This window comes from Heterocephalus glaber, unplaced genomic scaffold (assembly GCF_053883595.1).
Source record: "Heterocephalus glaber isolate CG9 unplaced genomic scaffold, H.glaber_assembly_v1.0 deba00000347, whole genome shotgun sequence".
Lineage (NCBI taxonomy): Eukaryota > Metazoa > Chordata > Mammalia > Rodentia > Bathyergidae > Heterocephalus > Heterocephalus glaber.
The window spans coordinates 19,721,654-19,865,832 of NW_028258143.1; the positions used below are offsets into that span (position 1 = coordinate 19,721,654).

At 38.0% G+C, this 144,179-nt stretch overlaps 1 pseudogene; it reads right to left on the reverse strand.

The window, feature by feature from the left end:
• Positions 1–7,793: 7,793 nt before the first annotated feature.
• On the reverse strand, positions 7,794–113,695 carry LOC101702237 (dnaJ homolog subfamily C member 21-like; annotated as a pseudogene).
• Between the last annotated feature and the right edge of the window lie 30,484 nt (positions 113,696–144,179).

Genomic DNA, 144,179 nt, shown 5'->3' on the forward strand with positions numbered 1-144,179 from the left:
GACCCACCTCCTGCAACTGGGCCCCACCTCCTAACAACACATTTGGCTATGAATTTATCAATGGATTATTACACTGCTAAGTATAGTACCCCATGATCTAATAATCTTCCATAGTTCCACATCTGAAAACATGAGACTTTGGAGAACATTTTAGATCTAAACAATAACACTACCCATGTGAATTCCACAATTTTGTTTTTGGGAGTTCTAAGCCACCATATAGATGTCTATCTTGGGACTACCACATGTCAGGGCTACATAAAGATGTATTGGTCAACAGCAAAGTCAAATTGTCCAGCCATCTCCTCCAGATGTCTGCATGTAAGTTATCTTGGATGCAGTAGACCCAGCTTATATACCAGCTGAATTCCACCTAGAGACTTCCATTGATACCATGTAGAATAAAAAGAATACTCAGGTGAACCCTGCTTGAATTCCTTACCCACAATATAGTAAGAAACAATCAGATAGTTGTTTAAACCTCTAAGTTTAGGGTTAGTTTGTAACATAGCAAGAGATTACTCCAACAGGGATAGTTAAATTCTTGGGTGTGGAAGAAAAAAATCTTTTTTTCTTTTGATACTGGGGATCAAACTCAGGACCTTGGGATTGCCAGGCAGGTGGCTGAACCACTGAGCTAAATCCCCAGCCTCCAAAATTTCAAGTATCTTTTCTGAGACATTCCAAAGCAGTAAGGCCAGGAGCCCCACTAGAAAAGCTTAGTAAGGGAGTTTTCCCAAGTATTAGTATGTTAATTAGGCTTGGTAGACAGAGTTATAGGTTAGCAAAAGTAAAATCGTAGGGACAGAAACCACTAAGTAGGGCTGGAACAGGGAAGTGGACCTCAAGAAGGATATGAAACCTACTTAGAGTAGTGGCAAGGTTGGGAACAACAGAACCAAGCCCAAGATGGCGCTGGTGCAAGACTTTGAGTTAATCTGATTGAAATATTGGTCCATGCTTGTGAACACCACACTAGCCGAATGCAGTGGCCTTCTATGGTTGTGGACTCGAGTAGGAGGCCCAGTCCGACACCAAATCTGTCTGCGTGAACAGACTACGTAACCCAGGGGTGAGGACTGCCCAAACCATCATAAAATGAGCACTGCTCAACAGGAGCAGCTTACTCCCAGCTCTGGGGCCCCTCCTCTCTGGAGAAGTCTGTTCTGCATCTTGTAATAAAATTTGCTTTATGCTTTGGAACTTTTCTGGACTCTGTTCTTTTATTTCTATACTTCATTGAGAGTCCAGATCCAGGAATGAGTCAAGGTTGGTGATCACACCTTGGATGTGACAAAATCATAGGAAGAACAAAATAGAAATAAGGACATCTTTGAGGTGTCATACCTTACCTTTCTTGCTTGGTGTTTGGGTGTACTAAGGTGAGACAGAACAACTACCTTTGCTGCATAATCTAAATCCTCTGATGTAAACATCAAAGAGTCAACCTCAGTCTCGCTCTTCAAAAGGGTCTTCTATTAAAGACATAGTCATAGGTTGAATGAAACATTAAGATTTTAATGTCCCCATAAACATGGGGGGAAAAAAGAAATGACAGTAAGAAATGCAAGTCTAGGAAGGTTAAAGTAGTTGTGATTGATTGCTGTTTATTGTAATATCTAAATTACTTGGTTCATTTCCTTTAAGATCCAGCCTATTCAGGACCACTGACTGGTAGTCTGATGACCCATCACATCCCTCAATTTTATCTCTCATTAATCTTCCAGTTTTTCTGTCTATATTATAATCTCTGTTCATGTTGCATCCAAGAATATATTATCAGGAGTGAACTCCTTTGGAAGGTTCTGAGACCTACCTATTTATTATGCTTCCAGCCTCAACCAAGTGAGCCTAGACTTCGGTATGGATCAAGACTAGGGATGAGCCGTTCATTCCCTTACAAACCCCACTTGCTCATATTAAAATGGTGACTGCTTATATGCAAATTGTATTATCCAACTGGGCATTAGAACTTGGTAATACTATCTTCTAAATAGAGTGAAGTCTTGGATTGCAAGTAACTTGTTCTGTGAATGTTCCCTATGATGAGCAAACATTTCTAATAAATTTTAATTTGATAAACAAGTGGTGTCTTGCAATATGAGTAGTATTTGATGCCAAACGTCGCATGATCACAGTTGAGCCAATGGTCCCCCCTTTCTGTCTCTCTCATTGTGGGATTGTGGATGATCATCTTTCAACAGCAAAAGGTTATGGAAGTGATCTCATCTGTAGAGGAGGAGGAAAAAGAAGGTGGAGGAGGAGATAAAGGGAGAGGAATCCCTCAATTCAAATAAGATTGGGGAGATGTGTAAAATATGAGAAACAATACAAAATTTGTAGAAAAGCATAATCCACATAAGGTATAACAGCGTGAGTATAAATCTGTTTAACCACAATGTAATGTTACATTGCCTCGAAATCCTCAAAAGGAGGCAAAAGCAAGTATTATTATAGAGGTTTCTTGTTAGAGTTGCATGAAAAGATAAAGATTCCATTCAGCCAACAGATAGCAGTGATTCTGCTAGTAACAGTGAAAGTCATCCTACACAATAACCCTCCTCTCTCTTGTCTCCCCCACACCAGCCACAAAGACTTTCAAAGGTAAGTGCAAGTTAATTTATTTTTCTTTATATTTTGTATTATATTACAGTATTGTAATCATTTTTGTACAAATATTTTTTGGTTGTGGAACATATCATCTGAGTTTCGATTATTTCTTATGGGAAAATTTGCCTTGCTATAAAAGTACTTTGGATTACAAGCATGTTTCCAGAATGAGTTATGCTTGCAAACCAAGGTTTTACTGTACATCATTAATCCAACAGATTTGCTCAGTCATCACTCTGAGCAGTTACTCATCATCTCCCTTTACATAATATTTATCTTCAGACTCATGTTCCTTACAGTTTCTCCCCAACTCATCTTTCTTACAGTTTCTTCCCAACTATTGCCTGGGGACTTTTCTAAAGCACAAATCTGGCCTACCACTGTCCTGCATAGGATTTTTCTCCATCCCCACATAATAATGTCTAAATTTTATAGTATTATTAGATCAGTCATAGTCTAGTGAAAATAGAAACTATTCTAGGTACTTCAAATAAATGAAACTTCAGAGAGAATTGATGCTAATGGAAGAGCTAAGAAATCAGAGGATGCTGGCAATGCAGGTATTCACAAGGAGAATAGAGCTGAAATCAGGTAGGAAGGGTCTCTATCAGTATCTTCAGCCACAATGGAGATGGAAAGGGAAGAGAAGAATAAGAGAAACACTGACTTCTGTACAGAGTCCACCCTTCAGTGTTCTGATTGTACCTTTCATTGTTCAAACCAGAAAGCCATTTGGCAAAGGCTCTTACTATGTAGATCAAAGGAAGGCTAGCAATGCTACTGAAAGCAGAGGAAAATGACCAGCACAATGACATTTTAAGAACTTCATAGGCTAATGCTAGTGACATTTCACCCCCACATTTTACCACTCACCCACTCTCCTTCCCCCTCAACTATACTGAACTATGCAGTTTTATAGGTGAATTTTCACATGTTCTTCCTTCCACCTAGAATATCCTTAATATCTTCTCCCTAATATGATTAGGAAATTTAGAATAATCTTTCAAAATTCACCTCCTTGTCTTCCATGTTAATGTTTTCCTTGAATCTCTCCAAAAGAGAGCTGATCACTTTATATGTACTTTTTTTCCCTTCAACTCTTTTATTGGTACATTTTAGGTATACAACATGATTCCATTTCTCATTGGGAACTTGTACATTTACATGATGCACCTTGGTTCTTATTTTTTCCCCATTCCTAGCCCTCCCTTCACCCCCTCCACCCTTCCCTATTTACAAAGACTTTATTTCCATTTTGTCCATTTCTCAGCATTTTTCCTTTCCCTTCTTTCCTTTCCCCTGCCCCTCCCACTACCCCTACCCCTTTGGACCTTTTCTTCCTATTTTGCATTATTGATTATTCATTCTAATCATTGGTACATTTTAGGTATACAATATAATGACATTCATCATTGGAAATTTGCACCATGACATAACCTCTCTTGGTCCTTATTTTTCACCCTTGTCCAGCCTTCCCTTCAACCCCTACATTCCTCCCTATTTACAAAGATTTTGTTCCTATTTTTCCATTTTCTCATATTAATTCCATTCCCTTCTTTCCTTTCCCCTAGCCCTCCCACTTCCTTCCCCTTTGCCCCTTTTCTTCCTATTTCACATTACCTATTATACATTTTAGTCCTTTTTTACACTTTCAGTTTCTCACACTAGAGAAACTATTCGGTACTTATACATGTGTGTCCTATTTATTTCACTTAAGAATATTGCCTCAATGTGCATCCACTTAGCTATAAATGTCTCTAATTTCTCATTTTTTATGGCTGAGTAGTACTCCATTTTATAAAAAATCCCACATTTTCTTTATCCAGTCTCCAGTTGATGGGCATTTGGGCTGTTTCCAAGTTTTAGCTATCACAAACTGCTATGAACATAGGTGCACATATATCACTGTGATATGATTCTTTTAATTCTTTGGGGAAGATCCCCAGCAGTGGAATAGCGGGGTCAAATGGGACTTCCAGTCCTAGTTCTTTGAGGTATCTCCATACTGATTTCCGTAGTGCTTGCACCAGTCTACACTCCCACCAGCAGTGGAGCAGAGTTTCTCTTTCCCCACAGCCCCACCAGCATTTGTTATTGGTTGATTTCATGATAGCAGCCATTCTTTCTGGAGTGAGGTGGAATCTCAGCATAGTTTTCATTTGCATCTCTTGAATGACCAGTGATGTTGAACATTTCTTCATGTATTTATTTGCTATTTCTACTTCTTTGTCTGACAAATGCCTGTTCATTTCAGATGCCCATTTTTGGATTAGGTCTTCAAATTTGGGAAGTCTGATTTATGTCAGTTCTTTATAAATTCAAGATAGTAGACCTTTGTCTGAGGGACAGCTGGTGAAAAGTTTTTCTCACATTATGGGTTGTCTCTTCCCACTGTTGGTGGTTTCTCTTGCTGTGCAGAAGCTTTTTAATAAGAAGAGATCCCACTTCTCTGATTGTGCTAGTTCACGGGCAACTGAGGTTTTGTTTATAAAATCTTTTCCTACACCAATGTCTTCAAGGGTTCCACCTAACCTCTCTTCCAGCCGGTTCAGTGTTTCTGTTTTAATATTTAGATCTTTAATCCATTTTGATTTTACTTGAGTGCATGGTGAGAGATATAGGTCTAGTTTTCATCTTCCGCAATTTTTCCAGCACCATTTATTAAAGAGGTTATCTTTCCTCCAGTGAGGGTGTTTGATTCCTTTGTCAAAGATGAGATGGCTGAGTGTGTCTGGCGTTGTTTCTGCATCTTCTAATCTGTTCCACTGGTCCTGAGGTCTGTTTGTTTGCCAGTACCATGCTGTTTTGATCACAGTAGCTTTGTAGTATAGTTTCAAGTTGGGGATTGTGATATCCTCTACCTTGCTTTTATTGCCTAGAATTGCTTTTGCTATTCTGGGTCTCTTCTTGTTCCATATGAATTTGTGGACTGTTTTCTCCAAGTTTGTGAAGTGTGCTGCTGGGATCTCAATTGGAATTGCATTACATCTATATAGCAGTTTTGGAAGTATGGCCATTTTCGCTATATTAATCCTTCCTACCCAGGAGCAGGGGATGTCTGTCCATTTTCTGATATCATCTTCAATTCCTCTTTTCAGAGTGCTATAGTTTTCAGAGAAGAGGTCTTTGATTTCTTTTGTTAGGTTGATTCCTAGGTATTTCAGATTTTTGGATGCTATTGTGAAAGGAATTATTTGCCCTATTTCTCTCTCAGTGAGTCAGTCATTCGTGTAGAGGAAAGCTATTGATTTTTTGTGTGTTGACCTTATAACCAGCTACTTGACTGAATTTGGTTATTAAGTCTAGAAGACTTTTTGTGGAGTTCTTGGTGTCTTCTATATAGAGTATCATGTCATCTGCAAATAATGACAATTTGACTTCTTCATTTCCTATCTTTATTCCTTCTAGTTCTTTCTCTTGTCTAATTGCTGTGGCTAATTTTTCTGGACTACATTGAACAAGAATGGTGATAGTGGACATCCTTGTCTTGTTCCTGAATTTAGTGTGAAGGATTTCAGTTTTTGACCATTTAGTATGATACTGGTTGTTGGTTTTTCATAGATGGCTTCTATCAGTTTGAGGTAGAGACCATCTATTCCAATTTTTTATAGGGTTTTTAGCATAAATGCATGTTGGATTGTGTCAAATGCTTTTTCTGCGTCTATGGAGATAATCGTATGGTTTTTGTCCTTGGCTCTATTGATACAGTGTATTACATTGATTGATTTGCATATGTTGAACCATCCCTGCATCCCTGGGATGAATCCCACTTGATCAGGGTGTATGATCTTTTTTTTTTTTTTTTACATTGTTTATTGGTACATTTTAGGTATACAACACAGTTATATTACTCATTGGGATCTTGTAACCTGTACATGATGCATCTTGGTTCTTATTTTTCCCCATTTCTTGCCCTCCTGTCCCGCCCTCCATCCTTCCCTATTTACAAAGACATTGTTTCCATGTTTTTCCTTTTCTCAAAATTTTTCTTTTCCCTTCTCTCCTTTCCCCTTCCCATCCCATTTCCCCATTCCTTTAGAGATTTTCTTCCTATTTCACAATATCAATTATACATTCTGATTCTTATTTACACTTTTAGTTTTTCACATCAGAGAAACCATTCAGTATTTACACAAGTGTGTCCTGTTTATTTCACTTGAGTATTGCCTCAATGTGCATACACTTAGCTATAAATGTCTCTAGTTTCTCATTCTTTATGGCTGAGTAGTACTCCATTTTATAAAAAAATCACATCTTCTTTAACTAATCTCCAGTTGATGGGCACTTGAGCTGTTTCCAAGTTTTAGGTATTGCAAACTGTGCCGCTATAAACATGGGTGAGCTTATATCACTGTGGTATGATTCTTTTAATTCTTTTGGGAAGATACCCAGTAGAGGAATAGCTGGGTCAAATGGGACTTCCAATCCTAGTTGTTTGAGATGTCTGCATATTGATTTCCACAATGGTTGCACCAGCCTACAATCCCACCAAAAATGAAGAAGAGTTCTTTTAAACCTTTTCTTCTTTTTTTTTTTCTTCTTTTTTTGGTGCTGGGATAGAACTCAGGCCCTTGCACTTGTGAAGCCGGCGGCGGGACCACTGAGCTAAATCTCTGCCCCAAAACCTTTTCTTCTTTAAATTGTGTGTGTCAAGTACATTGTCCCAGCAACAAAAAAGTGACTAATACAGAAACTACCCCACTCTTGGTACCAATTTTCTGTATCAGCTTTTCTGTTGTAGGGACAAAATACTTAACATCTGAACCACTATTTGTAGTCCAGGCTGGCCTTGAACTTATGGTGATCCTCCTGCCTCAGCCTCTTGAGTGTTGAAATTTTTTTTTCACCAAAAATGTTATTTTACTCTTGATACAATACATATGTTCATTTTCTTCTTCAGAAGTAGACTTAGGAAGCATTTTCTTGTTTTGAGACATTCAAGTCAATTCAGATGGCAAAAGTAGAATTCAATCACTAGTGAAATGTTTAAAAAATATATATTAAACAAAAAAAGTATCTTTACAAGTTACAAAATAATCTTCCACAATGCAATAAATTGCAAATCACTGAAATTGTAACTCTTTTTTTTGTTTGTTTGAAATTGTAACTCTTTAGATGATTTCAGTTCAGTTTTTGGTTTCAAAATTTGGACACTTATAAGCAAAAAAGTGTTGTCAGAATTTCTATCTATTTTTTCGTTTTTCTTTCTTGCTTTGACTACTGGTTACACTGTTTAAATACGATGATGGAGGTGCTCTTGCATGACCTGTAGCCTTGAGATGGTCAAAAAGTTTATTCGGGGATGGAAACTCACTATGGCAGGTTGTATAGCTCCTAAGAACATCACTCTGTACTTGTGGTTCAGCAGGTACTTTGACAGATTTTTTCATATCTTTGGTTTTCTTTCCTTTGGATTTAGCAATACTTTTAGCTGCATTTTTTGGGTCATCACATGGTTCAGTGGTCTTTGACTCTGACATTTTCTAGAGGACTATGTTCTAATTCTTTGGAATTGTCTTGATTTAAGTTAGTATCCTCTGGATCAACCTTTTCTCCTTCTCCTGTTCCGCTTTCATTGAAACTGTCATCATAATTCTGTGATGGCTTCTGTTTCTTTTTCTTCTGTTTTTTTAGGAAGCTTTTGTTTTGGTCTATCTTCCATTTCTTCCTCAGAATTGGCATTCAATAGATTTTCATCTACTTGAGATTCTGAAAAATTCTCTTCCTTCTCCTCTAACTGTTGTTTCAACGAGGCAACCATTTCCCAGTGTTTCTTTGACTTTTCATGATTCTTCATGGCCTTTTCTGGCTTGAAAGCTTTATCACATGCTGGACAGTAAAGGTTATCATAAAACCCAACTTTCTCAGCCTCATCACTGTCTTTACCATCCTGTCCATCTTTGAACTCATGTTCCTCCGTTTCATTTTCATCTGATCCATCTCCAAACTCCTTGTCATGCCACGCCTCCACCTCCTGGAGCTCCTTCTCCACACTGGCCATGGTCATCCAGCTCTGTTCACTATTGCTCCGCCAGTTAGGCCTGCTTGATCTCCTGCAGCTGCCTCCTCTCCTCGGCTTTCCTGGGCTTCTCAGCATTCTGTTCCTCTACAAGCTTCCAATGAGCCTGCACTCTCTTATCTCTTTTACGAATAAAAGCTACCAGCTGACACACAAGCTCATTCTTCTCTTTTCTGGCTTTGTCTCAAATTTTTTTGTTTTCTTTTTCCATGGCTCGCTTTTTCCAGCGGTTTGATGCTTGCCGTGTATCATATTCTTCCATCCAGGAGAAGTTCTTTTGAGTACAAAAACTCTGCCAGTGAGCGAAGAAAGGGTGGACCACTATATCATAGTCACTCTGGAAGTCTCCGAAAAGGACTGGAAAATCCTAAACATCCTCCTCTAATACAGATTCTAGTTCTTCCTTTGCAATCATTTCAAAAACATTACGATACACTGTGTAAAAGCCCTTTTCATCATCTCCATAACCAGAATAACAGGTTAACAGTAAAATACTGAAGCTAATCTAAGCTGTCATCTTGATATTCTCCATCAAGGCCTCCTTTAAATAAGGCTTCTCTATGATTATCATTCCATGCTTTTTCTTGAGGGTCACTCAACACATCATATGAGGCTTGGATTAATTTAAATCGTTCAGCTGCTTCTGCAGCATTATCCAAATTTTTATCTCGAAGGAAACATGCAAACTTCACCAGGGAAGACACCTAATTAGAACTGTTAATGTGAAGAATCGTGACCAAATTGAAGCACAGGGCTTGCGTGACCATCCCGGGTGCCATTTCAGGGCCAGTTTCCTATAGGCCTTCTTGAACTTCTCGCAGGCTTCGCACCGCAATCCCAGCGCCTCACTTCATGGCTGGGCTGGACTGGGGTCTGCAGCCGGGCCCGGGGCTGGCAGGGACCGAGACCCAGGCCCGGCTGAAAGGCGGCGGCGCCGGCTGTGCCCTCCTCTAGGGGGAGCCGGGCGCCCGCACCCGGACAGCCAGCGAGCGAACGCGGCCTCTTGAGTGCTGAAATTACAGGCATGCACTACAATCCCTGGTTTACTTAGTTGTTTTAAACACTTGCCAAATCTCTCTCTCTCTTTTTCTGGAAAAATTCAAATCACATGTAAATTAGGAAGAAATACAAGAAACCTTCACGTACCCATTACCCAGCTTCAAGAATCAGCAACTCATGGTGCCTCTTGCTCTATGATTCTTTTTAACCCTCAGTGAGATGAAATTTTTGCACAGCCCTTGGGAGCGACCAGTTACCATGACAGAGTTGTACTCCATTTGTGCTGCTATAACAAAGAGCCATAAACAGGGTGGTTTATAAACAATAGAAATTTATTTCTGGGTGTATGATCTTCTTTATGATCTTCTGCATTCTATTTGCCAGTATCTTAGTAAGGATTTTTGCATCTATGTTCATTAGTGAGATTGGCCTATAGTTCTCCTTTTCGATTGGGTCTTTCTCTGTTTTGTGGATCAAGGTGATGCTTGCTTTCAGGAATGAATTTGGGAGTGTTGCTTCCCTTTCAATTTCATTGAAGAGTTTAAACAGTAGTGGCAGCAGTTCCTCTCTAAATGTCTTGTAGAATTCAGCAGTGAAGCCATTAGGGCCCAGGGTTTTCTTAGTTGATAAGTTTTTAATTATGTTTTCAAATTCTTTGGTTGATATTGGGTTGTTTATAATTTATACATCTTCTTTGGTCAACTTTGGTAATTCATGTGTATCTAGGAATCTGTCCATTTCTTCTGTGTTTTCCATCTTATTGGCATATAGGTTCGGTAAGGAGGTATTGATGATCCTCTGGATTTCTGTTGAGTCTGTTGGAATTTCACCCTTTTCATTCCTATTGCATGGATTTGGGCCTTTTCTTTCCTTTTTCTGATAAGGTTGGCTAAGGGTTTGTCAATTTTGTTGATTCTTTCAAAGAATCAACTCTTGGCTTCATTGATTTTTTGTATCATTCTCTTAGTCTCCATTGCATTGATTTCGCCTCTGATCTTTATAATTTCCTCCCTTGTATGACCTTTGGGGTTATCCTGCTCTTCTTTTTCCAGAAGCTTGAGGTTCAGCATCAGGGTGTTTAATTGGGCTCATTCTGTTTTCCTAATATGTGTATTCACTGCTATGAATTTCCTTCATAAGACTGCTTTCATTGTGTCCCATAGATTCCAATATGTTGTATTGTCATTGTCATTTAATTGAAGGAACTGTCTGATTACTTCTTTAATTTCCTCTGTGACCAATTGGTTATTCAGAAGGATGTTGTTCAATTTCCATGTGTTTATGAAATTTTTTGAGTTTCTTTTGCTATGGATCTCCAATTTCATTGCACTATGGTCTGATAATATACAGGGGATAACTTCAATTCCTTTGCACTTACTTAAACATATTCTATGTGTGAGTATGTGGTCTATTTTGGAGAATGACCCGTGCGCAGCTGAGAAGAATGTGTATTCTGATTTTGTGAGGTGGAAGACTCTGTAAACATCTGTTAAGTTCCTTTGTTCAAGAGTTCGATGGAGTTCTAGTATTTCATTACTTATTTTTTGTCTAGTTGATCTATTTGTGACAGTGGGGTGTTGAGGTCCCCCACTACAATTGTATTAGTGCATATATGACTTTTCATGTCCACTAGTATTTGTTTTATATAGTTGGGCACACTAGTGTTTGGTGCATAGATATTTATGATTGTCATCTCTTCCTCTTGGATTCTTCCCTTTACAAGGATGCAGTGTCCTTCTTCATCTCTCTTAATCAGTGATGGTTTGAAATCTACTTGATCTGCAAAGAGTATAGCTACTCCTGCTTTTTTTCTGGTTCCCATTGCATGGAGTATTATTTTCCACCCTTTAACTTTCAGTCTATGAGTTTCCTTTTGAATTAAGTGTGTTTCTTGTGTGCAGCATATTGTTGGATTTTCCTTCTTGACCCATTCTGCCAGTCTATTTCTTTTGATTGGTGAATTGAGACCATCAACGTTGATGGTTATAACTGAAACCTATTGACTTGTCATTGCCATGACTTTTTCTTTTTGTTGGGTTCTCCCCCTTTACATTTAATTTCTTGTCATGCCAGATGGGTTCACTCTGCTTCACTTCCTGGGGCTGTGATCTGCAATGTCTATTCCTAGGATATTGTGTAAAGTTTTTTGGAGTGCTGGTTTGGTATTCACGAAGTTCCTAAGGTGCTCTTTGTCCTGAAAGTATCTTATTTCTCCATCCATTTTGAAAGATAGTTTTGCAGGGTACATCAATCTGGGTTGGAGGCTGTTTTCTTTTAGGGCTTGGAATATGTCCCTCCAAGCTCTTCTTGCCTTGATGGTTTGTGTTGAAAAGTCTGTTGTGATTCTGATGGGCTTTCCTTTTTATGTGATTTGTTTCTTTTCTCTAACTGCTTGTAGAACTTTGTTATTCTGTTGAGTTTCTGGAATCTTAACAATTATATGCCTATGTGTAGATTTTTTTTGATCAAGGCTATTTGGAGTCCTATATGCCTCACTTATCTGTATGTCAAGTTCTTTTCCCCTGCTTGAGAAGTTTCCTGCCATTACTTCTGTGAAGAGATTTTTTATGTCATTTGCACTCTCTCCTGTTTCTTCTTTGACTCCAATCAGTCTTATATTACTCTTCTTTGCATCATCTCTCAGCTGCTGTATTGATTTCTCATGTTCCCTCATAATTTTGAAGTAATTTTTCTTTTCCTGGTCATTAATTGCAATCTTATCTTCTATATCTGTAATTCTATCCTCTCATTGGCTCATTCTGCTGTGTCGACTTTCAGTGGAGTTTTTCATCTCCTGGAAATCTATTTGCATCTGTTTTATGGATTCCATTTGTTTCCTATGTTGGGATTCCATCATGTTCCTCAGCTCCTCTCTAGATTTATTAATCATGTCTTACACTAGGAGCACAATTTCTCCTGTTATCTGAGAAATTATTTCTGATTTCATTTTTTCCAGATCCCCTTTTGTTACCAGTTCAGTGGGTCCAGGTGGTTGAGTATCAGAGTATTCCATCTCATTTCCCTTTGGGGTTGCTGTAGGTGATTTGAAAGTCTGGTTTTGAGACTTATTTATGTGTGTTCTCATTTCGTCTGGGTGGGCAGGGGGGTGCTATTGGTGTTGGCGCAGCTCACCTCCTCTGATCTGGGAGAGGTGGGACAGGGGCCGGGACCTCCAGTAGGGATGGTGGCCCAGAAACCACTTCTTCTGGGCTGGGAGCAGTGGGACAGAAGGTGGCCCAAAAGCCCTTTCCTCTGGGCTGGGAGCAGAGGGACAGATGGCAGCCCAGAAGCTCCCTCCTCTGGGGGAGGAGCAGTGGGACAGCAGCTCAGAAGCCCCTTCCTCTGGGCTGGGAGTGGTGGGACAGATGGTGGCCCAAAAGCCCTTTCCCACTTTATATGTTCTATCAATGCATATGATATCCTTACAATTTGCCCCACTGAATTATGTTTTTTTGTCTTTTTCACTCATTTTCCAGTTTTTGTTTTTTACTATAACATGTTTGCAGTACATAATGATGGCATTCCTTATGTGAACTTTGTACAAGTACATAACACATCTCACTGCTTTTTTAATTCCTTTCCACTTCCCATCCTCTCCACTCTCTGCAACTCTTGTTCCCCTTTCCATTTGGAGAAGATCTAACTCCCTACTTGTTATCTATCTTTTATTTTGCTTTTTATTTATATTTTGGGTCTCTCATATAACAAAGAACATGCAAAATTTAAGCATGTGTGATCATTTCACTCAACATTATGGTCTCAAAATTGATCATTTTTCCTTAAAATGATTCAAATTTATCCTTCATTATGGTATACTACTACTTCATTGCAAATAAATACCACATTTTCTTTATCCATTCTTCTGTTGCTAGACATATAGGCTGCTTCCAAGATTTAGTTATTATGAATTGTGCTGCTCTTAACATGGATGTGCATATATCAGTGTAATATGATATCTTCTTTGGGGAAGATATGAAGGAGAATATCTGGATCAAATGCAATTTCTTATTTTACTGTTCTGAGGAATCTCCATACTGATTTTCATAGTGTTTGTACTAATTTACATTATCACCAGCAATGTACAAGGGTACCTTTTTCCCTGCATCTTCACCATGATTTTTTGTTATTTGATTTCTTGATGATACCCTTTCTTTTTGGAGACAGATGAAACCTCATATTGTTTTAATTTGTATTTTTCTAAAGGCCAGTGATTTTGAGCATTTCTTAATGTATTTATTGGCCTTTTGTACTTCATGTGAGAAGTGTCTATTCATTTCACTTGTGTATTTATTATTAGTCTTTTGTTTTTCTTTAATTTTATCACTAGATGTTAGTCTTCTATCAAAAGAATAGTTGGCAAATATTTTTTCCAATTCTATAGATTATCTTTTACTCTGTTGGTTGTTTCCTTTGCTATGCAAAAGCTTTTAAATTTGATATGTTCCCATTTGTTGTTACTTGGTACTATTTATTGTGTCAGTGGGGTTTTGTTCAGAAAGTTCTTGCATATGTCTATGACTTAAAGAATTTTATCTATTTTACCTTCTAGCAGGTTAAATGTTGCTGTTTTAACATTTTGTCCATTTTATTTTATTTTAGTACATGATGAGATAGATGTATGGAGATTCAGTCTTCTGCATGTGAATAACCAATTTTCACAGCACAATTTATTAAAGAGGCTATCTTTCCTCCAGTGTACATTTTTGATTCTGTTCCACTGAATCACATGTCTGTTTTTTGTGCCATGCTGTTTTTATCTCCATGCTTTTTTATAACTATAGCTTTGTAATATAACTTCAAGCCTAGGATTGTGATGTCTCCTGCTTTGTTGTTGTTGCCCAGGATTGCTTTATTATTCTGGGTCTCTTCTTGTTCCATAAGAATGTTAGGATTCTTTTCTATAGTTGTGTGAGGATTTTTATTGGGATTATATTAAAGCGCTATATTAGTTTTGGAAGTATGGCCACTATGACTGTATTGGTTCTGCCTGTCCATGAACAGGGGATATTTTTCTATTTTTTGATGTCCTCTTCAATCTCCTTTTTTCAGAATACTGTAGTTTTCATTGTCTTACACATCCTTGGTTAAGTTAATGGCCAAGTATTTAATTTTTATTGGTGCTATTATAAATGGTATTATTTTTCTAATTTCTTTCTAAGTGAGTTCAAGAATGCTATTGGTTTTTGTGTATTGATTTTGTATCCTGCTATATTGCTGAATTTGGTTATTAATTCTAGCAGTCTTTTGGTGGATTTTTTTGGGTCTTTTGTGTAGAGGGTCATATCATCTGCTAATAATGATAATTTGAATTCTTCTTTTCCTGTACATATCTCTTTTATTTCTTTTTCTAGTCTGATTGCTCTGGCTAATGTTTCTAGTACTATACTGAACAGGAGTGGTACTAGTAGGATATCTTTGTCTTGTTTCTGAGTTTAGGAGAAAGTGTTTGGTTTTTCTGCATTTAAAATGTGTGGGCAATAGGCTTTTCATAAATGGCTTTTATCAGATTGAGATAAGGACCTTCCATATCTATTTTCTTCAAGGTTTGCATCATGAATAGGCTTTTGATTTTGTCGAAGGCTTTTTCTGCTTCAGTTGAGATGATGATGTAATTTTATCTTTGCTTCTGTTTATGTGATATATTACATTTATTGAATTGCATACATTAATCCATCCTTGCATCCCTGGAATGAATTCTACTTGGTCATGATATATTACCATTTTGATGATTTCATGCATTCTGTTCTCTAGTATGTTGTTGAAGACTTTTTATGCCAAGGTTCATTAAAGAGATTCGCCTGTAGTTTTGTTCTTTGCTTGGATCCTTGTCTAGCTTTAGAATCAGGGTAATACTAGTTTCCAGAAATGACTTCCCTTTACTCCTTCCCTTTTGGTTTTATTAAAGAGTTTGAGGATTATTGGTGTTAAATATTCCTTGAAGTTATTAGTTGGTAGGTATTTTATTACTGCTTCAATTTCATTGCCTGTTATTGTATTATTCATGGTTTTTATTTCTTCTTAGTTCAGTTTTGGTAGTTCATATGTCTCTAGGAATCTGTTTCTTCCAAATTCTCCAGGGTATTTGTATACAGTTTTGCAGAGTGGCTGATAATAATCTCTGGATTTTAGCAGTATCTATTGTGATTTCTCCTTCTTCATTTCTAATTTCAATGATTGGGGTCTTTCCTTTTTTGGTGAGAATTGCACAGGGTTTGCCATTTTAAAAAATTCTTTCAAAAAACCCAAATCTTCAATTCATTTACTCATTGTATTTTTTTTAGTCTCAATTTAATTGATTTCTGCTCTGAACTTCATAATTTTCTTCCTTGAACTAACTTTTGATTTGAATTGTTCTCATTTTTCCAGGAACTTGAGATGGAACATTAGGTTATTTATTTGGGCTATTCTGTTTCTTTTCTTATTTTTATTTTTATTTTTTTTGGTACTGGGGATTGAACTCGGGTCCTGGCTCTTGTGGAGCAGGTGGCAGAACCACTGAGCTAAATCCCCAGCCCCTCATTCTGTTTTTCTGATGAGGGCATTCACAACTATATATTTACCTCTTAGAATTACTTTCATTGCATCCCATAAGTTCTGGTATTCTCAATCAATTCCAGGAACTGTCTTATTTTTTTCCTGATATTTTTCTGTGACCTAATTGATTATCAAGAATATATTGTTTAATTTCCATGCATTTGCATAATTTATGGTTTTTTGCCATTGATTTCTAGTTTCATTGTGCTAGTTTCATTGTATATCTGATAATATTCATGAGATAATTATTATTCTTTTACATTTACTTAAGCATGCTTTATGGGCTAGTATGTGGTCTATTTTGGAGAAAGTTCTACGTGCTAATGAGAAGAATGTGCATTCTATTATTGTTGGGTGGAACACTCTGTAGATATCTATTAAGTCCATTTGTTTGAAAGTTTGGCTCAATTCTGATATTTTCTGTTGGGTTTTTGTCTAGTTGATTTGTCTACTAGTGACAGTGTGTTTTGAGGTTCCCACTACAATTGTGTTGATTTTTATCTGATCTTTTATATTCAGTAGTGTTTATTTTGTGAAGATGAATGCATCATTTTTTCAGTGCATATATGTTTATAATCATTATCTCTTCCTGTTAAATTCTTTCCTTAGCCAATATTTAGTGACCTTCTTTGCCTCTTCTGATCAATTTTGGCTTAATGTACACTTTGAATGAAGTTAGGATAGTTACTTCTACTGTTTTCTGAGTTACCATTTCATGGACTATTGTTTCCATCCTTTGATTTTTATACTATGAATTTCTTTGTGGGTTAAATGTGTTTCTTGCATACAGGATCGCACTGGATTTAATTTCTTGATCCATTCTTTGAATCTGTGTCATTTGACTGAGGAATTGAGACCATTCACATTAAACATTATTACTGAAAGGTACTGACTTATTCCTGTTCTTGCATTATTTTTCTGTCACTGATTTCTTCCCTTGAAGTTGACTGTCTACCCTACCTGATGTGTTCATTCTATTAGACCTCTTGGCATAATTCACTTTGTTATTTTTTGGGGGGGGTTCTTTAAGAATTTTTTGGAGTGCTAATGTGGTGGTTATGAATTTTTTAGAGGCTTTTTATCATGGAAATATCTTATTTCTCCAACAAATTACAGGATATATCAGTCTGGGTCAGGAGTTGTTTTCTTTTAGGGCATAAAACACCCTAAAGATTTGTGTTGAGAAGTCTGCTGTAATTTTATTTATTTATTTTTTTTTTTTTTGCAACAGGGTCTTGCTATGTAGTTCAGGCTGGCATAGAACTCACTATGTAGCCAAGACAAGTCTTGAGCTTGTGGCAATCCTCCTGCCTCAGCCCTCATGTGTTGGGATGATAGGCATGTGCCACCACACCTGCTTCTGCTGTTTTTCATTAAAAGTGATTTGTTGCTTTTCTCTAATAACTTTTAAGATTTTGTTCTTGTATTCGAAGTATAGGATTTTGACTGTGATGTGTCTTGGAAAGGTTCTTTTCTGATTTTGGCCCTATGGGGTTCTACATACCTCATTTATCTGTTAGTTTTATTCTTTATACTTGGAAATTTTTCTTCTATTATTTTTATAAATGAGTTTTTAAATGCCATTTGTACTGTCTTCTGATTTTGCAAATCCCAAATAATCTTTCATTAGTCCTCTTTGAATTATCTAGCAGATGCTGGATCTACTTTTTATATTCTTTTGTTGTTTTGAAGGTTTCTCTCAACAACTGGTCACTGACAACAACCCTGACTTCTATTTCTGGCTCTTTGTCCTCACATTGGTCACTTCTGGTTCCCATATTTTCAATAGAATATTTAATCTCCTGGATTTCTGTTTAGTACATTTTCATGGACTCTAATTCTTTTTATACTGGATATTCCTGTTTTGTATCACTTTATTAACTCAGTTAGCTTTTTGTTAGTGTATTCTGTAGACTCGCTGATTATTTTATTTATTCTGTTTAGTTGTATCTTGCTTAAACTCACCAAGCACCTTATTGATATGTTTCTTATCTCCTTTGTTTTCCTTTTCAATAATTTGACTGTGTCGTTTTTAATTTCCTACCTCTTGATTCTCTTTGTATCAGCTTTGGGGGAGATAGGGATATTTGGAGGCATTTTATTGCCATGTCTTCTCATGGTTCTATTTTTTGTTTGTTTTTTTGTCCTGAGACTTGTGGAAGACTTTTTTGGTAGTATGGAGATGTCTTTAGTTAGTGTCTACTTTTCAGTGATGCACTCTGGGCGTGGCTAACTATAGGCCTTTGCGTCTGTCCCAGAATTCCACTGTCTCCATTTATTTGATAGGGAAGTTTTCAGGATACTTGGTGCAGTACCCAGTTTTCCAGGAGTGGGCTACAGTATTGTTAATGACGCCAAATCAATACCAATATTGACATACAGAGAAAATAAACTGATAGCAACAACTGTATCACCTTGGCTAGAGTAATAAAATCAGCAACAAGAATAGTGTCAAAGATGAACTATAATATTGACTTATGCTAAGAACCAACAATGTATCACCTTTAACCATAGAAAAGAGATCTATACTCATAGTATAAACACAAGATAATCCAAATATTGACCTACACTAAATCTACTAAATGGAACAACTTTATCTCCTCTAATAATAGAATGGTATTCAATAGAAATAGCATAGAGCTAACTAAACAATCTAAAGATTCATAAAGCTCAATGGATATGCTAGTAAAGATGGAGAGGGTAAGAAACCAGAGATTGAAAAAAGTAAAATTTTAAATTTTTTTTTTTAGTTCTTTTATTGGTACATTTTAGGTATACAATTCATTTACATTTATCATTGGGTGTTTGTACTTGTACATGACATATCTTGGTTCTTATTTTTTTCCCCCATTACCTGTGCACCCTTCACCCCCTCTGCCCTTCCCTATTTACATAGATTTCATTTCCATTTTTTTTCTTTTCTCATAGTTTTTCCTTTCCCTCTTGACACACATGTGTAAATACCGAATCATGTCACTACTATGAGAAACTGATAGTGTAAACAAGGGTTAAAATAATTAAAATGAATAATGAATAATTTGAAATAGGAAAAAAGGTCCAAAGATGAAGGAGTGAAGGGAGGGGAAGAGGAAAGTAAAATTTCAAATATTAACCAATGGAAGATGAGGAGGAGGAAAGAAAATTAAAATAGAATATCCTATTGAGGAGTAAAAGGAAATTAATAGTATCAAAAACAGTGACAGAAAAATTTTTTAAAAAGATCCAGAAAGAAAAAAAAGGGGGAAAAATAGCAAGGAAAAAAGAATTTAAAGGAGAAAAGAAACAGAAAAAGAATTTAAAGGAGAAAATACTCCAAATCCTAAAAAAAAATCAAATGAAGAAAAAGAAACAAAATATTGATTCAAAACAAACAATAATATATCTATGTTTTTGAATGGGTGTTTTCTTTCCAGGATCTATAGTCTTGAAATCCAGCAAGTTATGATTTTCTCTGTATAGCTTTATGTCCTATGGGCTTGTGAGGAGCCCTCCCTGCACCTCTGTCTATATACCCTAATTGTGGCAATCATTCAAGTTGAGGTGTGCCCTTGTTAATATTGATAGATGCAAAAACAATTAGCCTTGTGGGATCTCTTCTGGATGTAGACTGCAGGTTAGGGGTTCAAGCAGACTGTTGGACTTAATGTCAACCTTTTCAGATCCTGCCTCCTCTGAAAGCCACATTTGCCTGGCCTAGTTTCTCACTATGCAGGGTAGGGCCCCTGTCCTTCTCTGCCTGAGGCTAAACTCTTAAGAGAGCTATGTCTAGCCTGAACCTTCTCTGTGACTGTCTTCCATGGCTAAGTCTCACCAAGTCACTGTGGGAGGGTAACCCTGGAAACCCTAAAGTGGAGTTGTTCAGTGGTTCAATCTTAAACAATCCCTTTCCAATATGGACCCTGATAAAACTCTCTCAGGCAAAATGATGGATACAGCATTGTTTTTCTTCTCCAACTTTATCATGGCATGTAGTTACTTTCAAAGTAAATCTCACACTGTTTTTGTAATGTGGCATGGCTCTCCATAGTTGGCTCTTCATCACATAGTGCTGCTCTGCCACAATGAATTATAAATGAAGCAGACAATTCTTATTTTCTCTCTCTGTCTTATAATAAGACAGCTCTTGTTTTTCCTTTTCCTAATATGCACAATGCTAGAAAAGCTTCATTAGTTTGGATTTACCTTCTTATTTTTGAAATTGGCATCAAACCAAGATTGAACAGTTAGAGTACATCACTTACAGTGATGGGGTTGTGATGAGTACATGAATAAATGACCTACTAGAGTTCTTTTTAGTGGTTGATATGGACATAAAAGGGCAGCATCTTCTCTATCAATGGAATGCAAACTACAATTTCTCATGGTCTTGGCTATCTTTTGGAAAAGAAAGCCTGCCTGAAAATGAAGCTAAAACAGAGCAGAGCTGGGCCAAATGAAAAAATAAGTTCTTGACATTGTTTGGACATCTCAATTTAAGTGTGCCTAAGGGATACTAACTCTAAATTTCTCAGGTACTTTAGTCATCAGATAGCTACCACCCCATTTAAATTAAAACATTTTCAATATACATGTCAATTTTATTCTTTTTTGTTATAATTCAGAATTTGATATGTACCATAAAACCTACATTTCTTATTATGTCATTTAGATCTTCCATCCTTTTAAACTTTTTTCTCATTTATCCTGGACTATGAAAAACATGTTAACACTGTCTATTTGCGCATTTCTATTTCTCCTATAGGTTTTGTTTTATGCAAGTTTAATTGGACACATAGACATTAATTATGATTGCATTATGAACTACATCATATAAAATATCTTATAAAATGTAAATTTTTGAAAAATGCATTTTGGCTTGCATTCTACCATACAAAATACCAAGCTATCAACTTTCTTTTTACTTTCATTTTTCCAGTATGTCTTTTATTTTCAATCTTTAAAATTCTCTGCTTTAGGTGACTCTCCACATATAGCATTGAGTCGGATTTTTCTGTTTACTATTGTTCACTAATTTCTTTTAGTAGATAAGCTAAGCTTATTTGATTTTATCAGTAAGAATGATAAATCTTTTCTGAGTGTTGCCTTATTGTTTTGTTTGATATACACAAGTGTGTGCACACATATACTTGGCACCATGAAACATTGATTTGTTTTCTCTCTCTCTTTTTGACATTTCTCTTGCTATTTTAGAAGGCTCATTTTTGTCTTACTCATTAGTCTTCAACAAATAGCTTTATGTAATGCCCTTAATTTCCTTTTTATTAGATATTATCTACTGCTTCTTGCTATGAGCAGTATTGAAACAAGCAAGTAATGTCTTATATCTTTTTCTCTCTCCTTTCTCACCTTAGCAAATATTCTCTTCCAAGTTGATTCTGATAAGATAATTAGCAGATATATTTTACTTTCTGTATACTTCTTCCATCCTGAACCATAGTTGATGTTTGTGTTATGTCTACACTGTTAGAGCAGCTAACAATTATATAAAATGTCACTTTCATCCTCATTATTTGGTCTTATTTATATGGCTGAATATTATCTGTGCAATACTTATCATTAGTTTTTATACCTATAATTTTTCCAATTGTATTTTGGTTACCTGAAAATGGTTTTTCTTGAGTTATGGCAGATAATAACTATTCATATGATTTATTCTTAAAGATTAGTTTGGCAGCATATAAAATCTTTGACTCATATTTTATTTCCTGGAGTAAATTAGCTGTTGCTTTTCTTTCTTTTGTTCTAAAATGTTGCTGTTGCAGAAACTAGGGCCAATATGATTTTCTTTCCCTTACAAATAGAGTTTCTACATGTCCCACTTTGTTTCAGGATTGTCTAGTTTTCTTTGCCCATTATATAATTACTAATAGCTCCCTATTCATTTTTACAAGTTTCTCAGTTTAGCTAAAAAGATGACCCTGTTAATAATTCATTTGTTTTTTTGCCTTCATGCCTGGAGAATTTTTCATTGTAATTCTAATAGTTTTAGTAGAATATATTTTTGTAAGGGCAATTTTGGATTAATTTTCCCATGTACAAATGTGACCTTTTAATGTGTAAGTTCAAGATGATTTTATAGTTATTCCTCATTTAATGACCTCCCTATTTAACAACTGTTCAGACTTACAAGATACACTCCATCTTTTCTGTACATCTTGTTTATAGAGCCACAGTGTCTTTTTTTGTATAGTACACCGTGTTTATATAGTACTGTAATTTTTCTCATTTTACTGAACAGTATAATAGAGTTTTATGTTGTTATACATTACAGTACTGCATGTAAGATTTATGCAAATAAAAATAAAGTCATCCAGTTGGAGTTTCCTTTGACCATTTCTTTGTTCTGAATATTATAATATACATGCTATATGCAATTCCTCTTTTAGTGACCAATTCATTAAACAACCTAGTGGCAAGAAAGGAACTTAGTCATTGAACAAAGTGTCTGTATCAGAAAAATTTCCTTGGATTACAATTTTAAGTTTTCATTCTGTTTCACTGTTTTGAGTTTCTTATACATATGTTGAAGCTTCTTTGCTTTTAATTTGCCTTGAATCCTTTTTTCTAAAATAATTTTCTTCATGTTTATTTAACATTTTTCTCCTCTTATTTCTAGTTTTGTGTGGTACTTTCTCCACTATTTTATTTTATGTTCATTCTGATCTAATGTTTTGTAAAAGTATTTTTTATTTACAATTTTTTCTTTCTTGAGCTCTTTCAGGTCTTATGTTTGCTTAGTATTCTGATCTCTAACATTTTCCAATACCAATTTATATAACTCTTCCATAGTTTCTGTCATTCTCTTAATCTCCTCTAGCTCAATTTACTCTTTTATTTACATCTTTTCTTTCTTGTTGCCGTATTTTTCTGATCTGCTTTCATTTTTATCTAGGAAAGTTATTCAACTTATCATTATTATGCTTTTCAAATTTTACAAAATCTTTATATGGTATCTGAAATCAATCTTTTTCTGTTGTTCATGTTTAAATGAGGTGGGGTTTTCTTTAAAAAGTATCAACTCCCCACAAAGAATGTAAACATTATATACTACAAACATATACCAATAATAAAAAAAGAAATTTCCTCCATGGTTGGTTAAAGACAGATCAGGATAGCTTTCCTACCTTTATGACTGTAAGCCACATTTATCAAAATGATGGCCTCAGCTGAGGGTGTAGTTCAGTGTCAAGAGTACATGCCTCATACGCACAAGGCCCAGGATCCATCCCCAGTAACAAAACCAAAAAACACAAACCAAAAAACAATATAACCTCTTAATAAGACTTCTTTCCAGTATTTCCCAAGGTATGCATCTGTCCCCAATCCTCACAGGGCCAGGAGAAATATGATGCAAGCAAGGAATCCAGAGGACCAGATTTAAGGAAGTACTGACCTTTACAGTCATGAAAATGCTGACTGTATAGTAGCTCCCTTTATCCTCAGTTTCCATTTCCATGGTTTCAACTGCCCAAGGTCAACTATAGTCCAAAAACATTGAGTAGAAAATTCTAGAAACAATTCATAAGTTTTAAATTGCTGGGCCTTCTTAGTAACATGATGAAATCTCACGCAGTCTCATTCCATTCTACCTGAGACATGATCATCCTTTTGTCCAGAGTATCCACACTGTATATGCCACCCACTCATCTGTTATTCATTTAGTAGTCATCTCAGTTATCAGATCAACTGTCATAGTATCACAGTGTTTGTATTCAACTAACTCTAATTTTGCTAAAACCTCCCAAAATGCAAGTGCAGTGATGATGGAAATTTGGATATGCCAAAGAGAAATTGTAATGCGTTTCCTTTAAGTGAAAAGGTGAAATTTCTCAACTTAAAAAATCATATGCTGAGGTTGCTAGTAGCTATTGAAAAACAGTTTTTGTATTTGTAAAATTGTGAAGGAAAAGAAATTCCTTCTGGGTTTGTTCTCACATCTCAAACCACTAAAGTGAGGGCCACAGTTTGTGATAGGTGCTTAGTTAAGATGAAAAAACATTAAATTTGTGTATATAAGTATAGAAAAAAACCAGTATGTATAGGCTTCGGTAATATCCATGGTTTCAGGTATTCCCTGAGGGTCTCAAAATCTACCTGCAGCAAATGAGGGGACTCCTATAACTGACTGATGCTGAGTATGAAGGCCTCCTTAATCTGTGTTCTAGCACTTTGCTTCTAACCCCTTTTCTAAATCTGCGCCTCCACAACTGAAACCTCAAATCCTCACCTACTTACCCTAGTTATTTTGTATGCCGTTCCTAGCATCCTTTTCCCAGTGCAGGCTTTTCTCTGAGCATTTCTGAGAGTCTCATGGACAGGCTGGCTCAGTGCCCTCATACCTTCCTGCAATTCCTTTAGTTTACCTGCAGGTTGCTACTACAGGCCACAAATCTCTACCACCACCATTCCACTCGCTGTCCTCAGAGATATCAGTTGTGTCTCCTTCCTGAGTGGAACACTGTCCCTATGAGGGTGTGGACATAAGTGATTCCTAGGTTCCTTGGACCTAAGGACTATCAGAAATCTGTCCTCCTTATCTTTGTCTCTGCTCAGCTACTTTTCCCATAGGACTTCTGCTGCCAACTCTACTCAGTTTTATACTCTGCACTATTATTTTGTCGTGTAGTTCTGTTGCCTGTAGTTTTCAGGTATTTTGCTTTTGCTTTTCTAATTGTTCTCATTTTTTTTTAAAAAAAGATTGTGGAGATTTAACCATAATGCTGCTGGTACCATCCTGCTTCTCCTAACCCCTCAAAAAATTTAAACTGAAACCAAACAGGCTCAACCAGTCCTAACATAATTCATCTACTTCTATGTCCTTTTAAAAACCAAATAATGAGTTTCTTGATGATGATGTTCTTATTGTCCTTCATGTAGTAAGAGATTAATAAATATTTGTTGAATAAAAGAATGAATAGATACATGAATAGATAACAGATGTGGATAAAGGAACATGGCTCAGTGATTTGTCAAGTACAAAGAAGAAAATGACTGAAGATGACACTACTAAATACTGCTTTGAAATCTCCCACAAAAAGTGTGTGGATCCTCTATGATTACCCTGAAAGTTCAGGCCTGGTCATATAATTCACTTGTGCTTTTGAGATTCCAGTGCTTATAGGAACTGGGCACTCAGTCTCAAAGTGGATATCATGCCACTGAAGGAAAAGCACTGGTTTTCATTATGAAGATCATTGGTTAAGTCCTGAATCTGCAACTCCTGGCTGTGTGATTTTGAACAAATGACAGTCTCTCTAACTCTATGGATCCATCAGGTGAAAATTATATTGTGGCATAGGCATGTTGTAAGGATTTAATGAACTAAAAGACAAAAGAAAGGGGTGCCCCATTCCTTCATCCTCTTGTCACTTGTGTTAGGATTTGGGTAAGTGTCGCCCAGCAGCCTGTGTATTGTGCTACTGGGCAGTGGTAGGATGTTTAAAAGGTGGGGCCTAGTGAGAGATGCTCCAGTCATTTAGGCATAGCCTTGAAGGGGATAGTAGGACCCAATTCCCTCCTGTTCTTCTCTTTTGCTTCCCAGCTGCCATGAGATGAGCAGCTGTTCTTCACTACACACTCCCTGTCATGATGAGCTGCTTAGCCACAGGCCTAAAAGCAATGGGGACAATCAATCATGCTGAAACCTACAAAACTGTGAGCCAAAATAAGCCATCTTTTTTTATTCAGCTGATTATATGAAGCATTTGTAATAGTAATGGAAAGCTGCCTAACATGTTATGTTAATCCCAAAGGCTTCTGAACTACATGATCAGGTAGTGTCACAGCAAGAACCTCACTACTCAGGTATCAAAATCTGTCTTAGCCACTTCCCTTGTCACTGAGACATAATATCTGACTGACTCACAATGTTTAGGAGAAGAGGTTTAGTTCCGCTCATGCTTGAGTATTCTCAGTTGTTGCATGGCTTTAAGGCAGGATGGCCTGGTGCAGGGGCATGTCAGAGAAGAGCTGCTCAAGGCTTCCAGGAAGGAAAGAGAGAGAGAGAGAGAGAGAGAGAGAGAGAGAGAGAGAGAGAGAGAGAGAGAGAGACAGAGAGAGAGAGACAGAGAGACAGAGAGACAGAGAGAGACAGAGAGAGACAGAGAGAGACAGAGATATCTTGGGAGGGAGATAAACCCTTTCCAGCCATACCCCCAGAAACCTGCCTCTTCCAACCTCTTAACAGCAAGTCATCCATAAGCCTCCATAATCCAATCATTTTCCAAAGACATCCCCTATAAGTCCATGAGGCTTTTGGGGGTCATCCAGCTATAACAATAGCACGTACCCCGATTTCTTAGGCATGGGTTTTTATTGAAGTCTCTGAATAAGAAGACTGCTTGGTCCAAGGAAAGGGTGGGTGGAGTTTGGAGATGAAGGGAATTTTAGAATCAATGCTGGTCACAACTGCCTTCTCTGTGTTTCAAAACAGGTGCCTGGCCTGCACTTGTGGGTAGCTCTTTGGTCTTCAGGATACATGTATAACAGTCACACATTCCTAGGAACAACCTTCCAGAAGAAGAGTGTTCTTATTCCTTACCCTTTGCGGGTGGGTGAGGCAAGCTTCTCCTTCAAAACAGTTTTATTTCCTGAGTTTATTTTGAATGATTTAGACAATTCTTGGCTTCACAGGGAAATCCAGAGTGCTGGTTTCACTTTGTTTTCTGCTGTTCTTTTCCAGCAAGCCATTAAGATGTCCTTCCTTTTTGTCTCTCCTCATCACTGTTGCCTTCCGGTGTGGACAGAAGGAGGTGGGCAAATCTTATGGTCAACTCCTCCTTGTTGCTGAGCAGCTCAGGCTTAATTAATTCCTCAGTAAATTAAGGTCAGGAGCCTTTTACCTGGTTCTCAGCATCATCTGGCCTCTGCTCTGAGACTACGCAAATTCTCCATTACTGTGGAGAGCACAAACATTCAGTTTTTCACCCTTAAGGTTCCTTCTCTCCTCCGCTCTTGCTTTGTCCTTCTTTTGTCTCCTCAGCCGCCTCAGTTTTCCTACCTTCCTCCTGCCTTGCTGATTTCTGTCTCCTCTTTCCACCGAATCAGTGACCTAGGCAGAAAGAAACACATTAGCCACTCTCTCATTTGCAATTCACATGCTTTATGTCAAATGTTGCAAGTTACTGTGAGCTAAGCTATGCAGAGCATTAGAAAAGATGCAAAGCCTGCATTCCGGTCCTGGAAGGGTCACAGAGCAGCTGAGATATAAGTGTTTATGAGATGTTGTTAACTAAATCTGCTTTCGGAGTTGTGCTAAAAGCATGCCTCAAAAGTGGATATGTAAATGACAGGATCCTGAACAATTAGAGCTAAATATAGATCAGATAGATTCACTTTTGGAGAAAGAGATCACTTGTAAAGGACAAAGGACAGACAAAACAGTCAATCCTATTAGCTAGTTTTATAAAGTCCCCCCAAAGGCATTCAGCACAAATGTCCTCCCAACCTGAGGCTCCTTGCCCTGGTGGATGGCCCTGGTGAACAACCTCTTACTCCTCATCCTACACTGGGAATATTTGGGAAGGCACTTTTCCTCTTGGAGTCATTTTAAATTACATTCTGGCAGGAGTTAGATAAATTCTATCTGTCTTCTGAGCCCCAGGCCCCCCTGAGATTGCTACTTTTAATTGAAGAAAGAACAGAAACCAAAACTTGACTCAGGCAGTTTGGGTTTACTTGCTTTGTCAATTTACTTGTATGATTCCCCAGACATCCACGAGGATAAAGTTACCCTGGAGTGAAAATAAGGAGAGGTCTTTACATTGAGGTTCTGCTTTACACTAAATAAAAATGAACAGTCAACCTTTGACACAAGCACTTTTAAACACAACAGGTCAAGTTAAATATCTTTAAACCTATGTCTAGCCTTCGTGTAAACAACCACCCCAGAGTCAGTGGTGCAGAATTGCTTTGTACAGTGCTTGTCTATACCAGGAAGAAGTACAGCTAGTGAAAGACTGGTGTTAATGACTTTAGGGCTCTGCATGTGATTTCTACACTGGCTGAGTTCTGTTTTGGCTACAAACTTTATGCAAGTATTAGTGTTCCCTAAAGCTCCAGGGTTGGCCCTTAATGTTTTCATTTTATACTCTCTTTGTCTGAGAGCTCATCTGGTCTAATGAATTTAATTATTGCCTCAATATGGATAGCCTCCCAGAACTATATTTTCCTACTTTTTTTTTTTTTAATCTTTGGAGCATTGGTTCTGAGTCCCAGGCTAGGTGCATTCTCTATACAGCCACTATCTTCTCTACTTAAGCACATGACTACTACCACCATCAAAAGCCACATGTCCCTCTGAAATCTCTTATGTTTTCAAATGCTTTATATAAAAGAGACCTTCCTCATATTAAGAAGACTCATGCAGGACTAGGGGTGCAGCTCACTGGTAGAGGGTTTGCATGCACAATCCCAGGGTTCAACATCAATCACCAAACAAACAGAAAGACCTAGATACCTAAGCAATAAGGGGTGTCTCTGAATATTTTAGTGCTGTTCATAGCCAAAGAATTGAACTTTCTTATTTCAGTAATTGCACAAAAATGTAAGTACCTTTTATTTCTCTACTCTTGTGTCTTGGAAATGGCTCCTGTGCTAGACTTTTATTTTACCTATTTCACCCCCATTCTCAAATTGTATGAGCTCCTAAAGTGGAGAGACTGTGTTCTTTATTTTGTGTTTCTCAAGGAAACAGTGATTTCCTAATAGATGCTCAATAAACACTTGGTAAAAGTATAAATAAGAGATACAGTCAAATGAGACATTCTGTCAAAGAAACTTAAATTTTGACTTCTCTACCCTTTAATGATTACAGTTGGTCTTTTATGATTACAAACACATGCCTTCTTTGAAAATCTATTCCTCACATTTTTAAAAAGTTTGGTGTATAGGGGGTAAGTCTCCTAATGAAAAGGTGATATATTGACATTTGAATCGTAGAAGGGGAGAAAACCAAATCTATAAATACTAATGACCTTTTTCCTCATTCAAAAGACAGGACAGTGGGAAAATTCCCTGGAAAATCCACATTCCAGTGGAAGTCTTTAGATTGAGGTTGAGTAAAAATGCATTACCATTTTAAAATTTGACCTTTCATGGGCCAGGGATTTAGCTCAGTGGCACCGTGCCTGCCTCGCAAGCACAAGGTCTTGAGTTTGATCCCTGGTACCAAAAAAAAAAAAAAATTGAACTTTGAATATTAAGCTTGTGGGAACCACATTGTGAATTTAATCAGGAAAATGTGGCAATTCCACTTGAGGCATTTCTTCTTGGGATATAAGATACATCTAGATCTCTAAAAATTGTGCATTTAAGGTTACAAAGTGAGTTCTGTCTTTTTTCTTTTTTCAAAAGAAATGCTTAGCACTTCATGTATGGAATAAAGAAACCAGTGTTCCTCACAGAGAGGGGGAAGGACAGGATGCTCTGGTGCTTGTAAGACTAGGGTAGACTTGTAAAATGAGGGTAGAGCAAGGACACTGAGAAAAAGATTTGCATATTTCTAGATTCCCTTCTAAGCATAAGTCAACAGCAGCCCACTATGGAAGAAACTGTACTTTTGTGGTTAGTTTGCAAGAACAAAACACAAACCTGGGTCAGTTACTATCTACATGAACTTATTCTCTCCTCTCTGAACATGTGGTCCGACATGATAATTGTAGTTATTTTTATGCAAAAATATAATTTGATTTTATCTCTGCTATATTGTTATACATGTTATTTGGAATATAATAAAAATTGTAAGACATGTATAAGCAAAAAAGATAAAGTAAAAGAAAGAAGAAAAATCAATGGCCCATTGTCAAGAGATCAGGATGTACTTAGAGACAACACAGAAGTTTGACAAATCATAAAAAGACTTTAAAATAACTATGAAAATGCATGTCAAGTGACCTAGGGAAAACATGAGCAACACACATGAACAAATGGGGCAGTTGAGGAGAGGAGTCAAACACAAGATCTTAGAGATTAAGAATTCCCATGAAACCTTAGAAGAAGACAGGGCATACATGAAAAAGAATGAGTGATCATGAAGATAAGTCAATAGAAATTCTCCAAATTGTAACAGAAAAAGACAAGAAAAAATTCATTAGTGAATTTTTCTCTTGTACTTGGCCTCCTTATTGCAGGGAGCACCATGAGTTCGAGGCCAGCCTGGGCTCCATAGTGAGTTCAAGACCAGCCTGGACTATGTATTGAGGCCTTGTCTCAAAAAACTAAAACCAAACCAAACAACAACGAAAAGGATAATAACATATATTGGGGAGGATGTGAACTACAAGTATCCTTATATACAGCAAATGAAAATGTAAAATGGTACAGCCACACTGTAATAAAAGTCTATCAATTCCTCAATTAAACATAGAGTTGTCATAAGGTAGAGCAGCACTATTTCTAAGTATATATCCAAGAGAAATATGTCCACAGACATACTTGTATATGGATGTGGATATCAGCATTATTTATAACAGCTAAAAGTTTTAGCTATAGTGTTTATTATAGTGTTTTTAATGTATGGAGAAGTGAAGTGTATAACCGAGCATAAAGGTTGGAGAGAGTGGATGTTTATTATTATAGTCAAATGTGAACACTACAATTTAAAATACAATATATGGAATTATTAACTCAAAAACAATAAATTGGGGACAGCAGATTTATAAATGGGAAGAGATGAAAGTAGCAAATCCTCAGACAAAAGCAGGAAGAGGAAAAGGGTGGAAAAATAGAAAAGTGTTTAATTGGAATTACAGAAAGGGAAAAGAGAGAAATTGGGTAGAAGCACTATTTGAGGAAATAATAACTAAAGCACATTTTCAAGGATTCTAGAAGCCCGAGCAAAATAAATAGAAAAAAAAACCCTACCTGAGTACGTGGTAATAAATCTTCTGAAAATCAAAGGAGAGAAAAGTATTCTTAAAGACCAGTGAAAAAAGACTTACTACTTACAAAGGAGTAATGAAATAACTTACAGTTGACTTCCACAGAGAATATATGAATGTAAGAGGACATTGGAATGGACTTGTAAAGTGTAGAAAGAAAATACCAGCCTACATGAAATTCAGCACCTGGTGAACCTACTATTCAAATTTGCAAGTGAAACTAACATTTTTCTGCCTTACACAGAGACAATTTGTTTCTCTTCATGCAGAGGATAAATAGGTCATGACAGGCAGAAGGTAGGAAGGCAAGCAAGCAAGGGACCTTAGCAGCCTTTTTTCTGCCCATTTTATATTCTATCTAGGCTACCAGGATTAGGGTGGTCCCAAACCAATAAGATTTAGTAATCACCCACCCATTCTCCTAGTACCCTTAATCCTAGCATTGCACCATAAATCAGTCACACACTCTAGATTCAGCCACCTCTGAAAAAGCCCCACCTATGACTACATGAGGCTTTGGGGGGACATCTAGACACAAGCCACAACATATTTATTAGCATTATCCAAGATGTTATAGCCAAACAAGAAAACAAGAAAAAGATATATAAAATATATTTTACTGCTGTAGCAAACTACCACAAACCTGATAGCTTGAACAGATATTTATCCACTACTGGAGGCAAGAAGTCCAAAAATTGGGCAGAACCACACTCTTTGGAGACACTAAAGGGCTATCTGTTCCTTATCTCTTCCAGTTTTTGATGGTTGGCCTGGCATTCCTGAGCTTGTGGCTGTGTCACTCCAAGTTTTGCCCCATTTTCATATCATTTCTCCTTTGGGTGACTATTACCTCTCTTTGCTACCTTCTTATGAGAATACTCATGATAACAGGCAAGGCCCAAGTAGACCATCCAGTACAATTTTTTCAGGTCAAGATCTTAACTTTAATTGTATTTAAAAGGAGTCTTTTCCCCCAAATACAAGTTTCAGAGATTAGGGGTTGACATGTTTGGTCATCATCCAATTTGCCACAGATAAAAAACAGATAAAGTCATCATTATTACACGTCATGATTTTATAAATAGTAGTCCAAAATTATAGATAAAGTGCATGATACATAAATTTACTAAGGTTACTAGATATAAAGCATTATTTAAAAATTAATTACATTTTGACATACAACTCACAAATAACTAGAAAATAAGATGACACCATATACAGCAGCACAGAAGCCTACCAAATATGCTGAAATTGAATCAGATTAATGATGCATACCATTTCTTAAGACTATCACAAATGAAGAAAATTAGGGAAGACTCAGATAACTAGAGGATATATCATGTTTCATAAGTTGAAATATTCAATATTATAAAATTGTCAGTTCTCCCTAAGTTAATCAATGTGTTCAAAGTGATTCGAATCAAATTGTTTATTGATTGCTTTTTAAAATAGAAACTGACAAGCTGATACTAAAATGTGTATAGAAATCAAAATGCCAATAATAAGCAAGGTAAAATTGAAGGATAACCAAAAAATATTTACTAATTGTATTACCAGACATCAAGACTTACTGTAAAACTATAGTGATTAAGGCAATAGCATATGTGATTAAGCCATACTGGCATATTGGTAACAAAGTATAGAGAGATTAGAATGATACCAACTCTGACATTACTTTTAAGTACTTCTTTCTCACAGAATACACCTCTAACTGCCCATCTTCAACACTTTCCTGGCTAACCTTCCTTTAGCAGAGGCTTCTTTATTAGAGTGCTGCCTATGCATTGATCCAGCCCTCTACTATGTTAATCTTCTGAAGATAATGAAACAAGTGCATTCACTGCTATATAGAGAATAGTAACTTCCTCTACAATTCAACCTATAGTAAAAAGGCCCTGCAAATAACCTTCTACATGACCTGATCCGACTCCTATTTTATCTTTTTGAAAAGAAAACTTCAAGCTGAGAGGTGAAAAGACTTGCTAAAATATGGATAGAATAATGTGTCTGTTGAACATTTGGTTCTAGAGGAACCAAACTTATAGTCTAGGTAAGAAAAATTCCAAGTTGGCACTAATTAAATTCTAAGGTTTCCAACTCGTAGTGGAAAATACAAGAATATACTCCATAAAAATATAAGCCTTACTTTTTGCATATTTCGTATAATATTGTGGCCTATTTTATCGTACAACCTAGCAGGTGTCTTCAGAACACATTTTCACATATGGAGCCAATCGTCCAGGGAAGGGGTGGAGGCTGGGCCAGGCATGGACAGAGTAACAGGCAGGAGAAGGCAATGTCAGCATCTCTTGGCAGGGCAAACAGCTGCTCCTGGAACTATTAGTGAAGGAGAATGAGGAGTAATCAGGCAGCCCCCACTATAAAGGTAGGCTGGAGGAGATCCCATAGTTGGCTGCAAAATGAATGTAGGGGAGGAAGTTCCATCTTGTGAGCCATAATCTAAATTTCTGAAGTAATTTTTGCTTTGAAGTAGAACTACTGCTTAGGAAGCTCATTTCATCTCTGCACAGGGTGTTCATAAAGGAAGAACAGAGCATTAACACACAGTGATCTCTCTCATGGTCAGTGCTGTGGGACAGGGACAATCAGAGAGCTTTCCCAGGAGAAGGAGAATCTTGTATAAATGCAAAAACTTTAAGGGCTTCCGGTCCCTTCTCAGCCAGAAGTGCTGTCTCCATTGCACACTTGGATGATTTAGGATTTATGTGATGGAGGAAGTTACTTACATTTTTATATTCTTGGTTCCCCACTTCCTCTGGTATGTGAATAATTGCACTCTGGGGACTCTGACCTCACTTCTTCACATCTCCGATCATAGCTTTTTCTCATCAGAGAATCAATCTCTTTAGTACATATGAGATTAGTCTCCAAATAAGCATCTAACTTCTCACATGCCAATGTCACAATTAAATCAAGAAGTCTTCTTCCCATTCTATGTCCCCTTAGCCTCCTATGATGACTGGGACCTCTCTGGAAAGTTCATTGCACCTGCTGGCTATGAATTAGTTGCCAAAAATTAGGCGGGAGGTGAGAAGATATTGTAATAGGAGCAAAAAGAGAATTGTATAGGTGAAAACAAGACTCTTCCAAACTAAAACATGGGTTAGTTTAGGCTTATGCTCTACTTCACCAGTTAGCTACCTCAAAGAGCCCAATACCATCAGTAAGAAACCACTTGCTGGACAGGAGAGAATATCTCTATGCTAAAAATCTCATCTGGTTTCAACCTCGGTAGACAGGGCCATGTCAATACAAGGTAGCCATAAGAAGAGTTTTATTTGCTTCTTTTATCCCAACCATAATGCCTGCTGTGTCTGAGAAGGAGTAGGGATAGAAAATATGGTGAGAAAATTTCACCACATCAAACTGTTTCAATCTCCCTTTTTATAGCTGTCATACGAAATAGAGGAAGTGTTTAAGCCCTTAATCTATGTGTTCTAAGAAATAATGAAAAAATAAGTAAAACATGCATTTCATGCATGAAACATTTTAAGACCCAGGAGTATGAATTTCACAAAAGCCCATGCTTAGGTCAGAACACTGGTCGGCATTCATCACTTTGTGTAAACCCTGCCTGGAGTGTCTGGATTCCTGCGGAGCTCATGTTTGCTTCAGCGGCTCCTGCCAGCTTTCACAGTTCATAGCCCTCCAGGATCACAATTTCACATTCTGGGAGAATGTGTCATTTCAGCATGCACCTCCATAGTCCTAGGTACAACCCATGGTACAAGTTGCTGAGCGATGTTTGAAGCTGAACTGGTTCTATTTCTGGATTTCTTTCTCTTTTTTTCCTTTTGAAGAAATTTCAGGTACAATTTAGAAAACTTTTTAGGAACTATGTTTTTTTTTTTTTTTTGGAGGGGGGTAAGTATGCTCCATTGACTTATTTAAAAAGTATACAGTAGAATAGAATGGCTGAGGGGAAATTTCCAGGGCTAACATGATTGTCTTTACTGTCATCTCCATTACTTTACCAATAGTGCTGCTTTAGGCAAGAATTGTAACTTCTCTATGCCTCAAAAACTTTTATGAAGGAGAAGATGGGAATCATACCTGAAGTTAGCTTTGTGCAGTTCTTTGTAAAAGAATGCATTGCTGGGGAGTACATGTTGGCTGGCTGCATCTAAAACTTAGAGCTTCTGAGCATCCATGTGGCCACATTCCATTTCTTCTTTTCATAAATGGATGCACCTTGAAACCATGCTCTTAAGTGAAATAAATTGAACACACATGTGTAAATATCTCATTGCCTCTCTGGTGTGAGAAACTGAAAGTATAAATAAGGACCAAAATGTATAATAGGTATTATGAAATAGGAAGAAATTGTTCAAAATTATACAAAGTGTGAGATACTTAGTTAATAATTAAAATGTTTTATTTTTTTAAAAAAGGTTTAGGGCTGGGATTTAGCTCAGTTGTGCCATGCCTGCCTCACAAGCACAAGGTCCTGAGTTTGATCCCTGGTACCAAAAAGAAAAAAATAAAAATAAAAAAGGTATAATATTGTTAGGAAATGAGTTGAGAGATAGATTAGCAAATGAAAATGTATTCTTTTTAGATCATGATACACAATGTATTTATCATTATTATTCTCTATTTTTGTTATGAAAAATTATTTTTTCATAGAACAGCTTTTATATTTTCTTTATTAATATCTACTTGTATTACATTAAAATAAAAATAAAATTTACTATTTATGTTAAAATGATTTGTAAAATACACAATAATACAAAAGAGAAGAAAAAGCATTCTTATTGTCCCACTCAAGAGAAACATTAGTTAAATTTTTTTTTTTTTTTTGGTGCCGGGGATCGAACTCAGGACCTTGTGTTTGGGAGGCAGGCAGTGGAACCACTGAGCCAAATCCCTGGCCTTACATTAGTTAAATTTTGATACATTTCTCTCTCATCTTTTCCTGACATAGATAAAAGAAAAAATCACTCATATAGAGTAGTTTTGAATTTGCTATCATTAGGACTCCACAAGAAGGTGTCTTGTAGCTACCAGCATACTGAGCAGCTAAACTTGGACCTGATGTCCTCTTGATGACTTTTGTCCAGAGTAGTCTCTATAGTTAAATAAAAATTTAAAATATTTCTGCTCCTACAGCCAAAAGCAGAACCCCTAAATTTCTTCTAACTCTCTCATTTTCCCAAACACAATGATAGGAACTAAGGGATTCTCAATGAATAGTTGTAGGATAAAAATGAGAAGCCGTGAGGTTATTTATTATTGCCATAGTAGTCATACTAAAAACCTGAGAAACCTACTGAAGACAGAAACCAAACCTTGTATGAGGAAATAGCAGATATTTCTAGGAAATGAAAGCCACTATTAGAAAATTCAAGGAAGAACCCAAGTGTTCCACTTTCTTATGAAGGTGATCTTTGGTCCTGTTAAGGATGGCCTTAAATATTAATACTAGACTTGGAGAAATGAACAGTTTGAACTGAGTCTTTTTAAGCGTCCAGATTGTGGGGGGGGGGTCAAAGACGGTGGGACAATGGAGGAAGGCACCATTATGGGTGGTGATTGGCATCATCTGATTGATCTCACCATGTATCATCGCACAGGCATGGCTGTCAGCAGAGAACTCAGATATATTTGTCTTTGAGATCCATCTCCTTGTACTTTTTGGGTGGCAGTGTCTACTCCTTAGTAGCAAAGTGCTTTGAAGAACTTCTGCTTATCTGGAATTAATTGAAAGAAGCCCATGTCTCTCTACTATTTACCTCTCAATAGGAATGAGAGACAGCTACCCCCCCCCCCCGCCCCGATAGATTCATCAATGACTGTAGAAAAAGAGATTTCTTATTTCTGTGTTAACCAAATGGGAAGGGATGAATTTGGAGAATACAAGGTCCTAGAGTTATAGTGGGGAAAAGGTAACCTCCTTATGCTTGGCTTTGTTCTTGCTTTCTCCAAAGATTTTCCTAACATTTCCTTCAATATTCTTTCTTATCTTTTCTTGAACCATAGACCCACAAACATTGGCTTTCCCATTGGATTTTTGCAAATAACTGTATGGCTGTTAGGGAAAACAGTAATACTATTTCCATTTCACCAATGAAGGAATTAAGATTTAGAAAGAAAGACTGTCAAAGAAAAGTTACATAGAGTTTAGTGGCAAAGCCATCAGTCGAATCCAGATGCCCTGACCAGTACTCCACATGTGGAGGTGATACCTGAGGTCAGGACCCATAGTCCTGCCTTGGGTTTTGGTCTTCCTTGTCATTCACTTGGGTAGGGACCAGACTTTAATAAGAAAGATTACCTGGAAAGCGTGAGATGGTCTTCATCTCTACAGGTCTGCTTACATGGGAGTAGTGAAGCTTCAGGTGGGTGAGGTCTGCAGTACCTCCACTATCATCAGGCCCTGAAGCAAGTGGCACTTCTTTCTGGTGCTGCTAGATATCTTTTCCCCAAACACTTTAGAGAAATAAGGCTTTGCATGAGTAATAAAACTCTTTCCCTATGAAGTCCAGGTCCAAATCGACATTTGTATACAAACACTCCCTGATTTACAATGAGTTTAAATAGCAATAAACCCACCATAAGTCAAAAATATCTAAGATAGAGATATTCGATACTCTCACCTCCAAATATCCAAGCTTAGTAAGACAGCACTCTATAGAGTATTGACGGTTTCTTCTTGTGTATTAGTCAGCTTCTTGTTGCTGAGCCACAATACTTGACATCCACAACTTAAAGAAGGAAAAGCTTAATTTAACTCAGTTTCAGAGGTTTTTAGTCAGCTGGGTCCAAGGCAAACATGTCATAGTAAAAGGGCATGGTACAGCAAAGCCACTTAGCTCATGGTAGATGGCAAGCAGAGCAGAAGAACAGTGCTGGAGAGTTCAGGGTGAGAGACCAGACATGGACCCCAAGGTCACACCTCCATAACTCATCCAGACACACCTGGACATTTGCTCCATCAATCCCTGGGGCCCATCCCAAAGCCAATCCAATTTGACACTCCTTCTTAACCAGCACATTTTGGGATTGTGTGACTGAATAGGACCTGCAGCTTGCTGCTGCTGCCCAGCATCATGAGAACAAATGGAATGAATATTGCTAGCTTGGAAAATGTCCAAAATTCAAAATTATAACTATGGTTTCTATTATACACGTGTTGCTATTGGATCATCACAAAATCATCAGTCAAGCTGTTTAAGTCAGGGACATCTATAGTCTCTTGTTTACTGCTTATTTTCTTTTACTTATGTGAAGTCTCCAGAATATTGTTGTTGCTGATATTTGCTGTGAGACAGGCTGGGGGGGGGGTACAGCATGGTCTGTGTTGATGTAGTGGAATAGGATAGTTGTCTTAACCTGTCAGCAATGGAGCAGATGTGATAAGAAGAGCTACTATACATTCTCGCCACTCAAACATAGAAAGTGTGACCCTTCTGGGAGAACTTCAGACCCTAGGGCTACCTCTAATAGATAACAGAATTATCTCAAAATATCTGCAAAATGACTCTGTGAATTGAAACCCAAGTAGATTTTTTATGAAGGGCTGCTCACATGAAACAGTTATGTACATAATAAAAAATAATTGATACAGATAAGGTTTACTGAGCATTCACTGTGTGCTTGAATGCTTTATATATATGAGTTAGTATAGGCAGGGCATAATAATAATAATAATAATAATAATATTGCTTTTTTATATCAGTTTCCTACTGTGTTACAATAAATTACCACAAACTTTTGTGGTTTAAAATAACACAATTTATTTTATAGATTAATAGATCGGAAGTCTGGCATGGGTGTTATCAGAATAAAATTAATTCAATGATAGGGTTACATTTGTGTCAAAGAAATCTAAGGAAGCTCTACTTCCTTACTCATTCAGGTTGTTGGTGTAATTTGGTTCCTTATGCTGTAGCATCCAGTTTTCTCTTTACTTAAACTGAGGACCCAGTACCCTGTTCCTAGGGGCAACTGCATTCCCTGGCTTATCACCCTCACCATTCCTCTTCAAAACCCCATGGCATATGGAATCCTCCTCACGTACCAAAACTCTAACCTAGTCAGTAAAGTTCCCCCAAATACCCAGGGTAACTTCACGTCTCAAAGCCCATACCTGTCATCTCTGCAACATCCCTTTGTCCCTTTTGTCACGTGAAGAAACATATTCAGGGGATTAAGGTGTGGACATCATTCCTTCTACTCATTCCTAAAATCCCAGTGACTTCACACAATAAAAATTTGTGTCTTGATTTTGTAACATGTAGTGAATGTAATCCAACTTTCCTTTTGTATTTCTCCCAGTTAGGACATGTGATTTTTTTTAGGTAAAATGCTGCTGCTAAATCAAGTAAGATGGAGACTTCTAGATTACAAACATGGCCTCAAATAAGGTAGTGAAGGTGGAGGGAGGCAAAGCCTGACTGGGATGGGCTCAGAGTTAATGGGACGAGAGTAAGGGACAAGAGCAAGTAGAGTCAACTGTTGTTATTTTAGTTTCACAGATCAGAAATTTAAGGAACAGCATTGTCTATACAGAGCTGAGAGTGGCCCTTGGAAAACCTGAGAAGTTATTGAAGTTGATGAAGTTTGGGAGCCAGTTTATTAGAAGAACTCTGGATTGGCACTCAAAGGGTCTAGGATCAGACCAAGTATTTATTTCTCCAGATACTTACATGACTACAAAATAAATCCTTGGTGTCGAGCATAGATGATGTGTTTAATATATAATAAGTATATGCATACAATTTTAAAATATTTGTATATTTAACATATATCAAATATACATTTAGACATATCTGTGGAATTATTGAGTTAAACAAAAAATACAATGTACAAACAAAAACGAAAAATGCAAGGTTATTGGAGAGACTTGATCAAGGACTATTTATACTTGAGAATAAATTAGTCTATGTTATGTTAGTCCTCCATTATGTTATATTTCAATTAGAGTATAATTACTCTAATTGAGTAATAGAGTATAGGGTAATATGTACAGTAAGAAGACAATGATGACAGTAGCCTATAGTCATTACAAGTTTTAGGTTTGGAATCGGGCCTTCTTAGGCTTAAAGATAAATTTTTAGGAGGCACATTCAGAAGGACTTAGTACAGGGGAAGGCAAAGTTGAGTTTAACTCCCAGGGTTCAAGCCTGAGAGACTAAGTGGTGTCATCAACTAAGAGATGTTTGTAAGAGACAGTGAGCTCACATGTGGCTCTGTTCCCTTCTCAGTACTGGTAGGATCCCAGGATAGGATGACTGTGGCCCACTGGATGTTTGTCTCTAGGCTTCTGTTCTCTGCTTTGGGTAATATTTGCACAGGAGTGTTAACAGAAGCCATGGATGTGAGTGATGTTACTCAGTCAGTACAGAAAAGGATCTCTCATTCCTTATGTCATTGTCATTTTGAATGAGGTGGTTTTTGTTGTAGGAGACTGTCTTGTGTATTACAGGATGATTATCACCATCCCTGGCCTCTACCCACCAGGTACAAGTGGTATCTCCCTTTATCAGTTGTGACAACCAAAAATCTCTCCAAGTGTGACAAAATGTCTCTTGAGACACAATGGCTCCTGCTTGAGGACCACTGGATAAAATAAAGGCAAGAGGCCAAAGGACCGGATTCTTAAATCTACCCACACTTAAAAGGAAGGTAAATGTAGCAGAATTGGGAATAAAGAAGAGGGACAAGTTCAAAGAAAGAAATATTCAGAAATATCCAGCTCTTTCAAGAAGTTACACAAGATACAAATGGAAAAAAAACAAACCTTGGATTTGATGAGTTGGTCTTCAGCAACTCTGTAAGACTGTTGGGGGCTAGAAACTGGAGGTATAGAGCTAAGTTGAAAACACTGGAATAGAGTTAGTAAAAATAAATGCAACTCTCAAGAAGCGTAAGGAAGATGGGCAGAGAGAAGAGTGGTAAGAGAGGGATGAGGTATTAAGGGAGAGCCTTCTAAAGAATGAAACTTCTGTGTGTGTGGCGAGCTCCTTGAAGGCAATGATGACATCTTGCTTCTTTTTGAAATGTCACACTTGATTCATAGAAAAGGCTCGATAATGAACAGTGTCTGAATTATGAGCTGATTTTTTGTTACCCCTTCTTGGACTTCAGATATTTTAAAACAACTCTAGAAAGAAAACAATGCTCCACACAAAGGGATGAATCATAAATGGCAGGATTTTAGCCATGAGTCAGAGATATTTTGGGTGTAGGCCTGCCTGTGTCCTTTAACCATACCACCTACTCATTTTCACATTTCTTTTCCTCGTGAACCAATGGTCCTCTTTTTTTGCTGCCAACCAGACTTTGTTCCCTAACCCAAATCCTGGGTAATTATTTCACCCTTGACTAATTGACAGTGACAAATAGCTACTAATTGAGTAGATAAGGGGAACAAATTTGGTGTCCTTGTCTTTCTTGGACTCTTCAGGCTGGGAGAGATTGGAATGTTCCCCTGGATTAAATTGCACAAAATTGTACCCGTCAATCTTAAGAATGGCTGCCGTGAATTAATGAGATGCAAACAGTGACACATCAAAAACAGAGCCCACAGAAAACCTCCTAACTTATAATGTTGTCCTAAGGGCGGCAGCAGAGTACATAAAAGAGGAGGGGAAAAATCCCCAGCTCACAGCAAGACTTTTGAGTGATGAGTTGTTGGTTTATCTACAGCTTATGAACATAATCTCAGCCTAAAAAGATGAATGAGAGGAAGTCCCAAGAAAGAAAATCTCTTATTTGAGGCATGTTGAAGTGGAATTTTAGAAAGCCACAAGCTAAGGCAAGGTTTATTTTCATTTGGTTTGGACCATAACTCATATCTCCCCGAAATGAGCTCATAATCAGAAGCCTTTAAAAAATTGATGATCGACATCCTTTACATCAGGAAGTACCCCCAGATGATAACCTGTGAGAATCCAGGACTTACTCAGGCCTGCTTTTTACTCCACTTAGCTTGGTTCTTTCTACCTAACAGTGTCTTAGTTAATGTTTATTGAACTAAAACAGAGTGATTGTTTTGAATTGATGTAGTTTAAAGTGAGATTTTTGAATGTCTCACTTGCTTTCAAATAAAAACTCAGAAAATTCATCCAGGCATCAGGTGATATCAGTGGCCTGGAAGAAAACAGCTCTTTGGTAAGCTCCTACTTTTGATGTATTGCTCAACAACCAGCTTAATCAGAACGTCTTTCTTGAAGCTCACATGATGAGCACTGACATGCTAATTGAAATGTACTTTCCCCAGTGAACCACTTAACAATTTATATAAATACCAAAGCCCTGGGCTTTACTGTCTGTCTTTGTTTTGGAAGGAGAAATTTATAAAAAACATATGTTTCCAACTGTCATTGACAGAGTGTTCTGAAAACATGGTCACTGAATCACATCCGACTTTTCTTTCTGCAGACACCAAACCAGTCAGGGTACATTTCTCTGTTAATAACATCTCCTTTCAGAAGGAATCTACTCCACACCAGAGTTTTATTACAGAAATCTTGGGGGCTGTTGAGAATGGAGGCAGTATTGAGGGAAAGAACCACCAAGAAGCAAAAGCTAATATATTTGAAATTTTAATTTTGGCAGGTGAGCAATGGAAAGCAATTAGGAGAGAAATCACTGTTCTTGTTGCCAACTTGGTAATCCTAACGCATAATATTATCTTCTGTGGAAGCTGTTAGATGCACACCTGTGTCCTTTTCACAGGCAAAAGTTCTGGGATCACGGGTAAAATCACTCCCAAATCCAGAGATCTTTCTATTTAAGTCAGATGTAGGACATTCAGGCAGAGATCTGTAAATCAGGCTTGCAGAAACACTTGGGAGTTGAGCTGAAAGTGTGAAATCCTACAACACTAACTGCATCAACCAGACCAGACAGAACATCTTTTGTCTTCCTAAGCTACCTGACTTTCCCAGAGGGTTGCTTTTCCCCAACATGCCTCAAATGAGGCTGTTTAATGAAAAGTGTCACTGGGGACAAGGTAGTTTTGGCCAACTGCCATACTTGGTGGAGATTCTAGTAATTCTAATCATAAGAGAAAGAGGAACCACCTCAGGTGGCTTGAGCAAAGGATACCAGGAGAGCTGCTGAGCTGGTAGGGCCGAGAGAACTGGTCACATCAGTCTGTGTCCTTCACAAGCCCTTTCAATCCGTCCTGAAATTACCAGAGATCCTGAAATGCATGCAATTGTTTTGCTTCTAGGCTACATATAAATCTTTTAATTGAGTGCCTTAAGCCCTGAGATATTTATGGTGAATTGTTTCAAGGGGGTGAGAGAAAGGAAGTAAGGAAGAAACTTCTGCTAGCAGCCGAATGATCTCCATTTCATCTCAATTTAGATAGTTTTTAAAAACGTTTTTCCCAGGGTTTCCTGAATTTCAATAATATATCTTTCATCACCAGATCACCAAAAAGTGATTGTGTTGAGCTGTCCCTGGGGCTTTGGAGTGGATATCAGGGATTACTTTACAACTGGGAACTTATGAATTGTATTGGGTTTACAAATGACTTGCTTTTCTCAGTTTAATGGTCAGACAGTGAAACGGCTAATTTATTCTTGGAAAGGTAGGTATGCACATGATATATTAATGGATCTTTGAGAACAAGATGAAAAAGAGCGAAAACACACACGTGAGAAAAAGAGAGAGGGAGAGAAACAGATACTCAATTAGTTTAAATAAGACATTTGTTGAGAAGATGAGCTCTGAGTGCCACAAATTGCAGGCATTAAAGTTTCCACTTTAGTGTATTCCTGTATCCCTCTCCCCTTGACCCACCTATCCCATTGACTCTAAGAGTTCTGAGGCTGAGATTTTTTGAATGTCTTGGCTGCTGTCATTTGATCTTGATATAGATGAAGTAAACCATTGTGCCATCCCATGGACTTCCAACAGAACCAACAGTGGACAAACCCTGAGCTCCAGTGTTTGCTGATCTGCATGATAAGAGTCACTGGGCTGGCAGTGAGTGCTGCAGGTGGCTAGATGGAGAAGAGGAAGGGAGCATGGTACATTTCTGAGCACAGCTGTTTTATTTCATATCAGCCTGATAGCTGTAGCTGGGTAGGGGGTAACAGTAGGGGGGTGGGTCGGTGGGCAGTTTCTGCAAAAACATGTTTGGATTTCCATTTTACAGGGATGAAAGAACCTATGTTTGCCAAATTGCAAACCCAAAGAAATATCCTGGGCTGGGAACAGGGAATTCCACTGCAGCCTTTGAGGTGGAGGTGATTTATGGCTGGCCAAAGGAAGAGCCCAGGTCCACAAAGGGAGGGAATGGGAATTGAGGAAGCAGAACCAGAAAACAAAAGAAGGATTGGAATTTTCCTGACACCCCACAAGCTATCTCAGTATAATCTGTTGATGAGTTAGGTGTAAATGAATCAGAAACATATGGATTAAACTTCACTTCAAGTGGGTGAAGTAGTGAGAAATGATAGATGTCAAACTGGAAACTTGGGATAATTCTAATGTGGACTTCATTAAAAAAATACCTCTGCTGACTGTCCAGTGAAAGGTCTCCCCCATGGCCTCTCTCCAACTCTGTATGATGGTTACATTGAAAACTGATAGTCAAAATGACCTTTGTTATTCCCAAGGTGAGAGATGATCTAGGATTCATATCCCACCCCTTCCTGCACACCCTCCCCCAACTCCAAACTGCAAGATGTTTTTCATTGTTCTCTTAGGACCACCCTTTTGCTTTTAGTGGATCTTCAACAAAGCAAATTTAAAGCCAGTGTTTGGTTTTTTTCCAAGATAGAGAAGACAGCAATATGTGATGTTTAGAGTTGTAGCATGTCCTCTTGAACCTTTGTTGACTGTGCAGTATGTATAATTTGGATGATAATTTTGGTTTATGTTTAAAAAATCAAGAAATTTCACCTACAATGTTGTTAGTCCTGTTGACAGGTTTCTCGGTCACTAGGAATATTCTTGGAGTCAAATTCCCCTTGTGGGAAGTTGAAAATGGAAGAGAGATTTCAAAAGGTCAAAAAATCAGAATGTAAGGTTGAATGTGGGCTGCATTGGTTGCAGTTCTGCCTGATGATAGCACTCGTGGTATTTTTGGAGTACAGACAATGCTCTTCAGATGTGCTTCCTCACTTAACTCTGAGAACAATTGTTGCAGGGTCATGAGACCCATTTTACATATGAGGAAAGTGAAGGCAGAGATGTTAATCACTGGTTGGTGCTAACAAAGCTAGCCATGCCCAGGTAGACCAGGTGAGGCAAATAGGACACCTACCTCAAATATAAAATTTAAGTTGTTCAAATACCCTATGATCAAAACTGGTGATATTTTAATGTAATTTTTTTTAAAAATCACTAAAGCAAAATGATTTATGATGGATACAATATTATAGTTTTAAATAAAGCAATTTTCCCTGTGCTTGCACAATTGTCTCTTCTCGGTGGACCTTAGTCCAGGTCCCGATGGCCACAGCCATACAAAAGTCAGAGACTGTGATTTCCCCAAAATGCTCCCTGCCCACTGGCCCTGTGGCCACCAGGGACACAGAGAGAAAAAGTCAGAGGAGAGATGGTTGAGCAGCCCAAGGGTGAAGCAGAGCCCATCTCAGAGGAGAGGGACTGGCCGAGCTGCAGTGATGGGACACTAATTAGGGAACAAGGAGGAGCTGAATCAAAAGCTCCGGGACTATAGGAAGAAAGGGAGGTAGAGAATGTAACTTGGAAGCTCAAAGAGTTTCTGTATGATTGTTGTGATTGCTCCAAAGTTTCCATCTCACTGAAGGGAAGGGAAGACAGGCATGGGGAGTTGGGGAAAGCAGACAGTGGTGTGTGAGCCCTCAGCTGCTATGGGCATTCGGCCAAACACCATCAGCTACTGGGTGGGAGTGATGTGGGGCTCATTGTCCAGAGAGGTAGAAAATATTGAGACAGGTGAAGAAGGGGCACACAGGGCTAGGAAGGCGTTTCAGAGAAATGTGTGCTGGCGCCAAGGGGGAGTGAAATCCCTGGAGTCCAATCTTAAGAGACAGGTGTGGCTCCAAACGCTGTTGCTTCTAAGAATCACCCTTCCTCACAATACCTGTGACTTATGAGCTTTCCTTGCTGATGTGTTATTCTCCTAACTTCAGAGATGAGGAAATGGAGAGCATGGGGCATTCAGCAAGTTGTCCAAACTCACAGTTAGGAAAGCATACAGGCAGGATTTGAAATTGGCAGTCAGCCCCATTGCTCCTGATAACTGATGAGCTTGCCAGAAATCAGAAAAAAAGATGGGCAGTGTGAAAGTCTAAATCCTAGCTGAGGGTGCTGGTGCACACCTGTTATCCTAGCACTCAGGAAAGTGAAGCAGTAATATCACATGCCCAAGGGAAGCCTGAACTACATAATGGATTTGAGGTCAAACTAGACTACACAATGAGACCCTATTTCAAAATACACACGCGCACACACACACACACACACACACACACACAACCAATCAATGAATTTATTGACTAATCAATAAAACTCAAATGCTGCTTGAGCTATCCTGGGTGATATCTAGACAGTGTAGAGAAGTTTTTCTCCCCAAAGAGACAGGCTGGGTGTGCGTACTTAATCATGCTCTAATTTCCCATCAAATGATAATTAACAGACTAGGCTAGGGAGAGAGATGAGAAACGTAGACTTATGTCCACTTGAACTTTTTGAATTTCACTTTTCTCATCTGTAGAATGGGGCTAGTAGTGCGTATCCATCCACACAGACCTGTTTTTCAGATTGAATAAGAAAATGCAACTGAAGACAGAACACGTTTAGTCACAGGAGCTATAAGACAGTAATTCCTTCAATATATGTTCATTTTATTAGGACTTGGATAATCATCCATCTTAAATTAGTACCATCTTCCATGTATATAACACGGAGAATAACAGTACCTACTAGAAGCTAACGTTATTGAGTGTTCACCAGTTATAAGGCTTTATATTTATTCTGTTCACCATGTACAGTGGCTTCAGAGGTGAATACTCTGTGATTCCCATCTCACCATGAAATTAGTATAAACACTGATGTTTTAGGCTTTGGTAGACCATTGTGAGTTTGATTAACACATGATACATTTTGAGATTTTGAAAATATTTGTGAATGAAGTTGGCTTACTAGAGTAATGTTTGTCTACTCCCAGAACTCAGAGCAGCCCTGTTTCTCTTTGAAGTCCCTTGTGATTGGTGGAGCTGCAGAAATTGTGTCCACCTACACTCTTGCCCCATTTGATGTGATTACTGTAACTCAGGTGGCCAGGACACCATATGATCTTGTCATTGCTCTTGTATTAGTTCCATTCTGTCAGTGGAAGACTTGTTGCCCCAGTTGCAACTAGGGACACTCTCTTCTTATTACATTGTCTTACCTCAATAAATGAATAAAAGGATATCAGGGAATATTCCACAACTTACTAGATTTATTCATATTTAGCTACACTTAAGTTTGTAATAGCCATTCTTAACTGGCTTCCTCTACAGAGAGGAGCTGGTGGGTCTGCTTTATTTTGTCAGTTGTTTCATACCCCTTTCCCTCCAAAAAAATTCCATTACCTCCCAGAATCCTTGAGAGATTGCCTGGATAGCAGTGGCATTAGAGTGTTTCTCTTTCTCATCTCTGCTCCATGAAAGACCTTAAAGCTTCTCCAGGGAGTGGGGTGGGAGGAAAAATGCCAGAGAATCATCTCATATCTCCTTGGCTGAGTGATATGATGTGAAAATAGCTCCTTGAGTCAGAGATGTCAGCATGCTAAGCGTGTGACAAGTAACAAAAGATTTTTTCCCACATGTTATTTTTATGGGCTCATTGGTTCAGGTTGTAGAATAATAGAAATAAATCTTGTTTGAAAATATAGCATCACACTGCCAGGTAGGCTGAACACCAGCAGAACAGTCAGTTCAAAGCTGTAGCCTGGACAGAGGTGAACACAAAGAAAGAGCTATTGGTTTTTATGACTTCTTAGGTAGCAGGACTCTATGAAAGATAGAAGATAAGTTGCATGTAGTCCTACATTTCTCACTCTCTCCTCTGTGACAGGTGTCACTGCTCAATTATTGCAATTCCCCCACTTTTCCTGGTTCAGTCTCAAAATTCATCTCAACACAGCTCTTGAGGCAGAATCATGTGGAGCTGTGATAAGAAATGAAACTTATTTTCCAACTATTCTTTTTCTGTAGGCAAGATCATATTGAGCTTAGTATTGTCTAATAGACAGGATGGGTTTGACTTTGCCATTCTGCAGTGTAGTATCCACATACTCTCCGTCTGACTTTTGGAACTTTGTACCCTGGTTTACTCATCTATGAAGTAAGAGAAATAATGACAAATTCTTCATGGTTACTGAAGTGATTAACGAGATTATAAATTTAAAATTAGAGTACTTGGAATATGTAATTAATAATTGATTCTATTAAAACTCACTTTGGATCTGGAGGGACCTGAGAATACATTTGGTCTATGACTCTGCATGAAGAAAGAATCGAGATCAAACCATTTCCTCTCTGGGCAACTCTCAAATGGTGAGGAACTCCATATACTTCCCTGTGAGTTTCATAGAGGCTTGTATGATCATAAGAATTAAAGGAATGTCTCACCCTGTATTCCTTCCAGAGGTCCTTATGGATGGGATTGATGAAGAGTTTAATGTGGTGACACCAATCATTTGGATATAAGTTGAAAAGTGTACTCTAGTAGCTAGAATACCACTGTCTATAACTGAGACTATGTTAGTTTCTTGACATCTATCTTTACCTATTCCTGCCTGACTTTGTTGTATTCTACACACAATCTTGAAACAGTTTTAAAGTGCACATCTAACAGTGCCATTTACCTTCTTACAACTTCTCAATAGCTTCGGTTGAAGTTGGAATTCTGGTGGAAAAGAGATGCCACCCTCAAATGGTAAGCAAGAAAGTTCAGCAATAGGATTAAAAGTGTTAACAGGAGAAAAAGAAACCAATAAAGCTGGTGTGTTCCCTTAGGATAACAGCACTGACAGTGTCACCATCCCTAGACTGCAGGGGCAGAGAAAGAGGGCAGTTGTACCTGTGTTATAGCTGAGTTATGACTGAGGCTTTACAACAGGAGCTGTGTCACCTTTCAAGCGGGAGAAGCTGGTGGGGAGGAGTTTGTGAAAAATGTTTTCTTTTTTGTGTGTGTATAGAGCACAGATAGACATAGAGTACATAAACCAAATTTCATTAGTGAACAATTAGGGGAACAGAATGTCTTACAAGTTTCCTTGAAGAGGAGCAATAATGAAACAAAACAAAAGTTGAGGAACAATGCAACTTCAGCAGGACCACTGTGGAGGAGCTTCAATAGTAGCCAAGGGCTTGTGGTACCTCATGACACTGATGGCCCTGTAGGAAGGAATACAGCCACCACCACCCAGGAGGCAGCTGAAGAGTAACTCTTCTAACCTTGGTGCTGGCCTATCTTACTCTGACTGCCTGCATGTGCCGCCCTTGCCTGAGTCCATCTAGAAGCTGCAGGGCAAGTGAGCATGTTGATATGGAACTTTAGTCAGGTCCCTAGGGCTCAGAGTAGGTTGGGAAAGGGTACAGAGTGGCTTTATGGGGGACAATGGAGATTAACCAACAGCAGGCTCAATGGCTCGGAGGATAAGGAACCAAAGATGGGTTTTACTCCCAAAGATCTTGCCCTGCTCTTCTCTTCTCTTCCTTTCACTTGACTCTGACATCGGAACTGTTTGATTTTCTAAATACTGAGGTACTTCCTTATTCCTTTCATCCTTTTTTTCATCCTTCAACTGTGAGCTAAATGTCAGGGAGTGGTCCTAATCCTGGGAGGAATATCCATTCTCTCCATTGGAGTTCGAGTCTCTGAGAAGTACTCACCTGCTTCTTCATACCACTCATTATAATAATAATTCAAATACCTATCTGTGGAATCATTTGTTTAATTTCTGTTTCTCTCACCAGACAAAATACTTTATAAGGGCAATAACTTACTAGCTTAGGTGAATTCATAGAGATCATAGATAGAGCTCAATAAATATTTGATGAATAAGTACATGCCAGCAAGGAATAAATATATCCAAGGCGCAGAATCATCCTGGAGCCCTCCATCTCTTTTAGGAACCTAACTTGGCTTAGTAGCTGTGGGATCTTAAGTTACTTAACTTCTCTGTGCCCCAAATTTTACTCATCTACAAAATGAAGGTAAGGGTAATAACATTAATAGCTATTTTTAGGGCTGGTAAGTAGATAAATAGGTCAGTACACATAAGTACATAGTAACTTCTTATTAGCAACATTGTTATTAAACCTTCAATGTGCAATTATTCTATTGCTGAATGACTGTTTGGTGGCGATATTTTCACTAATCAGAGAAAAAAAGGTATATTAATCTTATATAGAACTAATTCTAGCCATTTTGACTTTAGGACTAAAAACCCAATTTTCATGATACTAAATCTTGAAAGCAATTTAGTTTTTCTCTTGACATATAGTTATAATCTAGGAAAAAATCACTTGGCAACTATTTGAGTGTGCCTTAAAAATAGTGAAGATGAATCTTTTTGCTATTAAGATGGGGCACAAAGGCTCTGATGTCTTTTTGAGTCCTTGGATCAACTGGCTCCTTCTCAAAGTCCAGCTCCTAACTCAACACCAGACAAAGCAGGGACAAAGGGGAGATACAGCAGAAAGTGACATGTGGATCATTCTGTGTTCCAAGAGGTAGCATCATGGGACACACTCAGAATTGTTCTTAGGGAGGTCACCGGGAGTTGAAGATAGACCCATGAAGGAGCAGCTAATCATCAGTGAGTGGAAGCCAGGAGGAAGATCAGAAAAACAAGCAAAGTAACAGGAACCATTCCACAAGACAAGATCATCAAGAACACCTGCTAGAGATGTCCAGTGAATTTTCCTGGATGGTACATCTCTCTGGGCAGAGACTAACCAGGTTGGGAATATACACACAGGCCTTCACTCTGCAGCATTGTACAGGTTTTCTTTTTCTGCTCCTAGGCACAGGCTGGATCATAGTGTTTCATGGTGGTCAGAAACTTCTTATTCTCACCTTTAACTACACAGGAAAATGAACTCTGAAGATGTTAAGGGGCTGACCTCAAGCCACCCAGCTTGGAGAATAGGTACATGATCTCACTCATGTCTTCTTGATTCCCAGGCCAGTGCAACTCCCTTGCTTGATTTTCCTTTAAATGTAATCCTTACCTTATCGAATTACTTTCTATTCTGACCTTGGCTATAAGTTAAAATTAATGCCATAAAGGCATACAAATAAACATGCATGCTTTCTTGAGTCATACCACCTGAGCCAGCATCCTGATACACACACACACACACACACACACACACACACACACACACACTCTGCTTGTTATCTCAGTTTCATCTTTGGAAACCTCAGCAATGTCAGTACCATGTGTACTTGATTTTTCTGAGTGAACCATGCACTTGACATGGGTGGGGGCATGAATGGTCGAGCAATCACTGTGGCAGAGAGAATTTATGTTTGCATCTGCATCTCACCTCTTTTCACATCTGGTCCTGCTAGGTCTTTGGGGATTTGTTGGAGAGAGGAAAGGAGAGAAGTCAAAGGGCCTCTGCATAATAGAGTTAAAGTCTCTATCCTCCTACTTCTAGAACAGCAGCAAGGTTTGACTATTTTGTGGTTTGATGTGTTGGGTTACATAGCTCTCTTTTCAGACACTGAGGGTCTTTGATGTAGCTCATAAACTCAGTTACATGATTCATCCAGGCAGGATGTTGATTTTGGTTTTTTTTTTGTTTTATTTTATTTTATTTTATTTTTTGTTTCCAATAAGGGTCACCAAAGAAAAATGGGCACCTCTTCTGAAGTCAGTTTAGGGACATGCTTTAAATAACTCCTATTTCCTTTATTAACCAGGGGTAGATTCATCACTGGTGACTTTATTTAGTACACTTTCTCTATCATTTTCTTGGAGAGGTTCCAATCATTTAGCCCATGTTGATAAAGTGATTCTTTTTATCTCTGTAATGGTAATAGAAAGTACCATGATTCCAGGATTTAGAGAGTGAGTGGCTAAGCCTTCTGGATTTTATAAATGCCCAATTAATTCTTCTTTAGCCTCTAACAATGAAAAGACCTTGGCCCTTTACTTAGACTTTATATACCAATATCCCAATCACATTGCTTATCACAGTCACCTTTTACTTTTATCCTATCTCTTTTCACTATCAAAGGTAGAAATATATACCAAATTTCTAGCTCTAGATATACCACTGCCTAGGATTAAAGAAAAAGAAATGTCTTTCATTGGTTTATTTGGATCTTCATGGAAATGCTACCAAACTGGAAAATGTTGTTGTTGCTGTTGTTGTTGTTGTTGTTGTTATTTTTTTTGGTACTGGGGATCGAACTCGGACCTTGCACTTGCAAGGCAGGCAGCAGAACCACTGAGCTAAATCCCTGGCCCTGGAAAATGTTATTATTGTTGTTTATGTCAGGATTTGTTGCCTCTCTTTGCTGTAAGAGTACAGAGGACATCAAGAAATAAATTATCCACACTGATTGTTTTATAATGCAAACAACCTCAAAGTTTATCATCTCCCAGATAATATTTCTGCCATGCTGGCATTAGCTGGACATTGCCTGCTCACTCTCTCAGCTCTGGGGAACATCCTCTGTTGATCATTCTTCATCCTCTGGTCAAATTCCTTGTTCAATACTGTTTACCTACTTCGGTGTCCAAGAGCACAGTGCAGATGGTAAAAACTGCTGGCTGAGATTTCTCCATATGTGGGCATCATTTTGTAAGGCAAGACAAATGCTGGGAGGCACCATTCTTCTAAAAGTAAATGGCTCATAGTGGCATTTTATGCAATGTATCCCAAACTTCTTTGTCTGAAACTCACAAAAATAAATTTATTTTGCCTTGCAAATCAGCATCAATGCATATACGCACTATGGCACCAGACTCCAACGTTTCACAAAATATTTATCTTGCTACATATGATAAAAGGTTAAAAACAACAAAATACAGTAGAAAATCCAGTCCCCAACAAATGATATTCTAAAAAGATGTCAGTTGTAACATGCTCTATTACTTTTCAATACTACAGAGTTGAGACCACCAGTTTGAAAAACAATAGAATATAGTACTTACATGGGAAGGACATAACCTTTTCTTTTTATTTTTTTAATGGTTTTGTTCTTTTCTGTCTGTCTTTTTTTCTATCTCTCTTTATCCCTTTAAAGAAAGGTTTTTGGAAAGAGATTAAGGTCTGAAGTTAGCAGAGACTGGATAAAGAAAATGTGTTTTTTTTTTATAAAATGGAGTACTACTCAGCCATAAAAAATGAGAAGTTAGAGACATTTATAGCTAAGTGGATGCACATTGAGGCAATACTCTTAAGTGAAATAAATAGGACACACATGTATAAATGCATTTTTATTATCTCTGCACCAATATTCTTATACTCACCAAGTTAATTATTTATTACATTATGTGATTACTGTCATTTTATACTTGATCTTAAAATCAGGAATTTGTTCTGCAAATTAACTACTGTTAAGGCTGTGTTCTTTTACATGAATTTTAGCATATTTTTTAACAAAAATTCTTTTTTGGTACTTGACTGGGTTATGTTGAATTTATTGACTAATTTAGGTAAAATTTGAACTTTTTTGGGGGTACCAGGGATCGAACTCAGGTCCTTGCATTTGTGAGGGAGGCAGAGGAACCAGTGAACCACTGAGCTCAATCCCTGGCCATGGAATTTGAACTTTAGAAAAAATTTTAACATAGTCTCTATTTCTCCAGGCTATTATTTGTTCTCTTAATAATATTTTTTAATGTTTCTCCTTTAAAGTTCCTGAAAATAACTTCTGTTGGATTATTACTAAATAACATAATTTTGTTAACATTTAGAATGTTATCTTTTTCTACAAAATTTTCTTTTTAGGGTATATAGAAATACTATTGATTCTTGCCTGTCAGTTAAAGATCTCTATGAGCTTTTCTGTTACTTAAAAATTGTGCTTGGGGCTAGGGATTTAGCTCAGTGGTTCTGCTGCCTGCCTTGCAAGGACAAGGACCTGAGTTCAATCCCCCATACCAAAAAAACAAAAAATTGTGCTTGGATTTTCTAATTAGATAGTTATAGTACAAATGTAAGGGCTATTTTATTCCTCTCAAATTTGTATAGTGTTTTTTATTGTAAATAAAGCTATTATTATAATGATTTGTATACAGATATTTGGGTGGATTTCATTTCTCAAAGGTGAAGGGTGAAATGGCTGGGTCATATAGTAGGTGTACATCAAACTTAAGAAATTCACAATCTGATTTCCAAAGTGATTGTGTGATTTCCCATTCTCATTAGTAGAGTATGAAGTTTTCAGTTTTTCCCATTCCTGCCAACACTTGATATGGCCGCCCTTTTAAATTAGATATTCTAGTGGTGGAATTTAATTTTGCTTTTAATGTGCTTTTCCTTAATACCTTATGAAGTTGTGTGCTTCCATTAGCCAGCTTTCCATAACTATGACAAGTACTTGAGATAATCTATTTATAAAAAGTTTATTTTGGTTTACAGTTTTGTGAGTTCCAGTTCATGACTGATTGGCCCTGTTGCTTCAAAGCCTGTGGCAAGACAGCATGTCATGGCAAGAGCCCATGACTGAGCAAAATTATACACCTTATTGCCAGGAAGCAAAGAGAAAACAAGGTAGAGGCTGATGTCCCACATTTTGATTCAAGGCCATGCCTTCCATGACCCAAAGACCTCCCACTGACCTTTACCCCTCAAATCTTTCACTGCCTCCAGCCCCTTCCTGGGGTCTTATACATTTTACCACACGAACTTTTGGGGGATACTCAACATCCAAACAACAGCAATCCAGTTTCATACTCTTGTCACTTGAATATTTTTTTAATGAAATACCTGATTAGCTCTTTTCCACAATTTAAAAAATTACCTATCTTCTTATAATTAACTTGTAAACATTCTTTATATATTTAAGATAATCAGATACATGAGTTTAAATATTATGGTTTCTTTTATATGAGAAATCTAAAATATAAATAAAGAGCAAAATAAAAGAAGACCTTTTTCAAGTGAGAAATGAGGAGGGAAGGAAAGAAAAAGGATTTTAAAAATAGAGAATGTGAGAAAAAAATGGAAATACAGCTTTTTCAAATGGGAAGGGGGATCAGGAGTTCAGGGAGGGATGGCAGGGTACTGGACAAAAGAGAATTAACGTGTGATATGTACATTAGAAATTCCCCATGATAAATGTAGTAATTACATGACACAAACGTGCTAAAAATACAAAATAAAACTAAATAAATAATCTTTTGTTAAATAGATGGTTAACAAATATTTCCCCCACTATGTGGTTTACCTTTGCAGTTTTAAAATATCTTCCAAAGCAAAGAAAATTTTAACTCCTATTTATTGATTTTTTAAACTTTTATGATTAATATTTTGTGTGTTGTATTTAAGAAAGTTTGGCCAAAATCATCATATTTTTCTCCCATATTTTCTTCTCAAAGTTTTATAATTTTAGCTCTTACATTTGGCTATAATCCATTTTGAGGTAAATCTTGACATGAGATAAGTATTGAGATTTTTCTTTTCCAAGTATCTATCCAAATTGTTCCAGCACCATTTTCTGAAAAGATTATCTTCTCTCCCTTTATTGCTTTGGCACTTTTGTCAAGAATCAAATGACAATAAATCTGAAGCCTATTTCTGACATTCTGCTCCATGATCTACATGCCTATCTTTTTGTCAAAACCAGTCTGATTACAGTACCTCTATAATAATCTTGAAGCTACTTAGTTAAGTCCTCTGATTTTTATCTTCTTTTTTAAAAGTTATTCTGATAATTTTTATCCTTTGTACTTTCATATCATTTTTAAAATTATCTTGTTCAATTTTGAAAAAAATAAGCATGCTGGCATGTTAATTGGCATTATGTTATTAGCTTCCCATCGTTACTGGATTTTTGGCTCTGCTTGGGCTGATAATCTACATTGTGTCTGCATTGTGTGTCTCTTAGTTCTGGGATACTCCCCGAAAAGATTTTCCAGAAGGTCTATGGGAAAAAATACGGAGTCAAAAATATGCAAGTGACTTTTTAAGTTTATTTGAAAAAAATACTCATGTCAATTATATGTAAAAATAATATATATGTATAAATGTATATAAATGAATAAATATTAAAGTATGTGCAGGGGAATATATATATTCACATATATGCATAAGTGCCAAAAATTTCTGTTATGTCTACAGTTTTGTCTTATTTGTAATTCCTAATTTTTAACTATTTGCTTGATTGAACTTGATAATGTTGTCTCTAAGAGTCATAGCTTTTAATTTTATTGAGTTGTTTGATTGATAATTACTGTTTTTTTTTTTCTTTTTTGGTTCACTGGTCTTTTAACACCATTAATTCCTTCATTCTACTTCATGTTGTTACTTCTTTTCTATTTTTTTATCGTTCTTAGAATATATACATTTATTGCTATAAATTTTACTTGCAATTTAAAGTATTAAATGTCTTTTTCTTCTTGTGTTGAATCTGAGTTAAGTTCTCAGCACTATCTTGCCTTCTTTCATAATTTGCTCTTTGTGTCCAATCTATAGCATCTCAACTGCTTGTCTTCTAAATATTATATTTGAATGGCTACATTTCATTTCCAAGGTTGCTGCTCACTTTTTTCACTTATATTTGTAAGAGATATTTTTGCTGGATTAAAATTCTGGGTTGGTTGTAATATTTTTTTCATCATTGCAAAGATGTCACTTTGTTTTCTAGCTTCCATGGTTTCTGTTTAAAAGCTAGCCTTTAGTCTTATTGCTAGTCATTTGAAAGTAACATTCTCTTTTCTTGCACCTTCGGCATACCTTGACATTTTTCTGTCCTTGTTTTTCAGCTGTTTGACTATGATAAGTCTAAGGGTGATTTCCTGGGTGTCTACCTTGCTTAGGGCTTCTGACTCTGTGAACCTGTGCCTTGGTATCCTGCATTAGCTTTGTAAAATTTCCTTTACAAATATTGCCAGTCCTTATCCTCACTCTCTTCTCTTTGGGGGACTCCGGGTATAGGGATCTTAGCCCTCTGCATTGTTTTCTGCATGCTTCTTAGGCTTTATTTTGATTCTCTACTCATTTCTTTTCTGAGCTATAGTTTAGATATTTTCTACTCATTTAGCCTCAAATTCAATTTATTAACTTTAGATATTATATTTTGTAGTTCAAGAATGTCTATTTGATTCATTTCTATAATGAATCAAATGAATAATGAATAATACATTTCTAGTAATTTTTATTATAGATTAGATATTTAATTGAAAAGAATTTTGTAGACTTCAAATAACACCTTCCACTAGGAAGAGCTTCCCATTTCTCAGGTTAGTTTGATCAGTATGGGGTTGGCCACCTTGATCTAATTAGAGCTGAGTCGGAATGAGGCTGGGTTTCAGTTTTAGAAAAATTCATTTCTTTCACCTCTGTTTCCTCTCCATATCTTTCTGAACTTTTGATTGACGGGCTAGCAGTTCACTATCTTCTGTATCTTAAAATGCTGGGGAAAATTCAGTCTCAGGCTTCAGAAGTTTAGAGTTCTGCCCCTTCCAAATTTGGTATTTGTTTTGAGGAAGAGAACAGGGATGTGTTTGAGGTGAGCCACACTCTTCAAGAAGGAAAATTTCTTCTAAATATTGTGGGATCAACAGAGATTGTACCCCATTTTATCAAAGTTCCGTAGCCTTTCATATAGCCTTACAATTTTGAAAATGACCCATAGGCAAAGCCAGCTTGTGCATTAAAGGCTCCTGAAGTTTCCAAATTTTTATGCCAGCTCTGCACAACTTCCAAAAGCTTTGCTTATTTCTCTCTCTTCTAACAAATCCCCTGTGTTCACTAGTTCTGATCCTCAACCAAATCAAAACCAGCACATGAACCCAGAGGGAGAAAAATAGCCAATAGCTGACTAGTCTTATTAGAAGTATTTTCTCTTCTCCAGAATTTTAGCTCATTTAGTTTTATTTGCTTCTTCAGCACTCTATTATTTTTAAGAAACACAATTTTTGCAATTTATCTGGATCATTTAATTGTTAACAATAAAATTGCTAAGATGCCTACTAAAATCTTGTAGAACCATATATTTAAAGCTATTCTCATATTTCTCTCTTATTTTCATTTTATTTATGGCGAAAGAATTGTTTTGTCATTGTTATCCATCATTTTCTTCATGTCTTCTGAAGTTTTGGTTTGCAGATTAATCTTGATAAGAATCTTCCTCCATCACCAACCCCCATCATCTCATATCTAGTGATTTTGCAGCTACCTCTTTCTCTGCTTCTGGGGACCCACAGACAAGAACTATGTTTTGTATCACTGGTGTAGGGGTTCTTATTTCCCTAATAATAATGACCCAGCAAGAGGCATTTCTTAAGTCTTGATTGTAAACTTCTCCTTGGTCTCCAAGACAATGTGGACAACTCCAGTTTTCTATGATGAGCGGGAAGGTTTATCTCAGTGTCTGCTTCCAGACAGAGACATTAGCTCTGTCCTGGTTTCGTGTGTGTGTGTGTGTGTGTGTGTGTGTGTGTGTGTGTGTTTGAAGGGGATGTATTAAGTATTTCCTACTTTTGTCTTCTTCTAGACCTGAGATTCTATCTTGTCCCTGTCTTGCTCCCTCTTATTTGTATTTCTATTCTTTTATTGTTCTACGGAAATGTCAATCATGCTTTCAAAGATAGCTTTACCTTTTAAATTTTTATATTTTGCCCGTCATAGCTGCATGTTTAATTTGAGAGGCAAGAGCCTGGTTCAAAGCAAAACATTGCAATGTAATTCCTTTCACTGACTATTTTTGTAGTCAATTTTTTAATTTAATGGCTAAGGGACACAATCTTCCTTTGCACCCAGCAGAACAACACCTCTCACTGTCCCTGTTGTGTACTGGACCCACCACCTTTTCAGAAAGTAGTTTTGAATTTTAAAAATGCATAGTTAATAAAAAATGGATAATTAACAAAACTTTTCATAGAATTCCTGAGTAAGAGAAATGAGATTTAAATAAAATCTCTATGTGCTCTAAACCTACGATGTAGCACATCTAACACATGTTACTTATCAAGCATTGAACCAGCTCTTTCTCATTGCTATGAACTGTTCTCATTGCTATGAACAGTAAAAAGCCGAAGTCCCTAAGCAAGTCTAGCTTTCTTTTTGTTTATGATCAGGTAGTAAAAATACTCAGAGTGAAGAGGTAGCTTAGTGGTAGAGTTTTTGCTTGGCATATACAAGGGCCTGGGCTCAACTGCCAGCACTGAAAAACAAACAAACAAATTCAAATATTCTTAGTTTTTCTGTCTGGCCTTGGATCTCTTGTCTTCCATTCATCAAACACTTATGGAACACAGCTCCATGATTCAAATGTGTCTCCTTGGTACGCTGGAAGACAGACCCTAGGCAGCGTCCATACGGGTACTTTTCAAATTTCCCTTAAAATGTCCCTCCTATTTTCTTGGATATTTAAAATGCCCACAGTTATTCTCTTTTTGGAAAAATGTATTTTGTTATAATCAAGATCTTACTGGATTTTCTTTTTGAAAAGTTCAATAGCTTTAATACCTCAGATAAAACAAATGTGGCCCTGATTTCAGTGGCACAGAAGTGAGCATGGGAAGGTCCTGTCTAGGATGTTTTAAAGAACTATGAAGATGCCCTGGCTGGCTGGAAGATGGTGAGAAGGCACAATGAAATGTGACAGTCAATAGAAAAAAGAGCTAGGTTGAAAAGGGGGAAGATTCTAAAATGAAAAGCTGAGGAAACATTACATGTCTGCAAAGGAAGGATTCCGACCTGAAATGTCTGAAGACAACCTCTGGTATGTTCCACTATGTGTACGGAGATTCTGCGCAATTAGGGAAGTCAGAGAGAACCTACCAAAGTGGGCCCAGGAGTGGGTGGAATCTGTGTGTGCTCACCTGCAAGGAAGTGGGTAAGCAAGCATGAGGCATACAAGGCCTGTGGAAACTTGAACTTGGCTATCAGTAACATAGCTCATAACATGCAGTGCTTTGGAGTGGCCCTCCAGGAACTCAGATCAAGCTGTTCTCACCAAGTTACAGGACCCAGAAAGAGTGAAAATTAAAACCAATCTTCCACCATGATAAAGAAAATGGCATATGACCACACATTGTGTCCCCACAACTAAAAAACAAACTACCAAAAAAAAATAGAACATACAATAAAGTATTCTTATTTATGTAATAACATCAAATACCTGCATGTTTGCAAATAGCCAGAGTTGGGGATCCTGTAGAATAATGATATCAGCTGCCATTTCTTGAACTATTATATTACTAGGTGCCAGGGATAAAAAAAAATCTCATTTGACCATCATCTTTTATTTAAAACCATTATTATGGCTAATAACAATATTGTTATTATTTTTATTATCTTTTATTATTATGTTTTATATATATGAGGAACCAGAAATGGAATTGGATTTTCTTAGTTGGTCCATAATCACACAATTTAGGAGTGGTTCATCCAGTACTCAAACCTGAACTTGGTTTTCTTTTGAATACACTGTTATTCCTTTAAAATAGCTAGCTATTTCACTGATTTTTTAATGAACCGATAACTGGATGAGCGCATTATCTTCTACAGTTTTAAAAACGGGTTACTGAGTGGTGATCTTAATTGTTTTCTGTGTCTGTAGATACTTCACTGAATTCTAGATTATAATGATCTGGGAGTCAAGCAGGGTCTCTTCTGTCTGTGTCGCATGACAGCCAGCACAAAGCTGTGCTGCACTGAACTCACTCAAGTTGCTCAAATTTGGTCAAGGGATGTGGACAAAATGCCCACCATTGCAGACTAACTCACTCAGTTTAGGGTTATGACTCATTTGCTTGTAACTTTTCTTTTCTTTTCTTTCTGGGCCATTATTCGTTGAACTTTTATAATTTGTTACTTATTGAAGCTCCTCTATGCCAGGTATGGCTCAGGGATACAAAGCAAACTAAGACATGGTTTTCACCTTTAGTAAGTCATAGAGTAACTGGAGAAACAGTCATATAAAGGAGTTCCAATGCAAAGTATGTGCTACAAGAGGCACAGCCAGTCTTCTGTCAAGCACAGAGGCACATCTATATCACTGCATCTGGGTGGGACCGAGAGATCTCCCTAAAAGATGGCCATTGTGGAGCCAATGCGTCTAAGAAGGCCCTTGTAGCAGAGCCGGCAGCACACTCCAGACTTTGGAAGTGCAAACATGGTGCCTCTTAGGAAGAGAAAGAAATTCACGGTGATGATGAGGCTGAGAAACAAGGAGGGGACACATTATGAAGGGCTATGAAATGTGGATATTTATGGCTATAAAATAAAGCTAATGAGATTGGGGAATTCTCATCTCCAAGTGGTCCTAGCTGACAGGAAGCTCTAGCATTACTTCTTTCCCATCCTGGAGGATCCCAAATTTTCTTGCTTGGGAAATCCCCTCCCATGACATATCTCCACCCATCCACAGCTAAAGGCACCCCTCCTCTCTGGAGACTTGTCTGTCAACATGTGGGAATGAGGCAGTTGGGGCTGCAGCCTGCATCTCCCCAGGCTGGGGCTAGGCCAGGTGAGGGCAGCCACCAGTGATGGTCTCCACTGGGCTCATCCAGCAAATGGTTTTCTCCAGGCCTAATTAAGGATGACTTGATGTCTATAAGCCTACACTTAAGTCTTTGTTGGCTTGCTATTGTTTCCAGCGAGCATGACAAGGCCTAGGAGGTTTATTCTGCTTGTGTTAGCCCAGAGCCAAAGGCAAAAGGAAAAAAAAAAATCACTACTTTCATTCACTAAACATGCCCATTTACTTGTTTTTCTATTTTATTGCATTAGTCATTGCTATAAACCCAGCGTGGTCTCCTCTCTTTTTTCTTTTATGATTATAATATTCCAAAGCCAGGTAGGCACTCAAACCACAAGACAGACCTGTAACACGTATTTCAGAGAGGGCAGTTAAAACTCCAGACAGCTTCAGAGACTCCCAAACTCTGGAAACCCTTTTCTCTTCACTCTACAGAATCCCTGTGAGGAATAGGCACAATAGGTGGCATCAGTTATTGTTTCATTGTCTGATATCGACCACATCGTTTCTTTCTTTATTCCAAAAATTAGAGTTGTCAGATTTACCAAATAAAAAAATGTAAGACACTCAGATAAAATCTTAATTTCAGATACATAATAAATACTTTTTGCATAAACGTGCCTCATACAATTTTAGGAACAGATATATACTAAAATATTGTTGTATCCGCCGCCTGCCTTGCAAGCACAAGGACCTGAGTTCGATCCCTGGTACTAAAAAAAAAAAGAAAAAAAAATTGTAGCATCTGACAACCCTATAAATAAATACGTAGTGGTACGTCAGTGCTGAGCACTGTGCGGGGTGCTGAGGAGTCGACAAGAACCAGGACCGCCTTTCCCCTCAAGTGTACACCAGCTGGAGAAGGTGGAGATTGGTAAAGAATGAATTTAAACCCAATACTGACAAGAGATCACCCAAATCTACTCATCCAGACACTCACACAGACACAATTATAGACAAATCTCTTTTATGAATAAGAATATAAATTATGGAGTGAGCCAATTAAAATGTTAGCACATGAAAAATATTTAGGAGTGGGGGAGGGAGAGAGGGCGGGGGAGAAGGAGAAGAGAGAGAAAATAATTTGTTTCAGTCAGTTAAGATTCCACCCTAGAAGGCAATAGAAATTTTAAGATTATAGGGGCCGGGGATTTAGCTCAGTCGTTTCGCCACCTGCTGCGCAAGCGCAAGGACCGGAGTTCAATCCCCGGTACCAAAAAAAAAAAAAAAAAGAAGTTTTAACATTATAAATATCTACTAAATATCTATATCATGTTATTATGTCAATAAAAAGCTGATAATGTCATCATGCATTGAAAGATATTTAACCAAGTGAATATTCATTCCCATTTAAAAGAAATCACTGAGTAAAAGCAGGAATACTGTATATACACAAGCCCTTAAGACGAAAAAACACAGAAATAATGTTTATATTTAAATATAAGAACGATAATAAAAAGGCCTTAGAAAAGTAGTAATAGACAAATACCTCCTGTATGTATTTGTGTCCTAAACCAAAAGTCTGAATCATGCTTACTAATAAATAAATAGTAGAAAATTTTCTTTAAATCCAGGAAGGAAACATTGACAGTTATTATCACAATTATTTAATATAGTACATCTTAACCATTACAATTAGACAAAAGAAAGAAATAAAAAATATTTATGAGGAAATGGCAATTTGTTATTTAGATGCCCAGAAAATCTAAGACAATTTAAAACTACAGTGGTACGTCAGTTCATGGACTTAATTCTTTCCACAATTCTGGTCTCAAATCAAATTGGACAAGAACTGAATCAAATTTTCCCATAAAGTCAACAGTGAACTTAACCATTGAATTTGATTTAATTGAGAAAAAATGCAATCAGTATAGAAGGAAAAATCCAATAGAATATTTATTAACAAATGAATGTGCAAAAATCAACACTCATTTCTGTAGAGAAGCAAGAATCAGAAAATAGAATTAAAATCCCATTAATAGTGGCAACCAAATATATTCTAACTATGCATAAAACTAGTTAGCATACATGTAGATCTTAAGTGAAGAAAACTCTAAACCTGAGAGTCACAAAAATAATTACAAATCAATTTTCTCAAAATGATATATAAATACAAACTTAATTAAAGTAACCAGAACAGGTGTTGCTGTTGTTGGGAGTATTTTTGAAACCTGACAGTATTATGTGAAATTCACATAAAAAACATCTGAAACTTCCGAAAGTGAAAACAATGACAACAGACTACTTTTGCAAGGTATTAAAATGTATTCTGCAGTAACAATAAATAAAATACTTTGAACTTGGAGAAAATAAATGCAAAAGAGAAAAATCAATGAAATGGGATGGAGAGAATAGAATTAGGCAAATACATATGAGTACTAAATATAAGATAAAATAGCATTTAAAATCAATGGGAGAGAGATTATTTTTAAAAATGGATTTGGGAGAAGCTGGGAAAATAAGCTGGATGATTCTTTTAAACAAAAGTTATTACAGTTCGATTGAAGATTTAAACATGTGAAAAAGCCACATAAATTTTAGAAAAGAACAAGTATAAGAAGCTTTTGTAAAGTAGATTCAGAAACTATGAAATAATAAAATAATTTGGTGATTTAAAAATTTAAAAATATCTGTAAGCAAAATTCTATACAGAAAGTGAAAAGACAAAAAAACTGAGAAAAAATATTTGTTACATATATCACAAAGGGATAGGTTTTTAATTAACAAAAAGCTCCTAAAAAACCATAAGTAAAAAGAATAACAATCTAATAAAAAATGTAAAGCTTGTGAACAGAGGACTAATAGAAAAAGAATGAACAATTTCTGTCATTAGGTAAAACAATTCTCTCATTTAATAATTTTTATAAAATGTGAATCTATAATTTGTAATGTTTTAGATTTATCAAGTGGGCAGCATTTAAAGGTTTTGATGTTCTAGTGCTGGCAGTTGAGTGGGAAATCAACTTTATTCACTATTGGTGGGCATGTAAGTTCGTGTAACCTTTCAAAAGGCCAATTTGAGGATATCCACAAGAACTAGAAATGCATGCTTGTTCCCTCTACTAAGAGCAGGAGAAAGAATTTATTTTTTGAGATATGTATGTACTTTAATAAAAAATATCATAATAGATTTACCAGTTTATTTACTGAAGTATTGTTTGTAACCTTAGGGGATAAAAGCACAAATAAGATGTCTATCCATAAAAGGACTCGCTAAAATTTTTATGATATTTCCAGATGATGAGCAAACATGAACCCAGTGCAAGGAATAAGTGATAGGCTGCGTGCTGATGTGGAAAGAGTTCTAGAGAAGTGGATGAGAATGAAAATGTCATGTAACCATGAGTATATATTATAGTCTCCTGTGGAAAAATATGTATGTTTTACACCTGTGTAATATATAAAAAAAACCATAATGCAAGAATATGTAAGCTCTGTGTATATGCTACATAGAAAATAAATCATAAATACTGAAACATGAATACATTTTTGTAGGAACAAAAGAGAGATATAGAGATACAGAGATATAGAGCTAGAGCAGGGGCTGATGCTCCATTTCCTGCCTCTCTCCACACGTTGAATTTCCTAGTTCTGCATGTGTATTGCTTTCTATTTTTCCCCTATGCTAACTGAAGTTATGTGGGATGAGAAGTTACTTTTTGTTTCCTTTTTCAAAAATGTTACCTCTAGTTTTACAATCTGATAAATTGTTCTTAAGATGCAATGTGATGACAGCAGTCAGTGTGGTGTTCAAAGGGGTGATTTTCCTGCTTCTTTACCACCTTGGTGCTACTGGGCTCCTGACCTGTTCTTTGGTTCCTCTTGTCTTTCTCTTCCCAGTTGCCTGCCCTCCACACCACTCATGTCCTCTGAGGCAGGTAACATGGTGACTCTGAAGTTGAGGAGGGCTCTGTATCAATTCCATGCTATTACCTGCTGGCTGACGACCCCACTTCACTTCTCCAGGCCTGGGTAGCTTCAACTGCAAAGTGGGTCTATTAATGCCATCTCCTAGGATTTGCTGGAGTTACTGAATGAAATAACATGTCCTCAGTAAGTGATCAAGACACACTAATTTTTCTTTGCTTTTTATTTTCCTTTTCCTTATGGTGGTAGAAAAGGGGCAGTAAGGCTATTACTGTGTCACCTTCCATGGTAACACTTAGAGCTATGACATAGCTTAGCAATGATAGTTTTCAGCTTCATCACGTCCCGATGTGTAGGAGTTAATTCCTTAACCAGTTCCCCCATGATGAGTCATTCAACCTCAGGGAGTGTCCCAGCCCAGGGGCTGATGGATTTCCCTAGAGGCTCTCCTGGAGTGAGCCTGGTCTTTGGCAATCCTTATTTCTTCATCCCTTGATCTACAAGACACACGCCTATGACCAGGAGGTCTCTGGGCGAAGGCATCCAAACAGAAAAGAGCCATGAAAGTTCAATCAGACCTAGCGGATATAGTTGTAACTCTTCAGAAAGCATAGAGCCTGGAAACCTAAGTTCTCTATTAAGGAGCTCCACCAGCCCCGGCCTCATGCAGCAGGAGACAGTCCATGGTCCTTGTTTTGATTCTCCTACCAGAACTGCATGGCCAGATCTTCTGTCCTCCTTCACATTTGAGAGAATTTAACCTGCTTTTTTTTTGCTTTGGAATTTTACAATCTTCCTTTAAGATGAGCAAAATAAATTCATATTTTTAAAGGCTGTGCTTCTAAACAATGAAAGAAAATGAAGATGAACTGTCAGATGGTGACAGGCACAGCCTCTTCACTCCTGAATCAGACCCCCAGTCTGTCTCCAAGATGAACAGTCAGAATTTGAATCCCTGGCTCTGGCTTCCTCACAAGTGATGGTGCCTATTAACATAATAGGTTGGCATCACAGGTAATGAATTAAAAGTGAATTCTAAGTGAATGCAATTCAAATCCAGACTCAGCCACTCACTAGTTGCATGATTCTGTCCAATTATTCATTATGGCCTGGTTTATTCATCTAGAAAATGAGATCAATAGTGGCTCCTACCTCATATAGTTCTTGTGAGAATTGAATTAGAGTAGCCCTCTGTATTCACAAGTTTTGCATCCTGGCATTCAACCAAACTTGGATTGTTTACTACATAGTTTGGCCTCTGATGATTATATCTGTACTGAACATGTACAGTCATTTTTTCTTGTTATTCTTCTCTAGACAATATAGTACAGCACCTATTTACAAGCATTTACATTGTATTAGGCATTATAAGTCATCTAGAAATAACTTAAAGTGTATAGGAGGTTGAGTATAGAAGGCATGCAAACACTATGCCATTTTATATAAGGGACTTCAGCACCTGTAAATTTTGGTATCGTCTGGAGGTCCTGGAATCAATACTCCATGGATACTAAGGGAAATTATAATTAAAATGTATACATTGCTGTTTAAATCTTGGCACATAGTAGGTACTATACAAATATTTTCTTAAAATATTGTTAGTGGCAAAAGTCCAATTGAAGGATTTCAAAACAACAACAAATATACCTGCATGAAATATACCTGCCCACCATCAACCCTAAGCAAAGTAGATAGAAGGCAATATGAGATAAAGTCAGAAAAAAATTAAAAACAGAAAAGTAAAATTGATAAATATATGGAAATGAAGCACACACATGCAAGCATACAATCCTCTGGTAAGTGATGAATGGGTACATACATTAAACTACAACTATCAACTCAAGTTTCCCAAAACTAAGTCTGGAAATCACAATGGTTAGAGGTGGGCCCAGTGCAGCCAGGAGCTGATGGAGTCTTGGCTGGCAGAGGCTCATGTCGGCAGCATGCAGTTTTCTCTTCATGGAGTGGTTTCCATCTCTCCCAGCCTGGGTCTCAGCCATCTGGTTCCAGCTGTGCTGCCCCAGGCAGAAGCTTGTTTTGTCATCACCTATTCCTCTGTGGGCCTCTAAGAGGAGCCTTGGCAGCCTCCCTGCTGAGAGATCTGATCAGACCTTCTCCTTCCTTCTTCAACAAGGCCCAGACACCCAGCCTCTAAGCCAGCTTCTGGCCTACCAGCCCCAGGCAACCCACTGTTCAGCCCAAGTCTTGAGATTTGACTTGAGAAATGAGGGAAGAGGTCCTCCATTCCTTCTGCACTATATTTTCTGAGTGCCCTCTGCACTAAAGACCTAGGGAAACTGCAGCTAATCTATAAGCATGAATTTATGTGGCACCTATGAAATGTTGGACTGCTATGGTAGTATGACTTGGGGCAGAAGAGAAATAATTGACTTTCTACTACTTTCCAAGAGCTCAAAAGAATTAAAAGAAAAAAGATCCAGATAATAGGGCACAACCTAGAATAAGTTAGCAGCACAAACATTAGAGTATTTGCAAAATCAAAGTGCTTGACTCTGCAATGAGTCTCATGAGCAGATAGAGAAGGAAGAGATGGTCCCTACTATGGTTAAGGGTGGACACACTGAGTGGCAAGGCAGGTGAGAGAGATTCCTAGTCCGTAAGATGAATCATCAATTACTAGTACACAGCAGATATTTTTTCTACCCTATGCACTTAGTTACCACATTCATTTAGTTTTTACACTGTCCTGAATGGAAGTGTCACTCTCATGGCCATTTCACAGATGGAGAGAGTGATGCACAAGGAAATAAAAGTTGGTCTAAGATCTCACACTTACCAAGTGGAAGCATGGGACTCAAATCTGTGCTCATTACCACTCTGCTGTGTCGCCAGGTGGGACTGTATTTGAATTTGGAGTCGACCATTTACTACCATAGCAATGTCAGTTTGTTTATCCTTAAAGTGGAGGTAATGATCCTATATTTGTGTGTTTCTGATATCATCTGAGGCTGGATGCTATATAAAGAAAAGAGATTCTTTTTAGATCACAGTTTTGGAGGCTGATAGTTTAAATAAGGCAGTGTCATCAATTCAGCCTTTGATGAGAGCCCCAGGGTTCTATCACAACAGGGAAGATGGCATCATGGTGGGAGCCCAAGCGAGAGGGGAGAACAGGAAGCCAGAGTGACTCAGGGAAGTTTTTAAATAACTCACTAGTGAGAGAACTGACTGGGGTCCCACTGGGCAGCATCTCCCATGAACAAATCACCTTGCCCAAGATTTCACCTCTGAAAGGCTTTACTGGCTCTGCACTGCTACACTCAGGACCAAGCTTCCACCGCACAACGCTTCAGGGGTGGGAGCTCACACACACCATATCCAAACCATAGGAAATACTCACCACATGCGGGTGTGGGGGGCTAAATGAGCAAACAGAGGTGGGCTCTGGTCCAAACATCCTTGGCCATCTTCTCCTCCTCAGTCCTGCTATACCTACCTTTCAGCTTCATCAACAGACACATTAGTTCATATTACAGATGTGGCCAAATAGTTCTAAATGACTAAATTTCTGACTCTAAGGATATTCTCATAAGGCTTCTTCTACCTGGGAAGTCTTTACCTTCTCACTCAGTTTCTAGCAATTGGGAAGCCTCTGATTGCCTGCGTATGCAGCATTTACCTGTGAGACCATATCCAGTTCCTTTCAGTATTAATAGTATTTCTTGCCTCTGTGCTCCTTTGGTCACTTATGTGTGCTGCTCCTGAAAGCCTGGGTCTCAGCTTTGCCATCTGGAAAAAGGGATGAAAACATCCACTCTGAAGGAGCTGTGTAAAGTATGACACCATACAAAGTTCTGGAGGGTTCACAGAACACAGGAAGTAACTAATAAATGATGCCTTTTCCATTTTATTATCATTATTGCTTGATGATGTCTATCTCAAATGATAGTTATAATGGAACATGGCCTATCTCCCCTTCTAGATGAGGGACTAGGACAGAGATACTGTGAATTAATGCTTTGTCCTCCCCAGAATACCCAGCACAGAACCTGAAATTTAATGAATGCTCAGTAAATGTGGAGTGAAGGGGAAAATACTAAGCTAGATGACACACAACCCAGAGGATGGTCCTGATATATCCATGAGTTCATATATTTGCCATGTGCTGGACATCACAGTTTTCATGGCCTCATGCTAGTGCTATATAAAGATCAGAAGAAAAATATCAGAATTCTCTTAGACCCCAGGTTTTCTGGCTGGGCCTAAATGAGATTGTGGAGCCCAGGGTTTATCTGTGGAGCCCAGCAATTCCAGATGCATCAAGACCACCTCAGGAATGGCAAAAATGAAGTACTGCTCTTTGTCTCTTGCCCAGCCAAGGGTCATGCTAGCTGCTCAAAATACAGCATGTGCTAATTTAATACAACATGGAAACGTGATCTAAGGAGGATGTGAAAATGTGGATTATTGAGAAAAAAGAAATGTTGTAGGTAGACACACAGATACAAAAACAAGAAACAATAAGGAAACAAAAAACTGAGTAGAGGACAAGTACTAAAAGTATAGCTGACAAAATATTAGGAAGAAATTACAAATCTAGCATGAAGAAAATGATTATGTGGAGTATGATATTCCATTGAATATAATTATTAATAATCATTTAAAATCAGATTTACAAAGATCTTATAACAAGAAAAATGGTTTTTCTTGTTTTCTGTGAAAAACATGACAGAATATTTCTTATACTCTCTGATTATTTATTAAAACCAAATATAAAGACTGAGATCAAATATATTATATGTTAACAGTTTCTTTCTCTAAATTTTAATTTATGAATGATTTTTTTCTCTTCTCTTTGTTCCTTTTTTTCCAAATTTCTATGAGCAAATGACTTTTGTAGTGGAAAAACAATGCAGTTGTAAATTGTATGACATATGTACCTTAACATAACTGTATGACTTGTTCTAGAAATAAGCAATGATTGCTGGATTTTATTTATATACTTTACTTTTTTATCTCTAATTGATTACCTTTCTTTTTTTCCTAATTTTGATAATTCAGAAAATATCGAACATGCATACATAGCATATTAAGGGATGTGTGTGTGAGTTTCTACCAACCTTCTTTAACATGAGTATTTGATTAGTACATGTGTGAGATATTCATGTGAACTATGTAGGTAGACAATGGATAAGAACATGATTAGGGTGGGCGAGATGGACAGATGGCTGGACTGGTGGTGAATAGGATGAGGCAGACCCCTAGTGTGTACTGGCGAGTTTAGTGTTACATTCCAGACTGAGAGAACAGTATAGTCTGAAGAACACAGCCTCTCTGGAAATGAACTGAGTCTGTGAGGGGGGCAGGACAACAGAGACTATTTGTGAGTTCCTTTTTCGCTCACTCTCCCACAACACACACACACACACACACACACAAGCACACACATGCACATGTTACCACACCTTTCTTCCCTCTCCTTCCTGCCTCTTCTCTGACTGGCATACAAGCTGTCCAGCCTCAGGAGCTGCTGCAGTGAAACAGCACCATCCCTGGGTGTGTTGCTGGCTGGAAAAAGCAGTCAGGACTTCGGTGAAATGTTTCTGATAATGACAAAAGACCAAAGTGGTCGAAATAGGGCGTCTTTTTGAGAGGAAAGATCTATTTTTAGACCTGGCTGGGCAGGGCTGTGTCTTGAAAATAGGCATTTATGATTGCATGTAATTCCCTTAATGTGCAAGGAAGTCACTAATTTCATAGAGAAATAAAGATCCTCAGAACCCATATTCCTCTGAACTACACCTCAGCCTTAGCCTGGGGTGATTACTAACTCCTTTGGTGAGAAAATAATCTTATTTTAATTCTCATGAAATAGTTGAATAACTTCCATACAAATGCCAGCTATCAATCTTTATGAGTAAATTATTGCCCTCACTATTAGGGTGTGGTACAGAAAAGGAGACATACTTTAGGAGCTATAAAGCTTCTTGGTTATAATTTTCCTCCTAGGTCATTATGAACATATAAACCCTATTTTTTAAATCCCATTTTTAATAGCTCAGGTGAACAATATGTTGAAAGAATAGAAGACTTCAACATTATGTAAATATGATATTGATAATAGCTGGTCAGCTACTTTTTGGTCCCATTTTAGGAAGAACATGGTGTGTTAATCAGCTTTCCTGAAGATAATCAACTTATAAGAGGAGCGGTTTATTTTGACTCACAGTTTGGGAGGTTCCAGCCTCCTCCATTGGCTCCATTAGCTCCATTAGCCTCCATTAACTTTGGGCCTGTGGCAAGGCAGTATACCATGACCAGAGCTCTTGGTTCAGGAAATCCATATACCTCATGATCTAATGTGAAAGAAGAAACTGGGATCCCAATCCCCTTGGAGAGTGTGGCCTCTAATAACAACAAGACTTCTCAGTAGTTCTCACCTCTTAGAGGTCCCTCCATCTCTGAACAGCACCAAATTGAGCATTAAGCCTTTAACTCGACTTTAACTAAGTCTTTGGGAGACTTTCCAGACTCAAGCCATGTCATGTGGCTTTCTGACCTTCCTCCTCCTCCTCTTCTTCTTTCTTTTTTTTCCACTTCTTCTTCTTCTTCTTCTTCTTCTTCTTCTTCTTCTTCTTCTTCTTCTTCTTCTTCTTCTTCTTCTTCTTCTTCTTCTTCTTCTTCTCCTCCTCCTCCTCCTCCTCCTCCTCCTCCTCCTCCTCCTCCTCCTCCTCCTCCTCCTTCTCCTCCTCCCCCCCCATCATCATCCCCATCATCATCATCATCATAATCATAGTGATACTAAGAATTGAACTCAGGGCCTTTGTACTGAGCTACATCCCAGTCCTTCTTATTTTTTATTTTGAGACAATGTAAGTTGCCCAGATGGAGTTTGAATTTGAGATCCTCCTGCCTTAGCTTTCTAGAGTGCTAGGCTTTTAGGCTTATACCACCATCCTTGGCTGGCTTTCTGATTTTCTGTACCTTGGTCCTCAAAATTCTCACTATCTTACAACTATGTTACTTAGACAAAGAACAGTTGCTCCATTGTGTATTCTTATTCTTTAACTTTTTTGAAATATTATGCTTTTGTTAAGAAAGAGAAGGCAAAACAAATACCTAAAAGGTTTCTTACTCGTTTCAAACACCATAAATGCCTTCATGCTTTTTCAATGTTCACAGAAATACACCTATGTAAATACTGACTCTTTGGTACAGAAGTAGGGAACAGTTTGCCCAAGAAGAGACAACTAGTTGTGAGAAAGCAGGTTTTGTCTGACTCCAAAGGTTATGGTTTTCCCTGCCAGCTGTTGTACTACTCTAGTGGTCTAGAGAACCAGCCAATTTCTAGTTCCATAACATGTTTATTTCACCAGTTTTACACCTACATTGGGAAAAATGAGAATTCTGAAAGCAAAATCTCATCATGTCAAAGGATATGTGCTCAGAAGTCAGGATTCAAGACTGTCTATGGAGGGTTATTAACTTAGTAGTTCTTTGAAGAGTTGAGGTCTATCTCCATAAATTTATTAGATGCAAGGACAGATGGCAGTTTAAAGGCAGAAATATTTATATTCTTAACACTATCTCTATTTATTCAAGGGCCCTCTCTCTTGCAGAACTCTGCTTCCGACAGTTTTGTGAAGATCCCCAACCCCACTTTCAAATGTGAATGAATTAATCTGACTTTGAAATTCTCTTGACACTTCTTGAGGTAACTGGAGCCACATGTGATAAAATCAGATTTGGCAAGCAGATTTTTTTCTGAGCCTTTTTTTTTCAGTTTTGATTTCTCTCTCAGCAGACTAGTTTTCATGGAGCCCCACTGACTCCCCAAACAAAATGGAGCAGTACTTTCCCAACATATAGGATATCCAAGCCTGAGATCCAACTCATGACTTAACAGGAGAAATAAACACTTCATTTTTTAAGGATTTTGGCTTCAAGGTTCTGTGAAACTAATAACTATCCAGAATTCAAATAGGCAGAAGTCAGATGCTTCTTACCTTTTATTTATCTGATGAGGAAATTTAAGTCAAGGAGTTCAAATATCCCTCTCAAATCACCTGTTATTAGTGCCCGAGCTGGGACTAGAACCAGGCTGAGGGTGTGAGCAGAGGTTGGTGCTGTGAGAAGATTGCTACCCCAGTATTCAAAAAAACCCAGAGGTGGCTTGGGAACCAATTCTGAAATGATACCTACCCTCAAGGGTTTTCTGAGACGAAGGAATTCATCCATGCAAAGTGCTCAGAACAGCCCCTGGAGAACAGAAAGTATTTGTTCTCCTTCTTCTCTGATTAATTTGGATGAGTTCTACTCAGACCAGGAGAATGAGGCAGTGAACAGCTTCTCTCAGGAACCACTGATGCCAGAATGTGGATTACAGAACAATCGCTGGTTCTGTGTTGGAATCTGTAAAGGAAAACAAATCACTCATTCTTTCTCTAGCTTTCTAACAGTCATTACTACCAGCAATTTGGAAGCAAAATTTTGGAATCAGAATTGTTTATTTGGAAAACATTTTGTTTTATCCCGAATCTCTCCATAAAGAAAACGAAACTAGGCCAACATAGAGAGAAATAGTACCATGGTCACAACTATTACAAGAAAGTGGTTACTTCCTGTGTTAAAGCCATGTTTAATTTTAAAAATCTTTGGGGATTTTTTTTTCTTTTCCTGGAGAAACTATATACTGGTTATACACAAGAAATATTTTGTTTAGCATTCTGTGTAAAGCTGACTGGTATCCAGCTTACCTCCTTATAAAAAGGATGCAGGGATATGTCTTTATTTCCCATACATTTTACATAGTTCTATACAATTTGTTGTTTTTAAAGAAGACTGTGTTATGAAAATGAGAGTTCTATTTGTGTTTGTCCTGCTAAAGCATGCATGCTATGTTGTACCTGGACTGCTTGCTTAACCCCTGGAAAGTTATCAGCTCTACCCCTCTCCATTCTCTGTCCCCCAGCCTGCACCCTATTGCACCGTGAGGCAAGGACTCTGGGCAGGACTGAAAGGTCTTGGAAGCTGCAGGAACTAATCTAAGTGGAGATAGAGTCATGCTCCAATTACTGGGGATGTTTGTGGGTAGACAAAAAGGACAACTTAGGTCTGTAGTATGTAGTTGGTGACTTCCTCTAAAAGGAGGAGTCCATTGTTTAGAGACTTCTGTTGGGTTAGTAAAGCCAAATCTTGCAAAGCCCAACTTGGTGCCTGGCCTGCCAGGCTTATGGATAATAAAAGGGGTCATAATGGGAGATTTGATTTGTGCTAGACATTAAGTGCTTTGCACACATTATCCTTTTAAATCTCTTGTAACAATCCTTTGGAGAGTCCATAATCTTGCTCCCATTTCTCAGCCAAAGAGTCATGAGGTGAAAGCTGTCTCCCCAGAGCAGTTAAGGCCAGAGCAGGTACTTAGATCTGTGAGCTCTCCCAGCCCAGCCCCTCAGCAAGTCAGGACCACAAAACCATATCCTACCTTCTCTAGTCTTTCTCCTTTTTGAGAGATAGGAGTTACTTGCGAGTTTTAGTTCCAGACAATGGACTATTTTAGGGCCTTGGCCCCAGCAGCATCTACCTGTATAACTCTGAAAAAGATGCATGATTCACATGTTACACAAGGGAGTTGACTTCATCTTGTTTTCTTGGATTCTGTTATCAGTTCTGTCTGGCATGTTCCTTGTATTTGTGACAGCCTCAAAATGTGAATATAGATTTCTTTGGTGTGAGACGTTGTTTTCTGGTTGGGTTTTCATGACATTTGCCTCAAATGGAGGATTTAATAGGATGAAGCCATATCCTCTTCAAAGCCATTCAGTTGGATTTAGGCAAAATGAAAATATGCAAATTGTCTCCCTTCAGGCTTGCCCTCATTTCCAAATTTGGAGATGAGGAAAACGGTTTGAAAGGTTTTGAATTAGGAAGACATAATCTCCCTTCACATCCCCTGTGTGCGTGTAAGTCTCAGCTGGTCCTTTTCATTCTAGCTTCTGGATTGGCTGTACCAGCCATTATCCTGAAATTGTCCACAACTCTTGTCTCATAAATGCACCGGACTCAACTTCCTTTGTGGGTGCTTCATTCTCTCTAAGAGTTAGTTTGGGGGTTATAACTTAGAAATTATTTCTTCTTAAATAAATCATTCTGCTTTGGCTGTTGACCCCATACCTCATTGATCATATCCAGTTCCTTTTCTCAGCTTCTTCAATGGGCTCCCTCTCAAATAAGTTCCCTTCTGAGTGGAATTTCCAGTTTAAACATTGTTTTGATTTCAATTTTGTTTTTAAAGACACCTGTCCTTCCTACTTTTCTCCACTAAGATAACACCATAGTAGACATGAGGGATGTTGCCTATTATTTAAGGAAACCCTTTAGCGACAAACTCAACTGTCCCAAATGATTGAATCAAGGACAAAATCGACTTTTTGTAGAACAAGTCAATGTAATAGTGAGGCATTGTTTTTTCTAAGGTTCTGCTACACTGGTTGTTTGAATAATTCTATTTCTAGTCCCCCTGCAAAAGTATTCAGCAGTCTTAGGCCATCTCCATAGTGTGAACCTGAATCCTATTTACGATTTATTTTTTTAAACCCATATCCCAAGGGAAGCCTATACTCAATCTTCTTCTTCATTTTCCAAATACAGTTAGGTTATTAGTTTTGACTTAAAGAAGAAAATAGTTGGTGGGAATGAGCCAGGCTCTAAAATACCAAGGAAAAAGTTGAGGACTCCGAAGGGGGGCAAAGTGGCAAAGAATAAAAAATATGCAAGTAAGCACTTTTCATATTTCACATTAAACAGTTTGAAACCATTTTTTAAAAGAAGGAAAGAAACATTTTAGATATTCTAAGCATTATGCTTAAACCACAAATTCTGTAAAAAATGAACAGCATAAGCTATTAGCAGCTGTATGCGTCATAAACACCTTAGGCGAGACAATCACATACTAATGCCAAAAGCACCTTGGAGCCATCAGTTTGCTCGGGGCTCGACTTCTGCAATTTCATAAGATAAATGCCTCTGCTGTTTTAAGATGATGAAACTACAGCTGAGACGAATCTTCATGTTTTTCACCAGTGATTTAATAAAGGCCAGCTCAGAATAAATATGGAACGGCTATTCTGAAAGCTTTTTTAGCTTCGTGCTGAAATGCATTGGAACTTTCTTGGGTAAATTGATTGTATCCAAAGTTCTGATCTGTCCATGCATGGAAGAAAGATGTTTACTAAGTCGTGGACCTGGACTGTAAACCTTCTAGGTAAAGCAGTGTGGCTTTATGGAGAAATTAGGGAAAAATGCTTCCTTGGACAAAGCCAGGGTCTGAAAGTTGATTCTGTGGTTTGAGCCTCAGAGCAGCTGCTGAGAGAGAGAGAGAGAGAGACAGAGGAGAGAAGGGATCTGTAGTGTGGAGTTTGCTGTTCTCGATCTTAGTCGTCTCATAAAAAATGCTAATGTGCCACTTGACTTCATGTTTATTGTTGGGTCAAAAGTTGCTTTAAACACATATCTAATCCATAGGCATATAGACAGTGAGATGGATATATCTATAGCAGTCAGAGAGTCAGAGAGCTAAACACACTTATATTATAGAGAATCAATTCCAAAAGTATTTAAAATCATAAGGGGCAAGACTGAATGTAATTTTAAAGGATCTATTTAAATCTTAAATTCATGTGTAAGAAAAATTTACTCCCACCCCTTTATTTTTGATGAGCAAGAGAGAGCAAGCAAGCTAGGGAGCAAGGGTAGAAGACTTGATTTATTAATGTTTATTTGGGGCCTGTGCTCTTGGCAACTGACACTTTCGGTAGGTAAATAACCCCTTCCTGAGTTACTGAATAGGTTACATGATGTATGTATATCTGTGGCTGCATGATTGTCATGGGTTTGCCAGACCACCTTTCAGAATGGCAAGAGCCAGTGGTACATTTGTAGGTTTTGCCTAGGGGCCACCACTGTTGACAGCTCAGAGGTTATGGAAACCCCTGTCTTCAGACACTGCAGCTGGGGGCTGTGTTGGTTCGCCTGCCTACTCCCCTTCAGTGGGCCCTTCTGACTTTAATTATGTCCTCCTTGGCTGAATTCACAGGTGGCTTTCCTTGTAGGAGGCGTTTACCTCTCCCCAAGCCTCTGGCTGCTCATTTCCTCAGTGGATTAGCAGGACCATGATGAAACAGAAGCTTGTGCCTTCCCTATTCTTTACACAACCTGGTGTTAGAGGTTGACCTTTCACCCCTGGAGATTCAGAGGATTAAGGCTTCTTTTAAATCCCGCTCTAGTTACTAATCCACCACTTTCACTGGATGTTATGTAAGCACTTCCTGACTTACCCTTTAAATCCTGTAAACATAATAAAACAGAGTTTAACCTTTACCTTTGGATTTCCCCACTATCTTTTGCGCTGTGGAATCAACTGTAGAAGGATCCAGGAACAGAAAGCTAATAAGTGATAGCCTGATTTTTTTCTTTTTTTGCCCTGGGACATGTAACAAAACATTACAATATTTAATATATTCAGGTCAAATAGTTGTGGGGGAGCAACAAAAGGTTCAGGCTGGGCAAATAATGTTTCCTTCCTTTAACTGCTTGTATTTTCCCACAAAACAATAAAGCAGATGGTATTGGGTGTTTCTACTCCTCCCCCTTTTAAACAAATTAGAACTAATAAGATCCAAATGATAGCTGAAAAAAATAGGCTTTAGAGTAATTCAGACTTTCTGCCTTGCTGTGTCATTCCTGCATGCTTCTGATATTAACACAAGGGTCTTTTCTTCAAAGCTTTACTCTTTAAATAGGAATATCCTTAGCTTGCCCTGATTTCTAGACCCAAAGAGTGAATCCAGAATTATTTCAACAGCATAAAATTAATCTTTCTTCTTTTCTGTCCACCCGTCAGCTGGTCAGATGTCTCTCCTGAATGCTCTTTCTTAAGAACTGAGTTATAGGATTGTCATGAACAATATCTAAGAGGCTCCTTTTAATAGCAAACTGTCACCAGTTTCATGCTTAGCAAGCATGGACCTTTGGTACACTTGTTGCTGTCATTATGAGGTTAGTTCCACCCCTGGAGTTCTCAAACTGGTCATCTTTTGAAAACTTCTTATAAGAGAGGACTTTTTATTAGATTAGTTTTTTTCTCTCTCTCTTTTATTCAACAAAATCTGTAAGACAAAACCAAATAGTAGGTAGTCAACTGGACTTCAAGCTAGGAGAAGGCACAGCTCTGTGACTAGCCAGGCTGTGTTCTAGTGGATTTCACCAGTCATCTTTGGTCCTCACTTCCTTTACTGTCAAATGATAATAATCTCATGGACCCCTCCCTCTGTATTATGGAAGAGAAAATCTAGTGTAGTATTCTTAGTTTAAGGTAGCTCATGTTTAAATGCTCCTGGAAAAATTTGTTTGGTTGGATGAAAGACTATAAAGAAGTAAATATCCCTTATCATCAAAAACTGTAATAATCTAATTAAATGACAAATATCTCATGTGCTACACAAATTCATCTGCAGTCCATATGCTCTGTGGATAAAACCAAAGATTTGCAATGTGTCCAACTTCAAAGTCAGCTTTTATTTCGTTAGTGCTTACCATGTGATAGAATCTGTTCTAGGTAGCCCATGAATTGTATTAATTTAATCTGTGTAATAGCCATGTAGTAGGAACTAGCAAATGTCCTCCCTCATTTCTCAGGCGAGAAAACTTAAATTCAAAGTAGTTAGTGTAGAACTTCAGGGTAAACCGAGCTCTGTCGGGGCCCTGAATCAACAAACAGGAATGTTCTGGAAATAAATCCTTTGGTGTAGAGACATAACACATAGTGACTTTTTTGTAAATCTTCCTCACTATGACTTTTGCAATTGTCATGGCCTCCTGGGGAGGTAGCAGTGTTGTTTCCATAGAAACAAATCATGAGGAGCCACAAAAGTAAAATACTTATTTGCACATATGAATGTTTCGGGGTGTTTTCAAGAGGAAATGTGAAATGCCCTGGGTGGAGGAGGAAGCAGGGGTAGAAAGACTGTTAGTCTGAGCAGCTGAGGAGTTGCAGTTTCTGTGGGAGCTTCCCTTGGGTTTCCTTAGTTTCTTCCCTGGTCTCTGTCCTTAGGGACATTCCACCACAAATAGCTCTGCCCTTTTGATCTGTCAGGGATAGTCTCTCCCAGTGCCCAGACAGTAGGGGAGATATGGAAGCTGAACACCCACCGAGAGGTGGAGGCCAGGGACACCTGCAGCTCCTCCATGCTCCTCACAGTGTACCTTCTCCCTACTGGGAAATTAACATGTATCTGAACACTGAGGAAATGCTTCCCGACAAGGAACACATGTGATTCATATCTTGCAGTAAATGCTTTTTCAATGAGTCTCTGCGGAGGTGTAATGTCCTGTTTGTGACAAGCATGTCCTTTCTTGCAAGTGGATGTGTCACTGCTCTGCTCTTGTGCGAAGCCCATGCACGCACCATGCAGGTGCTCCCAGGTCCACCCTGCATGCTGGCTTGGAGGGAGAAGTCACCTCCAGGCCCAGCACAAACCTCCTTGGTGTACAGCACAGATTCCTACAGAAGTGAGAAGTCAGAGAGCTGATGACATGGGAGAGAGATAGGAGATGCTTCAAAGTAGGTGAATCCACATCCAGCTCAGATCAGGGTTCTCAGGCTTCAAACAATTGAATGCACACCTGGAAAACACTCAGACAGACAATTTAGTGCACACCAGAAACACAATTGGGCACACACCTGGGGGCAGTCCCTCATGCACTCAGCACTTTTGTCTCTCCTGACAAAGTTCACTAAGTTCAGTAACCTGCCCACCTATTCCTAATGTTTTTCTGAAGATCACATGTGATGATGAACAGAATTTTGCAAGAATTTCAAAATTACAATCCAAAGAGAAAACTCTGAGAGAATATAAATGTCATGAAGGCAGTGACTTTGTTTTGTCCACTGCAATATCTGCAGGCCCTAGAATAGTACTTGGCACCAACTAGGTATTTAATTAGAATTAGATAAATTAGCCAATCTATAAGTTTGATATAAGCATAATACTATAAGCATGATACTAAGTTAACATAACTAATTGCAAAACCATAGAGTTCTGTGACCATATTGGATATACTTGCAATGGGATACTCTATAAATGAGCTTCCCAGATAACACAGTCTCTTATTTGTTTGAAATACAAAATTCCTTTAAAGCACCTCAATGTTTAACAAGATATAAGAAGGACTCTTGTAGTTGAAATGGCAAATGTCATTATAATTACAATGAAATATCCTTAACCCAATGTCAGTAGTCCTGGAACCAGTGATGGGAATGCAACTGGGAACTGAAGAGGAAACAAGATGTCTTGAGTGGCTGACATTAGGGTCTTAGTGCTCATTCCCCACTTGAATGTGCTAGCTGCTACTTTGTACCTGATTCTAACATGCCTGGCAATGTGTTTTACCAACTGGAAGTAAGAGAGAATGTAGAAAAGCTATAAAAGGTAAAAGACAAACACACTAAAAATATCTAACTTAGGAGTGATATAGAGGTAGAGTTCCTTACAAATTCTCATAGTCATTAAGTATTCACCTTTTAATCTTTAAACCTGAAATTCTTAATGGTACCTAGCCCAGAGTCACCAAGGAAATCTTAAATGGTATTCTAAACATACTTTTAGGAGAAAAAGATATAGATTTCTAGCCAAAGAAGAAAAAGAGCACAAAAAAAGGGATAGTTGGTGTTGTAGAGTGACAAAGAAGATGGATTTAAGAGCCAAAGCCAGGTCCAAATCTGGGTCCTCTCTTCCCACTGTCAGCCACTGGACATGTGACTGAACGTGGTGGAACCTCAAGTCTCTTATTTTAAATTATGGTTGATTGTATGGGTTAAATCAAAAGATATTATGCAAAGAAGGTGCTTGGTATATAAAGAGAGTTTAGCAGCAGTAGCTCTTATTATTTTTACCTAGAAAATTCAATTTTATTGAGTGTCTTAATCTCAGCATTGTGACAATACATTAACAATTAGAATTTAGCAATAATTAATAATTGTATCCATTAACATCTTGAGCATAACCCTAACAAAAGAATCTTTTAAAAAAATCAAACCTCAGTGTTAAGAAGACGCTTTTTTCTGGAAATTTTCTAACTCAAATGTTTCTAGCATCAGATGCATTTGCTAAATTTCATGCCATAAATAACCATAACCACTTAGAATTGTAGTTACATGGCTTCCTTGTAGCTCACACTTGCCAATCAGAAGGGGTTGCTAAGGCCAAACAGTTCCCAAATAAAATGGCAATGAAGAAAAGAATCAGGGTAGATATATTTTATGGCACAAGACTCTTTTCAAATTGAAGTGTGAAAAGAACCAATTCCGCCAGGTGCCTCACTGTCCCAAGAGTCCAGGTAGAGCAATTACTGAAATAACAAAAATGGATGCGAAGCAGAAAAAAATGAAAAAAAGCCTTCCTATCAAGGTAATTCTGGAAAGGCAGTTTAGCACCTTGTAAACCTTGTTTCCATAGCTCCCCAACAAACAATGGCTTTTGAGTCATGGAAAAACAGCGTGTACAGTCAAAACACTCAGCATGAAGGTGACTTTTCTAGAATGAAAAATGGCTGAATTGGAAATCTTGGTTTCTTGATAATTCACTTTGTGTAAAAGCCATTTAATATTACAGTGAGTGAAAAATGTCTTTCAACATCCATCTTTCCTTCTATCAATCAAAGAAGATAGTTTAGTTTATGTTAAATTCCTTTTGAAGGAGGACCCACTATTTCAGATCTACTGAAGTTGCACTAGTGACAGGAAGGGTGCTGGGGACCCATCACTTACTGACATTCTCTCCCTCCAGCCCCAAACTCAATGGAGACCTTCAGAAAATTACTTCCTCTTCTCACCAGGTCTAATAGCCTCAGTTATGTTTCAAGTACATCCTCCTCAGTCAGAAACTTCTGTTCCAAGACACACGTAGGAGATTGGGACTGCTAAAGAATATCTGAAGTTTATAGTGACAGAATACTAGCTGCAAAAACCCTTGAAGGTAACAGGAGAATAGAGCACATCATAGCCAATCAGCTCTTAGGAAATCCAGAGCATGAGGGCTGGTCTTCAGTCTGGGGGCCAGTCAGTGTCCATCTCTAAGGCTCATCCTGCAGGTTCACATAAAATGGAGGGTGAAGAGATGCCAAACTCTATCCTCTTTCAGAGTCCAAACCCCAATACAGTACTAGAATGCTTACCAATAGCTAAGTCAGAGTGGGAGGAATCATGAGAAGTCTGCAGACCCATCCTATGCATCCAGGCAGTTCTGAAAAATTGTCTGACAGTTTCCAGGGAAGAGTTTCTGTAACATCCCAAAGTCACTATGATGAGGACTTGCAACTTCAGGACTGAGAAGCTTTTCTTAACAACTAACATAAGTGTCGGAATGAGTGCCCATTCTTTGTCTCTACAGAAGCAACGAAGAATTGCTGATGATTACTCTCAACGCCTTTGAGCTTTCTGGAGTTTTGTATCTTCAGTTTATTTTTTCCTTGGTGTGGAAATTACAAGTGACTGCAGCTACAGACGTTGTGAATTAATTTCCTATGCCTGCCCCTGGGGTCCTGGGAGGAAATGGGTGCACCTGCCCCAAATCAAATGAATAATTCATATTGCATCTGGGTCTAAAGGTGATAGGCAGCATAGAAATGCAGAAGCAGCTGGAAACAAGATTAAGGATGTCCCTCAAAAAACACTGAGGTAGGAAGACAAACTCATTTGGCTTTTTACCTCGTGCTCATTCTTTTGAGTTTGATCAGTTCAGGTGCTGTCGTACATAGTTCTCTGAAAGCCCTGGCCAGAGCTCAGAGGGAAAGGAAGTCAAAGGAAGACAAGGAATGGTCAACTTCTCCAAATGAGGGGAATTTCATCCAGTTCTGGAACTAATGAGTGTACTTTTAGATACTTGGACATGTGTGCTTTCCTTCCAAAACAGGAACTGGTACTGGTTTGAAAAGGCAGGTATTTTGACACAGCCATACCAAGGATAAAGCCCCAATTCTGTCATTTGACAGTTGTGCCACTGTGGGGGACTTTTTTCCAAAGATGTCCAATATAGACTCCATCCACATGTTCTTCTTTACTGCAACATTGGCATTGAGCTTTGAGGAGTGGGAGTCTAGGCTTCCTTCCCTTGAATCTGAACGAAGTGCTTCAATGAATTGAATATGGTGAATGTAAGTCTGCATGAGCTCTAAGGTAAGATCACAACAAGCCGTTTACTTCACTCTATTCTTTTTCTCTCTGACACTTGCTCTTGGAATTCTGCTGCCCTATTGTAAGGAAGCACAGACCACACAGAGAGACCACACACAGGTATTCTAACCATCAGCTCCAACTAAGGGCTAAGAAGACAGCTGGCAGCTACGTCCCAACATGTGAGTGAGTCTTCTCCCCACCTTTGAATCTGCCAGCTGAAGCCCTGGATGTTATGGGACAGAGACAAACCATTTCTGCTGTGCCCAGGATGAATTCCTGGCCCACAGAGATCATGAGTGTTCATAAGCAATTTTTATTCATAAATAATAAGTTTAAGGGGTGATTGGTTGTACTGCAGTAGATTCCTGATCCAGGCAGTTTGGGCAAATTATTTATCCTTTTTTTGCTTCAATTCCCTAATCCTTTAGAGAGTCTGTTCTTGAGGGCTGACCCATAAAATAAATGAGATCATAGATTTAAAGGGACGTCTGCCTAGCAGGTGGAGTAAAAGGGCTCTGATGTTCTATTATGAGTGTTTGAGACAACTTGGGTATATACCATGTAGGCAGATCCTTTCAGAGCATCTCCATGTATCATCTGACTGGGCCCAGTTACACCTGCAGGCTGCACTGTGAACACAGCACCTGCCCTCATCCCTAGTGCATTTGCTTTCCCATCTTTTGCACTGTTTATGTCTCAGTCCATGGACTGAAGGCTGAGCCCTTTGTCCACCACGCCTCAAAACTGGCACAGAGGAGTCACTCAGCAAACACTGGTAATACTGAAAGTTCCAGTCTGTTTCATTTTTTTTAACTCAAGATTTTTGCCAATCCACTAGAGACTGTGTATATTTTGAGGAGAGGTGTGGTGGTAGGGAATGCTGATGAGGTTAAAGAGCAAAAAGGTAGCTTTCTTCTTGTCCTTTTTGTATATTAGTCACCTTTCTGTTGCAGGGACAAAATTCCTGACCTACACAACTTAAAGGAAAAAAAGGTGCATTTTGGCTACTTCAGAGATTTTAGTCCATGATCTGTTGGCTCCATGCAGAAACATCATGGCAGAAGGATGTGGGCGAGGAGAGTGGCTCAATGTGTGGCAACCAGAAAACAGACAGGGAATATGGGAGCCAGAAAGGAAGGGGCTGGGGACAACAGGTAACCTTCAAAGCCGTGCTCCCAGTGACCTGCTTCATACTATTGGGCCTCACCTCCTAATAAATCCATTCAGCTAATAAATTCATCAGTGGATTAATCCTCTTAATGAAGTCAAAGTTCTCATGATCCAATCACTTTTCCAAAAATGCCATCTCTGAATACATGGGCCTTTTGGGGGATATTTTAGATCAAGCCAGAACATTGCATTTGATGATTCTCTTCTTTCCAGATGAACCTCAGACTTTCCTCTCTCTGAAACTTCCATTTACTTCTTTCCCAGTCCTTCTATGGCTTCTGTCATCCCTTCTGTTTGCATTAACATATTAGCTACATTCTGTATTACCTTCCACTTCCCACTAGACCATGAGCCTGGGGAATTGGATGGAATGTCTCATACCCACATCATCAGTAATGTGTCCAATGCATGACACAGAGCAGGCACTCAAAACTTGTAAGCAAATGCATAGCACCTGGATGAATGAACATAAAATTTATGAAGCTAGATCTGGTTTATTTATAATTTGCTGTCCTGGTCACCTATAGTAAGTCTAGTTATTACTCTTGGGGTTATTTTATGCATCTTCACTTGTGAAAAGTGTTATCACCTCTACTTACGGCCAAAGGACCTCAAGTAGATAGAAGCAGTGCAAACTGAAAGGTGGTACTCAAATAGGAGTATTATTTGTTTATTCTGAATAGAGAAAGAGTGAGAGGAAAGAGAATATTACTATCAACAACAACAACAAAAAAAACCCAGAAACAATCATCCTAATAGCAGCTCACACTTAGCACTAATTATATACAAGCCACAGTGGCAGACAAATTAAACTTTAATCTCCTAAATAGCTGAAGGGGCTAGGTATTGCTGTTTGTACAAGTACTTTATAGATGTGTAAATGGAGATACATGGTTGAGAAATTTTCCAAGGTACTAGAACTTGATTCGAGCCCAGGCTACTTGGCCTTAGAGAGTATGCTTTTACTCACGAGCATAACTTTTCTCCTAAAATTCACTTTGCCAGGAAGACTTCTGAGACCTTCCCATCTCCCAAGAAGTTCAAGTGACTTAGGACCCATTAGACTTGACTAAAACATCCCAGCCCAGAGACATTATTAGGGAGCTTCTGAACAACTAAAAGAGATTGATCCAAAACACTTACTGGGATTGCCAGCAGAGAGCTTTGGCTTCATTGGACTGCCCTTCAGAAGTCCCCTTAAAATACAAATGTTCCCAGTTATGACAGAACATCTCACTAGGATTTTAGCAAGAATTAGCTCTCAGACTTCCCAGCTTCATCTGTTTGTGTCACTCGCCTTTCAAGTAACCCATCTTCAAGTAACCCATCATCTTCTTCATGTCTAACACAGGCCTTTTCTTGCCCCTCTGATTTGCTCAACTTTTTTACTTTGTCAGCTATGCATTTCCCTGAAATTTGCTTTAAAGTCTTACTCTTTTAAAATGTAGCTCAAGAACCACTATCTCTATTAAGTTGTCTCTTAGTTTATAATAGGACTGTCTATTCCTTTATTAAGGTTGTTTGAAAAACTACTAGCACATCACAAATTATACTTTAAAATGAGAAAATGGAAATAAAGTCTTTGTAAATAGGGAAGGGTGGAGGGCGTGAAGGAAGGGCTAGGAATGGGGAAAAAATAAGAACCAAGATGCATTATATAAAAGTACAATTCCCAATGAGTAATGTAATTGTGTTTTATACCTACAATGTACCAATAAAAGAATTTAATACAAAAAAAAATGAGAAACGTAAAAATCCTCCTTTAGAATTACATTATTTAAGAAAAAAAGAACAATAGAATTAGCATAGTATAAAAAGTAGAAAAGTCTTACATTTTAGTATTGATGTGACCTCGTAGGCAGAGTGGTTCTAGCTGAGATCCATTCCCAACTGAAAATGAAATGTTTTAACTAAAGGACTTGAAAAAATATTCCCGAACTTTGAGTCTAGGACATCAGGTAAAAGGAAAATGGTGGTGTGGAATTTGGAGGCTGACGCACTGGTTAGTCTGGGGTCTATGCTAAAACAAGTGATCTGTTAAATTTCATCTTAATCTTTAATTTTAAACTTTTAAAATTTTAATCTTTAAACTTGCCTTAGGCCAGGGCAGTTAGGTTGAGCAGATTGGTGGTAGTTTGACTTCCATCCCATCATTCTTTAAAAATATGAATACATCTTGCTTTAATTTTTAATGGGCAAATTAAATTATATATATTTATGGTGAATAACATGATATTTTAACATATGTATAAAATCAATATATATAACACATAGAAGCATATAATATATAACACATAGAAGCAAGACAGAATGATGGTTACCAGAGGTTGGGGTGATATTGGTCAAGGAACACAAAATTTCATTTGGACAAGAGGAATAAGTTTGAGAGATCTCCTGTACCTCATGATGACCTACAATGAGTAAAAGCAGAATATATACTTGAAAATTGCTGAGTAGATTTTACTATTCTAAGCACAAACATGCATACACACACACACACACACACATAAATAATAAGTCAGAATAGTCCTTGACTTATATAAGTTGATGGTCCAACTTATGATATTTTGATGTTATGTTGGTGTGAAACTGATTTGCATTCAGTAGAAAACATACTTCAAATTTTGAATTGGAATCTTTTCCTGGGCTAAAAATCTGTAGTATGGCACAATACTCTTAGGCAATACTGAGCAGGACTAGCAAGCAATAGCTCCCATTCAGCCATAAGATCATGAGGAGAAACAACCAATACTCTACAATGTACTGTATTCAGTAAAATATATGAGATATACTTTATCATTTAAAAAAGACTTTGTGGGCACAAGGTTCAGCCAGAGGCCTGCCATACCATAGGTAAGTGCAAGCAGATCCCAGGGAGCAGCTGTGTGGACCAGAGCAGCTCAGCTGCAGGCAGATCTCAGCCAGGGCTCTACTCTGACCCCAGAGGCTCAGGCACACCTGCCCAAAGGCCTACCCAGAAAAGAACTCCACATGCATACAAGCTTCAGTCAGAGGCCCACCATACCATCAGCCACAGCCAAGGGCCCACATGGAAAAGAGCTACACAGGTGCACAAGCAAGAGCCAGAGGCTCACCCTGATACCATTGATAAGTGCGAGGAGACCCTAGCCAGAAGCCTACAAAGACAACAGGAACTGGGGTGAATGGCCCCAAGCCAAAGGCCCTCCCAGACCACAGCTACATAGGGGCTCCAGCAAGAGTTACACCTAGATACCATCCCAAATGTGCACAGGCCCCAGCCAGAAGCCTGCCCAGACAGGAGGTCAGCTCAGGGATCCAGAAGGTCACCATTTTGAACTCAGGAATTGGTGTGCGGGTGAATAGTGGAGTAAAGGCTGCTCAGTGGCTTGCTGAGAATCCAAGACCACTGGGTGAGCAAAAAGTCGCCTCAACAAAGGCACAGCAAGCTGCATCTGTTGAAATGAAAAGACACATAAACAAGTCTCAAAACCAGACTTCTAGATCACCTAAGGCAACCCCAAAGGGCAATGAGATGGAGCAATCTGATACTCAACCACCTAGACTCCCTGAAATGGCAACAAAAGAGGATCTGGTAAAAATGAAATCAGAAATAATTTCTCAGATAACAGCACAGATTGTGCCCATCGTACAAGACAGTATTAATAAATCTACAGTGGACACAGATTAAAAAAATAGAGGAGCTGAGGAACATGATGGAATCCCAACATAGGAAACAAATGGAATCCATAAAACAGATGCAAACAGATTTTCAGGAGATTAAAATCTCCACTGCAAGTTTATGTAGCAGAATGAGCCAATGTGAGGACAGAATATCAGATATAGAAGATAGGAATCCAATTAGTGAAAAGGGAAAGAAAAATATCAGATAACTAGTAAGGGATCATGAGAAATTACTCCACCAGCTGCTAGGTGGTGCAAAGAAGAATAATTTAAGACTGATTGGAGTCAATGAAGAAACAAGAGAGAGTGCAAATGACATAAAAAAAACTGTTTGCAGAAGTAATGGCAGAAAACTTTCCAAATAAAGGAAAAACACTTGACATACAGATAAGGGAGGCATATAGGACTCCAACTGCCATGATTTAAAAAAATCTACACATAGACATTTAATAGCTAAGATTCCAGAAGCCCAACAAGAAGAACAAAATTCTACAAGCAGTTAGAGAAAAGAAACAAATCACATACAAAGGAGAGCCCAGCAGAATCACAGCAGACTTCTCAACACAAACCCTCAAGGCAAGAAGAGCTTGCAGTGACATATTTCAAGCCCTAAAGGAAAACAGCCTCCAACCCAGAGTGATGTACTATCTTTCAAAATTGATGTAGAAATAAGAGACTTTCATGACAAAGACCACCTGAGGAACTTCATGAACAGCGAACCACCACTCCAAAAAATTTTAAACAATATCCTAGGAAAAGACAATGCTGATCACAACCCCAGGAAGCCCTGGAGAATGAATAGATCAGGCACAACAAGAAATTAAAGGCAAAGGGGGAGAATCCAACAAAAAGAAAAATTCATGAGAAGGATAAATCAATACATATCAGTTATAACCATCAATGTTAATGGTCTCAATTCGCCAATCAAAAGAAATAAGCTGGCAGAATGGGGCAAGAAACAAGATCAAACAATATGCTGCATATAAGAAACACACTTTATTCAAAAGAAACTCATAGACTGAAAGTTAAAAGGTGGAAAACAATATTCCATGTGACAGGACCCCCCCCCAAAACCAGGAGTAGCTATCCGCTTTGCAGATGAAGTGGATTTCAAACCAACACTGAATAAAAGAGACAAAGAAGGACACTACGTCCCTGTAAAGGGAACAATTCAAGAGGAAGAGATGACAATCAAAAATATATATGCACCAAACACTAGTGTGCCCAACTATATAAAACAAATACTAACAGACATCAAAAATAATATAAGCACTAATACAATAGTAGTAGAGACCTCAATACTCCACTGTCACAAATAGATAAACTAGACAGAAAATTAAAAACAAAATACTAGAACTCAAACTCTTGAACAAATGAACTTAACATGTTTACAGAGTGTTCCACACCATGAAATCAGAATACACATTGTTTTTAGCTGCACATGGGTCATTCTCCAAAAGAGACCACATACTCACTCATAGAACATGATTAACTCAGTGCAAAGGAACTGAATTTATCCCCTGTATATTATCAGACCATAGTTCAATGAAATTGGAGATCAATAGCAAAAGAAACCGCAAGAATTTCATAAACATATGGAAATTGTACAACACACTTCTGAATAACCAATATGCAACAGAGGAAATTAAAGAAGAAATCAGACAGTTCCTTCAATTAAGTGACAATGCCAATACAACATATCAGTATCTATGGGAATCTATGGGACACAATGAAAACAGCCTTACCAGGGAAATTCATAGCAGTGAATACTCATATTGCAAAAAAAATGGTGAGCTCAACTACATAACCTGATGCTGAACCTCAAGCTACTAAAAAGAGAAGAGCAGGACAAACCATAAACTCAGACAAGTGAGGAAATTACAAACATCAGGGCAGAAATCAATGCAAGGCAGACTAAGAGAATGATACAAAAAAATCAATGAATCCAAGAGTTGGTTCTTCGAAAGAATAAACAAAATTGACAAACCCTTAGACAACCTCATCAGAAAAGGGAAGAAAAGGCCCAAATCCATGTAATTAGGCATGAAAAGGATGGAATTACAATGGACTCAGCAGAAATCCACAGGATCATCAATACGTACTTCGAGAACCTATATGCCAATAAGATGGAAAACACAGAAGAAATGGACAGATTCCTAGACAAGTATGAATTTCCAAAGTTGAACAAAGAAGACCTAAAAATCCTAAACAATATCAACAATGAAATTGAAAATGTAATTAAACACTTACCAGCTAAGAAAAGACCAGATCCTGATGGCTTCACTGCCGAATTCTAGAAGACATTTAGAGAGGAACTACTGCCACTACTGTTTAAACTCTTCAATGAAACTGAAAGGGAAGCTATACTCCCAAATTCATTCCTGGAAGTAACCATCACCTTGATCCCCAAAGCAGAGAAAGACCCACCTGAAAAAGAGAACTATAGGCCAATCTCACTAATGAACATAGATGCAAAAATCCTTACTAAGATGCTGGCAAATAGAATGCAGAAGATCATCAAGAAGATCATACACCCTGACCAAGTGGGATTCATCCCAGGGATGCAGGGATGGTTCAACATATGCAAATCAATCAATGTAACACGCTATATAATAGAGCCAAGGACAAAGACCATGTGATTATCTCAAAATATGCAGAAAAAGCATTTGACAAAATCCAATATCCATTTATGATAAACACTCTCCAAAAAATTGGAATAGTCTCTACCTCAATCTGATAAAAGCCATCTATGAAAAAGCAACAGCCAATATCATACTAAATGGTCAAAAACTGAAATCCTTCACACTAAAATCAGGAACAAGTCAAGGATGTCCACTATCACCACTCTTATTTGACATAGTTTTGGAAACATTAGCCATGGCAATTAGACAAGAGAAAGAAATAAAAGCAATAAAGATAGGAAATGAAGAAGTCAAATTGTCATTATTTGCAGGTAATATGATACTCTATATAGAAGACTCCAAGAACTCCACCAAAAGTCTTCTAGACTTAATAACCAAATTCAGTAGAGTAGCTGAACACAAAAATTAATAGCTTTCCTCTACATGAACAATAGACTCACTGAGAGAGAAATAGGGTAAGCAATTCCTTTCACAATAGCACCCAAACAATTGAAATACCTAGGAATCAACCTAAGAAAAGAAATCAAAGACCTCTTCTCTGAAAACTATAGCAGTCTCAAAAAAGAGATTGAAGAGGATATTAGAAGATGGAAAGACATCCCTTGCACCTGGGTAGGAAGTATCAACATAGTGAAAATGGCCATACTTCCAAAACTGCTATATAGATTCAATGCAATCCCAATTGAAATCCCAGCAGCTTACTTCACAGACCTGGAGAAAACAGTCCAAAAATTCATATGGAACAAGAAGAGACCCAGAATAGCAAAAGCAATTCTAGGCAATAAAAGCAAGGTAGAGGATATCACAATCCCCAACTTGAAACTATACTACAAAGCTACTGTGATCAAAACAGCATGGTACTGGCAAACAAACAGACCTCAGGACCAGTGGAACAGATTAGAAGATGCAGAAACAACACCAGACACACTCAGCCATCTCATCTTTGACAAAGGAGTCAAACACCCTCACTGGAGGAAAGATAGCCTCTTTAATAAATGGTGCTGGAAAAATTGCGGAAGATGAAAACTAGACCTATATTTCTCACCATGCACTCAAGTAAAATCAAAATAGAGTAAAGATCTAAATATTAAAACAGAAACACTGAACCGGCTGGAAGAGAGGTTAGGTGGAACTCTTGAAGACATTGGTGTAGGAAAAGATTTTATAAACAAAACCTCAGTTGCCCATGAACTAGCACAATCAGGGAAGTGGGATCTCTTCTTATTAAAAAGCTTCTGCACAGCAAGAGAAACCACCAACAGTGGGAAGAGACAGCCCATAATGTGAGAAAAACTTTTCACCAGCTGTCCCTCAGACAAAGGTCTACTATCTTGAATTTATAAAGAACTGACATAAATCAGACCTCCCAAATTTGAAGACCTAATCCAAAAATGGGCATCTGACATGAACAGACATTTGTCAGACAAAGAAGTAGAAATGGCAAAAAAATATGAAAAAATGTTCAACATCACTGGTCATTTGAGAGATGCAAATGAAAACAACACTGAGATTCCACCTCATTCCAGAAAGAATGGCTGCTTTCATGAAATCAACCAATAACAAATGCTGGCCTGGCTATGGGGAAAGAGGAACCCTGTTCCACTTCTGGTGGGAGTGTAGACTGGTGCAATTACTGTGGAAATCAGTGTGGTGATACCTCAAAGGACTAGGATTGGAAGTTCTATTTGACCCAGCTATTCCCCTGCTGGGTATCTTCCTCAAAAAATTAAAAGCATCGTACCACAGTGATATATGTGCACCCATGTTCATAGCAGCACAATTCCCGATAGCTAAAAGTTAGAAGCAACCCAACTGCCCATCAATTGGAAACAGGATAAAGAAAATGTGGGTTTTTTATTAAAGTGGTGTATTACTCAGCCATAAAGAATGAGAAACTAGAGACATTTATAGCTAAGTGAATGCACATTGAGGCGATACTCTTAAGTGAAGTAAATAGGACACACATGTGTTAATACTGCATAGTTTCTCTAGAGTGAGAAACTGAAAGTGTAAATAAGAACTAAAAGGTAAAATAGATAATGTGAAATAGGAAGAAAAGATGCAAAATGGAAGAGGAAGTGGGAGGGGTAGGCGAAAGAAAAAAGGGAATGGAATTAATATGAGAAAAAGAAAAAAATGGAAACAAAGTCTTTGCAAATAGGGAAGGTGGAGGGGTTGAAAGGAGGGCAGGAGAATGGGGAAAAAATCAGAACCAAGATGGATTATGTAAAGGTGCAAATGTCCAATGATGAATGTCGTATATTTTATACCTTAAATGTACCAATAAAATTAATTTTAAAAAAAGACTTTGTGTTAGATAATTTTGCCCAACTGGAGGCTAATGTAAGGGTTCTGGGCACATTTAAAATATGCAAATTTAGGCATAATATTCAGTAGGTTAAGTATGTTAATAACAGTTTTGACTTGATATTTTCAATTTACAATAGGTAATCCTATCTTGCATAAATTGAGGAGCAAATGCACATGAGAAAATCTGTATGTTAATTAGCTTGATTTAGTTATTTTACCAAGCAATCATATCAATGGGCTGATGGCCCCTCCCCATCAGTGTAGGCTGGTGCTCTCTGCTCAGATCCGTGCTCCATGTGTCCATGGTGTCTGATCCTTCCTGTTGCAGGAAAGCTCCCTCACCCTCCTGACTTCGCAAGAGATGCTCTAAAGTTGAGAGGCCCATGGCCCAGGATCCACCAGCAGTCACAACCATCACCTCGCCACTTGTATCTGGGATGCAAAAGGGAGGATCAGAGCCAGGAAAACCACTTCCATGGGCTATAGAACAAGAAGAATACAAATGACAGATTAGGAGACCTAAGCCAAGAGTGTGATCATTTGCCTCCCTTTTTTTCCTGCAATGATGTTATTAGCATTGTCATTATTATTAATTATTTGAAAGTAACCCGTGCATTAGGCTTAAAGCATTTCTGCTTTGACTCCACAGGGCTTTGTCATGAAGTTAGGGAATTCTTCCGAATGTGAATTTAGCAGGACCAGCTGTTTCCATGTGTTCCAGAGAGATGTCATGGGCTTTGGGCCCTTCAAAGAACACAGTGATGACTGGCAGAGAGAGGGTCAAGGCTGAGGGGTGAGGCACTTCCCATATTGCTACAGCTGTATTAAGAGCCAAGGGAACAAAGTGATTGAAAGACAGGCTTAAGCTTTGCAGCCCTCAAATTCTGTCTAAACTCAACACATCCCTTCTAGTCTTGGTCATTTTCATGTCTTCTCAGGGATCTTTTCTAGGTACATTTGTCTCTTTTAATCTTTTCTTGCTCTGAGAAACATGTGTCACGTGATTCAGTGACTCAAATTAGAAAAGCCCCCCCCCATATAAATAATTCCAAAAGAGAGCTATACTGCCTCATAAAATAAAGATAAGAATAATACAGTTTTGACATTTCCAAAAATTCCCTTCTGGACTTTCAAAACCTCCAGTTTAACTTTTGATTGTACTGTCTTCATTTCTTTAGTGACCTAGGTTTGCTGATCTCTAAACATGTCACATGTTGTCTTTTCGGGAATTCAGCACTGATGTTGACATTCAGATAGAGGAGAATGGAGGAAAGAACTCAAAGAGAGAAGGGTTTGGAAGAAGAGAGATCCCTGCTTGTTTTTCAGAGGGCTTGAGAAAGTGGCTTAGAGGATGATGAATGAGAAAGAGCAGGTATGAGCTTCTCGCCCCAGTATCAAAAGAAGAGAAAATCAGGCTAGGTGAAAATAATAACAAAAAAAATTACATTTACTTAGGTCTAATTAGGATTGTAATCCAGGAAAACATATTTAAGCAGTCTTGGAAAAGTATCCTCCAAGGGAGATTGGAAATTATGTCATTATTCAGTCAGAAATTATGATAGGTGCTGGCAGAAATGAATCTGTCTCATAACAAAGGATTAGATGTGATCTCAGTCCCTGGGTAGTTTGGAGGAAGGGGTCCAGTGCAGAGAAGGTCAACGGAGGTCAACAACACTTCTCAGGTCAGTTCACAGGGTGGGGGTGGGGGGGTCATTTGAGGCCCAGTTCAAAGTTTCAACTGTAGAAGTGTCTAAAATATGACTAACAGTGGCCTCTGACTCCATTTTAAGTGCACTGAACCAATGCTACTCCATCTTGATTTGTTTCCTTGACTTGGGAAATGGCACAAAAATGGAAGCAAGAGAATGCACTGGTAGACTTTTATCTCCAGCCACTCTTCATTCACAAACATTGCCATCTATCTGATAAAATACAGAGGTATATCATGGCAACATGCACAATTTATATCTTTCAGGTCCCAGACAGCTGTGCCCAATGATCACACCAAATGAACCAGTCATTCTTCTCAAAACAGAGGTGCCTGCATTCCTGCTTTTCTGTGTGTAAAGCAACTTTTATAAGATTTTCCTAGCCTAGGAAAATCCTAATCAAGATTTGAAATAACTGATAGGAAAAGGCCTATAAATGTCCACAGCTGTTGTGAAGGGAAGAAAAAGGGACTGCAGAAGGCATTCCTCAAATACTAATGAAGGTGTCTCCATTTGCACAAAGACAAGCCCATGAGGTATGGAATTGAGGAGTAGAGTTCTATAAAGGAAAAAGCTAAATTTGCATTTCTTATCCATTAAATGGTTTTATCACAACTCTAATACATGCTCTGAGAAAAACAGAAATGTGCACTTAATTTAGAAGTGTGCAGGGTAAAATGCTTTTAAATTTTCTTTTCACTGTAGGACTGCTCTAATGAACTCATTGTATTGCGACTCTTTGATGAACATTTTTGCATCAAGAACAAACTTAAGGAGACACTGAAAAGACAATGGAGCACTGGCAAAAGACCAGATGGATTCAGAGGTGGAATGACCCTATCTAGATGGCATGGAGCCCTCTGTATGACCTAAAATCACCGTCACAGATTAGTAATGGAGGGTACATAGGGCATTGTCCTTGGGTGTTCTCATTAAAAGTGCAATAATTCTAAGACTTAGAAGAAAATGAGAGTTTTGATTGAGGGAGGGATACTGAACTTGGACTGTCTTAAGTGGTCTTGGCTGGAGAGATAGCCTGTGGAGTCCAGGGATAGGGTTGGCAGGGAAGAAAGCTAGGCAGGAAGAAAATAAGACAGAAGGAGACAATGGGCAAGATTTTGGAATCACTTGAGGGCCCCCCCAAAAAAACCCCACATACACACACACACACACACACACACACACACACACATGCCTAAGATGCCTAAATCGCACTTCATGGTACTTTTTAGAAGCTGATCATGTGATTCATCTGTGCCAACAAAGTTGAGGTCCTTTGAGGATTGCTTAAAATATGCCTGCAATTTCCCTAGCTTCCACAAGGTGGTAGCTGATTTTAGAAAGCAAGATTAAAATTTTTATAAATATGTTCTTCCCATGAAAATATAGTTGTTGCTAAAATGGGAATATGAATATTGGTGAAACTATAATTCCTACTTTGAAATAGCAAACTTAATAATTTAGAGGATTTTAAATAACTGCAAACACTTAAAGTTGAGCATTCAAATTTTTAATGATAATTATTTACCACTTACCTTTTCTCTAGTTGCTCACTTTCACGCTGGGCTTTATGTCCAACTCCCAGTGAGGACTCTGACTAGCTCACTAATAGCAAGCAATCAGTGAAAGGGGAAGAAGTGGCAAAGGTAAGCAGTAAGCATCATGTCAGATATCTAACCCAGTCTCAACACTACAAAACGGACTGGGGCAATTTAAAATTCATGAGAAATCTCAGCAATGCTTTTCAGTCTTAAAAGAAGCCAAAACAATCAAGTAAAACAACTTAAGAAAAGGAAAAAGTCATTGAGCAGAGCCACAGAAGAATAAGAGTCAGACAAAGGTAGGAAATGACGTGGAACTTGCCATAGTGCAGGGCCCTCTGCCAGGTAGGAGAAGAGGGATCAGCATCCTACAGGCTGGGGGCACAGGAGGCAGAAAGAGTTCAGAAGAGAAAAACAAAAGCCAGCCTTCCAATTAGGACTGCTCTCAGCTGCCGGTGAGCCTTATCTTTATTTCCGAATCACTGACCCACAAAATAATGGATACAATGTTCTACCTTTAAAACGCAGCTCTGAGAAAAAACAAAAGGTAAAAAAGATTTTTTTTGTTATCGGGGATTGAACTCAGGACCTTGTAAGGGACTTGTAAGGCAGGCGGCAGCACCACTGAGCTAAATCCCCAGCCCAAGATTTTTAAAAATAATACAGCAAATAAACAGGCTGAACACGCATATCTAAGTTAACCAAGAGAAAGATTAAAAGAAATGGCAAGAAAACTACTTAAACATACTATTCCAGAAATAATACAAGTATGAATTGATAACTTGCAAAGAAGCATATGAAGAACCCAGTCTGGAAGAAGATACAACTGAAGGAAGAGTAGCAGATTTTCTAAAGTGTTTTATGTCATGGAAGAGCTTAATAATAATATTAATTCAGTAAAAACAAGAGTACAAAAGCAAAAAATATTTTTAAATTGCAAAGTTTTGTTTTGTTGCTAATAATGGCCCAAAAAATAACCAATTATTTTGTTACATTTTGTCCATCCTTGGGATCTAAAAATTCTGCACCATCTTTTCTACGAAAGATCCTTCTTTCATGTAGCACCTCCTTTTTTAAAATCCCCTTTTCAAAACTTAGTACAAACAGCAGTCTACAGACTGACTTACAGAGTCCACTTGCCCTTCAGTGTCCATGGGGAATTATTTTGTTTTGAGAAAATAAAATCCTCAGATGCTGAAGTCCCATATAAAATGATGTAGTATTTGCATATAACCTACACATCCTCCAATATACTTTTAAATCATATCATCAGAATTACTTATAAGATCTAATACAATGTCAATGCTATGTAAATAGTTGTTACACTGTAATGTTTAGGCAATAACAAGGAAAATGTTTGTTCACACTCAGCACACAGTTCTTTTTATTATTTTCATCCTTTGTTGGTTGAATTCAGAGATGCAGAACTAAAGGATGTGAAAGTCCAATTGTATGCATCAAAACCATTTGAAACCCTCTCAAAATTAGGAATTGGTTCACATGATCACTAGGATACTAGGATCATCCTCATTTCTTTTAATGTATTGTACAAACCCTTCATTAAATTCTGAAGTTATTTAATCCTTGAATTTAGACATCTGCTCTCTTAAAATGCTTTGATCTTGTCTTTTCTCTTTAAACTTTACAAAACACATCTGAATAGGGATATAGTAATTATTAAATATTTCATCATGGTAAAATTAGACTTTAGGTTGGATCATCATGGGGCACTGATAGATTGATTACCTGCTGGTAAAACATAACTGAACCCAGAAGAGATAACAGAAAGACATCACTGGTAATAAAGAGAAAAGTTCTGGTCTGAGTTTCTGGACTTGGACAGCATTTGTAGAAAGGGTAGTTACTCATTCTAGAAAGTAACACAATCAACTTTGCTCATCAGCACACAATAGGGAAGACAATCCAAAAGTAATAACCTTGAGCTTTGAACTACCTATCATGGTCTGCTGCCAGCAGCTAATTAATGGAGGGATGTTTTGTCTCTGTGATATGTCTAGCCCCTAAACAACCCATGAGAACCAGTTTGCCATCCTAGTTCTAGTTTCCCAGGTACAAGTTGTAGGAGTCTGTCATCCAGGAAAGTGAGGAATGAAGACCCAGAAGGTGTGAAGTAGTGGAAAAACCCAAGCTGACATAAAAAGTTGGCCACACGTAATTCATAAACAGGAAAATCCTCTCCCTCAGAATTAAAAGTTGACGACATAGATGGAGACCAGGTCAAACTAGTCCAGGCCTGCCTTTACTGCAGGAGCTTAGGTTGTGAGCACAGCTGAAGTCATTATTTCTCCAGCCTTCCTTTCTGCTGAAGGACAACAGTACATCCTGCCACACAGGTGTGAAATTCTGGACCAAAGGGGCTGCCAGGGGTGTTCTTATCCATCTCCCCACTTCTGGGATGGAGAGATAATGGAGAACAACAGCATCACTGCACTTTATGGCTCACCCAACCTACATCATCTACATTGTACCATTTCCCAGACAGAGTAAGGAGACCATGTCTGGTTGAGCCTCCTGAGGAGCTGGGCTTGTAGCACATACGTGGCTTCATAAATTGTGCTGCTGTTCCTAGGAAGCTGTCTGTAAATGTGCCTGTGCTTAAGGAAGCAACATCTCTGGAGCACATGCCAATGCAGGTGGAGCTAAATAGCTGCCCTTCACCCTCTGCCTGGATTGGTTTTTGCCAACCCTGGGGATAACAGAATCCCCTTGGGAGATCTTAAAACCCATGCGTGCCTGAACTTACTCACAATCAAATGAATCCTAACCTCTGGGAGAGTTTAGAAGTTCCCTAGACAATTCTAATAGCAGCCAGGGGTGAGGTTGATGATTAAGTGCACTGTTTAATCTAATAAACCTTTTGAAAGTGTCCTCCAAGTCCCTATTCCAAAGCCTTTTGGATACAAACTAATTGTCAGGAGCACAGAGTCACAGCCCCTCTGTTGCTGGGTGGGGGCACTGCCAAGAAGAGTGTGACCACTGAGGTTCTTGCTGTCTCTTGGTTGCCTTCGGACCCTCCCCAGTTAAAGAAGCAACATTTGCGGAGGGTACCTGGCCTGTTGCTATTGCTGTGGCTGTTACTGGGTGATCAGCTTTATCACTAGTCCTCGCCACAGTCCTATGAAGTCACCCTACTTAACACATGAAGAAACCGAGGCCCAGACAGATAAAGAAATTCAAAATTGATTTCTTTTAACTTTCACCTTGGCACCCTGAGCTGTGATGTCCCTAGTTCTCTCTCATCTGAAGCATTTCCACACCCCTGTCTTCTCAGAGACATTGCTATCCAAGAGTCAGAGAGCATGGTTCATCTGTGCCACCCTCCTGCTAACCAGGAAAGTCACTGTCACATGATGTGTGCTGCAGCCATGGACAGGAAACTTTTCCTTGTACAAGGAGCACAAACTGTCCCTTCAAAGGAGTATTCCTTTCCTATAGCAGTTACAAAATAAACCCCAGCTGACTGTAGTCACAGCTGTTCTGAAGCCCAGTGGGTTTTCCCATGAGACTTCACTGTGTCCATTTTTATGGGTCTCTGATAGCTCCCACTCAAGACATAGAATGAAACATTGCAACCTTGTAGAAATCACATCACCATTTTATTGGTGGTGAGAATCAAGAGGATAAGGATGCTCCAGAGGTTAAAACTACCATTTGCTTGCCCTGTTGCTGTTTTATGTAATCAGAGCCTCAGTTTCTCCACCTATGAAAGTCATAATAGCATTTCTTCATTGAGCCAAGGCAAAAAATCTAGTAGAGGTGAAGGGTTTTGCTAAGTACTTAGCTTTCAGTAAGCACATAAGTGTTGGTTATTGTTGTCATCCACTTTTTCCTTTTGCCTAAAAATTCTTCCTCCTTCCCTTCTACTCCCAACTTCTGCTCCACTAATAATGTAGTTGTTATTAGAAAACAAACTCAAGGACTAACGTATTCACCTCCTCCCTGAAGGCATCCTGGGTCCAGTTGTGGAGTTAATTGAGCATCTGTGTGACTTATGTACCATAAGCCCAAATTTCCTCCCTCAGTACAGATCTCATAAACTGTTGGGATCCTGCCATCCATCTCTCCTCTTTAGATGGACTCACGACCAATCCTATCTGCTGCTGTGCTTCCAACTCAGGTTGCTGCAGGACAGGATTTCCCTGCACTTATAATCCATTTGTGATTCCCCTGTTGAAGAGCCTTCCTCAGCTCCAAGTCCAAGTCTACGGGGTGAGGTTCAAGCCGCTGCATCTCCACAGTGACCAACAATCTTCAAAGCCTCTGCCAACAGCTCACCTCTCAGAATCCCACCTGCTTCCCTACCACCATTGCCTCATAGAAGACCTGAAGATCACACTCATCTTGTGAATGAGCTCTGCAAATCTTCTTTTTGAAGTTTTATCTACCCACTGACTCCAAGCAGAGTGACCTTGTCCTTAATTTGGGTCTCTCAATAGACTTTGATCATCACATCTGAATAATTAGTTGTACTACTTCTTATACATCTGCTTCCATCCCAAGGAAAGAAGCAGCATATGAATAATAATAGAAATAGTGAAGGCTTAGATTTGAGTGCTTGCCAGTACTAGGTACCATTCATGGCCCTTTAATACATATTACTAACATAGTTAATCCTCACTTTCCAGCAAGTAGGGAATTTGGAATCATTATTATTCCATAGTAGAGATGAGAAAACTAAGATAAAATGAAACTAAATAATGGCACCAAGATCAAGCATTTAATAAATAGTTTATTTCCAGAGTTTAACATGATACCTGATGTATGCCAGATGCTGGGGAAATTTTCTGGGACCAAAATATTTTGATTCTGGTTAAACTACCCTACATTCCGTGAGGTTCGATACAAAGCCCTCCTGCACTGGTTAATTCATTCACCTGTGGGTGTATGGCTTGTGTGGGAGGCTGAGGCCACATGGTGTGGGACTGGAGCGAGCCCTTAGCTGACAAGCGTCCCCTCTAGGTGCTCAAGTTGGTTGTTCTGTGAATTCATAGCACACAAATATTTTATGACTGCATTTATTCTTCATAACAATATGAATGAGCAACTGAATAAAAGCCAAATCCCTTGTGAAGCCAGAGGAAGAGCGATTAAATTATAATCACCTTGGATTAATTAATCTATAATATTTGCTCTTTATATGAAAGAAGAAAATCAGCCTTCAACATAAAGGTTATGTACTCCTGAGGTCTGTGTCTTAATAAAGGAAAGGCTTGGGGAAAAACTTGACAAGCCCCCAAGATACGACATGTTGTAAATGTAGACAGAAGGTTATTACTGATATAAAATATATTCAATGTAATTATCAGCCACAACAAATAATCAGAGTAATGATAATGAATAATTAACATTTTTAAACTCCTATAGTCATGTGTCTAATAGATAAGTGCACAACATTGAATTAATTTATTGTGATATAGTGTTTTTAGTAATGAAAATTGCCTAATCAAAACATCTCTTCCACGATATTGCCAGATATTGGCATAAATCACTGATAAGGTTTATTTCATTGTGTCCTGATCTAATTGTAGAAGAGATGCTATAAAATATCTGGGAAAAACCTAAGAAGAGAAATTTTAGGAAGAATAAAGTGAAGACAGCCATTGATCTCAGTTCGGGAGGAAACAAATTTAAAGACATTGCTTCAGTCCCTGTAATTAAGGGTTAATAAAGATGTAGGAAGCAAGTGTGCTGACTGGAGGAGAAAGACTGCACGGGGTAAAGAAGGGAGTCTGTGAACCAGATTCTCAGTGCTCATTTTATTCCAAATGCTGCTTCCTCAGGTCTCCCTTTCTGCACAGTGGAAAGGGAAAAGACAAGCTTTGTCTGCAGTGTTGCTGCACAAATCAATGTCACTTCCTCTTGGTGTCCACATCATTTTGTCCACAGGTTGGACTGCAGTGGTCTACTTTTCACATATGCCTTCCACCTCACCAGCATAGCCAGGGCTGTCTTTTGTTCACCTTTCTATCTTCAGAGCTTAGGCTGATGTCCAGATGCTCAGGAAAATCATGGTGAGCAGGCCTACTTACTTCAACCGCTACTGGGAAATATAAATATAAATAAATATAAATGTAAATGTATCTGACATCACTTTTATAGAATCTATTTCCTAGACCACGCACAGTCTGGAGTCACTGAGGAGAAGGACTATGTGAACAATGATTGATTCCACTTCCTAAAGAGATTCTTATGAACGCATAACAGTTAAGACATAGATGAACACCTCTTCTCAGTGTGGAGAACAGTGGTACCAAGTAGGGCGTGACAGCATCTAAGGTGGTAGGTGAGGCCAATGTGTATCTCAGATCTCTTGCTGTTGTTTAAAGGTTTTCCACAACAGCCCTCTTCAGACTCTGTGTGTATGCAAGTCACCAGCAACAGATTCCAATGCAGTAGACTTGGGTTTGGCCTGAGTTCCTGCATTTGTAGGAAGCTCCAAGGTGTTGCCACCAGTCTTCAAATCTCATTTGAGCAGCACAGATCAGCAGAATCTTTTCTTTGCCTTTCCTCTTCTCTGCTTAGCTGCTTTTAGAAATGTTGATATTTGCATAATATATGCATAATTGAGTGAGGACAATGCGCTAATCTCTATTTACTATGGATTTGGTTGTCTTTCTAAGGCAGTTGTAAATAAATAGACATTGCTCACCTGGTATTAGCATAGTCCAGCTGCACGTATGGTAAATCAGAGAAACAAACTGCCTTTACGTTAAGAGCACATCCGTGGTATCCCTGTGTTTCATTTTAAAATGCAAAGGTGTTGAGGTGTGTGGCCTGTGACAACTGGAACATTCCTGCCATGTCAGTTATATAACAGCTTTGTATTAGTAAAAATTAGCATTGTTTTCACACCAACAACTAGAATTTTGCCGAGAGAGTGAACAAGATAAAAAGAATAAGATGAAAAAGAAATAACAAAATGTATCTTAACAATAGCCACCACTTAGTCAATAATTGCTGGAAGGCTGCTTCTGTGTTAAGCACTTTTTCTGAAACTTATTAAAAATTTGACCAAAAAAAAAAAATAAAATAAAATAAAAAAATAAAAATTTGACCAAAGTCATAGGTCTCAGATGCTGCTGCGCCATGATCTGAAACTATGCCTGCATGGTGTCAAGCTTCATAGTTTGAACAACCACAGTAGTTGTCCCACGGCCTCTGCTGGGTGACACATCATGCAAGACACTGCATGTTCATGAAGAATAGGACAGAAGTTCCACTTGTACTGCCCTTTGATTAGATGAGATAAAACCTATTTGTGATGGGAGATATCATCATGGCTCTGTGGCTTCATTTCCAAATAAAGGATAGACACAACATAAAATGGTCCAGAGAAAGAGGAACCTTGGAAACCAGAGATGCTATCTATGGTTTCATGAAGATAGTGAGGACCAATTTAAGTACCAGAGTTTAAAATGATAGTGGGATTTAAATAGAGATAGAGCAAAAAACCACACATGTATAGAATGAGCAAGAATAGGGGCACAAGCAACAGTGAATGGGGAAAACATCTTCCCAGACCAAAGGATTCTGTGTCCCCTAGAAATGTAATTCCTAAGGCTTCATCAGACTCTAAGGGGTGTAAAATCAAAATACAAATTCCCAACCTCTCCATCCCCCAGATGAACAGCCTCAGTTCCTTGGGGGATAAAGTACTACCTGTGTGATATCTAAGCAGCTTCCCTCTAGCAGCCCAAGAGACTCCAGAAGGCAATGAGTGTGTGTGTGTGACCACAAATTCTCCCTTCATATGTCTCCAGCCTTAGTGAAGAGCCTGGCACAGAATTAGGACTCAGAGCTGGAAAGAAAAGTAAATAAAAGTGACCTTGGGAAGCAGAGAGAGATAAGGAGGTTTGCTTCATGAAATGTTAGGAAAAGTTAAATAAACTGCTCGGACTCTTCACTAATGGAAAAGGCAGCTTGGAAAAGTTTTTCCACAGAGTAGTCCCCATCACAAGCATACAGAAGGTGTGGGTCTTTGGGCCAGGAATGAAAGTAGATTGCACCAAATGTGGGTGGACCCATGGACCTTGGTCCTGCCCTGCCTGGGACTGAGCCAGGACCTTGAGGTGAACACAGAGAGGCAAGCGGGACCTGGCTTAATGAAGAACACATTCGTCTCTCTGCTCCCACCCTCAGGGTAGCCCCTGTCCTCCTCTCAATCTCAATGAGGACTCCTAATGGAATCTGTTTCTTTCTTGTTTTTAGATTTCTTGAGGGGCCCAAAGAAATTTGAAAAAAGGAACCTCCATGTTTAGCCTCTATTGATTTATTTTGGTTCCGGTTGGCAGATTTTTTATATAAAAACAAAGAACAAAGTAACTCCCAGGGCTGGCTCGAGCTGATTACATTAGAACCTGTTTCACCACGTGAGTTGGGGAAGGCCTGATTTTCATCTGAGCAGCAAGCCTGAGACCAAGAAACATGCACCTGTACCAGTAGAGGGAAAGAAAACTTAAAACAAAATTTGAAGACATTGTGAAGTAAAATTCTGCCAATTATATCAAGAGTGAAGCAAGTGAGTGATTTTGACTAAAAACAAAGTGGTTGTGTGGCCTACACTGATTGATGGTATTGCTCATTGATTCTCTGCCTTTTGCCAGTGTAGACACACAGCTTCAAAGATGTAGGAACTGTATTTTGCTTAAAATGACTGGAAATGAAATAAAATAAAATAGAATAAAATAAAAGTGACTAATTTAAAAATGGCTTAAATTATTTAAGCAAAAACTAGTTATCTGGAGGTAGCTATGTGAGGCTGCTAAAAAGGATTTATGATTCCATCAGAAACCGAAGTTTCTCCTGGTATTTTTTCTGCCTTCTTTCCCATTTTCTTGTTGCCCATGGTAATAAGAAGCTTGTTCCACCTTCACCATTGTTTTCAAGATCCAGGTAGAGACAGAGAAGGGGCAACCCAGGAGACATGTGTTAGTTGCAGGTGGTCTCTGTTTAAGGAGATTACCTCATAATCTTGTGGACCCAAATTGTTTCCAGCACCATAACAATATATAAATAATTTTCATCAATCCCAAAATTCCCCTGATACCTCTCCCAGTCAAGCTCTACTTCTAGCCCTACTCCAAGCAACCACTGATCTTGGCATTTTCTTAAAGAGTCAACACATCACTTGATTTTGAGAAAGGCCAAGTCACACTTTAGAAATGGAGGGTAACAACTCCATAAACCACAATGAATTGCACACGTGGCCCTGCGGCTCAGAGATCTTTGCCATTGGCAAGATGTAGGTGGCTAAAGGTATGAGGTCTGAATGACTCAGACACAAGTAAGAGGGTAAGAGCCAAAGGATAAGAATCATGGAAAGGAAAATAAGGAGTAATTAATCTGGTGAGAGAGAAATGGACTCTGACAAAGCTTCACAGAAGAGATGCTATGTGTGAGATTCTTAAAAATCTATGGAACTTGCTAGATGCACTAGCAAAGTAGATTTTCTAGGCAAAGAATACCACATACACAAGTACATTCAAGTTTGAAAAAGTACAAACTATTTCTAGCAGGAGTGATTATAAGAAAGATATGTAAGGGCAAAGTGAGTAAGGATTTCATATGCTACATAGTACATTAAAAGTAGGAAAGAGTAATTAAAGAATTTAAAGGACAGGGATTTTGTAATCAGATTTGCATTTTACAAAAGAGACTATAGATAAAATCTAGAAGATTGGAAGAGATTAGATTTAAGGTAGTAAGAAACTGACACAATGATCTAGGTAAGAAGCCAAACAAGCCTGAGATTAGAGAGTAGGGAGAAGGCAGAGGGACTCTAATGAAGATACTAAGGAGGTAGATTCAGCATGTTATATAAATCAAGCAAAGTCATGCAGCAAAGAAGCAAAGCAGAAATTCTAACAAGGTCGTGTAACTTTGATCAATTTAGAGAATCTTGGCCCTCAATCTTCTTATTTTTAAGGTAAGGCTAACAATAACTTGATATTGAGAGATAGCTTTCCTTAGATCTCTCAGCTTTCTGTGCATTTTGAGAGCAAGACACTAATTACCTTTTGCTTTGGAATGTCTTTTCAAGAATATTTGTATAATGAACACCCTTGGAAGACAATCTATATCTCCTTTCTGAGCAAAGGATGGGCATTCTTATTCATATTATAAAAGATTTAGTACACACAGTTCAGAGTCTCCCATAACTCAACCTGCTATGTGTGTATGTGTCATCTGCCTCCTTTCTACTACTCTGTGGGAACTGGAGCTGGGGAAATTGGCACAAAAATGCTGACATTTTGGCTACTTCTACAGCTCTGAGTAATACACTGCCTATTGTCTCTTCCACAGGAAACTTATATCTTCTACCAACACCCATAAAATAGTGGCAAACAAATGCATGAGCTTTCCAGGAGGGAAGATCTCAGACCCATCACAGTTCTTAACATCTGTTTCATAAATGTTGCAGTAAGATTAAGTAGGTTACTATTTGTAGAGCCCTTGACCAATATCTTGCATATGGCAAGCACAGCGCTAGGATCTCTTTAGTGAGTCCACAAGGATAAGATCATTAAAGTATGGCTTCTGAAACCTGACTATCTAGGTGCAAACCCAACTCTGGCTCTGACTTCCACTGAGCTTGGGACAGTCAGTCATTTCACTTCTGTATCTCACTTTCCTCAAGACTTTAATGAGATAACACCCATGTAATGCTTACAACACAGCCTACACATAGTAAGGTTTAACTGTGTAGCCAGTCTTGTTATCATAGTTATTATTAGAGGAGACAACCATTATCCATAAAAACAGAACCATGAATTGAACACATTTCCAGAAGTTGTCAACCAGCATTACCTATTTATGGACATCAGTACAATTCCAGTCTTAAAAGAATGATGATGATAATGATAAGTAACAAATGCTAAGCATTTTTATGTGTTGGGTACTATGCTATTCACTTTATATGCTCTACCTTAATAACTATTCAAAGCAATCCCAAATGATACTTATTTTTAAAATATTAAAGAAATAGTCGAGTAGGGACTTAACCTCAAGTACACCTGAATTTTATTTCTTCAAGACAATAAAACATTATCCTCAGGCTGAGGGTGCAGCTCAGTGGCAGAATTTTTGCCTACCACACACAAAGCCCTGGGTCACATCCTTGTCACGGCAAAAACCAAACCAAACAAACAAAAGCCAAAAAACATTATCTTCAAACTACAACTGGTCCTATGGCATCAGCATGGAGGTTTGTTCCTTTTAATTGAATTGTATTCCAATTTCATCTAAAGAAACTCATAGATAAACCCTCTGGGGTACTCAGACCTGAACCACTTTACCTTACCACTTTTTAAACTTTCATATGTCTGACCTTCTTTTTTTTTTGGTACTGGAGATTGAACTCGGGACTTTGCACTTGTGAGGCAGGCACCAGAACCACTGAGCTAAATCCCCAGCCTTGTCTGACCTTCTTGACTCTCTATCAGCTACTGTCTAAGAGCAGAGATTGCTTATGCCTTAAAAGAGGAAATAAGCCACCCCTCTTTATTCCTGCAGAAGGGCCAGATGAAACCCTTCTTGTGTTGGCTGGGCCACTTCAAGTCAACTAAAATCTCTCATTAATACATGACATTCATTGCCTATAAAATTAGTTGATCCAGTGGTACAGTGATAGCTTCATGGATGCCACATAGACCTACATTCCAGACAGTCTGTTCTATCATCTTCACCATGTTCCATCTGTTCTTTATTTTCTCATTATCATAAGAAGCTCCAGAAGTTATCTCCCCATGACCTATCAGTCTGAATTATCTCTCTTATTCATGTTCAGACTAATAAGTGGAAAGGAATTGGACATTATGAGAACTGACTTAAACCAATCAGTATTCACACCAGAGGATGGCATCAACTTCACCTGAACCACATAATCAAACAAATAAGTATGAAAACCTTGATGAAACTGATGTACCATTTGGAGGGAATAAATGTTGGTTAGACAGTCAATAGTGTTGGCTCCAACTGATTGAAAAATAAAAAACATTGTGCTTGCTTGCTCATTAAATTCCTCATATAGAGTCTACAGAGTGCTGGTACCACTTTTCCAGATGAAGAAAGCATATAAGCTGGGAAGGAAAATAACATACTTTCCATGTTATCTGCTAAGCTACTGCCAGAGATGTGTCTAGGCGAAGCTATAGTACTAAATGCAGAATCTTCCATTTTATCCTATGGTCGTTTCCAGACAAATCCTAATCATTTTGACTCCTAGAGTGAAATGGATTAGGCTCAAGTTAGGAGCAGTGCAACACACTCCTGGAGAAACTGAGGCTCCGATTCATACTAACTTGTATAAGGTTAGTAAATGATAAGGCAGAGATCCAGAACTAAATATTGAATTGTACACTAACTTCATTCACTTCCTGAGGAGCAGATCGGGTAAGGGCTTAACATTTTGTTTCCCAGCACCAGCTTAATGAGATAGTGTAGCTGAACCACAGTAGGCATGCAGAGAAAGCATGCAAAGCCCAGAGGTGCTTGAGGACAGGCATAGTCACACAGCAGAAAGAGCTAGGATAAGAACTCTCCTGGCTTGGGAGTTGTAATAGGGTGTGATGAATATTTGTTACAAAATAACACTGTACTGTAAAAACTTTTTTATTCTTTTGGTAAAACTATCTACTTGTATATCTAATAGGGAACAATTTTTAAAGAGAAAAAACCAGCCTGTAAATCAAATGTGAGGATTTTTTTTTTAAGAAAAACATTGAGAATGCTGCCTGCAGCAATTAAATATTCCATGCTACAAAGTTCCTCTCCTATTTACTTTATTGAATAGATGGAGGCCCAAGTTAGCAAAGCCTTTGCCTTCTTATTAAGCCACTTCATCAACAGTTGCCTAAAGGGATTCAACGAAAGTGGTTTAGTGTCTTTTTTTTTCCTTCAGATTTTCCACATTTTTTTCATGGAGATGTGCAGTCGAAAGCATTTCCCAAAGTTGAGAAAAATTTAAAAGCAAATACTGGACAAAATGTTGCAACCACTAAGAATTTATCCTTTGTCCCAAATATAATAAATTCCTAGATGAAATATTTTCATTTTACAAAATCTAGAATAGCTGCATAATCCATAACAAGTTGAAAAGCATTGCTTTCTTTTTGATCAAGGACATGGTAATTTGACCTAAGATTTCAATTCTGTATATCACATTGAATGCCTGTACTATATTTGATATTTATCTTAGTAAGTCCCCAAGTTATAAAGATGGGCTATTGAACACTTTTGTTTGAGTTAATAGCATTTATTGTCACAAAAAAGATTACTAAGACCTTTTACATGTAAGAAACACAGTTTATATTCATTTATCCAATCAGAAGAAGCCATTGATCACTGATAGAAATATAATACATTGTGTGCCTAATGGCAGGCAGGGCGGAGACTGGTAATAACTGCGACATCAAATACTGACCTTGGTTCCCAATACAGAAGCAGATGTATCTGTAATTAGTAAGTTCTCTCTCAGAAGTCATAGTGAATGCCTTTCAAATTTCCTGAGCAGCTTACGTTAACATCAAGGATGAGCCCTCTTAAAGAAGTACAGTGTATACTAGGAAATCATTCAGGCAAAAGAGAAAACCCAGGGCAAAGAGGCAGGAAAAGCAATAAAAGAGCAGTTCCCTGAGTAACTCTGTGGAGCAGGGGCAGATGGACTGTGAGAGCACCTTTACAGCCATGCAGCACCACCACCCTTTATTCTCATTTCAGGTGAGACTGAGACTCAGATGTGAATTGATTTACCTAAGGTAGACTTTCTCCGAGGGCGATGTGCACGTATCCAGTAAGCACACAAGACGATGTGCATCATCATTAGCCATCAGGGAAAAGGGAATCAAAACCCCAATGAGATACCATTTTACATGTACTAGGAAGCTACAACATCAGCAACAAAACAAGCAAACAAAAATAGTAGGTGTTTGTGAGCATGTAGAGAAATCAGAATCTTTAAACATAATTGAATGTTAAATGGTACAGCTAGTTTTGAAAATAGTCTGGCAGTTCCTCAAATGGTTAACCTACCACTTACCATGTGAACCAACAACTCTATTCTTGGGAAGAATAGGAGTGAAAGAAAATTCTCACATTAAAGCTGGTATACAAACATTCACGCCAGTATTATTCGTAGCAGCCAAAAAGTGAAAGCAATCCAAATATTTATTACCTGATTCACAGATAAATAAAATGTGATTTATCCATACCATAGATTATTTATCAGCTATACAAGGAATGAAATACTGATTCATGCTACAACATGGATGAACTTTGAAAACATACTAAGTCAAAGAATTACTTAAAGGACCACATGTTACAATATTTCGTTTGTAATGTCCAGTATAGGCTAATCTACAGAGACAGAAAGTACATTAATGGCTGCCTGGGGCTGGGACAGATGGGTAAGGATCTGAGTTTCTTTTCAGGGTAATGCGAATACTCTCAAATTGACTGTCGTGCTAGTTATGCAACTCTATGAGAATACTGAAGGCCATTGGTATTTTACATTTCAAATGTGTGTATTGTATGGCATATGAATTAATCTCAATAAAACGGCTGAAAAATTAAATGCTGAGATCCCTGTGTTTAGATTTTCATCCAAAGGACCTTTACTTTCAATATCTAGTGCAAAGTAGCCAAGTGCTAAAATAGCAGATTTATTTGTACACACACTCACACAGACTTATGCACCCCTGCATACATACACATGCATATTTATACATCTATTCATATACACACATATGCATACACACAAACACACTCATGTATACACTCACACAGACTCACATACACATGCATACACGTACCCCTATAAATACATGCAGCTATGCATACAAACATACAACACTCACACAGACTCATACAGATGCATGCACACATATACTCAAACCCACATAGACACACACACACACATACACACACCTACTGTGGCACTCTGGCTTTCCATTTGGGGCAGCAGTTGGGGTTGCAGGTACACAACTAGAGATCACCAGAGACTGATAGAAATCTGTACCAAAACAACTGTCTGTCTTTTTCCACTGGAATGGGAAATGAGGAATGAAGAATGAAAGAAGGCAAGGTAGCTCTTTGAACTTCTCACTCACTGCATGTGTAGGACTTGGGTCCCACTTCAGCAGCCTCCACACAGGCCTCAGGAGTGAAAGAAATACTAACAATAAGGCTGCTATTCACTTTTTTATCTTTATTCATATATTTTAGTTTATTGGTACATGTGTGTGATATATGATGTTTATATTTCTTGCTGGGAGTTGGCACAGGTACATAGAAAATCTTAATTCCTTGTTTCATTCCCTTTCCCTTCCCTCTGTCTTTCCCCTTCACCTATCTCTTGGTATCCTTTTTTTTGTTTTGGGGGGGATTTTTTGGTACTGGGGATCGAGCTCAGGTCTTTGCACTTACGCAGCAGGCAGCGAAATCACTGAGCTAAATCCCTGGCCTGGTATCCTTTTTTTGTACATGCTTGCAGTATATAATGTTTGTATAATCTGTCCATCCAGTGTGTGAAGTTGGTACATACACATAGCACATCCCAATTCCTTTTGGTTCAATCCCTATCCCTCCTATCCCACCCCTCCCTCAATCTCTTGATCCTCTTCCACTTTGAAAAAGATCTATCTCCCTACATCCTATTATCTATCTTTATTTTGCTCTTTATTTTTACTCTGGGTTTCTCATATAACAGAATCTATGTGATATTTAATATTTATATTAATATTTATATTGTTTTATTAATATTTACCTAAATTATGATCTCAAGGTGCATCTATTTTCCTACAAATGACTCAAGTTTATCTTTCTTTATGTCACAGTAGTACTCCATTGAGTGTAAATAACTCATTTTCTTTACCCATTCATTTGTTGATGGACATATAGGCCACATCCAAGATTTAGCTATTATGAACTGAGCTGCAATAAACATGAATATGAATGTTATCCCTGTAATATGATGTCTTGAATTCATCTTGGAAGATACCTAGAAGGGGAACAGGTGGGTCAAATGTAATTTCTAGTTTCAGTTTTTTGAAGAATTTCCATAACAATTTCCACAGTGGTTGTATTAGTTTACATTACCACATACAGTGCAGATGAGTTCTTTGCTCCTCATAGTCTTATCATCATTTGTTATTATTTGACTTCTTAATGTAGCCATTTCTTCTGGGGTAAGATGGAATCTGTGTTGTTTTAATTTGCATTTCTCTAATGGCCATAGATGTTGATTACGTCATGTACTTCTTCTGTGAAGGGTCTATTCATTTCACTTGCCCAATTTTTATAAGATTTTTATTTCAGGAGAATCTCATTTTTTGAGGTCTTTATATATTCTATATTTGAGTCTTCTGTCTAAGGAATCACTGGAAAAATGTTTTCCCATTCTGTAGGTTGTCTTTTCACTCTGTTGGTTATTTCTTTTGCTGTGCAGAAGCTTTTTAATTTGTTATGATCTCATTTGTTGATTCTTGGAACTATTTCCTATGCAAGTGAGATTCTGTTTAGAAAGTCCTTGTCTACACCCAAGAGTTTCACCTATTTTGTATTCTAGCAGGTTAAGTTTCTGATTTAACATTTAGCTCTTTTAATCCACCTTGATTTTAGCCTAGTACAAGGTGAGAGATCTGGGTCTAGATTCAATCTTCTGCATGTAGATAGCCAATATTTCAAACACCATTTATTAAAGAGGCTATCTTCCTTCCAGTGTGTGTGTTTTGGGCCCTTTGTCAAAGATCAAATAATTGAATATTCTTGGAGCTGTTTCTGCAACCTCTGTTCTCTTCCACGTGCCTGTTCCATATGCCAGTACCATGCTGTTTTGATCACAGTAGCTTTGTAATTAAACTTTAGGTCCAGGATGGCGATGCCACCCACTTTCCTCTTTTTATCCATGATTGCTTTTGCTATTTTAGGTCTCTCTCTTCTGGTTCCATATTAATTTTAGAATTGTTTTTTCCAGTTCTGTGAGAAAGGCTATTGGAATTTTGATTGGTATTGTGCTAAATCTGTATGTGAATTTTGGAAATATGTCCATTTTTAACATAATATTGTGCTTATTCAGGAACAGGGGATAGATTTCCATTTTGTTGATGTCCTCTTAAATTCCTTTTTTCAGAGTACAATAGTTTTTGTTGTAAAAGTCTTTCACTTCCTTAGGTACATTAATTCCGAAGTATTCGATTATTCTTTGTGCTATTGTGAATGTTATTTTCCCCTGATTTCTTTCTCAGTGGATTCATTATTAGTATACAGGAATGTTATTGATTTTTGTGTGTTGACTTTGGATCTTGCTACATTACTAAATTTGGTTATTAATTATAAGAGTCTTTTGGTGCATTTTTGGGGACCTTCTATGTAGAGGATAATGTCATCTCCAAATAATTATAATTGGACATATCCCTTTTATTTCTTTTTCTTGCTTATTTGTTCTTACTAATGTTTTGAGTACTATGTTGAGCAGGAGAGATGATAGTGGCCGTCCTTGTCTTGTTTCTGATTTTTAGAGGGAAAGCTTTCACCTTTTCCCCATTTAATGTAATGTTGGCAGTAGATTTATCATAAATGACTTTTATCGCTTTGAGATAAGGTCCTTCTACATTTATTTTTATGGGGTTTTTATCATGAAAGGATGTTGGATTTTGTAGAAGGCTTTTTCTGCATCTATTAAGATGATCATGTGATTTTTGTCCTTTGTTCTGTTTATATGATGTATTGCATTTATTGGTTTGCATATGTTAAACCATCCTTGTATCCCTGGGATGAAGTTTAAATGGTCATGATGTAGGACCTTTTTGGTGATTTACTGTATTCTATTTGTCAGTACCTTATTGAGGATTTTTGCATCTATATTTATTAAAGAGATTGGTGTATAGATCTCTTTTTTGGCTTGAGCCTTACCTGGTTTTCAAATCAGGGTAATGGTAGTTCCCAGGTATGAGTTTGGGAGTACTCCTTTCCTTGCAATTTCATTAAAAGCCTGAGAAGTACTGGTGTTAGAACTTCCTTGAAGTTTTTGTAGAATTCTGCAATGAACCCATCCAGATCTGGACTTTTCTGAGTTGGTAGATTATTTATTACTGCTTCAATTCCATTGTCTGTTATTAGATTATTCAGGGTTCTTTAAACTCCTTGGTTCAATTTTGGTAATCCATATGTGTCTAGGAATCTATCCATTTCTCCTGAATTCTACAATTTATTGGTCTACAGGTTTGAGCAATACTTGGTAATAATGTTTTTATTTCAGCAGTATCTGTTGTGATTTCCCTTTTTCATGGCTAATTGCCTTGATTTGGCCCTTTTCTCTCTTTTTGTTGGTTAAATTGGCTAAGAGTTTATCTATTTTGTTTATTTTTTCATAGAATCAACTCTTAGATTCATTAATTCTTTGTATTGTTTCCTTGCTCTCAATTTCACTGGTTTCCTGCTCTGATCTACTTTGTATTACCTTGTACTCCTGCTCTTTCCTACTTTGTATTACCTTTTAATTTGGATTGTTATACTTTCTCTAGGACCTTGACATGCATTTTTAGGTTGTGTGTGTGTGTGTGTGTGTGTGTGTGTGTGCGTGCTCACTATGTTTTGGTGATGTGGGCATTCAGAGCTATAAACTTCCCTCTTAGGACTGCTTTCATTGTGTCCCTTAGGTGTGTTGTACTGGCATCAATTAGTTTGAGAAACTTTCTTATTTCTTCCTTTTGTAACCCACTGTTTAGTTAAGAATGTATTGTTCCCATGAATTTGCATAATTTCTGTTTTCTTTTGTTATTGATTTCTAATTACATTGTGCTGTGGTCTGATAATATGCATGGTATAATTTCAATTACTTTACCTTTACTTAAGGTTGATTTATCAGCTAGTATGTAGTCTGTTTTGGAGAAACTTCCATGTGTATTCTGCTGCTGTTGGGTAAAACACTATATGAGATATTTATTAAGTCCCTTTGAAGGTTATGTTCAACCTTCGATATTTCTTTATGGATTTTTCGTCTAGTTGATCTATTTGTGAGAGTAAGGTATTGAGATCCCCCACTATAATTGTATTTATGTTTATCTGATATTTTATGCCCAGTAGTACCTGTTTTGCGAAGTCAGACACGCCATTATTCAGTGCATATATGTTAATGATCATTACCTTTCACTGTTGGATTGTTCCCTTAACCAACATATAGTAATCTTCTTTTCCTCTTTTGACCAGTTTTGGTTTGAAGTCCATTTTGTCTGTATGTAAGTTAGCTACATCTGCTCTGTTGTGTGTGTGTGGGTTATGTTGCATGGACTATTGTTTTCCATCCTCTGATTTTAGCCTATCAGTTTCTTGTTAGCTTCATTATCTCTGTTTAGGGTATCCTTGAGAGTTTCTTGACTTGATGGTTTAGTGGTCATGGATTTATTTATGTATTCTTTGTTATGAAAATATCTCTTTTCTGCATCAAAATTGAAAGATAGTTTTGCAAAGAATGTCAGCCTACTTAGAAATTGTTTTCTTGGGCTGGGGATTTAGCTCAGTGTTTCTGCCACCTGCCTTGCACAAGGTCCCGAAAGTTTGATCCCCAGTAACAAAAAAAAACAAAAAAGAAATTGTTTTGTTTTAGGATTTGACACATTTTACTTCGAACTCTCCTGGCCTTTAAGGTTTTTGTTGAGAAATCAGTTATAGTTCTAATGAGTTTCCCTTTATAAGTAATTTGTTGCTTTTCTCTAACCACTTTTAAGATTTTGCCCTTGTGTTAAACTTCTAGGATTTGACTATGATGTGCTGTGAAAGGTACTTTTCTGATTGTGGCTATGTTCCTTGTTTATCTGTATGTTAAATTATTTTACTTTTTTGAAAAACTTTCTGCTATTAATTCAGTAAACAGGTTTTTATGCCATTTGTGCTACCTTCTGATTTTTCACTAATTCCAGTCAATCTTAAATTGGTCTTTTTTGTGTCATCTAGGAGCTGTTGGATCCATTTTTTATGTTCTCTTGTTGTTTTGAGGTATCTCTCACTAATTGGTCACTGACAACAGCAGTCTTTTGGTTCTGAGACTCTGTCCTCACATTAGTAACTTCTACTGCTCATACTTTCACAGAATTTTTAACCTTCTGAATTTTTATTTACAGTTCGTTTATGGACTTTACTTCTTTTCTGTTCTGGTCATGCATATTTTGCATCATTTTGTTTAGTTCTTCTGTCTTCTCACTAATATCTTCTTTAGACTTGCCGAGGATTTTGTTTAATTGGCCCAATATCTTCTTACTTATGCATTCTGTGAGCTTGCCAATTGCCTTATTGAACTGTTTTGTAATGTCTCCCGACACAATTTTATATAATTCATGTGTGAAACTTTTAGTTTTCTCCATTTTGATGGCCCATGGATCAGCTTTGGCGCAGTTGGGAATTTTTAGAGGAATTTTGTTGGCCTGTCTTCTCATGTTTGTTTGTTCTGTGTTTAGGCTTGTGGATTCAATGTAGCAGAAAATTCTGTTTCTCATGTGGAAACTTCTTTAGTTCATGTCTACTTATCAACAGTTTCCACTGGCTGTGCCTATTGGCTATTACTTCTGTTCCAGAATCTAGTTACTTTCATTTACTTGAGATGGGAGGTTGCAGCATGTTTGACCCAGTATCCAGCTCCTCAAGAATGGGCCACACAATTGTTAATGACTGAAAAGTAATGTAGATAGTGGTATCTCAATAAAATCAGTTACTAGCAACAGGTACATCATCTTGGCTATAGTAATAAAATCAGAATCTATTATAGCATTAAATACAAACTGAATAATGACAAACACTAAAGACCTATTGGTACCACCCTTGTCCATAGAAAAGAAACCTGTAATTACAGTATGAACACCAAAACAAACCAAATATTGACCTACAGTAAATATCTACTAAATGGAAAAATTTTACTTCTACTAATAGTAGCAGAGAACTCAACACCAATAGCATAAATTTAACTATTTACCTAGTGATTCATAAGACTTAGTAGTTATGTAACAAAGGTGGAGGGTATGGGCAATTGGAGAATGAAAAAAGCAAAATTTGAAAAATTTTAGGATTTTTGATGGGATAGAGGAGGAGAGAAATACCATTGTGAATAGTGCTATTGAGGAGTGAAACAGGAGGTCCTATTGAGGAGTAAAAGGAAATTAACAGTGAGAGAGAATGTCACCGGAAAGAAGGAACAAGAAAAAGAAGAAACATGACAAACATCCAAAAAACAGGAGAGAGAAGAAAAGTAAGATGGAGAGAAAAAAGTTGGAAGGGAAAAATATAAAAAACAAAAAAGAAACAAAGAAGAAAAAGAAATGGAAGAAAAACCCCAATTCCCCCCACCAAAAAAAAAAAAAAAAAAAAAAAAAAAACTGATGAAGGAAAAATAAAGAAATAATACAAAAAAGAAAATTTTTTTAAAAGATTGGAGTAAAAACAAATCCCTATGATATTGAATGAATGGTTCCTTTCCATGATCTCCATCTTTGGGATCTAGCCAGTCATGATTTTCTGTGCCTAGTTTTAGGGTTCATGTGTCTTTGAAGTACCCTGTTTGCACTACAGGGCCCACTCTTTGTTTCTCCCAAACTGGTTTCAAGGCCACTCTTTGTTTCTCACAAACTGGTTTGTGGCCTTGCTCCCATTGGTAGATGAGGAATGCAATCAGCCTTCTATTCTCTGCTGGGTGTAGGCCACAAGGCAGGGCTTCAAGTGGGCTATTGGACTTAATGTCAACAGTGGTGGGGTCTGGTTCCTCCTTTCTCTCCCTGGTTGTTGGTCTCTTCCAAGATCAGCTTGATTGGTTAGTCTTTACTTTGGCAGCCTCATGCTGTACTGAGGCATTGTGAATAGTGCTACAATGAACCTGGTCATGCAGTCATCTCTTCAACATAGTAATTTCAAATCTGCCTGCTAAACACCACAGAAATCTTAGCAAAGTCTTTTGCTTTCTTTTCCTTGACTTGAAGCCTTTCCTGGTTCATATTAAGGAATCAAGGAGCCTTTCTCTAACCACACAGGAACCAAGTTCAGGGCAAAGATGATTTCACAAATGAGAGAGGGAATATGAAGGTGAATCTTTGCTAAGTATCTCCTAATTAGTCCTTGAACTTGACTTGTGCCTAGACTATTATATGCAGCAAAAATTAAATCTATTTGAGGTACTTTGGAGTGAGATTTTTGATCCTTGAGGTTGAAACTTTAAGATCTGCAACCAAACTGTGGCAGACTTCCAGAGGATATATTTCTCCACTTAAAGGGAACCATAAGAGCATTGCTATATGTTTATAAAATTGTGGGAGAGTGTCCTCCTATTTGCCCATGTACATGTAAGTGAACACCGCTATATGTATATGTGAACATGAGGACCTATGTGGATGACTGAGTTCACTTATTCATTCATTCATGAGATGAGCTCCTAGTAAGCCCACGCTATGCTCCTCCTGATGTGAGGGAAGAACAAACTGTATAAGTATGTGTGTTACATCTGAGAATATGTGTGCAAACATACATAAGTCTTGGCCAAGCATGGTGGTACTGTAATCCAAGCACTCAGGAGGCTGAGGAAAGAGGATTGCTGAGAGTTTGAGTTTGAGGCCAGCCTGGGCTACATGGTGAGTTCAAGGTCACCCTGAACTACATAGCCAGACCCTGCCTCAAAAAATACCAAACCAAACAAAAAAACATACACAAGTCTCTGTCTTCTGCTGGAGAATGACTAGATTTGTCTACAGTCTGCTCTCTTGGCTGAACAGTGTCTCCATAAAGAGGAATCCTTTTCTCTACACCTTTCTCTCATTTCATCATTAATTCTGTGCTGAACAGAAAGGCAAAGACAAGTGGAAGTGAAGGTCAGGCCCAAGTGGTAAACAAGTGACAGGCTCTGTCATTCATGATCGTTGCATCAGGAAGCAAGGCCTTGGACTTAGAAGGGGAGATGGTGCACAGCGTATCCAAGCAGGTTCATCTCCTATAATTGATTTCTTCTGGTAGGTCTGAACTCCTCATGATGCCCAGTCTAGGCTGGCACTAATAATTCATTCTGATCCCTGAGACACTAGCCACATGCTGGCATATGGAGACTGGCTATCTGGAATTAGAAACTTGTCACAGGTAAATCACAAAGCAAATGATTTCCTTTTAAAATGGCAAATTCAAACTGTATTCTAATATTCAGATTGCTAATGTAATATGCTAATATTTTAGGAATAATTATATGATCATGTGGTATTTTCTGTAGAGGCTAAAAAAGGCATTAGATTAAATTCTGCTTTTATTTCTACTTTTAAAAATATTAGTAAATGTGTATAAATATTTCTGCAAATTATAGAGAGAATATTGCTCACTAGTGTATATTTAATAATTAATCACTAAAAATATTTCCATCAAAATTAGAGAAAGATGGAAGTTGCCACTTTTAAGCACTGTTACTTAACATTGTACTGGAAAATTTAACAAATGCAACAAAATAAGAAATCAAAGAGATAGTAGAAATACAAGAAAAATAAATAATCATTCTCTCACAGGATCTACCCCACTTTTCTTTTGACAGTGTCCTCAGCAATTAAATATGACTTCCAACTGCATTAAATACAAATCAACTAATCTAGAAAGATAAGCACTATTCTTTGCAATGACCATATGATCTTATATGTTGCTCTAGGGATGAATTCAACAGATAACTATTGCCCAATGGCTAAAAGTTACTTATTTTAAACCTAAACCATCATATTCAACAAACATTTTCCAATACCAAATTGCTTATAACCAAGAATTCACTATGATACATGTGGGAATCAATTTGCAGATACCATATTTCTTTTAAGATGTAATTTTTAAATTTATGAAGGTTTGAGAAATTTTGACATATCTTAAAATTAACATGTACATTTAATATTTTATTATATCCTTCTTCCTCAATGGTTGTTCAATATTTTATAATCTTAGAATGGAGTCAACATTGTTCACAATTACATGTATGAAGAATATGCATTATAGTTTTCATAACACTAGGTAAATGGTTGGTAATTTCCACAGAGAACATTTTCCAGATTAAATACATTGTGTATCTTTCAGAGAGGGAATGCATGAGTCTCATTCGATTATGAATCTGCTCTATTTTAGAGAGCTCCAATTAGTTTTTGAGGAATATTATGGCCAAACCCACAGTCTTTTTTTCAGCCTCTTCAGTATGAAGAGGGAATGCCTTTTCTTACATGCAGTTATTGGTTAAGGTACAAAATTTTCATAAAGGAGCTTTAACTTGATATATTGACTTGATTATCAGCTACCCCTTAAGCTGGAAAAAAATCACCCCATGTTTTTGCTGAGGAGAACAATAATTTGAACTTACTTCCATTCAAAACTTATCAGGACTTAATGAAGAGAAACAACAACCTCAGGTACTTTTCTGAGGCCACATAGACTCAAATCATCCTCCAGAGCAACATGCATAGTTAACACCTAGATCATGGTTTATAAGACAGTTCTCCAATAAAAGGGACTAGTTCTCCTTGGAGAAATGGCTGATCCTACGGCTATGCAAGAGAATATACAAGATGATCTGGGAGATTTCTGTAGAAAGTGAAGAGGTCCCAAAACAACAAATAAAACCAAAGAGACCCATGTAGGTGGGGATATGGCAAAAGACACAAGGACACAGGAACTACCCGACAAAGCTACTGATGACCAAAGTTAGAACAGTCTGAGAAAAAAATAAAGTAGTACTGGATTATAATTAAACACATAGATAGAAAAGAGTCCATACAGATGAAAATAAATTGTCAGCTGGGTGGATAGATAAATGAATAGATAGATAGAGAAGAACAGACAAATTTTGCACAATACTTCCAAATAATTTAGATAGATGCTCCAAGCTCAAAGAAATACAACATTAATTCCTCACTCCTTCAGAAAGGACTGCAATTAGGAGCTTCTCTCAAAGAGTATAATATGGAAACAGAGTAATTTTATAATGAAAAAAATCTGACAATCACTTCCTCAGGTATGTGATCAAGGTTAACTTCAACAGTGATGCCATGTTGATAATATTTGCCCTTGATATAATATGAGAAAGATGGTACTTCACCTCTGTGACCTTCCTTTCACAAAATTATAACCCTGTCTAATCTTGAGAAAAATGTAGGAGAAATATAAATTGAGAAACATTCTACAAAATACCTGAGCAGTACTCCTTAAAAGTTATCCAAAAAAAAGAAAGAAAAGAAAGAAATAGAAAAGAAAGAAAGTTTGAGAAACTGTCACAGCCAAGAAAAGCTTAAAGAGACTTGACTAACAAAAGTAATTTTGGCTAAAATATTGAAACAAAAAAAGGATATTAGGTAAAAACTAAGAAAATTTAAATAAGCTATAGATAAGTTAATAATAACATATCAATATGGGTTCATTAATTGTAACAAATGTACTATAATAATGTAAGATGTTAGTAATACGAAGATAAGGGGATTCTCTGTAATTTGGTATAATTATTTTATATGTTTAAATGTAAGAACCAAGATACATCATGTAAAGTCACAAGATCCCAATGATAAATGTAACTATATTGTATACCTAAAATGTACCAATAAATAAACTAAAAACAACAACAACAACAAAAAGAAAATGAGAACCTAATATTAGGTGTTAAAAACTAAGACAACATTGTGTACAACTTTATGGCTATAAATTTGAAAACTTTTGAAGGTAAAATGGACAAGTTCTCTGATAACAATTTTTAAAATAGACCCAAGAAGACATAGGATAAACTAAATAATCTTACAACTTTTAAAGAAATTGACTTTTTAACATAAAACTTTCTTTAAAAACTTCAGGCTCAGATAACTTTATTACTGAATTACTCCAAATAATTATAACTGAATTACTTCAAATATTAAAAGAGGAAATAATCTCAATATTAAGTAAACTTTCCTAGAACATGGAAAAAAATGGAACATATCTAAACCCATTTTATGAAGTTAGTGTAATTTTAATATTTTACCGGTAAAGAATATTATACAAAAAATTACAGATCAGTAACCTTTATGCACATAGATACAAAAGTCCAAACAAAACACTTTTCAATTAGATCTAACAGCATGTAAAATTAAAATTCATCACAAATGCAAGGGTTTCTTAGCATTCAAAATCAATAGAATTCACCACATCAGTAAATAAAGAAAAAAATTTATAATCACTTCAATAGAGGTAAAAAGAGCATTTGATAATCTTTGACACTTGTTTGTTTGTTTGTTTATTTATTTATTTATTTTTGAGACAATCTTGCTGTGTAGCTCAAGCTAGCCTTGAACTCACTGTGTAGCCCAGGCTGGTCTTGAACTCATGGCAATCCTCCTGCCTCAGCCCCCTGAGTGCTGGAATTACAGACATGCGCCACCACACCTGGCCTACTCATTATTTTAAAAAAGAATATTTTAGGAAATTAAAACTAGAAGGAAATTTTATTAATCTACTATAGTATCTATGAAAATCTCACAAATATCTTATATACTGTTAAAAATAATGAGTTTTCTTCCCAATAATAGGGATGAGTTAAGGATATCTGTTGTCACTACTGCATATTCATCATTATATTCATGATCATTACCAGTGCAATAAGACAAGAAAAATAAGTAAAAATGAATATATATTAGAAATGAAGAAATAAAATTGATCATATACATAGTGGCTATAATTTTGTGCACAAAAAACCCCAAAGTATCTACAAATACACTGTTATCATTACTAAGTGAATTTAAAAACTTTTTTGGTTATACAGTCTATAAAATATAAGTTATATTTCTCTATACTACCAGAAACAATTAGAAAAAACATATTCAAAACTAAAATCACTTACAATTTAATTATATTTGCTATTTGTTCCTGGGTACAGAAATAAAATTAACAAAAGATCTCTACACAAAAACTACATTGCCATACTGAGAAAAATTAAAACTACCTTCGATGAATTGGGGGATACCATGTTCATAGACTGGAAAATTAATATTATAGAGCTGTCAAGACACACTACATTGGTGTCTTATTTCAAGACAGTCTAAATAAAAATTCCAGCAAGTTTTTTGTGGACATTAACAAATTTATTTTGAAAAACATATGGAAAGGCAAAAGACCAATAATAGTTAAGACAGTTCTGAGGATAAAAAAAAGAATTGGAGAACTGATAATGCTAGATATGAAGAGTTATTGTGCTATTGGTATGAATATAATAGACTTACAGAACAAAATATAAAGTCTACTATCAGACCCAGACATATCGTACAATACATGGTAGGGGGAGAGTCTTCTTCAACTAATGATAGCTGATCACTAATTATCCATGGGAAGATAATTGAACTTTGTGCTTACATTATACCACACAAAGAAATCAATTCCAGATGAGTTTTAGAAATAAATGTGAAAAATAATAAAGCATAAGAGAATCTTCATAGCTTTTGTTGAGGATAAACAAAGATATTCTAAATAGTGCATATAAATGAAAATCATAAATAAAACCACTGACAAACTAGATTTTGTTAAAAGTAAGAACTTTTGTTCACTAAAAGATCTCATTTAGACAGCAAAAAGAAGATAAATATACAATATCTGAGCCAAACATGTTGGTACATGCCTGTAATCCCAGCATTCTGAGAGGCTGAAGGAGAATTCTTAAGACTGAGCCTAGCCTAGGCAATTTATCAAATAAATATTTTTTAATATACATTTTAAAAATAATTTTAATAGGTCTACATATGTAACTCAGTGCAAAGGTCCCTGGGTTCCAGCCTCAGTGCTAAAAAAAGCAAAGATATTTGTAAAACAGATATATATATATATATATATATATATATATATATATATATATGAACTGATAGCCAGAATATACAAACTCCTGTAAATCAGTAACAAAATATAGACTGCCCAGTGAAAAATGGTCAAAACATTTGAACAGGTACCCTTTTGTAATAATTAGTAAAGCTGAATGTTTTCATACTTCTGGACTTAACAAATTCACTCTTGCCCAAAAGTTAACTACCAGAACATTGAACTAGATCACAAAAAAACTTTATTGCCCATCCTCAAATGAGACTACATGCACTATGTATGTAGGGAAGGAACATAAATGGTATTTGGGGCTGTTTAAATAAAAATGATACTGCTTAAATAAGCAAAAATGTTTGCCTTATATAGCAGGGGGGAAATCCAAGAATAGAAATAATTTCATTTAATGTTTAATCCCAGAACTGGAGTAATGTCATCAAGACCCAGTCATTCTTTGTCAGATCTGTTTTCCAAGTTGGTTTTATTTTCAGGCTCTAGGTGGTGGTAAAATGATAGTAATGGCTCTAGACCTATTTCTTAAAATTCACATTTTTTTAAACAAGCATTTTTCTTCCAGTATATCATAAGCTGCAGGATTCATTCTAATTAGAAAAATTTGACTCATAGGGTCAACACTGAAACAGTGAATGGAATTGCATTGATTGGTTAGACTTGAGTCATGTGAGCACCACTGAACCAATTCGTGACTGAAAGAATGAAAAGTGATGGCTGGCCAGTCACAGTTTGTACCTTCCTTACCTGGAGTCAGGATCCTCACAAGATCAACATGGACTAAAATAGGAATGGATAAAAGAATTTACATGTGTTGTACTCAAACTAAGTGCTGAGTAAATTAAAACCACAAACATGTCCTCCAGTGGTTATAGTGACACTGAGCTTCAGAAAATAATGTGACAGGTCCAAGATCTACATAGCTAGTGTCAGAAGGCAGACATAAGAACAGAAAGCCTAACTTGAAAGATGAAAACAGGTCAGTTCTACTGAAGTTTCTGAAGATGCAAACAGGCCCTTCCACTTTAATTCCCCAGATATTCCTTCCTCAGGTGCTGGCTGACTTCATGGCCAGGGAAGGGAGGCACCTCATGCTGGGAGAACAGGTTGCCAGACGGTCTCCTAAGGTATCTGGATGCAGTCCCACATGAGGAAAGGCTGGGGTATTGACTAGCAGCCAGGAGTCTGGTGGCTTGGCTGGGTCTGGGTGTCCAGGATTGGCAGGAGGTAACTTCCATGTACTATCTCGCCATAGCACCATCTGCAGCTGCCTTCTGCATTTGGCCCAAGGACAGCATTACCAATCACTTCAGGAAATTGCTGGGCCTTCTGTAAGCAAGACTTGAGAAAGGCCAAATTTGACACTTGGCTGCTCTCCTTGAAGTTAAAAGTCCCAGCTTAGGTCAAGCAACATGACAAATAAAAGTATGGCATGATGCCCAAGAGAACTCAGTCCTGCAAGGCAGCAGAACAGAAAGCATATACCAAAGAAACAGATGAAGGCAATTCAGAAAGTATCTATGGCCCTGGGTTTGCTAAAAGATGCTCTAGTAAACTTGAAGACTTAGTTTTTTTATGACCACATGTAACTCAGATAAAGGACAAAAAAGCAAATAGTGGATTCATTATTTTACCTGCTTTTCCCAAAAGAAAAATCAAAGGCATAAGTAAAAATACCAAGGGCTCATTAGTTGATTATGGTTGAGCCAAATAGTGCCTAATCTTTCTCTGTTGGTACATGGAGGCCACAGGAATGGTGAACTGGATTAAAAAAAAAAAGCCTTAATGAAGAAGAGAGTTAGGCAGGTCGGTGTCACAAGAAGGCCAAGACAAAAAGCTCTGAGTTGGAAGGACACTAGAGATCATCCTAAAAATGAGGGTGAGGGGCATACTGGCAAATCAAAGGGTTCAACCACTTATTAATATTATTATTATTATTATTATTATTATTGGTACCCCAGATGAAACTTGGGACGTTGCGCTTCCGAGGTAGGCAGCGGAATCACTGAGCTAAATCCCTGGCCCTATTAATATTATTTTTACCTTCCTCTATACTACATCTCAACAAAGCATTGAACTAAAAGGATGCCCATCTAAGCATCTATCTGTGGAAGAATTTATGTATCATCCCTATTGCTTTCACCAGACCAGCAATATGTAACTTCTTTCTGAATTGTGCATTCTTCATATTTGGCCCCCAGTTTTCCACCTGTCCTGGTTATGTTCATAATCTTCTTACTGTGACCTTACTTCACAATGCATCTTTCACTACCTTTGAGCCTTTTCACTGAGTCCACCAGCCAGAGTGGGGGTATTATGGGCTGAGTCTGTGTGTCCTCTATAAAATTCATGTTGAAACTTAAACTCCAATGTGATGACACTAAGAAATGAGGCCTTCAGAAGATGAGAGCCCTCATTAACGGAGTTCATGGCCTTATAGAAGGGCTCAACTAGCTGAACCTTCTTCTTGTATATTTTTTCATTTCTCTCCCTTCTACCATGTTGGTGCACAACAGCGAAGTGTCATCTTAGAAGCAGAGACAAGACCCTCAGCAAACCCTAAACCTGTCGGAACCTTGATCACCAACTTCCCAACCTTGGAAACTATTATGTCTGTGGTTAGATGTCCACCCAAGGCCTCAGGAGGATGAGGTGGGGCTTTCTTTTTCAGAGGAGGCTGAATCTAGAGTGTGTGATGCTGGGATTAAAGGTGTGTGATTACTAAACCACCACATGTGAGTGATTGATTTGGTATCACCCTAATCCCAGTAGTCCGGATGAGATAAAAGGGGCAGAAAGATACTGTTAAGGTCCCTTGTTGCTTTTGCTGTTTTCCACCACCATGAACTGTTGCCCCTGTGCCACCCTGCCTTGAAGCCAGCCAAGTAGGGACTGAAACCTATACAAATTGTAAGCCAAATAAACTTTTCCCTCTTTAACTTTGGGTGTCAGGTATTTTGTCTCAGCAATGAGCGAAAAGTAACTAACACAGAAACTGTGGATAAAAGAAATCTATGCTGTTTATACCCAAACTCAGATATTAGTTAGAGAAACAGAAACAGACTCAGACAAGGAACTTATGGAGGTTAGGTGACCAATGAAGTTTAAGCTGAGCTCCATCTCACGTGAGTCCTCCAACAGTTCCCTGAATTCATCTTTTAGTCATTTTCCCAGTTCTAGAATACCTAACTGAAATAGATATACTGAAGATCTCAGCGCCAACTGGCAGAATCCCCACGGTTCTTCCTTGATGTATGAAGTAGGGATTATTACTACAGAAAAGATCAACAGAAAGCCACTGGGACTGACTGTTCTTATAAAAATAGTAAAGGAAAAGCACTACCACATCCCTGGAGGGATTGCAGAGAATGATGCCAGTATCAATGACTTGAAAGAAGCAAGGTGGTGATTGCCATTGCATTCTCGTTCATCTTCTACTTGGCCTGTGGAGAAAACAGATGGATCATAGAGAATGACTGAGGATTATCATAAATTTAATCAGAAGGTGACTCCTATTGCAAGTGGTATTCCAAATATAATTTTGTTTCTTGGACAAATTAACACACCCTCTGGTACCTGCTGTAGAGCTATTGATCTGAAAAATATTTTTTTCATGACACCTGTTAGTAAAGTCCACCAAAAGCAGTTTGCTTTCAGGTGGCAAGGTCAGAAATATACCTTCTTTGTCAGATCTCGGTGATATATCAACTTTTCAGTTCCAAGTCATGATTTAATTTATAGGGACTCTGACCACTTTTCATTTTTCACATGATATCATGCTAGCCCTTTACATAGAATATATCATGCTGATTGAACTGCTAAACAGGGAATAGCAACCACTGTAGACATATTATTAAGATATGTACATGTCAGAGGGTGAGAAATAATTTCATAAGTCACCCCAATGAACTTTCTAGGGGTCCGGTGATGGAAGGACATATCAAGATACCCCATTCTAAGATGAAATGTAAGTTATTATGTCCATCTTCTCCTATTACCAAAAAAGGAAGCACAAAGCTTAGCGGACCTCTTTGGATGGTGGAAGCAACACATTCCAAATGTGGGTGTGTTCCAGCTTAGCTACTGAATGACTTGGAAAGGTGCTCAAAGTTCTTTTTATAGAAGGGCTTTGGTTCACCAATATCAGGGATACCCCAGAAAAGTAATATAATGTTGTGACCACTCATTTTTAGGTAGCATCTGAGAAAGGGGTAGAACTATATGTTAGCCAAGCCATAGGTTTTTCTTCCTCAGTCAGCTGCTCATAGAAACATCCAATGAAAACATAGATGAAGCCTAGGATAGAGAAGATAATGTAGCAAGTCATAGCATAGGCATTTGGGCCATTTTCTCATGCAACTTACTTGTATTTTTAGGACCTTCTTGAGCCAGAACTCATATATTCCACCTCCATATGAAAATTTGGTGCTTCTATGTGTGACTAACTTTATGGTTTGATGGATAAATTTATCTTAGGCAGCCTGAGTGGTCCATGATTAAGTATCTTATTTCTTTTAACACCCAGTAGGAAGCTAAATGATGTTCATCCAAAGGAGAATAGTTAACTTTGAGCAGTACATCTGGATATTCATAGACAGGAGAAATGGGCCGGTGATACTATTCTATAGTGATTCATGGGCTATGGTTAATGTTTTGTGGGATGACTGGGGATTTAGAAGAAACAAGATTGAAAAATTGGTGACAAAGTTTGGGGGAAAGGAATGTGGGTTGATCTCTCTGAATAGGCAAAGAATGAGAAGACATTTTTATGCCATGTGAATGTTTATCAAATGATAACCTCAACAAAGAAGGATTTTAATAATCAAGTGGATAAAATGATCTATTTTGTGGTTAAAGTAGAAGGGATGGAGGTTATACACGGGCTCAGTAACATAGACTTCCACTCATCAAGGACAATCTGGCTATGGCTGCTGCTGAGTGCTCCATCTGGCAGCAGCAAAAACTAACACTGAGTCCTTGGAATGAGATCATTCCCCAGGTGATCAGCCAATTGCCTGGTGGCATGTTGATTACTTTGGACCATTTCCAAAATCCAAGGGGTAGCACTTTGCTCCAATTACAATATATATTTATTCTAGGTATAGATTTACCTTCCCTGCATTCAGTGCTTTTTTCCAATCTACCATTCATGGACTGACACAGTGCCTTATCATCATGGTATCATCATGGTATGCCACCTACACACACCATTGCTTCTGAGCAAAACACCAAGTGCAGCAATTGACTCAGGCTCATGAAATTCAGTAGTTTTACCGTATTTCCCATCATCCTGAAGCTGATTTGATAGAATGAAAGAATATCCTGATGATTACAATTACAGTGCCAGTTAGGTAACTACAAAAGGAGCTTGGGACATTGCCCTCCAGGAGAATGTATAGGCTCTAAATCACCACCTATTTTACGATACTATTTCTCCCATAGCCAGAATTCATAGGCCCAAATATCAAGAGGTCAAAATGGGAGTGGATTTACCCTCTAAAATATGTAGGTACCCAATAGTAAAGACTTTGCTTTTGTTCTGATAATCCTAAACTCTGCTGGTGTAAAGGTCTTAGTTCTAAAGGGAGGAATAGATCCCTCAGGAAACACAACAATGACTCCATTAAACTGGAAGTTGGAACTGTCACCTGGCAGCTTTTGGTTCCACATAACTCTTCATTAAGAAGAAGAATAAGTCATCATAAATATCAGCCACAATCACATGACCAGTTGCCTAAACTAAGACTATAGTGATTATGAGTATTTATTCTTTTTATGTTATGTTTCTATATAATCAAAATTTTTGTTTTATTTTATCTCCTATTCCCTTATGATCTACCTTGAGATAGATAATGACAGCTTTCTATCACAGTATTTAAATTCAAGGACATTAAAGAAAAGAGGAAACATTAGCCAAAGACTTTGTGCCCTGTTCTAGGGAAAGGATTAGTATGTTTTCAGCTGCAGGCAAAAATAGTTGCAGCATGTTGGGTGTAAGCATGATTTTATTATTGCCATTATTTTCAGATTAGCTATGGTTTAAAGAGATCTGTATGGATGACAAATTCATAAGGAGTAGACTCTTATGATCAGTTTTATCTGTCAACTTGTATAGAATACAGTTCCCAGGTATGCAAACACCAGCCTAGGTATGGTTATGAAGATATTTTATAGATGTGGTTTAAGTCTATTTTCAATTGACTTTAAGTAAGAGATTATCTTAAATGATCTGGGTGACCTGTGGCCTGAGGTAATAAATTGAAAAGGCTGAGGTATTTCTGGGGAAGAAGGAGTTCCACCCCTGTGGACAACAGCTTCAATTAATGTCTGAGAGTTCCATCCCACCCTTTCTGACCTTCCTTCTCAGGATTTCAGCTTTTATAGTCATATACAGCAATTCCTTATAACAAATCTCTCAGTATATATCTCATACTAGCCCTTTTCTCTGAACCCTAATATAATAAGTATATGACTATCACAAATATAAATATCATTAAATATAATTTTCACCCGGAGTCTTTTAGTACTACCCAATTTTTCTCTAATACTTCAGACTATCAAGTCACACAAATATTTTTAACCAACTGACTTGGGACAACTTCAGATCTGAAAACACTGACCTTGTGCGACATTATAAGGATAAACTGAGCATCTAGCACAACACCTGGTTCATAACTACAATGATTATTTTCATCATTATAGCAACTGATGAACCCTTGGTCAGAAATGACTACAAGATTATCCAGGGTCGTATTATAATCTTTTGTCAAGCTGGTTCTGTTGATCTTCTCCTTTGTATTGTTCCTTTTCAAACAAATACTATGTGGTCTAGGTTGGAGTTGATTGCTTCCTTGAATCAAGTAACAAATAATTAAACACAAATGCTATGGTCTTTATCTGAAGTTATCCAGATCAGACTTTTCAGTAACAACAAAAACAACTATTAATTTTAGTGATGCCTTTTGTGTGTATCTGTGCTTTTCCAATAGTTTCTGGAAAACAACTTCCAATTACAGTACTTAAAATAAGAAAACACTTCTATATTTAGAGTCCTCTCTGTGAGTGTTCTCTTCCTGATGCTTTTCAGGCTGTTGTAACAATAGCTTATATTTTAAATGCATTTTCTTATTTAATCCTCCAATTACATATATGTAAGAGACAGTGACAGAGCCTGGCTTTGGATCCCTAGAACGGGACTCTACAGCCTGTGCCTTTAACCATTACACCACACATTCCCACTAACTGAGCCTACTCTGTCTGCCAAGGGAGTAAATAGGTGTAGAAGAATGATAATTCTGTGACTGGACAAAAATCTGGGTGACATGATGTATTCTGTAGGCAGATAATGCTAAATAATGCAGCTTTCTTGGTGGACCCCATACTGGATGGCCTGGGGAAAACTCACCCATTCCCTAGTGTTGTCTGGCCCCTCATTCAGGTGGTAGATGGAGCTCCTTACATCTTTGTGAAATTTGCTAACATTGATCTTGTTTATGCAAATCTTCCTTTAGACCTTACCACAGCCTCCAATTAACATAGAAGCTGCCCAAGATTCTGAATACTGGGGTGTTCACCAGAGGACTATCCTCACTGGGATTGCTTGTGAAAATGTAGAGGGACCCATTGGAAAGGTCATGTGCTCTGTGCATGGAATTTATGGGATGTTGTGACTCTGAGAAAGAAAAAGGGAGAGAGGTAACACCCCAAGACATTGGCCTATGGCAGCAAGGCCAGAAGCTCAACACAACCAAGCAGGCCCTCCAGCAACCCTCTGTGCAATGATTTCTCCTGACAGGACCCTAGTGGCTTCTGCTTTTCTCTGGGCACTTTCTAGCTCCACACAAGTGCTTGTCTTGTCTAAGTATTCAGCATCCTCACTTTAACTGTCCTAGAATTGTCTAAAAATCTTCAAAAATTTTAAACAACCATGGAGCACACCCAGACACTAAAATCAACATGTCTAGACAAGATTTGCACATCTGTATTTCTTTGCTTCCCACATGATCTCATGTTCAGCCAAGATTGAAAACCACTGGACCAGGTTCTAGTAAGTATTAGGGGAATTTGTACCATCCACCTTCTGGATTCCCTGACACACTCAGAAAAGTTCTCAGCATCGTGACCAGTCCCCATGGACTGACAGATCATTCTCTTTGCAGCAGAATCACTCTGCAGAGAGGGTGCGTCTGAATGTGTGTCCTTGTGAGGCTTTGGGATACATGGTTCTGTCTCAGTGAGGCTTCAGGATATCCCAGGACATTGGTGCTGCTAGGAAATTGTTTGCCTTTGAGAGGCCATGGCACCCAGGAAAGCTGTAGTGTGTGCTATAACCATGGCAGCAATTACCACTTGAAGGAGAACACGGCTTTCACACTATCTCTTCTCCTTCTGTTTTTCTATGTATTCAGGTCTGAGAACTCCATGTCACCAGCAAAGCTGAGAGGCCATGTCCCATGGGATGGATCACTATTGGAATGAGATGGAATAGGGAGGCCCTGCCCTCTCAAGGACAAATGAGCCACATCTATATATTCTCTGATAGGAGGATTTGTCATGGGACCAATAGCCCACACACTGGATACTGAAATCACAATTGAATTGTCTAGAAACATTTTAAAAGGCACAGGTGCACAGCTGAATCACTTGTGAGGACATAAATGCCCACATACTTCCCCAGTCTCCAGTATTATCCTCTTGCTTGCCAGAAAAAAAAAAGCCTTCTAGGAATCCAGTACAGAAGCAATTTTACCCATGTTTTAGTCTCTAGTGTACAAGGAAAGAAAAGACCTCTCAGCATGTTAGAAGCACCACATGCATTGAATTATTTAATCCTCAAAATAGCTTCAGACCAATGATAACGGCATTTTTAGTCTATTTCATCAGTATTAAGCTAAGGAAGGGAGGAGGCAAACATTTCAGAATTCTCATCCACTCCACCTCTTTCTGGCTCCAGAATCTAGTCTTTCCTCTCCATTATGTTGTACCCAAGGTTTAGGCTAATGCTCCCAGATATATCCACCACTAATATCAGCATTATTGACTCCTATTTACCAGGGGCTCTTTGTGCTTTAGGCATGCTGAGCGAGTTATTTCAGTTAGTTCACAAGACAGCTCTTGGCGGTATGGAATAATCTGCCCTTTTCGCAGACAGGGAACAGGGTTGGAGAAGTTAGGGAATCCCTTGATGGCCCATGGCCAGTAGCTGCACAGACAAGATTTTTTCCCAGTCCTTCCTTCCCCATTTCTCCCAGAAGGAATTCACGAGCCTTCCAATCCCACAGTGAGGAGGGACTCATGGCAGGACTTCAGACTTCAGGGGGATGAAGGGCCAGGGATGTTCCACAGACCTCAGATCACACAATGGGTGCATTCTCATTCCAGTTCTGCAGGGGCTGTTCCAAAGTTCAAAGTGACTTAAGAATGCTGAGCCAGCTGCAGACAAGACAGTAAGCGTTTGAAATACCAATAGTCGGACTCTGTCATTTATTCTGAAACATATTTATAAGGGCAGCAGTCATTGCATAGTTCTGCTATACCCAAAATTTATACCTCATTCAATGTCCTAATCAGGCTATGATGCATTGCAAATGAAGGTAATAATCACTTTCCTGCTTTGATAAGGATGGCAGACAGCCCTTCTACATAGCGTTCAAAGATGATAAGCACACAGGCAGCCAGGTTGCAACGATTGATAGACAAGTTATGAGCAATATTTATTATTTTTATTATATTTTTGCAAGTTCATAAATTTTTAAAAAACTGTTTCTTTAAGACTCCTATACTTTCATTCCTTGTGGCCCCTCCCTTTTTGTCCTTTCCATTTTGGCATTTCATTTGCAAGAAGTCTCCATCTCCCTTATTTACATGTGAAAAAACTTGGAGCATCATGTGGTGAGGGTTCAGGCAGACTCTGAATTCCATTCAATTCTCATTTCCTCTCTGACAGTCACCATTGAATCAATCATGTTCTCCCTGCCCTCTCTCTGACCACCTCAGAGATCCCAAATCGCTTTTCATCTCAGGTGTCAATCACCCTCAGACCATGTCCACTTTTCATTACTAACACGCCATCACATGACCTGCTAATCTGTCACTTTCTGACAGTGGTTAGTGTGCCAATTGATTTAATTAGCAATCAATTAGCTTGTTACTATTGGAAGTAATTACCTTTTATAGAGAAAAGAGTGCAGCTGGTGAGGGCAATAAAATTGTGCTAATAAAACTGCATCCAGTCCCCCCTGTACTAGGGCAGTCACTGCACTCAAGAGCTGGCCAAATGATGGGTGACACACACATTTTTGAATAGTCTGCAGGGACATATTACCCCCTCCTTATGTGCAGAACCCCTCTGTCATGGATATTACTCAAATTTGTGCTTTCAGAGGAAGACAGCTAATGGTTTGTGTTCCTATTGTCACAGAACACTCTTTTCAAAAGTAGTGTTTTGGAGCACCAAGAGATTTTAGAATTTCTTAGACATCTTTCTTCCAAAAATGAAATGATTTAGATCCAGAGAGATTGTGACTTGCCCAAGGTCACACAGCTACCCAGTGCTGGATCCCTGAGCAGAAACCTCCAGCCTCTGCCCATTCTGCTAGGGGAGGGGATGTCTTGGTACCTTCTGTACCACAGACTTGGTAAATCTGGGTCAAGGGAGTAGGTGAGGGGAGGATGGGAATATTTAAGAGCAAGGCCCTCAGGTCTTGAAGATAAAAGACATTGAATTTAGGGGGTCACATTTTGAAAACATTTGAGAAAACTAGGCCATCCAACGAGAAGGGACACAGTGGTCTTGGGTAGCACAGATGGGTGGCAATTTATAGCACCATGGCCTCTTCTTTTATACACAGACTTAAACTGTACCTTCCGTCCCTCCTGACCCAGGGCTACAGTACATTTCCCACACTCACACTGTTCAATTCAGCCTCCAAACTAGTCCCCAGGCGTGTGATGACTCGCTACATTAGCTCCGTGGTGAACAGCAGAGGCAGTAATGAGATGACTAAGGAGACCTGGATTCCATTCATCATCCTGTTTGCTCCAATATAAGTGTTCTTTTATCAGCACTATTGGTACTGATGTCATCACAGGAGGCATAAATCACCTCACCAATGACAGGGTCCTATTAAGGGTCATGGCCTAAAATCATTATTGACAAATTAAGGATCACACTTGGCCATTTTGTCGGTGTGCCCTCAATTGGGGGTACAGCTTGGTTCCTCTATCTGGCTGGAAATTAAACAGTCATTTAGAGTCCTGAACAGCCGCAATCAGTAATTCAAAGGCAGTCACCTCTCCCCTCCCTCAAATTTGAGAATGGCTCGGTTGACTTCAGCAAAAGCAAGTCGCTCCCCAGCCAAGTCCTGTGCCCTTATCATCAATTCTCATCCGTGCCGCTTCAGGGTCACAGTACACGACACTCAAGAGGGCACAGTGGCACATCCGGTCTTGGCTCCAGGGCAGCAGCCGGGGCCCCGCGGGAGTCACTGAGAATTCTCATTTAGAAGATGTCACTGCCTAATGTGACTGCAAAGGACTGTTTTGGAGGGTGGCTGAGATGCAAATGAGGCCACAAAGGGTGAGGAGTCCACACCATCATCCTTTTCTACAAATTGATGCCCAAATGAAAAGAAAGATAGCTATCCCTGTCATACTTAGCAAGAGGGGTGCGCTCGCATTTTCTTAGGGTGAAAACCAAAGTTGACTTCATATCTACCTTCCAATTTCTGAGGCCAACTGGAAGGGACTCATCTGATGAGTGTTATCTGGGTTCAGAAGGGAATTCGGTACTCTCATCCCCGAACCCTTGGCAGGCTTTTGGCAGGCCAGGAGTCATGTGAGGTAGCATGGTCCTGTATGATGCTGAGAGTGTTTTTAAAGAGTCATATCAGGTCTATGATTTAGAAGAGTCAATATTGTTGTCAGTTTGTCCCATATTAACTCAGAAGATTCATGTAATTCTGCACCAATTATAATGGTATGTCTGTGCATGTATGTGAACTTCATGAAATGATTCTGAAATTTGTTTATTAGAATACTCAAGGAAATTGTGTACAAAAACTCTCTAATATAAGACTGATAGAAAACTCTATATGCCCATCAACAGATGAATAGATAAAGAAAATGTGGTGTATACGCACAATGGAGTACTACTTGGCCATGAAGAGGGATAAATTTGAATCATTTTTAGGAAAATACATGCACCATAATGCTAAATGAAATAAATCAGACACAGAAAGTTCAGTATTGCATGGTTTCTCTTATGTGAGATACCCAAAGTATAAGAATTCCAAAGAGTAAAATAAATGATAAATGAAAGGAAAAAGACATATAGACTTTGTAGATATTGTAAGGGTCTCTGGAGATAGGGGAGGTAGAGGGGAAGAAGAAATAAAATAAGTAAAATGTATTCTCCACAATGCATGTATCTATTCTGTATTGCAAACATGTAGTAATGAAAAAATTTTAAAACTAAAATTATAAACCAAGAAACAAAAAGAAAAGAAATATCCATGCTCCCTCAGAATCTAAAGTGCATTACAGACCTGTAGTAATCAGAACAGTGTGGCAGCACCACCTGACTCGCAAAAAGATGGAGAAGAAAAGAAAGTCCAAAAAGAAACACAAGAACATGCATAAGAATTTAATACATAATGAACATGGTGTTTCCAATAATAGGAGATTCATGATTTGATCATTTACATTGTAAAAATTGACTAACATTTTGGTGAAATGATTAAATTAGTAACTCATACCTTAACAGAGTTTAAATTCTTTAAGAATACAAGTGTAAAGTACAAAGTCACAAAAGCATTGAAGGTATCTACAGGTAAAAAAATGTGTATAATTTCAGGAGAAAAAAAGTCTTCCTAATTATGATATCAAAAACAAAAGCAATAACACAATGCAAGTGCAAGATTTAATTACATAATTTAAATACAACAAAAATTAAAACTAAAAGCAAACCACAAACTAAAAGCACATGAAGCTATTCCAACAGGAAAACACATATGCGAAAGTAAATAGAGTCTACTTACTAAAAAAGAAAAACAAATAAGCAACAAATGTAAAGACTTTTAATCAAGAAAATGGATTTGGAACAATAAAAACAATTTTAAAAATATCAGTATCACTTATAAAATTTGGAAACTTTAAAAAATAGTAATATTGCTATAAATATATGAAGCATTAGGCACATTAATGTTTTACTGATTGATATATATATATATATATATATAAATTGTTATATACTGAAAAACAATTTGATAAGCCATCAATCATCAAAAAGCATATTTTCCTTGGACCCAGCCACCTAACCACTAAAAATTTATCCTGAGTAATTCTTACATATGTATGTAAAGTATGTTCTTTGCAAATTGTTTATGTTTTGTTTTTTTTTTTTGGTACCGGCGATCAAACTCAGGACCTTGTGCTTGCAAGCAGGCACCGGAATCACTGAGCTAAATCCCCGACCCATTTGCAAATTGTCTATGAAGTTCTATTTTTAAAATTTGCAAAAGAAGGTAATTTTCCAATAGTACAGAGTAAATATTATTCAATTGTATTGTTCAATACAATATTATTTATTATAAAAGAAAAAATGCAAATAATGTACAAGTTTGGCTGTAGGTTATTAGTTCTGTAGATTTGAATCTGCTTACATGAAAACTGTTCAAAATATTTTTGAATAAAGAATAAGTTGTAAGGCATGAAAATAGACAGATTTGCATGAGGGAAGGTATATATGTATGTCTAGAAGACAGACAAAATTAGAAACTTTGGTAGACTTTGATCTGAATATCCAATTTAATTTACTTCCATTTCAATATGGTTATGAGTTTGAGTATCTTATATTAAAATTTTCCTTTCTTGAAAAGTAGTGCAAATGATAATTTTGCTTATATAGGCAAACTGCACATGGAGAGAAAATATTAACTAGCAATGTAATAAAGAAGTGATTTCTTTGGGGGCCTTAAACTCAAACCTTCAAATTTGCACTGTTTCCTTGTGGAATTATTTGATCAAACTGAAATTAAAACCAAAAGCTCTAACTGGGTCTGGTCAGCCTTGCCCTGCTACCCCAGATAACTGCTGGAACTTTCCAATTTTCTGCAAAAACATAAAGCAACAATTATGACTGAAACCTTGGGGGAATTCATCCATTCATTCAGCTAATATTAATTGAGCACCTTTGTTGAGCTCACTCATCTTCCTGGTGAGATGGGTGGTTTATAACTAGTGCTGTGCTCTAACAGACAGGAGCAGCTAAAAGACAAAGGCGAAGGCTGGGCACTAGGAGAAGGAAGCAGAGCATCACAACTGGCATTTACAGTCACAGGGGCCCAAGGCACAGCTCCAGTGAAAACCCAAAACATGTGACTATGAGCATCGAAAGCAGCTGAAGTTTTGAATTGGATTTTTTTGTCACGTTCATCCAAGAATCTCTAAAAATTGTGTCCGTTATATTTTCACCACTTTGTGAGGGAGGTCCCTGAGCCTCTGTGGCACCTAAGGGAAGAAGCAGAGCTCTGCTGGCTGGATGAGCTTGCCTAGGCCATCTGGAGGCAAGTCCATCCCAAGTAACTTCCCCTTTTTCCTGAGTGATGTTCTGACCATGATGCCTAGATGAGGAGACCGGGCGGATTTAGGGCCTGGGGCTCCGTGTGAATGAATCTGGTGGCATGGGGTCTTAACCACCTTACTGCACAGCTGATCTTGTGGTCAAAAATGAAGAAGGCCCTCTGCATGGCGGAACTAAAGGAGGGAGATGAATGGACAGATCAGAGGCCGCACAACCTGGGCAGGAAGTCCAACACAAACAGTGAGGCTAGGAGACAGAGGTCACCTCTGACCATCCCCTGGAACCAGTGACAGCACTGACGTTGTGTTGAAATGGCACAGATTACAATATGCTCAGCCTTGGGAGTCAGGAGCTTGTTTCACAACTTAAAATTGATAAATGTTTAAAGAAACAGAAATAAAACCTTTTCAAAGAGGGACTTAAGATTCACTTATGCCCTCTTGAAACTTCTGTTTCAATTGTTTGGCTTTGGCTCTTGATCTTTATAACTTCCTTCTGGAATCACCTCACTGCCCTTTGCTGCCTCCTGGAACTTAAATTCCTTCCTCATTCTGCTGCAGCACAGCCCTCTCAGTCCAGCTGCAGCTCCACCGTCTCTGTGCCCTATCCCTACCCCAGGAAGGGCTGAGAGGGCTTGGGCCTGTCATGGTCGTGTTTTGCCTCCATTTCTGCCTCTGAAAATGGTGTTGGATTACTGGGACTCCCAAGATCCTTTTAGTTCTCAAATCCTAAAGACAGAATAGGAGAGAAAAAACGTGAGGAGATGTGGTCCCTGGAAAGGACTGAGGGAGACAGCTTAAATATGGGCTGCTGGGTGGGGACAAAGGGACCTTGATGTGGGCACATGCCATGCTCCTCAGGTCCCTCATGTGCTGCCCTAGAACTTCCTCCCCCAGCTGCCCCACCCAGTGTTAGCCAGCACTAGAAGGCAAAGGAGCACAAAGTCTGTCCTTGCCCTGGAAGCTGTCTCAGCCCACGTAGGGTACTCAGTGCACCCCACTAGTGGCTAAACAGCATTGCCTGGCTCATTCTGAGCCCTCACTGTGCCCTAAATCCACCTCTGCTCAGTTCAGGGCACAAGTGTGCTCACAGGACTCTTTCCTGCCAGGACCCCCTTGAGAGCAACTGCTCCATCTTGTCCACCTCTGCACTGCATGTACTTCAAACTGCCTGGCTCCTCCCTAGGGCAGAGCCGATGAAGCAATGAACTGGGAACTGGTGTGAATGTGCTCAGGGATTGGAGAACTAGGAGCCTTCATAGCCTTGGAAGGGACATGAGGTGGGTGCACTCAGAAGGAAGAACCAGGACAGGTTCCACCAGGACTGTACCAGCCCAGGGTCACTTAGCAACTTCGTTGAATAGAGGACCCTGCCTGCCCTTTGGTCATTAGTGAAGCAGCCTGGTCCCAGGGCCATCACAGCTCAGTCTTCTGCACCTGAATTTGCTCACCTCAGGTGAGAATGAGACACAAATGGAGCTCTAAGGAGTCAGGTCTAGGAATATTGAGGCAAAAGTAAAAACTGACTCCAGTTTTTTCTTAAATTCTCTAAGGAAGCTTGCAAAAAAAGAATAATCCCTCATAATTCCATACCTTTTTAGAGTCATTAGCTTTAAGAAATAAAATTCCTCATTAGTCTTCATCCTATTATTTAGATATGCTGGATAATTTGTTATGTATCTTTTTGAATGGTTTCCTGTGCTTTTAAGGATGTATTCATATGCATAAAATATATAATGCATAGTGGTACCTTGGTACTCATTGTTAATTGGTTCCAGGAGGTGTTGAGCACCAAACAAACTGCTTTGGCCACAAAGAGTAGTGAGTTATGGGCCAGTCCATATCAAGTATCAAATAAACAGTACTGAGAAAAAATTTTCATGTCAAAATGCATTGAGTCAAGTACCAAATGCAACAAATTTCATATCCATTGAGTTTCAAGACATGACGGTATTAAAACATTGTATGTTTTATGTAAGAAATCAATATTATATGTAAGAAATCTTTGCATGTATTAAATTCTTATGTGTGTATTTATTTTTCTTCAAAACATGGGTTCACACCACACTTCTCATTCTGCAAACTACTTTCAGATTTTACCACATAGAGTAGGTATATTTCTCTGTCAATACATGGTGGCTTTCTTCATTCTGGTTCATGGCTGCATTGTTTTTCACTGATAGAGTAAATGTAGTACAATCAACTTATCTATTACCCTATTAATGGACTCTTACAATGTGCCAAATTTGATTTCAATTTTTTAATATTTCAAACAGTGCTGTAGTAAATTTGCTTGGATCTATGTCATTTTATTATAATTTCTGTAGAACAAATTTTTACATAAAATATTGCTAGTTGTTCAGGTACATTCTCAATGTAGAATTGTGATAGATATACCAAATTTCTGTGTAAAAAGTATCCAAATTTTTTCACCAGTGAAATATACAAGCACCCATTCATTGTACCCTCATCAGTATTATATGTTATATAATTACATATTTTGACAATTTGTAAGGAAAAATGTACATCATCATTATTGTTTTAAATTGCATAAAATATTACATAGGATGAGTCAAATTTCATGTATTTATTTTCCAGTTATATTTCCTTAGTGAATTTCCTAATCATATTGTTTGCCACTTTTACTGGGTTATTTGGCTTTATCATTGACCATTATGTATTACAGAACTTGACCTGCATGTATCAAATATGTTGCAAACCCTGAGTGGCATCTGAGTTTAACTGTACTCTGACCAAATCCCTAGTTCTTTTCCTTTTGTGGTTTCTAGAAATGGTATCTGGGTTATGAAGGCTTCCTTGCCCCAGCACTATAGAAAATAGCTCTATAGTTATCTAATACTTTCATATTTTATGCTTTATGTTTATAACTATGCCCTCCAGGATTTTTTTAAGTACAATGAAGTCAGAATTTAACTTCAATTTTTCCTAAATGGAAAGCTGTCTTTACATCATTTATGGAGTAAACTCTTATTATTATTATTACCCATTGCTCTGACAGCTAATTGTTGACTTGTAACTAGATGTCTCCCTAAAGCCTCATCTGCTCATAGGTGGGGAGTTTCAAAGTTGGCTGGACTAGGGTGTGTGAACATGGGTTAAAGGTGTGGATAATGGAAGACCCACCCCGGGTATGGGTGGTACTAATTGATCAGATTGCAGCCTAGTTGTAATATAAAGGGACAGAAAGAAGGCAGGCTGGCTGCTGCTTCTGCTGCTGCTTTCTGCCTTCGTGCCTGTCATGCCATCCATTGTTTCTCCACTGTGATGCCCTTTTGCCATGTGTCATGCCTTAGAGCCAGCTGACTAGGGATTGAAACCTCTACAAACTGTGAGCTAAAATAAACCTTTCCTCCTTTAACTTTGAGTGTCAGTATTTTGTTCCAGCAATGAGAAAACTAAAACCCTAGTGAAATGTTACTTGTGTATTCTTGCATTTCAAGATTTTCTGTACTAATTTCCTTTTAAACTTTTTCTCCATTTATTTATTTATTTATTTATTTATTTATTTATTTATTTGGTGATTGTACTAGGGATTGAACCCAGGGCCTTTGCACTGAGCTATATACCCAGATCTTCTTAATTTTTATTTGTGAGATAGAATCTCAAATTGCCTAGGCTGGGCTTCAACTTGTGATCCTCCTGCCTCCATCTCCCAGAATATTGGGATTACAGATGTGTGTCACAGTGCCTGGCTATTCTAATTTTTAAAAGGGTAAATATTGATAGATATAGCTCACATAAACAAAAGCTCTTTAGGATTCTCAATAATTTTTAAGATTGTAAAGGTTTTGAAGTCAAAAATTTGGGAGCCCTGGTCTGAGAAGACACAGCATATTTTGTTTATAACTACATTTCCTGGACACATCCACCCCAGAACCACATATTCCTGGACTTAGAAAAATGCAGTTCAAGAAGAGAGAAATAGCACTCCTCTGAGAGAGTTTGTGGCCTGTCCCCTGTCATCTCCTCCTAGTTCTGTCAATTTGAACAGGCTTCAGCCCCAAACAGCATCTAGAATGGGCTTTATCAATGTCCTCTTCTTAACTTACAATTAATGTTTTCCAGGTTGAGACACAGTCATCTCTGGTTCCTGAGATTTCAGGTCGTTTGACTTTTTTACTAATTGGAGCTACTTGTGGTCTGAGTTTATGGTTCTAACTCACACCCCTGTTCTTTAAGAAAGACCAGTTTGTGTAATGAGGTGCCTTTGTTTGACTGGCCAAAGTATGCAGTAGAGATCTCAGGATGAGACTCTTTGGTCATTGGGATAGACTGACTGGAAGCAGAAGAGATCTGGCGTCTTAAACTCAGTCCTGGTGTCCTTAAATACTTGCAATTTACAAGGCCAATTTATGGCAGTAAACCCAGACATTAGGGGGAGATAAAACAAGAAGGGAAAGGGACAGGGCCCTTAGAATCTCAAGTTCAGACGATAGTGCAACTATTGTCTAGTACTTCTTATTTTGAGAATAAATTGTCTTTTAAATTCCCAGCAAGCTGCTTAAGTAAGTATACTTGAATACTTGACTTGATGGGAAACTCGCCACCTCCTAAAACATTTACTGTAGAACAACTCCCATAGTTATCTGGTTAGAAAGTACTTAACCTCCCCTTCACATGCCACACAAACACACAAACACTGCTTCTATGATGTCAGCTTCACTAACAACTCACCCTTGGTCCTTCCTCCTCCAGCATCATTGTTAGAGACTCCCCCTATGCTCCTGGTGCACTTTTGCTTACCCTGATGGTGCACTTAGAGGATATCAGTTTCCTAGGGTTGGTGTAACAACTTACCACAAACTGGGTGGGTTACAAAAATAAAAATTTCTCCACAGTTCTGCAGGCCAGGACTCCAGGATCTAGTGTCACCCAGGTTTTCAGGGAGAATTCTTCTGTCTTAATATGTTGTATGATTCTAACATAACTACTGACAGCATAATTTATAAAGAAGAGATATTAATTTTCTCAT